The sequence below is a fragment of the Dendropsophus ebraccatus genome, chromosome 5 (genome assembly GCF_027789765.1).
Source record: "Dendropsophus ebraccatus isolate aDenEbr1 chromosome 5, aDenEbr1.pat, whole genome shotgun sequence".
In the NCBI taxonomy this organism is placed as follows: Eukaryota; Metazoa; Chordata; class Amphibia; order Anura; family Hylidae; genus Dendropsophus; species Dendropsophus ebraccatus.
Genome location: NC_091458.1, coordinates 93485340 through 93629518, shown reverse-complemented (window position 1 = coordinate 93629518; position 144179 = coordinate 93485340). Strand labels below are relative to the sequence as shown.

Here is a 144179-nt window from a genome sequence, read left to right as displayed (position 1 = left end):
CTGACACTCTCCAGCCACATGAGGTCTAGCATTGTCCTGAATTAGGAGGAACCCGAGGCCAACCACAACAGTATATGCTCTCATAAGGGGTCTGAGGATCTCATCTCGGTACCTAATGGCAGTCAGGCTACCTCTGTTGAGCACATGGAGGGCTGTGCGGTCCTCCATGGAAATGTCACCACACACCATTATCGACCCACTGCCAAACCGGTCATGCTGAAGGATGTTGCAGGCAGCAGATTTATCTCCATGACGTCTCCAGACTCCAGTTGGTTTCTAATTGTTTGTGCAGATACATGCACATTTGTGGCCTGCTGGAGGTCATTTTGCAGGGCTCTGGCAGTGCTCCTCCTGTTCCTCCTTGCAAAAAGTTAGCAGTCCTGCTGCTGGGTTGTTGCCCTCCTACTGCCTCCTCCATATCTCCTGGCCTGTCTCCTGGTAGCGCCTCCAGCTTCTGTTCATCTCATGCTACCACAAGTGTGAAAGTACCACCAACATTCAAAAGTGACCAAAACAAGAGCCAGAAAGCATAGGTACTATGAAACGGTCGGTGGTTTCTGTGGTGTCCCACCACTGGTGTTTTTGTCTCTCCTGTGCACCTGTCAAAAAGCCTTTTCTCTTAGGTTAAGGTGGTGATAAGATATTATGAAGTTTCACCATTAGGTGTCAGTATTTTATACTTATATGTGTTACACAGCTGAAAATACTAATGGGTTAACGTTTCAGTTGTACCATGTGTTTGTTGCTGACCAATAGGAGGTGCTCTTTGCTTCTCAACCTATTACCTTTCTCCTGCACACACTCATCCCCATCACTCACAGAGAGGCACACTACAGGCCCCTGTAGGAGGAGTTTACACTGGTGGAGGAAGTGCAGGGTAGTCTTAGTCTTATCCAGATTTTTAGAGAAGGACACAAAAAAAAACACTGTTCCTGCTGTAGTTAAGCCAGGGCCTGGCTTATACCAGGACTCCTTTCCCCTGAAAGGAGTCCTGGTATAAGCAGTTGAGTCTGGTCACCTTAGTGTACTGATGAAGACAGAGACAAATCCATTTCTAACTGCTACCGCTTTGTTTATTGTGCAGCGCTAAGCATACCAAAGGGAGAGGTAACCAAGGAACACCCTGACCCACGCCAGGAACACGTCTACAAAGAGCAGGGCAGTATCCTGACTAAAGATGACTGGGGCTTGTACTATCCTACTGGGACTGTTTTTTTGCAAAGTCAGTAAAGCTGTTATATTTTTATACTACTGGGATTCTGTCATATTCTGTACACACTGGCACCTATACACACAGTATTTCACACCTTGGGTCATTTTTCCCCTTTCTGTGGGTGGCGGTACCGACAGTCCGGGTGGGTTAGTTGTCAGTCAGGACTGCCCGACGGACCCACAACAACCTGGCAGGTTACTGAACAGTTGGGGAACACAGCCAGCCAAACAAGCAGGTACCAACAATGTGGATCTTGATCTGACAAGGAGGCAGGCAGAGTAATCTCTTGATTGATGCTAGTCGAGGAGTTTGCAGCTCACTGACCCTTCTTGCAGAGCATATTGCAACCAAGAACAAGACCTTCCAGGAAAAGAGGTATTTAATATCCACCGAAGACCAAGGTTCAAATTGTGGTTGTATTAGCTGCTTCTGGACAGTCTAAGTCCCAGGAAGAAATTGGATGATTGAAGATAGGTCTTATGTTTCTAATGGCTTTGAAGAATCTTCTACCAAAGATATTACTTGAGAACTTCATACCTAGGAAAGAATTGATGGCAGTAAATTGCATGTCAAGGGTATTAATACTCAAACCCTTATCAAAACCATTCTGTAGAAACTGGAATATAGATGGCAAATTAGGTTGCTTTTTGGGGGAGTAGGAGGAGCAAACTGTTCTCCAGATTCTTGCATAAGTTCTTTTGGTGGCAGGTTTATTAGAACTGGAAAGGGTAGAGACAACTTCTTTAATGAACCTCTCTCTTTATCTTCCATGTTGTAAGTTGTAGTCTGGACAAACACTAATGATACACCCCATTCTGTTGGAGAAGATCTGACTGAAGAGGAAGCTTCCAGTATCTGTTCCTTGAAAGTGTTGATGCTAGAGTGTGAACCAGGCACTTCAGGGTCAAACAGGAGAATCAGGATGGCTTGAGCACTCTCCTATACAATGTCCTCTGTATGCGAGAGAAAGGTGGGAAGGCATATATGAACCGATTACTCCAAGACACAGATAGACCATTTAAAGCCGCTGGGTAATCGTGGACTTTGGCATTTTCATGGGTGGCAAACACATCCACCTCTGGCATCCCGAACTTCTGAGTTATTAAGAGGAACACATGAGCATTGAGAGACCACTCCCCTGAGTGAATGACATGTCCACTCAGAAAGTCCGCTCGAGTGTTCAGAGAGGTCTTTATGTTGACAACTGACATGCTGAGCAGATTGTTTTTGTCCCACTTCATTATAGACTTGCACTACGAAGTGAGAGACCAAATTCCCCCTGCTTGTTAAGGTAAAAGATTAACGCCATGTTGTCTGATTGTATCAAGACATGTTTGTGTGACAAGTAATGGTGGAAATGATAAAGGGCTAGCTTGACTGCCTTCAATTCTCTGAGGTGTGATGACATCTCTTCCTCCCCATAGGACCACTGCAGTTGTATCCATTTGTTGGATACATGGGCACCCCAACCCCAAGATAAGGCAGCCCCGTCGTGAGGACCACTTTCTGAATTGGAGACAGAGCTATCCCCTTGGAAAGCCTGCCTGAAGCCAGCCACCAACTTACAGTAGGTCTTGACATGTAGCCACTGATATCTGCATGTGATTGTTGAGGGTGGTGTGGGATTTGTTCCAGGACTGCAAGATTTTGGTCAGCATTGAGGGCTGATGTTAAGGAACCTTGGACTCTCATAGCGGTCATGACTGAGCTTCCAGCAGAAGAAAAAAAAAATCAGTGTCTGCCTCCTTCCTTGTACCTTATATATGTCTGTTAATCAGTACTAATCATTACTAATTGCTTATGTCTCTTCTGCCTCCATCTAGGGGAATTAACCCTTTTTGTGCTGCCAAAGGATGTCCAAGAGATAGATAGATAGATACAGTAGATAGATAGATAGATACAGTAGATAGATAGATAGATACAGTAGATAGATAGATAGACAGATACAGTAGATAGATAGATAGATAGATAGATAGATAGATAGATAGATAGATAGATAGATAGATAGATAGATAGACTTTCGTATATGTAAACTTTCAGGGCTTTACTGTCATATAGAGTATATGTGTGAGGTATTCTTCCCTATATACATTACTAAAGAGTTATGCAGCCTCTGTGCACTGCTATATAGGCTCAGAGCATGGGTCTCTGCCATGTGCATAAGCCTTTAGATTTATCATCTTGAAGATTGCATGGTGCTTGTACATTGTTTCTAATGTATTTAAACAAATGGCATGTATTTTCTGTTTTTTCCCTCTCCCTTTCAACAAAGCTATGAAGTCAAATACACAACAGAATCTGTATGTAAATTTGCTGCTTCATATTTCCTGTGCCCAGAGCTGTAACTTTGAGCCCCAATGCAACATCTATCACTAGGCCCCAACTATAAAGCTTCACTTACAGTACTGGCCCAATATGGGAAAGATAGACTTCAGGTTCCAGGGCCCAGGTACAACTGCACTCTCTGTATTCCCAATGGCCTTAAAATGCCCAATGCTGAACATCTTAATGGGACTATGGAACAATAAAAGGTGGACCAGTCTGATATAGTTTTCATTTCCATCAAATCCAGGTGTGTTTACATCACTTACCTGAGGGAAAAGATGGCCACAGGAAACAATGTGGGAAGAAGGAAAGTTGGAATGGAAGCAGTGTGATAGTCTGGGCAATGTTTTGCTGGAAGACCTTAAGATTCTGGCATTCATGTTGATGTTACTTTGACACCTACAGATGTGTCTTTCTTTACCTTTCCTCCTGCTTGACATATCCAATCAAAACAACAAATCATATATTTGCAAGTACTTACATAATTTCATGAGGCTTTCAGAACACACAATCAATTTATTTACTTAGCAGATTTTTTTTTAACTATCATTTTCCATCAGGGAAAATGATAAATTGATGTTTATCGCCGTCTCCAGATGATTACATCCTCGAGATGTTTTTAGAAATTACAGATATAATTTTCATTTAAGCCGAGATTAAAATTATACTCCACAATGCATGTTCTTTTTATGAGTACTCAATTAAAACTTTTTGGTTTAATAGTAATAATAGCTTTATTTTCTAACTATGAGACTGACACAAATTATATTTTGCATGTTGATTATAATCACATTCTAATTTTCATTCCTCTATGTCACATTGTTGACATGTTTGTCTTTAATTAAATCAAGGAAAAAAGACGGTCTGACAATGATTGCTGCTTAAGTTGACAGGATAATTGTTAATGCAACATCATACCAAAACCACAACATTTAGCTATACATCATCAGAAAATACACCTTTTGACATTAACCAAAAACTTTGTTGACGCAAAATTAAAATCGGATATGACAAGAAATTTACCAGTGATGTTTACTTTACTATGAAACTGAAGTTACAACATTGCATGTTTGTATTCCTTTATTTCTTGGATTTTCAATGGATTAACATCCTTTGATTCAAAGGAAACTAATAGATAATGATGAACAAATGTGTTACTGTAGAACAGTTATGTCAAACTCTGACCCGCGACCAAATCTGGCCCGTGGTGCCCTTATTTTTGGCCCGCCAGGCAATTAAGAGTTTGAATTACATCTGGCCCGCCATGGCTACTGTATAAGAGACTATGGGGGAGGACTGGCTACTATATAAGAGACTATGGGGGAGGGCTGGCTACTATATAAGAGACTATGGGGGAGGGCTGGCTACTATATGAGACTATTGGGGAGGGCTGGTTACTATATAAGAAATTATTGGGGAGGACTGGCTACTATATGGGACACTTGGGGGGCTGGCTACTATATGAGACTATTGGGAGGGCTGGCTAATATGTGGGACAATTTTGGTTGCGTTGGCTACTACATGGGGCAATATTGGGGGAGTTGGCTATTACATGTGTTGGGGTTTAATCATGGCATAGCAATATATCAAGTCATTTATCATAGTGCACAGCGATGGGAGACACACAACACTGACAGTGCCAGGCCCACGACTTTGTCCAATATTTTAATTTTTGGCCCACTGTGTATTTGAGTTTGACACCCCTGCTGTAGAAGATATGTGTATTAGGTGCATATTTAAAAATTTAGACATTATGCTATACAATGGTATTAACCTCAACAATTCACATGTACTTAGCCAATCATAACATGGGGATCTGACTTACTGAGAAAGCTAAATAATAGCGTTCAGCCCCCAGATCAGTAACACAACACCCTTCATGTTGAGACAACTATAGCTTATCTAAAATAATGTAAATTTAGGATCACTTTGGAAATAATTAAAATCAACAGCACGTCATTCTTATACTATTCAAAAGATTCCACGTTGTCACCTCTACCAAGTCAGTCAACTGCCTAATCTGGTTATTATTGGTATTATTTAATATTGTTTATTTAGCTAGTTACCATTATCCACAGTAAATGTAAACCCAGGGTGGATCAATTTGCTAACCTCCAATCGAATACTTTGATTTAGTTTAGTTTAACATTAATAGCAATAACTAGCTGTCAACAATTGTTAGATCAAGCATTCAGACCACAGCATTAACTAACTATAGGCTATACTGACCACTAGCAGGATCAAGTTATAAATCATACTGTGAAATTGTTCCAAACCGCTGGGTTACAACCAGGCATCCACTAAGCTGGGTCACACATTCTCAGTTTGTAATGTACAATTAGTATTAACAGTTGGTCTTCACTGCACATGGATGCAAATTAAGAAAGTGTGTGCATTGCTGAACTGTAAGGCTGCATTCACACGTTCATAGATTTTGCAGACCTACAGACAGGGAATGCATGCAATGGATTTTTTCCCCGCCTGGCATGATGTATCAATATCATGCCGGCAGCGGGAAAACTCTTTAAATCACCATGGTAGTGTAGTGAGAGAGATGTGCTTCTCTGTCACTACAGTGCAGCAGAGATTCAAAGATTATCCCTGCTGCCAGCATGATATTGATACATCATACACCCCGAGTACACCAGTATCTCCCCCTCGGTAACACAGCAAGACTCGATTGTGAAGGAGGTGCGTCACTATGGGGAGGGGATATCTGTACAATGGGGGCGCCGGGCCCACCTCTAGTGCATAGAGAAGCCCAATTTGCATATGAAGAAACCAGTGCAGATGGCAGGAACCAGGTGGCGATTTAAAAAATGAACTACCCCACTGGTATCTCTACCCCAGCGCCCACCAGGAGATATATATAAAAATAATTATATCCTTAATGGTACAGTCGCTTTGAGAAAAGCACATTTGTATGCCTTTACTTACTTGTATGAGGCATACCCATGATTTTACCAACTTTGCTTCATGAGGCAACCCCTTTAAGTTCTCCTGCTGCTAAACAGGAGCAGGCAGTTGCAGCTAAAGATGGGTATAGGAAGGGGAAAATATGATCCTATTCTTATTCTTTTTCTCCCCTTTAGAGTTCCCAGCCATTATAAAGGTAGACCCAACCTTATTTTAACCCCTTCATGTTAGCAATACGTACAAATACGTATTAACAGCTGCTGCTGCTGCCCTAGGCACTAAACCTGCAGACACCGCATCTTCACTCACCAATTAGCATCATGATTTTTTAACTAAGTAATGCTGTAGCTTCAGGCGTCACAATACCGGCATACTGTGACTGGACAACACTACCATACCGGATCTGACCAATATCCCCATACTGTGACTGAATAACACAGTCATACCAGACCTGAACAAATCCCCCCCCCCCCCTTTAAAAAAGAAACCAGATTTACTGGCAAGTCTGAATGGAAGGAGGGAGAGAAAATAAAGTGGAATTTTATACTCACCGTAAATTCTCTTTCCTGTAGTCTGAAGCAGCAGCACATAATGGGGAAGATTCTATCTTCCTGCAATGATAGGAGAGATGGTAACAAGCAATAAAGAGTTAATTGCCCCGCCTATAAGGCCCTATGCTGACCCAGCCTTCCTGTGTACTTCTAACGATCTAGGAAAACATAACCCAAAACACTCAAGGTATGATGCATAAACTTTAATAGGGAGGGTTAGTTGGTGCTGCTGCTTCGGACTACAGGAAAGAGAATTTACGGTGAGTATAAAATTCCACTTTCCCTTACGTCCTAAGCAGCAGCACATAATGGGGATATAGCAAGATCACATAAAGGGTGGGAGAATCATACAGCAGTCATGAGAACCGGTTTACCAAGATTGGTTGCCCAGAGGTTCTAATGTCCAAAAGTATAAGAAGACCACAATGCAGTTCTGTATATCTGATCAATGAGAATGCACATCTCCTCCACCCAGGATGTAGACATTGCCCTTGTGGTAAGGGCCTTAATGGATTCAGGTACTTGGACTCTCACCTCTTGGTAACACACAGAGTCTGCCGTATCCATCTGGATAAAGTGGCTTTTGAGGACTTCCAATCACTGTTCCTTCCTGAAAAAGATACAGATAAAAATCTTCTGACTTCTCTGGTTCTCACTAAATAAACTCAAGGCTCCGCCCACAACCAGAGAGTGCAGGCCCAAGGCTCCGCCCACAACCAGAGAGTGCAGGCCCAAGGCTCCGCCCACAACCAGAGAGTGCGGTTGTAACGCTTCCTCATTAGAGGAATTTAGGCAAAAACAGGTAACTCAATCTGCGGAGTAATGTTGGATAAGGAAGGAACCTTAAGGGTAAAAGACAAAGTCCTGAAGGATAACAAGATATGGTTCAGTGGCTCCTAAAGTCTGAACATACTCCTGCGTTTAGCAGATGTAATAGCTACTAGGAAGCATACCTTGAGGGTGAGGTATTTTAATTCAACTAAAGATAAGAACTCAAAACGGAGCCGTGCAAGATGATGAAGGACGAGTCCCGGATCCCACCTGGGAGTTGGATCCATTACAGTTGCTTTAATCCTTTGCGTAGCTTTAATAAATCTCTGTATTAGGGATTTTTTCGGACAGTCAGCTGTCTGGAAGAGCAAAAAGAACAGAGACATGCACTTTGACGGTCGCAGCTTCAGCCCATTCTCAAACCCATCCTGGAGAAATCGAAGGATCGCCTTGATAGACAGTGATATGGGAGAAGTCCGATTCTTCACACCAGGATAGACAATGTCCTTAACCCTCAGGGAGGTTCTCTTTGTGGGTTCTGCTCTTAATAGCAGAATCATGTTTACCACCAATTCTAAAAAGCCTCAGCTCATCAGGCCTGTCAATCTTCAGGCCGTCAATCATAGGTGGTCCAGACCCAGACACAATCTGCCCTTCTGTGACAGTAAGTGAGGATTCTGGGAAAGTCTCCAAAATGTTCTTTTGGACACATGAACCAGGAGAGAACAACCATGCCTTCTTGAGCTATTAGGAGTAATAAGGCATGATTCTGTCTTGTCCTTACAAGACTACTACGGGTTGTCGTCCCTAGCAGTTTTAGGGAGTAAAAACCACGTATTCTGGCGTTATCCGAAATGGCCATTAGGTCCACGTAAGGGTCGCCATAATATCTGGTGATTTGCCAGACATAATCTGTCCTCATGGGGCAGTAGGTGAGAAATCTGGGGAAGTCTCCAAAATGTCCTTTTGGACATATTCATCAGGAGAGAACAACAATTACCACAATGACCTCTTGGGCCAATCTGTGGCTCTCTTACTTGATCCTGTATTGTCTTTTACAAGACTTCTACTGATTGTTGTCCACAGTAGTTTTTAGGGAGTTAAAACCACGCATCCTGGTTTTACCCGAAATGGCCATGGGACCAATGGGTCGCTGTAATATCTGGCGATTCAGTAGAACATCTCCTGGTCCAGAGACCATTCTTCTGTCAGGGTTTAATCATGGCTTTAGCCTTTTACATTAAGGTATTGTGACTTCCCTTGTTGCTGGATAGATCTCTTGGTCCATGCAAAAAAAACTGCTTCTGCTTTTAACAGTAATGCTACTGATCACATGCAGCTCTGAAGATCGATATGCACCACTGTAGATGCAGTCTTGAACTTACTCCAATAGCTTCCCCATAGATTGATGTGCTGAAGTGGACTGGAGCTCACTTACCGCACTCATCTCTCACATGCTGGATGACAGCCACTTCTGTTAGGAACAAAGTCTTCTTCGCCTGTCTCACCCTTTGTTAGATGGATCGGTGGTTGCCTCCACCCACTTTGAGGGCGAGATTGGTCTGCCACTGTCTGAAGAAAATGTTGAGGCCCTTTTATCTGTGGGTATAAACCATAACCCAATGTAGGCTGTTTATTCTTTGGTCCCATACTGACAGCATCTGCTGCAAGGGGATACATATGCCAACCTGCCTATTCAATTCGTTGCTTGCAGACGTCATGAGACCAGACAATCATCATTGGGTGAAGGGACCACAATGGGGAGTTCTAGGAATCCTGACCCAGGAATGGTTACGGGTAGGTGAAAATATAGTACTGTAAGTTTTTGATAATTAACAATCACTCGTGCAGGAAGGAGACAATGATGATCTTGGATTCTCTCCAGATGGTTACTACAGCTGACATAACATAGAAGAGTGTCCCATCTACTTCCCTTCTTATCTTAGGATAGATATATGTCATCCCAGGCCAGGTAGGTAACCTTAGTGAATGTAAAGGGAGCGGAGGTGATTTCAGAAAGATGCAAAAGGAATATGCAGTCTTCTCTGTAGCTAGGTACATGTAGATATATGTGTCTCTCACAACTAGCATGGTTAGTCTCCTTTAGGAGGGGGAACACAGAGCATATGTTCTCCATATGGAACCTTCTTTGCTTAGAACTGTAGATCTATGGACGTTCACCAACAACTTACCTTCTTTGTATCGGAAACTGTCGAGAATATGGCATCATAAGGTAAACCAACGGTTGCTTCCAGAGAAGCTTTAGTCACAAGCTTCTTTGTCCCCATCCACAAGACCTCTGAGATGGATGATCCCTTTTAGTGACAGATCCATCATTTCTTCCAGTACCTTCCATGCTGGAAACTTCTATAGAATGGGGAACAAGGGAGGATTTCCTTCTCCTTTTCAGACTGGGGCAGAGATTGTACCTTTCTGTAAGGAAGAGTCCTTCCTCAGAGTGTTCCCAATCCATTCAGGTGGATTCTCATGGTACGTAGAGTTTTATTAGAAAGAACATCCATCTCTGGCAAAGTCTAATGCTCCTCTCCAAACGTGGAGGGGCCATGGATCGGGAAGCCAAATGTGGAGGGGCCATGGATCGGGAAGCCAAATGTGGAGTGACACGCATACTCAGAAGTAAGCACTATCTGCTTAAGATATAGCCAGGGGCGTAGCTAAAGGCTGATGGGCCCTGGTGCAAAATTTTAGCTTGGGGCCCCCCCATCTCCCCCCGATCAGGCAAAGTCCTATCTAACGTTATATCCAATTACTCTAATGTGCCACCATGTTCTAATGCCCTGTCACTGCCTCCACCTCATGTACTGCACTACTGCCCCCTATAATTAATGGACTGTACTGTGTCATTGTCTAATCATTGTATTCCAATCGTTGACTCTACAGCTGAAAAACTACAACTCTCATCATGAACTGCCAGTTGGAAACGATGGGGGTTGTAGTGCTGCAACCTGAAGAGCCACATGCTGCAAAACTACAACTCCCATTATAAACTGACAGCAGGGCATGATGAAGTTTGAACTTCTGCAACCTGGAGAAGTCACCTGATATCACCTGCAGTCCTATGTAACACCACAGATAACAGTGATATCCCTCTGAGTACAGATAATGTAGTAGTCATCTGCAGTCCTATGTAACACCACAGATAACGCAGTGATATCTCTGAGTACAGATCATGTAGTAGATGTCCCCTGCAGTCCTATGTAACACCACAGATAACACAGTGATATCTCTGAGTACAGATAATGTAGATGCAGCACAAGCTGGAGCTCCACGCTGTAAAGATACGGCCATAGGACATAGCTTGGGCCGCCAAGGCAGATGTCTGGAGGAGGGGGGCGCTGGTACTTGCTGTCATCTGATTAGGTAAGAGGCCCAATCAGATGACAGCATGTGCCAGCGGGCGCAGCGGGACAGATTAGCGCAGTGCTTCCCAACCTTTTCCACCTCGGGGCACCCCTACTAAATGATGTTCTACAAAATAAGAAAACCGTCATACAGTGACTCACCGGTGATGTCTTCTTTGATCTGAGGCGTCACTTTCCCTTTTCCTCTTCATCCGGCCCAGTCCTCCAAGATGATTCCTTCCAGATACGTTTCATCCCCTTAGAACGTGCGAGACAAACAATTTAGGCTCCGCACATTTCTAGCACCTTCCTTCCCTTCCTCCCTCCTGTAGGCTCCCATAGTAACTGCACTGTTTGGTGTAATGTGCAGTAAAGTGAGTAGGAATGTGGGATGCCCCCTGTATGTAGGATTCCCTGCTGTGCCCCCATGAGCTAATAATGCCCCCAGAGGTGCCCCCATCAACTAATAATGCCCCCAGAGGTGCCCCTATGAGCTAATAATGCCCCCAGAGGTGCCCCCATGAGCTAATAATGCCCCCAGAGGTGGCCCCCATGAACTAATAACGCCCACAGAGTTGCCCCCATGAACTAATAATGCCCCCAGAGGTGCCCCCATACAATAATCATGCCCCCAGAGGTGCCCCCATATACTAATAATGCCCCCAGAGGTGCCCCCATACAATAATGATGCCCCCAGAGGTGCCCACATGAGCTAATAGTGCCCCCAGAGGTGCCCCCAAGAACTAATAATGCCCCCAGAGGTGCCCCCATACAATAATAATGCCCCCAGAGGTGCCCCCATACAATAATAATGCCCCCAGAGGTGCCCCCATACAATAATGATGCCCCCAGAGGTGCCCCCATATACTAATAATGCCCCCAGAGGTGCCCCCATACAATAATGATGCCCCCAGAGGTGCCCACATGAGCTAATAGTGCCCCCAGAGGTGCCCCCAAGAACTAATAATGCCCCCAGAGGTGCCCCCATACAATAATAATGCCCCCAGAGGTGCCCCCAAAAACTAATAATGCCCTCAGAGGTTCCCCCAAGAACTAATAATGCCCCCAGAGGTGCCCCCATACAATAATAATGCCCCAAGAACTAATAATGCCCTCAGAGGTGCCCCCATATACTAATAATGCCCCCAGAGGTGCCCCCATATACTAATAATGCCCCCAGAGGTGCCCCCATATACTAATAATGCCCCCAGAGGTGCCTCTAAAAAAACAAACATCCTACTCACCTAATCCGCGCTGTGGCTGCAGGCAGCAGCTCTTCCTCCTCCTCTTCGGGCTCCATCTTGCGAGCCGCAGGGACGGGACTTCCGGCAGACGTGATGACGTCACATCCTCACGCCTGCCGGAGAGGTCACGGCCCGGCCTCCCATAGGCTGCTGGTATGAAGTGCCGGCAGCCTATGGGAGAGAATACAGGAGGAGGACGCTAACAGGTCCTTCTCCTGTATTCTGATCGCTTTAATGTTCCGCCCGCTCACTGTGCGGGCGGAACATCAAAGCGATCAGTGCATCCCGGGAAGCTGCGCGGCCGCAGCTTCTCGGGATGCTTAAAGTGACACTGTCACAAGTGGCAAGGGGGGGCCGTGCGGGCCCCCCTAGCGTAGGGGCCCGGTCGCCATGGCGACCCCTATAGCTACACCACTGGATATAGCATATTCTGTAATGGGTTACAATGAAGATACAATCTACAAACAAAAATAAATTCCACTGCCATTTGGATGTGGAATCTTGCAGGATACACATACATAAGTGACTGAGCTTTGCCAAAGGTTTCCTCACCCTGAAACTTTGGACATTAGATTCCTGCATTAAGTGAGATAAAATGATAATAAACCTGTGCCAGGTAAAGAGGCAACAGACTGCTGTGTAGTGCAAGAAAACCAGATACCTCAGAGCAGCTGATACACAACTAGCAATTCTAAGGCTGTGATCACACAATGCAGCCTCCTTGCTTCAATGGATCATTGTTTCAATAGCAGAACTAATGTAAGACAGCCACCAGGTATACTTGGTACACAACTAGAACTCTAAAGTTGTGATCAGACCCTGCAATATCTTCGTTTTACTATTTTAAAAATAGCAGTACTATACATGTAGCAACTCTAGGCGTGTGTACACACAATGCTGTTTCATAGCTTTAATGCAACATTAAATATCAGTAACCGTGCTAGAAAAGACCCCAGATGCTCAATACACAACCAGGAACTTTAGGGTTGTGTTCACACAATGCAGTCTCATAACTGCACTGCATCAAACAAAAAGCAGAGCTCTAGATGACATGTAAGGTGCAATCAATACACCACTAGCAATCCTAGGGTTGTGTTCACACAACGAAGTTTCATAACTTTACTGCCTCATTCAATAGCAGTACTGAATAAAACATTAGGTGTAATAAAAAAAATAGCAACTCTAGGCTTGTGTTCACACAATGCATCTTTCCACAGTAGAGCTAGAGCAAGGAATCAGACATTAGGTGCAATAAATAGCTACTCTAGGCTTGTGTTCACACAATGCATCTTTCCACAGCAGTGTTAGAGCAAGGAATCAGAGGTCAGGTGCAATAACAGCAACTCTAGGTTTGTGTTCATACAATGCATCCTTCCACAGCAGAACTGGAGCAAGGAATCAATATTCATCTAGCAACTCTGGGCTTGTGTTCACACACTGCAGTCTCACAGCTTCACTGCATCCTTCAATCGCAGTACTAGAGCCAGGAATCACACTCAGGTGTAATGAATCACGCATCAGGTGTCACCAATACACACCTAGCAAATCTAGGTTTGTGTACACACAATGCAGTTTCATAGCTTCAATGCAACAAGAAAAAGCAGTGCCAGTGTAAGAAAGATACCAGGTGCAATCAATACACAACCAGCAACTAGTGCAAGAAATCAGCAACCAGGTGCACAAACAGCTCAGTGACCGTACAACTAACAGCTCTTATCTAAGGCTGCATACTCATATAGCAGATCCATAGTTTTTACTGTATTATTACATAGCAGGACCCATACCGCATGATCACATAGCGGAACTGTCTCACAGAGCTCGCATAGGCAAAAAAAATAAAAATGATAAACTATTATAAATCTCATGAAATTTATATCCATTTGCCTGCACACAGGCCTCCTGCAATACAGGTCAGGCTTCCAGGCAGAGAGCCTGCACAGGCACCATACAATTCCTCACAAAAAAGGAAGTATGACTTACCTCTCTGAAGAGCAAGGCCAGACACCAGGCGAGCGGCGTCCTGTCTGAGCAGCGCCATGGTTAGCAGCCACGTGCAGCCCGGCAGCGGATGGCGCCATAATACTTACTGACCAGAGCATAGAAGCTGAGCGATCACTGAGATGGCGGTTGCTTCCATAAGAAAAATAAAATCTTTGTTCTGTACACAACAAAGCAAGATAAAAAAACAAAATACATATACAAAAAAACTCTCCCTCTCCACACGACCATGTGGAAAAGAAGAATTATTGGAAGGAGAGCAGAGAAACACACATAGGCCTGCTCCCCGCTCTCCTCCTACCACCTGTCCCACAGAAGGACAGAAAAAAACACAAGGAGGCTGGGTCAGCATAGGGCCTCATAGGCTGGGCAATTAACTCTTTATTGCTTGTTACCATCTGTCCTATCATTGCAGGAAGATAGAATCTTCCCCATTATGTGCTGCTGCTTAGGACGTAAGGGAAATATATATATATATATATATATATATATATATATATATAATTATATAATTATTATTTTTTTTACCCCTGCTCCCTGGTGCTGCACCCCTGCAACGTGCTACCCTGGTCCCTGGCCCAAGAGTGCCTAGTGGTAAATATGGCCCTGCATATACATTCCTGCTGAACATATCCCGTGCAGTAGGAATGTATATGTACGTTCCTGACTGTGAGAGGTTTGATGTGTGCAGGACTGCTGCAGTGAGAGCGATCCTGCACACATAAGTGTCCCAGGAGCCTAGCATGCGATCCCGCAACTGTCTGTCATTAACCCCTTAAACGCTGTGATCTACAAGTGAAAAAATAGGACTGATAGAAGAGTCAGAAAAGAGCCATTTTAATCATAATTATTTGCAAAAAAAATGAAAGATTTACTGTAAAAAAAAAAAAAAATAGAAAAGCTACGTAAACATGCCTGTCATTGATATCGGAAAAATCTATAGAATAAAGATTTCATGTCAATTTTGTCATAAAGTGCATTATGTAGACTCAGTAATCCCCCAAAATTACAAAATTGCATTTTTTTTCTAACTTCACCCCAAAAATTATGTTTTTGGGGTTCCATCATACATTTTATGTTAGATTGAAAGGCCCCAATACAAAGTACACTGTCTTCCTGAAAACAAGCCTTTACATGGCTCTATAGACAGAAAAATAAAAGTGCCATAGCTTTTAAAAGGCGGGGAAAAAAGCAAAAATAAAAATTGACCTGGCAATTAAGGTCATTTTTGGCTGTATGATGAAGAGGTTAAAGATTCCGGGGATAAACATATGTCTATTCTAAGATTATAAGAAAGGAAATACTAACAGGGCAGACCAGATGGCCTTTTCTGCCAACAATCTTCTATGTTTCTATGATAGGAAATATCTGTTACATTACACTGATCACACATGGCACAAATATAATAAACCTCATTAGCATACATAAGTCGGAAAGTTTATAGTGCTATGTGTAATTTATGTACTACAATGAAGCTTGTTCCTGTTTCCAATGGAAATCCTTCCTGGCTATGACACATTTTCCTCATAAATCAACCCAGGCTTATCAAGGAACAAGACAACAATAACAAACAGATATATTTATAGATATAGATATAGATATAGGTATTTTAGTCTCTCAGGATAAGACAGATGTACTGTACAGTACATCTGTACTGCACGTTTTGGTTCTGTGCACCCTTTTGTGTCCTATGCCTAATCTATCTATCTTTCTCCCTCTCTATATTTCTCTCTTAATCACTAGATGTTTCTCCTCTCCGTTTTCCTAATCTTTCCTTTCCTTTCCCAAAATACCTTCTCAGTAGTCTGTAGTACACAACAGCAGCTTGCTTCTTCTCTCTCTCTCTCCCTCTACACACTGCGTGGTGCGGTCATGTGACCGCTCCTTTTAAAGCAATACCGACATTACACAGGGGGTGGGCTAGTACAAGATCCTTGCTGATTGGATGTGTTCCGGGCATCATGGGAAAGCGCTTTTCCCGCCTAGAACACTTCCTGCTTTCTAGAACGGCGGCTGCCATTTTAGAAAGCAAGAAAAAAAAATTGGAGCAGATTTCCCTCACCCGTAGAGCAAACTTCAAGTTTAAGTCCGGGCTCAGCAACATTTCCTAACTCTACAGTTTTCTCCTCCTGTCTGGAAAAGTTGGATGTTGCCTAGAAAACATGAATATAGGAATAGGCTATATCTATGTTCTCCTGGCAGCCCTAGGGTAGCAACCAACTTTTCTGGACGTGGGGAGCTAAATTCTGAGTGTTCGGGTTCGGAGAATTTGCCAAACTCAGGCTTAAAGTTCACTCATTTCTCCTTATTACACATTACAGTCCTCCCATCCTGCCTACTCCCATCCCCCAGCACTCCTGCCAGTTCCCCACTCAAAGCTGTTGCAGAACATCTTATTTCACTGCAGACTATTGGACAATCAAGTCCAGCACAACAGGACAGCATGTTGTAATGACAACTTGATTTCCTTAAAGTATCAATTAAAATAGAAGAACTACTAAATGTATGTGTATTATCTATAACTGTCCAGCTTCTCCCTCTCTTCATAGACAACGCATCTTCCTCTGTTGTTACAGGAGGCTTGGTTGGATCTTGACTTCGAGCTCTATCCCTGTCCCCAGAGTGATGTCACTGTCTCAGAATAGTCCCTCCAGTCTACGTCACCATCTCCCTGTCATGTACACAGACACATATAAATCTTTATAGGGACATTTATTATGAGAAGGAGATGTGTTTTCAGCATGCTTCATTGTGATGAATGATGCTTTACAAAGAGAACAAAGAGTGATGGAGCAGGTGCCGTATCTTCACTAATCAATAATTAAGGTGAAAATGTACCAGAAATACCATGGCAGAATGTTTTGAACATATAAACTTGATAAGGGCTTAATAAAGAACTTGTATGTTTAGAACACAACAGCATGGCATGCTTTTCTGCTCTATTTTACAATCAGACATGTGAGGAATTTTTAAAGTTTTTGAATAAAGGATACATTTTTTTGCATACTTGGATTCCATCAATGATCTTAACCTTTCTTTTAGAATTATTTCACCAAGAGTGACTGTGAACTTATGCACTAACTTCCATGGGGAAATTTCGCCAGGAAAGTCAAATTGAACAGTGTGTATAATAGTCTACGCTGTGGGAGGATGATAGGCAGAGTGGGAAAACTGATGACAAGCAATGTGTTGTGGGAATTGTAGTACTGAGATAGTGGTCACCCAGGAAATAACAAGAACTAAGACTCATCAAGAATAAATGGATTTTGGTCAGAACTGGGGCAGACAGGTAAGCAAGGCTGTTTGCTTCTGCAGCATGTTTATTTTTTTACATTATATTGGAGTACCCCTTTATGCTAAAAGAAAGGGATGTTGTACCTGCACTAACTGTGAGCCAAAATGCATTACCAACTGCAACGGGTGATGTAACTTCACTTCTGCTGCTCTTAAAATGAAGGGATAACAGTACTCTAAGTATGGTGCCTTGCCTGGAGATTGGATTTCTTTATTATATTTAAAGGGGCTTTCTAATGCTGCATTTACACATAACGATTATCGTGCGAATTTGCGCGATAACGAGTGAATTAGAACTATAATCGTACGTGTAAACGCAGTGAACGTTCAAACAATGAGCGAGAAATTGTTCATTTTGATCTTTAAACATGTTCTCAAATCGTCGTTGATCGTTCATAAAGAAATTTCAGATCGTTCCGTGTGAACAGTCGTTTGCCGGTTTAACTAATGTGTGAGATAGGCTTAAGCGATCGCATAACGATCGCAAAAAAAAAATTCCGTACGATATATCGTACTGTCTAAACGCTGATCGTTGTGAAAAAAAAAATGTTACTCAGACATTGTTAATCATACGATTGGGCCAATTATCATTTCGTGTAAACGCAGCATAAGCTTTATAAATTATCTGATATATGATAACCTATATTAGATTGCTGGGGTCCAACTTCTAGTTCCCCTGTTGATGAGATATATGAAGAGGCTGTGGCCATCTTTCGAGCTAGACAGGTAAGTCAGGGACTTACATGACTTTGCTTCTGCAGTGGCTGTCTCCTTTTTGTTGTGATGCCGGAAGCAGGGTGGGGGTTCTGGGCCCATATGGTCTCCTGACAGTGCTCGTATGCAGGGAATTACCAGCCAGGGGCATGCCCTTGGGGGCGGCCTCAGTGGCTCTGGAGCCAACCAGCCTAGCGGTGAGCAGAAACATCGGGCCAATGATACATCTCAGAACTTTTTAGTGTCTAAGGGAGGAATATTTTAAACAGGCATATCTAGTCTAGAGACACCTGTGATAGCTTAGGTGCTTCAGTTGCGTTATACCACCTGTGTTGATCCCTGTGTATCCTAATCTTCAGCTTGTTTACCCCTAACCTCGGCTTGTCTATTAATTTTGTACTTAGCTGCTGACAGTGTTTCTGTCTTGGTAAACACTTAATTTCTGACCCTGGCTTGTTTATATATTTTTATTTATATTTCTTTTTGTTCTGATTCTGCACTGCATAGCTTTCTTAGTATTGACCCCTGGTGTGTTTTCTAGTGTTCCTATTGTGTTATTATTTGTGACCTGATTTTACTGTATTGTAACTGACCCGGACTGTCTGACTATTCTACCATCTGCACAAAAACACAAAAAAATGCAACAGCTCACCGCAATGGCAAGATAGAGACCCACTACAGACATGAAAATAGTTAAAAGCATTCTACCATCTGATGGCCCCAGCACCTTAGCAGCATAGGGATCGTCGCCCAGTTGAGTTCTGCCACTTAGGGCACCACACCAAGTAGGTAGGGACAGTAGGCTGTTTTTAAGTTAGGGCTTACTGTATCCCCCTTGACGTGACAGTCCCAGCCTTTTCAATGTTTCGACTTGTTATGACTTGCAAATGCTATTCTATTATATTAGGCAGAATAACCGCTTTAAGGCTAACTTCTTGAAAACCTTTCAGCTGTTCTTCTGGAAGATTTAACAATGACATTTTACTATACTTAGATCTGATACCCTTCAAACTTTTACTTAATAGATATGATAACAGAACAGTCATGTTAAGTAATTTTAAACACAAATCTTTGTAAAAAAAAATAAATAAAGTAAGAATGTCACATGGGTTTTGTTTGATATTAGAGAATATAGCAATTATTCTTTTTTTATCTTTTTGTTGAACTTAAAATATTTGACAAGTCATTATTTATGCAAAACCTTCAAAGACAGAACCGTTTTATGCACTGGTAGTTCAAAAGAGAATAATAAAAAGCCATGATGTGGAAAAACAAAACATATTAAACAATATTTCTTTTTGTCAGAATTTAACAAGACAAAACAGGACAGGGGTCCCTTGAGTGACACTTATTAACAGAACATTTTGTACCAGTTGATGTATCAACTTTACAAGATATCGCCAGATAACTTTTTGTCTGCTATTTGTTTTCTTTTTTCTTTTTCTACATCTCTAGAGAATAGGTATTTACATTACAGCGTAGGATCTACAATGCCAATTCTTGTCACCTTTTCAACTAAAACTATAATACTATGAACAAAATTCATGTATTTTTCTAATAATACCCATTGTTCTTAAGTGATGCCAGATAGAATCAAGAGGACAGTACAGAAAAAGGTTTATGCAATGTACTATGTTTTATCTGTTTGTGCTTGATAACATATATAAATGAGGTTGCAGTAAGCATAGTGAGTTTGTTGAATAAGTTTGTTATTATAGCATTAGGGTATGTTCCCACTACGTAATATGCAGCATAATTTCAAGGGGAGACCGCACGGCCCATAGACTCAATGATATTCTCAAACGAGATACGCCGTCTGCCAAAAAAATTGACATGTCAATCCATTGGGCAGATGGCAGGTTTCGTTTAGATATATTATTGATGTGTTTTTAATTAGATATTTGATATAGTGTCCATACTTAGCTTTCTTCAGTCCTTTGGCTCATAGAACACAGTGAGCCATTCTCTCTACTTCTGTAAGGCATGGTGCCATGGGGCGGCAATTGTTGCAGTGACAAAGGGTCTGTGGGTCATGGGGCACAGGGGCTGCACTACTGGGTCACTTCCTCCTTGGATGCTGCTGTCGTGGTGGTGGTGGTCGCTGTGCAGTGATACGTCTTTTAGGTTAGGGACCCACACAAGTCAGTAACCTCGAAGCAGTGTGTGGGCTCATACACTTTGATCAAATGTAAATGTTCAGCCATGTCTGTTTTTTTCCTCCATGGACTTACTTAAAAATTTATTGTACTTGATGTGCGTTATTTGAATCAAGTATATTTTTTGTTCAGAGCTTTGATATAGTGTATATATTACTTAGAAATCAGAGTAATTTCTGTTATGTTAAAACAACAGCCATTGCTTTGAAATAACAGACGTTATTTGCCCTTAACTGACAGCCATTCACTCAATTTCAACAGTCTGTGAACATCGTCTTTCTGTGTTTTCAATCCACTCCTGGTTTTGGTTGAAAAATACTGACCAAAATACTGAGCAAAAATACTGTGTGGGAACAAAGCCTTAAGCAGTATATGAAGTTCTGTATGGAAACAATGACGTAAAACAAAAGGCTGTGCTGATAGGAGCAGAGGACAGGTACATAAGTCTAGACAATACTATATATGTATATATATATATATATATATATATATATATATATATATATATATACACATATTATATATATATATATATATATATATATATATATATATATATATATATATATATATAAACACACACATCTTGTAGGCAACCAGCAGGGAAAATAGTGGAAGGTAAATATGTGCCAAGTAGATTTTTCTGCTCTGTGTGTTAGTTTTAGGGAGGTCAGGGTGGCCAGTCCTCTACTACATCACAAATTTTCTATATACTTGAATTGCAGCAGGAGAACAACAATGTATGTGCCACAGAGGTCCTGGTAAAATGAAAGCTGTGTTGTGACTGGTTGATGTGAGCAAAAACAGTCAGTGTTTGTTTCAGGTAGATTCAGGGCGTATTTCCAACTGCTGCTGCAATAGGCAATAAAACAGATTTACTGGCAAGTCTGAACGGGAGGTGGGAGACTCAAAAAAAAAAAAAAAGTTGTTTCCTTCTCCTTGCTTCCTGGTGCTTCCCCCCTGCAATGTGCTGCCTTAGGCACCGGACCACGGGTGCCTGGTGGTAAATACGGCCCTAGGTACTGTAGATAAAAAAATCTTGTTCATTGTATGAAATCCCAATGGCAATATTCCCACAATACCTATTGATATAAATTCAGTTGGGTCTGACTCCCAGCAAAAATAATCATCAGCTGTTTCAAAGGGCTGAAATGCTTGAGCAATCACCACACCTTATGCTGCGTTTACACGGAACGATTATTGTTCGAATTTTCGCTATAACGATAGCATTTGAGCGATAATTGTTCTCTGTAAACAGAGCAAACGATCAAGCGACAAGCAAGAAATCGTTCATTTTGATCTTTTAACATGTTCTTAAATCGTCGTTCGTTGAAAATTCGCAGATCGCTTCGTGTAAACAGTCTTTCATCGATTTACCCTATATAAAACATAGGCTTAAGCAATCTTAAAAACATTTGCAATAACGATTTTTCTTTTTTCAAATTTTCAAACCATTTTTTTTATTCGTCTAAACTCTGATCGTTATAAAAACCAAATTGTTGCTTCAAAATCGTTAAACGATCGATTGGGCGAATTATCGCTCCGTGTAAACAGAGCATAAGTCTTTCCCTTTACAGCTCATTTCCATTTACAAAGTTGTAATAAATTGTAACAGCAGGTACAGCCACTACTAAAAATAAGCAGTAAACTATTAATGGGACTATGAAGCGAGCACTGCAGGCCCTTTAAACAGCTGCTCATTGTGGTCACTGACCCCCCCCCCCCATCTAACATATCCAATAGATAGATATTAAACTTGAACCCCTTCATGACCAAAGGTCATTGATGCCATTGATGCCCAGGTCACAATGAAGCAGCGCTATCCTTCTCAACTTCTAACAGCCATAACATTTTTATTTTTCAACCTACAGGGCTATTTGGGGTGTCATCTGTTTTGCTCCATGATCTCTAGTTTTTATTGGTATCATATTGGTGTACGAGAATAATTTATATTGCTTTTTAGTAATTTTTTCTGATTTATAATTTTAAATATCTAAAATCCCAATTTCTTTTTTCTTTTTGTTTACGCCGCTCACCATACAAGAACAATATTGTTATATTTTAATAGACCGGACAATTTAGCACGCTACTATATATAGTATGTCTAAATTGATATAATATATGTAATATTATATATATTATATATAATTTAAACTTTTATTTTATAGCATTTTTTACACTTTTTTATAATTAAATATGCAAACATTACATTGCATATACTTATCAATGTTATGCCATAGCCAAATATCAGTGATCATTACTATCGGTGATCTTCTTTTAGAGCCTGTCTAAGGGCAGACTTTATTGGAAGATGACTAATCCGACAGGACGGAGGTAAGGAGAACTACTTCACCTGTCAGTGCAAGTGATCAGGTGCTTACCCTGTGACGGACTTCCTTAAAAGTTGCGATCACTATGCATTACAGCGTTTCAGGGGTCAATGACAGGCAGCTGCGTGACCACGGCTGCTTCTCATTGCCTCTGGCTTCAGGAACACTGCTGTGTATGTGGCCAATCACATAAAAACAGCCCTGCACAGATTAAATCCCCTTTATGACCACAAACATTTATACATTTTATTACTTGTTACTGCTACACAGGGCATCGGCAGCAGGAATGTATATAACCATACAGTGGACATGGAGGGGTTAAAGTCCCAGTTAACTCTAGAAAGAGCTACTAGTTACAATAAACTTTAGAAAAGAGAAATTGTTTCCATTAGAGCATTTTATCCAGTTTATAAAAGAAATTCTAGTACTTTAAAAGGCCATATTTGAAGGCATATTTTGGAGGAAAGAATCACAATAAGCTAAGCATTAACAGATTACAACCACACAGTCAGCAGGTGTACTGTACTTTAAACTCTCATAACGGTAATTACATCTAAATCCTTTAATGTCTCCTTACATTTTCAAGCCATAGAATGACCTAAAATGGTTGTCGAGTTTTCCCGTTCTGTATAACATATCGTAGAGTAATTAATATTTGTTTAAATGCCCTCTTCCTGTATTTTCTTATCTAGCTTTAATGCAGGCTAATTTGGTTTCGGGAACTACAAAGATATCTGTAAAACCTTTCTCCAATATGTCCGTACAAGTAGAAATTCATTTTGCAAATAAGCACAGCTTAGATTATGGCGTTGATTCAGTCTAGTTCTAAAGTTTTCAATTTCAGCTTCAATTAACTTAAGTCATTACCTGTCCATAACAGTATTAAGTGGCAGGTATATAATTGTCTACCTACAGCTAAACTAAAGCACAAGAACCTGATACTTGACAGACACTGAATTCAATTTATATGTTTGGCCAGTTGAAATAGCAAATTAATTACGCAGATGTTCTGCTGTTTGAATCAACACTGAACAATTTTCTTGCCAAAATGCAAAAGGAGATGGTGTTTTGAGCATGAGGGAACAAGCCATTTCTTAGCACAACTTAGGTAATGAATGATTTTTTTCCGGATGACTGCTACTGAAAGAAGCCGCCTCAGTTTTTTTAATCACTAGACTGCTTACGTGTCATTCAAAGTCAATCTTGTATGCAGGTGTTCCAAGACTATAAAATAAGAAACTGATGCTATGTTAACATTAGATATCTTGTGATCTGTAGAGGTGCTGAATACCTGTATTTAGTAATGTTAATATGTGTAATTATTTCTTAATAGTGAAAGTAAACAGTGTGGTTATGACTACTCTCTGAATACCTGTGAATCATGATATCGTGTATCACAATTGACCATAAATTCAGATAACAAAACTATAATTGACAGCAATGGGAATGGCATAGAACTTAAGTCAAGTTTTATGGGCGCAAAAAGATTGTGTACAAAGGCTATTTTATTTACTTGCACTATTATATGTGCTACAACCATATAAACAACCCTCAATAATCAGCAGTTTACATAAGGACATAAGTTTGCCATGAGTGAACTTTTAGTCAGAGCCAAGAAAAATCCAGATAGTACAATGGCAACGCAATAGCATATTAAATTGCTTAAATATTTAATAGAAACATTATGTTATAAAACAGAGAGAGAGAGAAAAAAAAACAGCTCAACCAGTACAATGTGAAACATCAGACACTTGGGATAAGCTCAACTTGGGGATAGATAATAGGGAACCAGTTTACTATATCAATGGGTACTATACACTGCATTGCTTTGACTTTTTCATGGTTATACATTTGCATAGTTTATTTTGGATGATAATTATCTTGCTTCTCATTGTTGCTCTCTTTTTCATTTATATTTATTAGTAATCTGATATGCTCCTCCCATGCTTTATTCCGCAGTATAATGTATGATTGATCTATTATTTGTCGCATACCCTTACAATTTATTTGAATAGTGCTACTGTTTTGGTTGCCTTGGAGTATTTGTCCCAGCTAAGTGTTTGTGAGTGTGATTGTTAAGGGCATATGACGCTCTGCGTAGGACCTGTTGTAATGTAGCTACTTACCGGCATAACTGTTGAGCTAAGTTTAGATTTGAGTAGTAACAGGAGACATTTATGGGTACCAGTATTTACACGCAGTTTATCTTTATCCAGCACATCGCTACCAATTTAATCAGCATCAGATTCTCATACAGTAGGCATTTATCATTCAAATCCCACCCTTAGATACTATGCCGTGAAGGTGGCATCTACTGTAGTGGCAACAATTGGACTTTGAGCCTGATCAACATCAGAGTGCTCTTAGGGGCACCAATGTACATAAAAACAGCTGCTTTATCTGTATTCAGTATATACTTACCATGTTATTTCGATTTTCTCATCAGGCATTTATTTAATAAATACTTACCAATAAGGCAAATTCCTAATGGTATTATTTGGGTGGAAAAACATAATCAAACCTAGTAATTACATGTAATGACCAGTATGAATATTGGTATGACATTGTTACATTCTAAGGCTATGTTCACACAACGTCAAAAATAGAGAAAAGGCTATTTAAAATAACGTCAGTTTTTGCCCCGATTTTACTGACTGCAATGGCAATGCATTGAAGTCAATGGGAAGACGGACATCCAATGCACACAATGTATTGAACAACGGACGTAAAAATAATGAACATGATCATTATTTTCAGATGTCTTTTGCAAACACCGGATGTTTTTGATTAGTTGTTCACACAGTTTTTCTTTTGTCACCGTTCTTTCTCCGTTTTTACTTTAAATTCAACGGACTATTCAATTAAGCCACTCCAAAAGTCCAATTAGTAAACCCAAACTAGAATAATGTACAAACAACAGTCATTGCACTAAAGGGAGGTCAGGCTGCTAAATGGCATAAGTTATTTTAGACTCAAAATGACAGACATAATTTTAAACAGAGCTGAAAAAAATGTTGTGTGAACATAGCCTAATACTATATGTGATTAGGTCTCCGCACCTCATTTATTCTATCTCATACACAATATTAGAGCTGGTTGCCATACAGTACAGTATGTTCCATAATAACAGGTTAGGCAGATGCAGATAAAGTGCGTGATCATGCGCACTAAGGATAAACAGCAGTGCTGGAGGTTAAGTTGGAAGACATTAGGTATCGCTATACCCGGTGGTTATGCCCATCACATGACCGCAATGTTTTTCATCAGGCCACACGGGACATGGGCCCTGAGTCACATGCATGTGATGAGTTCTGGTTCCTCCGCCCATAACAGCTGACTGGGACATTTTGGATGAGTCATAGCCCACCATAGTGAGCCACTAACATATGGAGTTTGTTATTAGTGTGAGGTGGTAGTAATACAAACTGTGATTGGTGAGACGTGATGGAGCATTTGAGGAGGGGACTCCATGAAGTTAATTGAAAGAACCTATAAAAGGCAACCAGGGGAGGAGGCCAGTGAGTACCTGTTTCTCCTGATGACATTGCTTTGGCTGCGAAACATGTAGAGGAGGCAATTTGGATTACATTTAGAAAGCATGACACGTTGCCTAATATTCAGCACAGAACAGCAGTCTCAACTTAGAATATCTCATTACTAAGAATTGTAGAAGAAAAAAATGTATATACCCATTGACACGTCACACTGATCTGTATTGACAGATTATTCTGGTGATGTGGTTTTAATCTGTTTTCATTTTTTATTTTTTATCTAAAAAAGGGGTATTGTACCCATGTGCCTTTGGGTTGAGTATTGGCCCATGTGCCTTTGGGTTGAGTATAACATTATTTGTTGGATCCTGGACCCACCTGTTATAGGGGTGTGTGTCAGTTACTATAGGACAGAGCACACTACCAATGGACATTAGACAGAGAAAAATGCATGGGAATTTTACCACCCAATGTCTAGTTTGCATTTCTCTTTCATGAACACCTGCTTTGTACAGAAAATAGACTGGATATCAGCATGGAGGGAGCATAAACTGAAGTTTAATGGGAAGGGAAACACGTAGTGACCATGTATAAATTACATATGTACTGTATAACTTTGTTTAACCCCTTCACGTCAGCAATCTGTATATATACGTTCCTATTGCACATGCCCCGTGCAGTAGGAATGTACATATACGTTCCTGACTTGAGGGGGCTTTGTGATGAGAGTGGGATAGCTGCAGGGATAGCAATCCCGCTCTCATCTGAGTACAGCACCGGAGATAATGAGGATCAGCTGCGATTCCGCAGCTGACCCCCATTAACCCCTTTGTGACCGCGGAAACGGCGGTCACTAATGGGCCGGTGCCGCCGCTGTATTTCATCTCCCCCCACCGTGAATCCACGGTGGGGGGAGATGAAATAAGTAAAATCAGACCCCAGACCAGCCCCCCTAGTGCCCCAGTCACTAACCCCCCTTCCCTCGGCGGCCATCGGATCCAAGATGGCCGCCGCTATCACTGTGAACAGACTAATGTCTGTTCACAGTGATTAAAAAAGAAAAATGAATGAAAACCCCATGCTCTCCGCCACAGGAGGTAGCGGAGAGCATGGGGCAGTCATCGGGACCCCCCCCATGTGGGGTCCCGGTACAAGCGATCAGCGTTATATACTATATACCGCTGATCGCTTGTGCCATGTGCTCCAGGCACTTTTTATCCCCTGTCACCATGAATGATTGGTGACAGGGGATAAAAAGTGATGTCCCCCATCCTGGAGCTCCTTCCTCTTCGGTGTCCTGGCTGGTTATGAAGTGCGCATGCGCTCCACAACCAGCCAACTCTGAAAATTTAAAGTGACAGAGATTAATTTGGTCTCTGTCACTGAACTATGATTACTGTGATAGAAAATATCACAGTAATCATAGTAATACAGTGAAAATGAATGTATAAAGTACAAAAAGTGACAAACATACATAAAAATAAAAAACACACTTTTTATTATAGTAATAATTGCAGTTTACTCCCAGATTACCCGTAACCCCCCCAGATTACCCGTAACCACCACAGGTTGCCCGTAACCACCGCACGTTGCCCATACCCACCCCAGGTTGTCCGTAATCACGTCAGATTGCACGTAACCCCCCAGATTACCCATAACCACCGCACGTTGCCCATAACCACCGCACGTTGCCCGTAACCACCGCACGTTGCCAGTGACCCCCTCCAGATTGTCTGTAATCACCCCAGATTGCCTGTAACCACCCCAAATTACATGTACCCACCTCAGATTACCTATAAGCACTTCAGTCTATCCATAACAATTCTAGATTGTCTGTAACCCCCCCCCAGGTTGCCCGTAACCACCGCAGGTTGGGCATAACCACCCCAGGTTGCCCGTAATCATGCCAGATTACATGTAACCCCCCAGATTGCACGCAACCACCGCAGGTTGCCTCTGACCACCGCACCTTGCCTCTGACCACCGCACGTCGCCTCTGACCACCACACGTCGCCTCTGACCATCGCACGTCGCCTATGACCACCGCACGTCGCCTATGACAACCGCACTTTGCCTCTGACAACCGCACCTTGCCTCTGACCACCGCACATCGCCTATGACCACCGCACGTCGCCTATGACCACTGCACCTTGCCTCTGACCACCGCACGTCGCCTATGACCACCGCACGTCGCCTATGACCACCGCACCTTGCCTCTGACCACCGCACCTTGCCTCTGACCACCGCACCTTGCCTCTAACCACCCCAAATTGCCAGTGACCCCCTCCAGATTGCCAGTAACCACGCCAGATTACAGGTACCCACATCAGATTACCTATTAGCACTTCAGTTTATTCGTAACCAAAGCAGGTTGCCTGTAACCACCCCAGATTGTCCGTAACCACCCCAGATTGTCCGTAACCACCCCAGATTGTACGTAACCACCCCACGTTGCCCGTAACCACAGCAGGTTGCCTGTAACCACCCTAGATTGTCTGTAACCACAGCAGGTTGTCCGTTTTCACCCCACGTTTCCCGTAACCACCCCAGGTTTCCTGTAACCACCCCAGGTTGCCTGTAACCACCCCAGGTTGCCTATAACCACCCCAGGTTGCCTGTTACCACCCCAGGTTGCCTGTAACCACCCCAGATTGTCCGTAACCACCCCAGATTGTCCATAACCACCCCAGATTGTCCGTAACCACCCCACGTTGCCTCTAACCACAGCAGGTTGCCTGTAACCATACCAGATTGTCTGTAACCACAGCAGGTTGTCCGTATTCACCCCACGTTGCCTGTAACCACCTTAGGTTGCCTCTAATCACCCCAGGTTGCCTGTAACCACCCCAGGTTGCCTGTAAACACAGCAGGTTGCCCGTGACCACCCCATGTTGACCATATCCACCCCAGATTACCCGTAACCACCCCAGATTACCCGTAACCACCTCAGACTGCCCATAACCACCTCAGACTGCCCGTAACCACCTGTAGATTACCCGGAACCACCCAGACTGTCCGTAACCACCCCACATTACCTGTAATCTAATTTTTTTATTTTATTTTAGTAACTGTGCTATTCTAATAACTATTACTAGCTGCGGTTTTGCTCCAGCAAATTGGCGCTCCTTCCCTTCTGAGCCCTGCTGTGTGCCCATACAGTGGTTTATGCCCACATATGGGGTACCGTTGTACTCAGGAGAACCTGCGTTACAGATTTTGGGGTACATTTTTTCTCCTGTTCCTTGTGAAATTTAGAAATTTCAAACTAAACCAACATATTATTGGAAAAATTCAAGTTTTTCATTTTTACTGGCCAATTTTTTATACTTTCCTCTAATACCTGTGGGGCCAAAATGCTCATCCTACCCCAAGATGAATTCTTTGAGGGGTTTACTTTCCGAAATGGGGTGACTTTTGGGGGTTTCTATTCTGTAGACATTACAGGGGCTCTGCAAACACACCTGGTGCTCAGAAACTTCTTCAGAAAGCTCTGCACAGAAAATGCTAATTGGCGCTCCTTCCCTTCTGAGCCCAGCTGTGTGCCCATACAGTGGTTTATACCGACATTTGAGGTACCTTTTTACTCAGGAGAACCTGCGTTACAAATTTTGGGGTACTTTTTTTCTCTTGTTCCTCGTGAAATTGAGAAATTTCAAACTAAAGGAACATATTATTGGAAAAATTCGAGTTTTTCATTTTTACTGTCTACTTTTGAATACTTTCCTCTAATACCTGTGGGGTCAAAATGCTCACCACACCCCAAAATGAATTCTTTGAGGGGTGCACTTTCCAAAACGGGGTGACTTATGGCGAGATTTTACTCCGCTGGCACTACAGGGGCTCTGCAAACACACCTGGCGCTCAGAAACTTCTTCAGCAAAATCTGCATTGAAAAAGCTAATTGGCACTCCTTCCCTTCTGAGCCCCGCTGTGTGCCCATGCAGTGGTTTATGCCCACATATGAGGTACCTTTTTACTCAGGAGAACCTGCGTTACAAATTTTGGGGTACTTTTTTTCTCTCGTTCCTCGTGAAATTGAGAAATTTCAAACTAAACGAACATATTATTGGAAAAAATTAGAGTTTTTCATTTTTACTGTCTAATTTTTAATGCTTTCCTCTAACACCTGTGGGGTCAAAATGCTCATCCTACCCCAAGATGAATTCTTTGAGGGGTGTACTTTCCAAAATGGGGTGACTTATGGTTTTTTTTTCTCTCTGCTGACACTACAGGGGCTCTGCAAATGCACCTGGCGCTCGGAAACTTCTTCAGCAAAATCTGCAATGGAAAAGCTAATTGGCGCTCCCTTCCTTCTGAGCCCCACTGTGTGCCCATACAGTGTTTTACGCCCACATATGGGGTACCGTAGTACTCAAGAGAACCTGCGTTACAAATTTTGGGGTGCTTTTTCTCTCATGTTCCTTTTGAAAATGGGAAACTTTAATCTAAACGTATATATTATTGGAAAATTTTAATTTTTCATTTTTTTACGGCCTAATGGTGAATACTTTCCTCTAGCCCCTGTAGGGTTAAAATGCTCATTATACCCCTAGATTAATTCTTTAAGGTGTCTAGTTTCCTAAATCAACTTAAAATAAGAACTGGTCCCTAAAAAAATCAGTTTTGGAAACTTTCACGAAAATGTGGTAATTTGCTGATAAATTTCTAAGCCCCGTAACACCCTTAAAAAGTAAAATATGTTTATGAAATGAAGCCAGAATAAAGAGGACATATCAGTAATGTGACTTAGTAACTAATTTATGTGATACGACTTTCTTTTTTTAGAAGCAGAGAATTTCAAAGTTCATAAAATGCAATTTTTTTCAATTTTTCATGATATTTTGATGTTTTTCCACAAAAAACACACAAAGTAGTGACCAAATTTTGCCACTTATATAAAGTGCCATATGTGACAAAAAAACAATCTCAGAATCGCTAGCATACGTTAAAGCATCACTGAGCTATAAGCGCATAAAGTGAGACAGGTCTGATTTTGAAAAATGAGCCTGGTCTTTAAGGTGCAAATAGGCTTGGTCTTGAAGGGGTTAACATCCGACCAGAGCCCATTTTTGAAATCCGACCAGTCTCACTTTATGTGGTTATAGCTCCGTGATGCTATAACTTATCCTAGCAATTCTGAGATTTTTTTTCTAGTGACATATTGTACTTTAGGTTAGTGGTAATATTTTTTATTTTCTGCGGTCACCATGCAGGTTTAGTTATGTGATAATTTTATTGCCAGCGCCATTACTCACACAGCAATATTGAATATGTGTACTTTTTTATTTATTTATTTTTTTCTACATTTATTTTTGCATTGGTGGCTATGGGGATTTTATGTGTTGTGTACTTTATTTATTTGTGTGTGTTTTGTTTACGGTTGTACTTTATTTTACTGCCCCACCATGGGGACATCACTATTTGATCGCCTGATTACAGGCACATTACATTGCAATGCAGATCTGCAGTGCATTGTAATGTGCCTGTAAGGGTGTCTTTACACAGAGAGATTTATCTGACAGATTTTTGAAGCCAAAGCCAGGAATGGATTTGAAAAGAGCAGAAATATCAGTTTTTCCTTTATGGCCTGTTCCCTGTTTATAGTCTGTTCCTGGCTTTGGCTTCAATAATCTGTCAAATAAATCTCTTTGTGTAAAGGCATTCTAATAGGCAAAGCTGAAGTTGAGCTCTTTAATTATATAGGAAACTCAATCACTAATGCTTGAAATTCCCAAATAATTGCAGCCGGGATATATACTTCATGTTACTTAAAGCAGCAACTCTAGATGTCAGCTGCAATGAGCAATGCATAAGGCAGCAACAGGCTATAGTCACCGCATCCAGGAGCACCCTATATATAGTTGCAATGACTGTGAGCAGTTTTGTGAATAATCTAGATTTTAATTGTTCATACAAACCACTTAAATTACTGTCAGCAGTATATCCCCTGTTTCTACAAGTTGATCTGCTGGTTTCTATGCCTGAATAAAACACACAATCAGCAACAAATGACCATTACTTGTATGATCACCGGCCAAGTTCACACTGCGGCCATATTATGGATGTGAGCAGAGTTAAAAATTTCAGATTTCAAATTAAAAAAAGCCATGAGTTAAAAAAAATAAATAAGGTTTGTAACGACTGGAGTAGGGGATCCACTGAACAGCCGCTAGCAATGGTCTCAGCAGCACCAGGGAGCGGAGTCACCAGAGTCTGCCGCAACGTGGGTTGGATTTGCTGTGGCAGGTGACCCACAGGTCGCTACCCCTGGCTTGGCTTGCTAGTGGTGGTAGGCGAGGTGCAGCTGGAGACACGTAGGCAGGAAGGAAAGCAGGCAGGACCTCAGCAGGACTCACAGCTGGAATCTGAGCAGGAGTCAAGGGCTGGAACTCTAGGCAGCAGTCACGGGCAGCAACCATAGACAGCAACCATGGGCAGGAATCATGAGCAGGAGAGCTGAGAGTAAAAACTATGGCTCAACATGCAGATGCTCCAACAAGGAGGCCTGGTGCATGCAGCTTTATACAAGAAATAGGCTGCAGCCAATAAAGGCGTACTGGACCTTTGAATCTTGGACACCCGGCACACAACACATGCGCTGGGAAGAGACACAGAGAGCTTGAGCAGGGACAAGTGAGGCACCCGAGAGGGCCAAAGAGATGGTGGTGCCAAGCCCCTGCAAATGGGCTATGAAGTCCACCATACACAGCGGCCGTGGAGAGCGCCCCAGGCACAGGCCGATGCCGCAGCTGTAACAAGGTTGACTTCCTATTCTATAAGTATTCTATCCATTTGTAATATGAATTAATTATTCTCCTCCTAACCAAAACATTGTAAAGCAGTACTCACTAAGGGTATATTCACACGAACGGACTCGCAGCCAGATTCTCTCTGCGAGTCCGGCAGGTCCTGGCAGTTCCCACACACTATATACTGGCTGCGGTCTGAACGACCGCAGCGAGCATGTAATTCTGCTGCCCTTAACCCCTTCTGCTCCCGCCCGGCTCCCCCGCTGTAAGCATACATTACCTCTCCTCGCTGCACGGGTCCGGCGTCCTGCTCTCCCGTCCGGCCAATCAGTGTGTTGCCCAGCCGCAGCCACTGATTGGCCGGACGGGAGAGCAGGACGCCGGACCCGTGCAGCGAGGAGAGGTAATGTATGCTTACAGCGGGGGAGCCGGGCGGAGCAGAAGGGGTTAAGGGCGGTAGAATTACATACTCGCTGCGGTCGCTCAGACCGCAGTGAGTATATAGTGTGTGAGAACTGCCAGGACCTGCTGGACTCGCAGCGAGAATCTCTCTGTGAGTCCGTTCGTGTGAATATACCCTAAGGGTGCGTTCACACCTACAGGATCTGCAGCAGATCTGCAGCAGATTTGATGCTGTGTTCAGTTATTTAAATGAAATCTGCTGCAGAAAATCAGCTGCAGATCCTGTAGGTGTGAACGCACCATAAGAGAATCTTTTTACTCGAGTAAATGACTCTATAACCGACACTTTGTAAGTATAGATTTATTTGTGAAATTAACTATTGTAATGATCCAATGATTAATCCTAATTTATACCATAAAATAATAAGACATCAAAAAAAGTACTTATTTTAATTACTTGACCCCTCTTAATATCTGAATAAGAAATAAAGAAAGGTGTTCTCTAGAATACAAAAATACTACTTTAATATAAAGGAAACAAAGCCTTTTGATGTTTTAATCATTAATTAGACAAAATCATTTACATAAATGAATAAAACTGCTCATCCTCATACATCCGCTCCCTATGTTGTGTATTCATGCCTTATTTAGCTAGAACGTGTTCATTACACGTGATGTGTTTGAAGTTGATAGTTTGAGTGTAATTGGCTTTGAGGGGTTTTTATCTATTTAGATGGAAAGAGACTGATGCAACTCAAAGGTCTGAGAAACGAATGCTGATTGCCGCTTCAGTATAATTTTGTTACGATCAAACTCAAACTGGTCAAAAGGTGGAGATAGACAAGTATATTACTGACCTGTCATATAAGCGTAATAGTGATTACAGTGAAAGAGTATGCTCATTAGTTTATATGTGTATTAATCAGTGTTTCATTCATTAGAAGAAAAAATAACCATGCTACAACTCTCATCAAATTACAATCACATTTTCTACTTTAAATATAAGTATAAGCTTTTAATATAAGTAGTCTGATGCAACAGTAGGAATTGTCCTCTATTAGAATCTTCCTAAGACACGAACAACTTTGCCAAGCATTGCGTGTGATACCTTTATAGATGCTTTTACCTTTAGTGATGCTTTGTGATCCGGCATCTTTGGTGATATCTCTTATTCCAGACTGAAAGTGTCACAGAGGCAGGTGTGTGACACTGTCAGCTCCTGGCCGCTGCTGTGTCTTCAGGCCGCTCCCTCATTTTCCCCAGAATGATTAACTGTCACCTCTTCTTCAGCTGTGTGCCACTCCACCCCATGTGCTGGGGAAAAGCTGGATCCAATCCTGGGAAACTGGTTAAAGTTTCCCAGGATTGGATCTAGCTTTTCTCGGCATCCTTGTGCACTCAAAAAAGGGGCCATTTATGTTTCCCCTGTTCACACATTGCATTGATTTCACTCAAAGTTACAACTTAGTTTTGATATTTTTTTTACTGCTTGTAAACATAGCCTAAAGATGCATTCACATATTTTTTTTCCATCTAATGCTTCAGTAACTAGCCACCAGTATACTTCATAACACACCTCAATTGGCAATATTTCTTTAAGAAAGAAAACACAATCTGAATAGGGTTGTGTTCCCACATTTACATTTTTGCTGTATTTCTTAGCAAAACCTAAAATTGAAAAGAGAAACGCGTAATGCTGAGCCTTTTATACATGTTTTTATTATTTTAATAAAGTAGTTTTATACTTAATTTGTTGGGAGTAGCTGCGCCTGTTATACCTCCTGGAATTTGGAGAGGAGGTCTGCATCTTTTTACGGCCCTGGCTTGGTTTTGCACATTGTTCTTGGGGACTTCAGTAGTTGCTGCTATTGCAGTATATACCTTATACAGTGTACCCTGCTTCTATCCTTTTGATTTATTCTGTATTCCTGACCTCTTGCTGAACCTTATGACTTTACTTGTTTGCAGCCTGCCCTGACTCTTGCTTGACTTTTGAGTTTGCCTTTTGTCTGGTGATTCATACCTATGCTCAGTTAGTATCCAGACCATCAACTTTGCTTGTTCGTTGTCTGGCTTGTGTTGTCCTGTGTTTCACCTACTCAGGACAGGGACCATCTTCAAGTTACCGGTTGCCATTTAGGGCAGAGTGTGGTAAGTAGGTTGGCATACGGATTGGGTGTCAGTTTAGGGGTCACTAGTCCATGTCACTCTACCTGTTTGCTGGTGGTTCCTAACAGATACACTGCTTACACTTTAGGCATCAGGCACTGGGTGGATGACCAGCCCCCATGTACAACACTTTCTGGTCCTATAGGTTAGCTGAATGGTTAGCAGGAACTGTAGTGAATATTCTAAATTAATCTCCCTATCAAAGGACATGGCCTGTTCTTCACCCTAACTTACAGGCTTGTAGGTTGTTGTCTATTGGTGGAGAGGAGCCTGAGGTGACTCAACACAGGATTGGACAAATCTGGAGTTAAACTTTTAGCAGGGCTTCGATAGGCCCCGAGGCAGGGAGGTCACCGACAAACCATTTTCTCCAGCAGGTGGGATACAGAAAATGCTGAATCACAGTTTGTCCACAGATAAGACCCTGAAATATACATGCTAACAGGGCCGCTCTACATACACACATACTAAGCAGCAGTAGCACTCCATTCTCAAAGTAAATGCGAACATTCTCTAAGTCTATGTTCCCATGCAGTTTGTAGTTTTTTCTAAACTCATTTTGGTCAGTATTTTTACCAAAACCATAAATAAAATTGACACAGAGAAAAACTAGAAAAGGAAAGATTTGCATTTTTTCTGTGTTTTGGACAAACTTCTAGCTTAATGAATCCCTTCATGTCCACAGTCTGTATATTTACATTCCTACTGCACATGCCCTGTGCAGTAGGAATGAATATATGCATTCATGCAATGAAGGGGCTTTTAATGTGTGCAGAGAAGGGGTCCGTGGAGTCTCAGCTGCAAGTCTTAAAACACGGGAATAGCCAGATATCCCTCTCTCCAGAGAAGGAAGCCTGTTGCCAAGGGGTGCCTCCCAGTGGGGAGAACACAAATTCACTGATACTTAGCCCCTCAGGTCTTCACTCTGTTGCGAGCATTGGGACCTAAATAGGAAAACACCAGGGTGGCCCCTATAAGTCAAAGTCTAACTCTGTTGCGAGTGTAACAACATAAGACAAGGGTTACTAAGGCTAGGCATCCATCCACAGAGAGCTGTTTTGGGGTATTTGCCCCTTGTCAGTGTGGAGCAGGATTCTGGCTACCAGGGGCAATAAAAAAATTAACCAACAAAACACAGCAATCACTGAGCTCAGAATGTGTGCAGGACCACTGCAATGTGAGCGGTCGCGCACACAGCAGTGTCCTCGGGGCCAAAGGTAATGAAAGGCAACCACGGTCACACAGCTGTCTGTCATTATCCCCTCAAATGCTGCACTCTATAGCGATGCAGCGTTATAGGAAGTCAGTGACAGGATAAGCTTTCCCTGACATTTGAAGGAGAAACACTCACCTCCATCTTGTCAGATCAGCGATCTTCTAATAGATCGCTCATGCAGATGAGAGGATGGCCAATTGTACTGTTAAATGCTATGCAATTGCATAGCATTAATCGGTATATGCAATCCAATGATTGCATATGTAACTGTAAAAAAAAGTGTAAAAATAAAAGTTTAAATTACCTCCTTTCCCATTATAAAAATATGTAAAAAAAAAAACATATTATATATTATAGCGTGCAAAATTGTCTGAACAATATTGTTTCAGTCCAGTGAACTGCATAAAGAAAAGAGGAAAAAATACACTAGGATGCTAGTATGCTAGGATGCTAGTACTAGGATGCTAGTAAACTCATGGTAAAAAAAAAAAAAAAACAGTCCTGTTGCTGGAAAAATAAAAGCATTATAGCTCTCAGAAGGCGAAGAAGAGAGCGGTGCTTCATTGTGACCTGGACATCCGTGCATCAATGACCTTCATTCATGAAGGGGTTAAAAATAAGAATCAAAATAAGGCAAAAATAGTCTTACAAATACTGATGGCCAAAATACCTCCCTTTGAAAGTGTTCATATGCAGTGAGTACTAACACATAAGTACCAAGATTTTTGTTCTTTTTTAATGTAAATTATATACAAAAAGTTGTCACAACAGATCTTTTATTTTACATTATGAACAAACAACTAAATAATCTGACCACTGCTTTAAAACAGATGCTGAAGAAAACAAGCAGTGGTTTTATTTCCTATTGTTTTCTTTGCTTCAGGTACAAATGTATGAATCAAGATAATTGCCCATCTCTTGGCTTTAGTAAACTCTAATCTTATCCAAAGTCCGAACTGAACACATTTTGTTCCTTAAGCCCTATAAGTCTAGTCATGAGCAGCAGTGGCACAAAATAGGATTCTGATTAGATTAAGTGCTTCCATCTGGAGATTGCATAGTTGTAAATTGTTCTCTTCACAGAAATCTGTGTGATGCATATAAAAACCTTTAAAAATACATTACTTCTATGGATGGAACTGTTCTGCCTAACAGCATAAAAAAGAAAATTGCTAATTAGTTTTAACTAATTAGAGATAGCTAGGGAAAGGTTCCAGAATATTAATTTACGCTAAAATTGCTATCATAGTTCTATAACGAATTTCTAGTAAAGCCAAATTTCTATAGACGTAGTATTCAGATGATTGTAGAAAACCGTGTATTCCAAATTACAGGAATCCTGTGAAGGAATTGTCCCATCTATTGCTGTTAGTGCATTACTATTCAAGGTATTCATATGTATTGCATTTTTGTGAGTGTCCTGCACATGCAAAGTTCTCTGGGATTCTCTGGTCATTAAAGGGGTGGTGTCACAAAGCACAGAAGGTAAAATCAGATGTGTACCACATACATATATGTAAATGAGAACATATGTGCTGTTTTTAGTAAAGTAACTTACATCCATGTATTATTTTTCTTCCCCATGGATCTATTCAGCCACAGGTTTTCTCCGGCCCCGCCTCTCCCCCGGACACTGCAGCGTGGCACCATTCCCGCCCCCCACAGCATCTCGCAGCCAACAAATGCCCCAACCCTTCCCCCTCCTGACGCAGACAGATGAGGAGTATGGTCTTCCGCTGAGAGACAGTGTCATCCTCCACTGCTACTGCTGTGTTGGTGACATGTATGTATATGTATGTATCTGTGTGTGTGTTAGTGCTCATGTGTGACTGTGGTAGAACTACAGCTCCCAGCATGCTCCTGTGTGGCTTTGGCATAACTACAGCTCCCAGCATGCTCCTGTGTGGCTGTGGTGCAACTACAACTCCCAGCATGATCCTGTGTGGCTGTGGTAGAACTAAAACTCCCAGCATGATTTTGTGTGGCTGTGGTAGAACTACAGCTCCCATCATGCTCCTGTGTGGCTGTGGTAAAACAACTCTCAGCATGCTCCTGTGTGGCTGTGGTAGAACTACAACTCCTAGCATGCTCCTGTGTGGCTGTGGTAGAACTACAACTCCACCATCCTAAGCCACCCCTAATGCTCCTCCCCTGGAGCAAAGACAGATGAGAAGTATGAGCCTCCACTCCACCTCCTCCTCATGGGCATAGACAATGTCATTCTCCAGCTGCAACAGCTCCCTGTGGACCAGATATAGCAGCAGCCTATAGTCTTGCCCTCCAGCGGTCTGAGGGACAGTAAACTGGCCCCTGTGTAAAAAGTTTGTGGACCCCTGGTCTATAGCTTTCAAACAATACATTTGAAGAAATGCTTATAAATTGGAAATATGTTTCATTTAGCATAATGCATTTGTATAGAGCTAGTTTTCTTCATGACACCCCCCACCCCCACCCCCCCTGGTGGCTGATGGAAGAGACTCAGCTCTAAATAGGTGAAGTTGAAAGTGGTTAGGCGTTGTTTTAAACACAGAACAAGCCGAAGGTGGATTTCCAAATAATGAGACATGTAAAGGAAGGACTTACACACAGATTTATTAGATAGCAGTAAAGACAAGATGTTTTAGGGTAACCTTTCCCTTCATTAGAATCTTTTTTTATTTTATGTTCGGCCCAGGTCTCCTGCTTTTTGGGCGGTTGCAGTGGGCAGCAAGATGGTGCTTCTTAAGAAATTATATCTTGTAGGGAACTTTTCCACTGAATTCTGTATGTTCACTAATTCAAGTCCCGACATCAGTGGGGGCTGTACCCAATTCTCTTATACAGTCAAAGTTTCTATGAGCCATAACACTTTTATTTTTCCACCTACATGGCTGGTTGAGGGCTTATTTTTTGTGCCACAATCTCTAGGTTTTTTTGTATGATATTGGTGTAAAAGAAAAAATTTTACCGCTTTGTAGTAATTTTTTTCTGATATATAATATTAAAAAAATCATCAGTTCTGGTATTTTTCCCCCCATTTTCGTTTTCACCATGCCAAAAAAATATTTTGATATTTTAATAACTCTGACAATTCCACACTATACAATATATATTTATTTATTTGTTTTACATATTTTTATTTTTATAATGGCCAAGGAGTAGAGATGAGCGAACCTCAAGCATGCTCGAGTCCATCCGATCCCAAACATTCAGCATTTGATTAACAAGGGCTGCTGAAGTTGGATAAAGCCCTAAGGCTATGTGGAAAACATGGATATAGTCATTGGCTGTATCCATGTTTTCAAGACAACCTTAGAGCTTTATCCAAGTTCAGCAGCCCCAGCTAATCAAATACCGAACGTTCAGGTTCGGATGGACTCGAGCATGCTTAAGGTTCGCTCTCATTACCAAGGAGGTAATTTAAACTTTTATTGGGGGTTTATTTTATAAACTTTTAATTTTTTTTATACTTTTTTTAGCAGTTACATATGCAATCATTAGATTGCATACACTGATCTATAGGCGCATTGGAGTGGCCCCGCACACATTCAAAGCCCCTTCAGTTTAGGAACATATATATGTACGTTCCTACTACACTGGGCATGTGCAGTAGGAACGTATATATACGTATTGTGAACATGAAGGGGTTAAAGTACTAACACTGACGCTATTTAAGAAAAAAAAAATCCCCTATAATGTACAGTACGTGTAAACTGCTCTGTGACATATTCAATATTGTGGTTCTCTGACATTGTTCTTTCCAGTTTAATAACTGATGATTACAAGTTTAGAATATCATTTGCTATTAAAAAGAGATGGGCTTCTTATTTTCCATAAAAATATGTTGTTGTTGTTTTTTTTTTATTATTAAACACTCATTTCTATGTATGACTGGGAGAAGCATATGGCCGTGCACTTCTCTCTCCAGCCTGCCACACAATTCAAATTATTGCAGGATATGTGCTCCATAAATTTACAACAGAGTCAGATTGAGTAAAAACCTGGGGAAGCCATGGACTTTTCCTGCTAAATCTAATGATCAGTGGGGTCTTAACTGTTCAAAACATGACACGTCATATTTATTTGATTCTAAAGTCCTTTTAATGACAGTAATGCCTGGACTGCATGATCCATTTTCCAGCTTCATCAATATTTAATTCTACCCAAAAGGAAAATGAGCAATAAAATGAAAGAACAAGAGCATTCAGCTGCATATGAAAAGAATTTCTAGTATGTCAAGTATGTCTATTACTGCATAAGAATGGGGCAGAGGGAAAGCTAGAAAACAATGGAAACCTGTTTTACCAAGCACATTTGTGTAATTCACAAATGAGCAGCTTTAATTTTTGTAGAATGGATGGAATTAGAATAATGTGACTTTGATGTCATATTGTTAAATTTTTACATCCTGAGATTTAACGTTTTCAGACGTATCCCTTCCTAGATGTGGATTTTATAATATGGAAACCGTAAGAGTCATGGGGTATGTGTTAGTCATACAGGCCTCTCAGTGTAAAATGTTTACATACACTGACTGTATGATCAAGCCCATCACCTGATGTCCCTCCCATTATTAAAATCAAATCATTATGATTTGCTGTATTGTCTGACATTCTATCTTAGGAACATGAGGGTGTATCAAGAAACACCCTGAGCTACTACAGATTTTCTCAAAAAATAAGACATGGTCTTTTTTTCTTAAAAAAGGTAAGGGGGCTTGTTTTCAGAGTAGTTTTTAATTTTTTTCATAAACAATAGTCACATATTATGCTTGATTCCTTTCTTGTACCTTACAGAGTAGCTTTTGCTTTTTGAGCTCATGTTGTCTGTGGGTAGAAATGTACCCTTACCTATACAGTATACCAGTTAGAGATATGCCAATCTATTTGCAGATTCGGTCCAAATTTAAGCAGGTGAGTGTGGCACTGGTCCTGAATGGTTGGTCCAGCTAGGTATGCCTATTCTACATCTACATGATGTCATGTGACATAATCTAGCGCTGGAGGTGCTGACTGTAACTAAAGCTTATTTTTGGAGTGGCACTTACATTTTAAGCCTACTCCAAAAACCCAGCAAAATCAAGCTAAGACCATGTTCACACGGAGTACAAACATCAGCCGCTGTTTGACACAACAGTGTCAAACAAGGGCCGATGTCGAACATGTTTACCCGGCCGATACTGCCGGGAGTCGTATTTTACACTGTGAGCATAGCCTATTTTCTATGGCCGCTGTTCACCGAATTGCAGGCGTAGAAAATAGACCTGACAATAATTTTTTTGCAGCCGAAGTGTCTACAGCGTGTATACATTACGGCCGCTGTTCCATACACTTTTATGTAATTGCATGCTGTCAATAAACAACGGATGCTATAGCAACCTACAACAATGACTGTTGTTTATTGCTAAAAAACCATTTGTAAACATGGCCTAGGGCTTATTTTACAGGTAAGGCTTATTTTTGCAGAAAAAAAGGTATTTAACCCCTTACAGACTCTTGATGTACACTTACATCATGATTCAGATGTGGAAGTATGACACATGAAGGCCAGCAGGTGCTGGCTGCTATCTACCTGTCGGTAATGACCGACTTTAGGTCAATGGCATTAAAAAAATTTCACGGACAGACAGCGGGAATCAGAAGCCGACAGTTCAGGTTCATACGAACCCGAACTTCGGCAAATTCGCTCATCTCTAGTATTTATGTGGTTACTGCAAACAATAAATTTTACTTTTAAAAGTGCCCAGGGTGGCAGCATAACATAAAAAAAATACTCACCTGCCACTGTCCCCGTTTGGTGCCATTTCAATGCTTGCAGCCCCAATGCTCAGTGCTTCTTTTCTCATTGACACACAGGAAATTCCTATTTAAGCAATCACTCCATGAGGTTGGTCACTATTGCAGCTACCAATTAGCTCAGCAGGTATGGTCTATGTGTTGGGACGGAAAGCAGTAGGCCTTAGGCTGTGCTTTCACATTTGCATTCATAATGTGTTCTGAGCACAGCCAAAACCAGGCCCTTATTTCTTCCCCAATAGCTGCACAGTGTTGACTAATATGTTGTTATTACAGAATAAATGAGGTTGTGGTTTCGGCTGTGTTTGGCCCACATTCTGAACACATACTGTAGGTAGAAACACATCCTAAATCAGTGTCTAGACAGCACTGAAAGGGGTCTGTGTTAAGTGAGTACATTTTTTTATGCTTACTGCCCCTGAGACAGAGCAGCTTTCATAGCATCCCAGCAACCCCCCCAACAGCGCATATCTCACATCATTGGGGCCGGGAACACAGAACACCCTTCCCAGATGCTCTGAGCCAATCTCATAGCGCAGCACCCGATACTCCCCACCCCAGAATCTGCCCCAGGACAGCACTCATAGTGTCCTGTGAGACATTTTGACTTTTTTTCACATTCGGGAAGGACAGACAGGTATATAAAATGTACTGTGTGTCTCCTTACCCTAACAGCTATATAACAGCCTCAGCAGTTTGGAACATGAATTGCAGCTGACAGATTCCCTTTAAGTCTTCTGTCACTTTTCGGTGAATCAACTTAGTCAACTACAATATGAAATTTCTAGGAGCCTGTGGATGTTTACAGGGCAGCCTGTCTGCAGAACATTCAGTGAGTGGTCCCATGTAAGAAGACCCCTGAACAATCGGCTGTTTGTGACCCTAGCAGAGAGTTGTGCACTGTGTACTATATGTGCAAGGACAAAAATTTGGACCTGCGCCCCATGATCCGTGTATTTTGGTGTTGGAGGTGTTTCTGTCGTTTGTTCCTTTGGATATCGGGAGTGGATGCGGTCCGTGATCTATATGTTTAAGAGTGTTGTGCCTCCATATTTGCCACCACACCAGGTGAGGGTTGCCGTTCACCCCATACCCCTTCACATCTTGTCCTTCTGATCCTCGCTATGGAGCGCTGTCGCCCTTTGTTTTGTCTAGATCATCCACAGGCACTTTGAGGGTTGTCCCTAGTGCATGCAATTCCAATAGCAAATATTTGAACCAAGCTAAACTCATCACTGATGTATTTTATAGTACAATGCATTTATCAGAGCATACTAAGTAATATGTGGGAACTGGGGCAATTTTACTTTGTGGCTGTGTACCTTAAGTTCAGCTGATTACATATGACAATCTGTACCTTAAAGGGGAACTATAAGCAGGTCAGACGAATCCAATGTGCCGATAGCTCCCTGTTGCGCACGGGGTGTCGAGAAGGACTGTATGTCTCCTACTTACCTCCTCTGTGCCATTAGTAACACACACACACACACACACACCCTTATTATCACTAGAAGAAGTGGAGCGGCTCGGGCAATGTGTGTAGGGCAGTGCTCCTAACAGTGGTAAGGTAAGAGGAAGGTAAGAGACATACAGTCCTCCTTGGTACCCTGTGCTCACTAGGGGACTATCAGCAAGTTAGATTCGTCTAACCAGATGTTCACCTTTAAGAAGTTTTCACACACAAAAAAATTCTATACTATAGCTGAAAACATTGGCCATTTTTCTACTTACTCTAAGAACATTTTGATATACACTCATACACATTGTAACATCATAATGTTAAAAAAAAAATAATAAAAACTATTTACATTACCTGGGATATTGTTGGTTTATGAGAGGTAGATGTGCTTGTAAGGTCAGCATCAGGGGGACAGGACTGATTTGTACATACAGCTAACAGCTGTAACAAAATTTATCAGCAATAGCTTTATAACCTGGGTCTTTCTAATGAGCTTTAACCCCTTAGTGACTGTCCACTGTCTTTTGACTGGGGATGGTGTAGGCCCTCAGAATGCAGCAACAGCTCTGGGTCTGCTCCCGCATTTAGAACCGTAGCTTTCACATTCAGCTCGGGAACATCATGTTGTGCAAAAGGTACTGAAACGTTGAAAAGTTAGACATGCTTTTAAAATTTTTAAGAATGTTGCAATAAGTTCCCCTGTGGCAGTTAGAGTGCATTTTAGCTTCATCTTTTACTCGCAAGCCAAATATCCTTAACCTTTAACTGTTAATAGTGTGTATATAAGGCTGAGTAGATGTAAGTGCCACCCAAGATGCATTAGATGGTATTAGTTTACTTTCCTTGTCCTTCCATTCACTGTACTGTATTTAATAAGGTAACTCTTATACAGGAATTAAGGAAGTGCATTTCTATGACCTTCAAATGGCTAGGGGTTGCTTTCATTAGATATGCCCATTAATATCATAGTTTAAAAAAATTGGTAAAAAAAATTGTTACAAACAGCTAAAATAGTGACTTAATCAAAAATATTTTGCCATCACAATAAAATGTTCAGTTTCGGAAAACATCTATAATACTAAATACAATAGTAATTATGACACATTATGAAGCTCGATTAAGGCTTGCAAAATGAGTTAGACTGTAAAACAGCAGTAGACTAAATTATGTTTCTTTGAGATACAAGTAACAATAAAATAGCTAAGTAATGTAGGTTGAACTGTTGTACAGTCAATAGAAACTGGATAAATCAAAGAACCAGATATAATAACAAATTAATAGGAGACTCTTACATTACTCAAATACTTGTTAATGTACTGTACAGTTAAAATTAAACAAATTAATGAGCTCTGTGAAGGGTGACATGACAAAAGAAGTCCTTTCTATACATATATATGCAGTTGATATTTACTCTTTACTTTGATCAAGTCTGAGTCATTATCCATCATCATTTGCTAGGTGATTAAATTGGAGCTGTTTGCATGAATCCGATGTTAATTATTATATAATGATGAAGAATTACACTTTGGAAGGAAGAAAAGATGTTTAATTGTACTTAAATGTGCTAGACAGTATAATGAGTCTTTATACTGAATTTCACACAGCGTTACAGAAACCACAGTATAACTGTTTAAGACTTTGTGATTATTAAAGAAAATACATTTCAGTAATTTATGATAATGCAATGCCTGAATAAAACTTTTTCTACTATAATTATATTTGATTGTTTTAGAATAGCTTGAGTGTGGTTTGTTTCTCTAGGCTACACTTCTACATTTGTAGTTCTTTACTATACTTCAAGGCTGTTCATTAGTCCATGAACATCATTGTTGTATGGACTTCATCACCCTCATATTTATATGGTGACCATCATTTAACAAACTTTGTATAAATCTCTCTCTTAATACAACCTAAATGTTCCATGGTTTATCTGAAAGAAAGGTCATTCTTATCATTGCATTTAGTTTACATTTTAAGTGCAGCAAGTGATAGGTCAGTGTACCTGTCTCCTATATAACATTATACATTTTTAGTGTTTTTTTCTGTGTCTGTGGCTCCAAAATCTGGTGCATGGTTAAAGCGACTCTGTACCCACAATCTGACCCCCCCCCCCCCCAAACCACTTGTACCTTCGGATAGCTGCTTTTAATCCAAGATCTGTCCTGAGGTCCGTTCGGCAGGGGATGCAGTTATTGTTTTAAAAACGACTTTTAATCCGGTAGCGCTGTGTCTAACGGCCGGGTCTTACATTAGTATATGCATTAGGCTGGCAACACCTCTCTGTCCTTCCTCCCCACCCTCCTTATGATTAGGAATGCTCCAGGCAGATTGCTTCCTATTCCCCAGCTGCGTGCATAATGAACATGGGCTGGATCGTTAAGACACCTGTGCAAAGCTCAAACAGCAGTAAATGTTCCTGGATCATTCCTAATGCTGAGGAGGGCGGGGAGGAGGGAAGGAAAAGTTGTGCCAGCCTAATGCATATACAAATGTAAACCCCGGCCGTTACACACGGCGCTGCAGGATTAAAAGTTGTTTTTAGGACAATAACTGCATCACCTGCCGAATGGACCCCAGGACAGATCATCTTGGATTAAAAGCAGCTATTTGAAGGTACAAGCGGTTTGGGGGGGTCAGATTGTGGGTACAGAGTTGCTTTAAGGGGAAACTGACAGCACAGATTTGCAAACAAAGTGCTGATAGTTTTGAGTTATGTATTAACCAGGCAGTTACTTTTATATTTTTTCCACATTCCATCATTTAAGTAAAAAAGCATCTGTTATTTTCCAGGGACAGTGTCATAGAGGCATCTGCCCGCCCCACTCTCCCACCACTGCTCAGTACCAGCCCAGGAAAGGATTTTATAAAATATACTTTATAAATTCTTTATGTTTTTTTTTACTTTTTAGTGCCCCTAAGGGACTGCAATGATCGCAAACGTATATAGCAAGTGGCAATATCACATACCATAATTTCATCTTGAGGGGCAATTGAAGCCTAGACAGAGCCCTAATTGCTCAGCTACAGTTGACACTTACCTATTGAGTATACTCAGCTCCTCAGTCTGCTTTACATTTTCCCATCCAAATATTGATGTATTAAGAAAACTAAATTAATTTAGGGCCAGAAACACAGGGGCAGAGACTCCTACAGCATGATAAAAAAGATTGTGGTGCTAATAGAACTGTACATCCTCTTTACTTTTTACAGCAGCTCACTGAACATTATACATTAACAGTTGGCAGCATTAGAAAATAACTTATTTTAATTAGTCAGCTGGCTGCTGGTTAAAGTGCTCAATATAGTAAAGGATTTCACTGCATTGAGCGCTTTAACCAGCAGCCGGCGGTGCTATATTTGACTGGTCTCCCTGAGATCAGTGATTTGTTTCTCTTATGGCTTTACAAGGAATTGCTTCCACCTAGCCAAAATCCTGCTGCACACTGATGGACAACACCCCAAAAGAGCTGTCTGTGGATGGATACCTGGCCTTGGTTTTCCCTGGTCATTACATTGACTTATAGGGCCACTTAATATGGTGGTTTTGGTGGTTTCCCGACAGGAGCCACCCCCTGGCTGGGCCCTTCCTAGAGGGATATCTGGCTAGTCCTGTGTTTCGAGACTCTTGAATAAGGCTCCACAGGTCCTTCTTTTGCATATTCATGTTTCCCAGGGGGCAATGCAACTAGGATTTCACTGCATTGAGTGCTTTAACCAGCATTTGGCTGGTCTCCCTGAGATGAGTGATCTTTTTTTCTTATGGAGTAAAATTGTCCTTGTCTTCCAGAAAAATCAGTCAGCTCCAGACTACATGTTCATAGAGTCTTTGTGGCTGATTTGAAGCATATTTCTAAAACACCATTTAGCATGTTCCAATCACCCTTCAAGTACTCTTTTACCTCCCCTTGAGTGGCACCCTTTGTATCCCGTTAGTTCTAGGTGGCACCAATTAAAGTGTTAATTCAATTTAGATTTATTTGATTTTGATTTTTATGAACTTAATTTTGATTAAAATAAATTGTCCTCTGCAAAGACGTTGAGGCATATAAAGAAGTCTGGCTCTTTTCAGGGTTTAACCATTGGCAGCGGGAGAGGTAGCAGTCAAACGAGCGGAAGTGGTAAAACACAGGGTTGTGGTAATGACAATCTTAGCAGGCTTGGACGAAGGTTGCAGCTCCCAGTAAGACCCAGTGGTCAGCTGGATGCAATCCAGGCTGGTACTGCGGAATGGATCTTTCAAATTTCCAGCTCCATGGCTGTTAGTAGTCGATCCCAGAGCCAGCAATCATCTGAACCTTCCTCAGTGTCAGTTATTTTGCAGGGATTTGCCACTAATATGGGATAAAATTGATCTGGTTACATGTGATATTAGGCCACACTTCTTTAGCAACCTTCAGGAACAACTCAACTCACCTACCAGTCAAAGATATTGCAGGGTTTTACCACTCACATGAAAAGAAATTGGAACATGGGTTTATGGTATTGGTGATCCTAACAGGCTTGGACAAAGGTTGCAACTTCCAGTAAGACCCAGTGGGCAGAAGAACACTAGCCAGGCTGGTATTGTGGAAAAGATACGTCAAAGTTTTAGTTCCACGGCAGTCAGTAGTCAATTACAGAGCCAGCAATCATCAGAAGGGTCCTATGTGAAATTTGCTCCAAAGAGGTCATCATCATCATCATCAGGGCATGAAGTTGTATTTGTTCCACTGAGCCAGCGTCAGGTCCCATCCACAGCTCATTGTTCCAGAGGCAAAAGGTGGAGAGGTACAGCATCAGCTAGTCACCAGACTAGTGTTCAGGAAGGCACAGGCACTTAAAAGGTACCCCAAGGCAGCATCAGAACTCAACAACAATCTAGCAGTTTGTCTGTTACAAAGAACTGCCCACTGCGATCAGTACTGTGGCAGTGTTTCCGTGTTGGTGGCAGCAAAGACCATAATGCTATCTGTAGCTTATGTGACCATAAAATGGGTAGGTTTTAGTTTCAAACCCAGGTACTACTTCTATACGTCACCACATGGAACTGTGACCCTACGGCAATGATGATAAAAGGACAACTGGCTAAGTTGATTGCCCTTTATTTATTTTCATAATTTTTTAAATATAAAAATAACTAAATATAAAAATAAACATACAATTTCTTAACTGAACAAAGCAATAAATAAATAAAACATTATTAACCACACAATAAAATGAGGGCAAAATTGGTCCATTTCTACACTCATTCCTCCCCACTAACAACCTGTACAATTTATATCTACAATATATCTCCCAAAATTTTTAACAACCACAAACCATAAAATATTAATGAACTATATACACTACTATATTCAACACCCTACTATAAACCCCCATCTGGCTACGCGTATTACCCTGCAGTCTCTACAGTTCTACTTAGTGGAGTTAAAGCCATTTAGGACCGGATGGTTTGTGCACATCCGAGATGGAGAGTACCAAGTCCCTGTTTTTTTGCCAACAAAGCTAGGTTGGCAACTCTTTGCGGCTAAGCGTGGACGTCTAGAGATCCAGCTATGGCCACGTGTAGTACATGTCCAAGATTGCACATTGGATAACAGTCCAGCAGCAACAACAAGAAATAGAGGTCCCACCGCTATCTCCTCCTAGATTTCTATGTGGACATCATCCAAGCACCTCATCATCTGCCTCCCCCAACCTTGCCCGGTCATCATGCTGAAAAACACCCTGTTCCTTTAGCGTACCAACTCTGCCAAGCCCAGTGCTGTCAGGCTCTCCTTCCGAGGACTAAAGGATCTCCTGAAGATGACGAGGAAACTCTGCCAGAGTTTCCCCCTACCAGATCCAATGCAATCGTAAGCTGCAAACACATTAGCTGATTTACCATGTGGCGACTCAGTGGAACTCATCGCTCCACATGTCAGCTGTACCAACAAAGATTAGAAGTGCACTATTCCAATGCATGCCCCCAAAACAGTATTATCCGGGCACAAATCCCCTTGACTATGTTTCTCAAAGAACATTTCCCTTCTTGTATCCATAGCTGTAGGGTTTTCATTCACTGGCACAATTCAGCCGTGGCAAAAAATAGTAGAATTCATGTCCCATTTTTACAGACACACATGGTGACTGGCTGATAAATGTTCTTGGAGTTTCTACAACATTACCATGGTAGTTAGATGTTGCACAAAGGCTCATGAAAGGGAACTTATTCTGTAAGGTTTTAACAGCTCTCATGATTTCTTGAGTGGTATAACGCTAAAGGATAGGTTTGTGATGGGGTATACTACACAGAAGATGAAGTCCTCTTAATGTTATATAAGAACTTTCTAAAGCTTCTACCAGCCATTATCTGTTTCTGAAAGGAAGGTTACCTTGCCTACTTCAATGTGCATTCAAACATGAATGGTTAAGGGAGACAAATAAATTAAGAGGGAACCAAATAAATTATTTATATGGGGGGTAGTGCCACTACTGTTAATTCAATAGATGAGACAGGCCACTAATGTGACTGTATGGGGAAGGGGGGGGGGGTCACTGGGAATGGAAGGGTTTGAATACTTCATTGGACAAGGGATGGAAGGAGTTTGATGGGGATTTGGAACTGTTTTTTCATTTTTTTGTCACATGTGTTTTACAGTACAGTAAAGATTTATATGAACTGACTATCCAGTAATATGACTAGGCAGGAACTCCACAGAGCAGGAACACTGGGTTAACTTCACCCACAGCACCCACAGACTGGTTTGAATGCACACTTCTGCCTTTACAGCCAGCACAGACTGGTTTGAATGCACACTGCTGGCTTTACAGCCGCACAGACTGGTTTAAATGCAAACTGCTGGCTTTACAGCCACACAGCCACACAGACTGGTTTAAATGCACACTGCTGGCTTTACAGTCACACAGACTGGTTTGAATGCACACTGTCTTCAAGACACCCATAGCCTGGATTCAATTTACACTGATCACTTCTCCCACACACTGGTATAACTTGACCCACAGTACTCACAGAAACCCACCTATAATATACTCTACTAGCCTGTCCTATCTATCCCTATCTATCTCTATTTCTTTCCCTGCCTTGCCCTAAGGGCCCTATTTCACCAACAGATTTTCTGACAGATTTTTTTTTGAGCCAAAGCCAGGAACGGCCTATAAACAGAGAACAAGTCATAAAGGAAAGACTGAGATTTCTTCTTTTAAAAACCATTCCTGGCTTTGGCTTTAAAAAATCTGTCAGATAATCTTTTGATGTAATAGGGCCCTAGGTGCCTGCTGCAATCCTTATCTCCGCTGCACGCACAACCCACTGCCTGCCTCCAGGAAGTGGAGCACACTATATACAGGGTGAGGGGGAGGTGCTGACATCACAGTGGGGCTTGCAGGTTATTGGATTGCCACAAGCAATTATGAATAATCTCTTGCTCCTGTCAAGTGACAGTACTGTAGCTAAACATGTGTGTTCGGCCGCCATGCTTAGTGAATTTGTTACAAATCAGGTGGAATTCACTTTGCAGAAGTAAATTCTGCACAAATCCAGTTTCAGACATCTCTAGTATATATGTTCAAATGGTAAAATGACATCTGTTTTATTTTAAGGTGCAAAAAATGTATGCAAATGTGGAGTTAATTCTGATGAACATTTTAATAACAATGTATAAAAGAGTACAATTTTGTTTTATGAACTAAAATTGTATTTTAATGAGGGAAATATTGATACTAACCTTGGTAGTGTGCTCCCTTGGGGAATAGCTGGCAGATACTTCATACTTTCAAGCACCATATGTCATCTTCAATGTTAAAAACACCTGCATTGAAATTTCATCCAACACATTGTCAGTATCCTAAAACATCTATAATGGATGTCCCATAATGTAACACAGCATTCGTTCATTCTTTAAAGTAGATGAGAGAGAGAATAAAGTTGTGGAATATTTACTGACTGAAAATTGCTCATGACTATTAATAAAGATTTGGGAATGTTCTACCCAAGGTCAACCTTCTCAATGATCTTTTATAGTTACAGCTGCAGTCAATATACTTGCTTGTTTTAAGTAGTCATTTCATATAGTACCTATTAGTGTGCAATATCAGTGTGCAGGAAATTATTTCACAAATTTTCCTGCTACATGGAATATTGAGATGTTACTGCATCATAAAAGTATTTCTCATATTCCAAGGCATCCTTTGCTAAGTAATATATTTATTAATAGAAAACCCCCTCTATCTCTCTAAAATGTTGCAGATTCCACAGCTCGCACCGGCTCGCGGACTCAGACGCACGCCATAAACTCCATTCTATGCACGGGCAGATTCTGCCGACCATCCAAAAAATGCACAGGTTCATTCTTTGTACGCACGGCGGAATCCACCCTACCAAAGAATGGAGTCTATGGCATGGGCGGAGACGCGTGTAGCCGCCAGAGTCTGTGAGCGGGCATGAGCTGCGGAATCCGTGACGGGTTTCCTGTTGGGATTCCATAGTGTGCACAAACCCAAACAAAGGTAGAATAATTAGTACAATCATTCTTCTTTGATGGTTCCGCTTATTGGGTTAAAGGGGAACTCCGGGTAGAGGGTAAAAAAAATGAAACGTCTTCAGAAGCATATAACAATACTTACCTTTCTATCCCAGTTTTGAAACTACCAAAAATCCATTTGTTTGGGGGGATTTTGTTCTGTTTTTTATTTCTATATTTCCTGGTTGAGCAGATGTACTCAGTACTACAAGTTCCAGAATGCAATGCTTTCCCTCAGCTGTTCCATCACAGTCCCCCACCCTGCCTATTCACTGCCCAAAACTGTTGCAGAACATCTAGGCTGTGTTCACACATTGCAGTTTCATTGTGTTACTGAATTATTTGCAGTACTTTATCATTTCATTGTGGTCCCACCCACACAGCACGCTGTATTCTCTACCTGTAATGCTGATATTGGAATAAAGCAATAAAGCATGAACACATACACATGCTCATGATTATGGGGCTTGTCCCCAAAACGCGTAGACATGCTGTTTTTAACATGGTTGTTTTTTAATATGCACAAGTGGTAGTTAGTGTGAGTTCTACTGCTAATGACTTGGCGAGGTTAACCTATATGTTGTCTATACCCTAAAGACAATGGTAAATGTAGTAAAGAAAAAAGGAGGTTTATAGGTCCTCTAGACAAGTCTAAATGAGGTAAATAACAAGATGTGGAGATGATTTGCAGGATAATTTTACTGGTAGATAATTAAAAAATGTAATGTAACCAAAAGCATGATAAAAACATGGATTAAATCGCAAGTGACATGGTAGAACACAGATAGATACAGGTATATTATATAGAATGTATAATTTGTACCAAAAAAAGAACGATAACAATAAATAGGAAAAGTAAGGATAAGAAAAAAATAAAAATAACAATAAAAAATGAAAAATGGAGAGATGAAAAATAAAATGAAAAAATCAAAAAATGGAGTGATGAAAAAATAATAAATGAGAAAGATGAAAAAACGCTGATAAAAAGGTTAAAAAATTGTGCACATAATTGGTATACCAAATAAACTCAATTCATCAGCACTATGTGCTAGAATTAATAATGATAAATCATATATAGAGCCAAGTTCATAGTAAAATGGCGCTTTTGTACCACTTAGTTATGTCACACATGTATGAATGTGTGCTACTCAAAACCAGTTGTAAAGTCTTACGTGGTAGCACTCATATGGCGAACTGTTCATATGGCAAATGCGCCTGATATACAGTCAGCTGAAATAGGTTGATTAATAGTTATCGCATATATGTAGCGATGAGCATGCGTTTGCTAATAAAGTTAAGTGGTGTATGTTACACCTCTCACCGTTCCTGCGGAATGTAGGGTCCCCGGAGTGGCTGGCTCGTATGTTCAGACTTGCCGGTCTTGATTAAGCTGTTCCTGCACTGGAGGCGAACGACGTGCTCAGACGCTGAGAGCGAGTACCATGCTCTGATGCTGGGAGCAAGTGCCGTGCTTAGGTGCTGGAAGCGAGTGCCGTGCTCAGCCCAGGTATATATACAGATCGGAGCTCCGTACATGCGCAGTGAGGTGTGTTGCCCGCGGGACCTCGTGGTGGTTTTAGCGCCAAATTGGATATTTGGAAAAAGCTGTAAGCGTGGTAAGCTTTTAGGTAATGGTTCTTAGGTAAGGTTCTGTTGATGGCTGATAAGATATTGTTAGTAGCTGGACGCGTTTCGATACTTTCTTAGTATCTTTTTCAACAGCAAGAAAGAAAATAATGATCAAGTCCTGGTATTGATGAGTATATATGTATAGCAGGCTGGTCCTGATTGGTTGGATTTAATTATAATCCGGTAATTATCAAGGTCAGGTGCACCAAATATAGAAGCAATTTGATATAATGCAGTATGCTTTCATGGTGGATTAGTTATAATTCATAGTAATATAGTAGATTTACACAATAAAAAAGAGATTGGAACAGTACAATGAACTTATGTATAATTAATGATTAGTGTATTCAAAACAAATATTTAACGACAAAGAGACATACTACAAATTGTTATTCATATTGAAATGATGTTCTAACCAATATAGTTCTTTCAATATGTGTGTTTAAATTATACATGGAAAAGAACAGAATGTATATAGTGTCATTTGTGATCTGTATCTTATGATAAAAATAGTTGCAATATTATGTATAAAATCATATTAAGAACTGGTACGGATTGCAAGGGACAGTGTGGAAGAAGGTCTATATCTACTGTATGGATGTATGACTTCCAGCTTAGGACTAGTGATAAGGGAAGACCCCTAGGGATTAATCCCAGAGTCCGTCACCGCGCTGATAAACAGCCTAGGCAGGTGACGGGCTGTGAGAGAGAGCCCCAGAGGTCCAGATCTAGATGAAACCGAAAATTTCAAGTTCTTCATTTAAGCCTTTTGGGGATATTGTTTCAAAATCGTAAATAAAGCGGGATTCTGCTCTGGACATGGATGCTATAAAATCACCTCCTCTCCAACTGTGCTTGACTGATTGTAGGGCTGCAAACTGAATTTCAGAGATATCACTGTTATGAAATTGTTTGAAGTGTGCAGAAAGGGGATGTTTTTCATTGCCTTTTTGTATATTGTAAAAGTGCTCATGTATACGGGTTTTGAGTTGTCTTTTGGTTCTACCGATATATTGTTTTGCACATGGGCATTGGACGATATAGATGATACCCTTTGTTTGGCATGTAAGTAGTTCAGATATGTTCCATGTATAATTATTGGCAGTGGATGTAAATTTGGATGTTTTTCTTGGAAATTTGGTACGTTTGCAACAGAAACAAGTACCGCACCTAAAGAAACCTTGTGTGGATAGCCATGTGGATGATGATTGTTTATATGACAAATCTTTAACAGTGGGGGCTACTCTAAGGCCAAGGTTCGGTGCCTTCGTGAAGATGATTGGTGGTTTAGATGGTAGCAATGCTGCTAGTGTCTTTTCTTGGCACAAAATTGGCCAATTTTTTTGTATAATCTTCTCAATCTGCTTATGTTGTGGATTGTAAGGTAGTATGATTTTGGAGATACTTGTGTCACTAGAGGTGGTGTTTGATGGTGATGTTTTGTTGAAATAGGTAGTTCTATCTGTTTTCCTAATTTTATCTAGGGATTTTTGGATAACAGTATCAGGGTAGTTCTTTGCTTTGAATTGTTCAGACAGAACTTGTGCTTCCTTTTCAAAATTTTCTTCCATGGTACAGTTTCGTTTGAGACGTCTGAATTGGCTCGTAGGGATATTAAGGAGCCATCTGGGGAGATGGCAACTGGAAAAGAGAATAAAACTGTTTTTTGCTGTAGGTTTGGTGTATGTTTGACACATGAGTTTGTCTTTCTCAGCTGTGATGAGGAGATCTAGAAATTCCACTTGTTGTTTGCTAATGTGAGGTGTAAATTTTAGGTTGAAGTTATTGATATCCAGAGCAGAAATGAAACTGGTGAGGTCTGTTTGTGGGCCTTTCCAAATGAGAATAATGTCATCTATATAACGTTTCCAGATTAATAGATTCGAGTTTAGATGTGGAGTGATTGTGATGGATTCCCAGAAAGCCATGAATAGATTCGCATAACTAGGGGCAAATCTTGTGCCCATAGCTGTACCTGTGAGTTGATTGTAATAATTGTTGTTAAAGTGAAAGTAATTGTGAGTGAGTATGAAATGGATGGCTTGGAGAGTGAATTCTATCTGATTTGTCGGCATGGTTGTCTGTTCCAGAAAGTATTTGATTGCGGTTAAACCTTGTTCATGATTAATAATTGTGTACAGTGACTGGACATCTAAAGTAGCCATGATGTGGTCTGATTGCCAAGCAAAGGTCTCTATGAATTGAACTACTTGTGTGGTGTCTTTGATATATGATGTTGTGGTTTGTACTATGGGTTGAAGTATGCGATCAATATAGTTGGATAGATTTGATGTCAGAGATTGGATGCCTGATATGATCGGGCGACCGGGAGGGTTTTGAGGGTTCTTATGTATTTTTGGAATACAATAGAATACGGGTAATCTTTTTTGAGTTCCTGTGATAAAGTCATATTCTTTCGTGTTGATGATTTCTTCTTCCACTGCTGGATCACAGAGATTTTTTAATTCCAATTCGTAAACATTAATTGGGTCGGTTTTGAGTTGTTGGTATGTAGAGGTGTCAGAAAGTTGTTTAAGGCATTCTTCATTGTATTGAGTAGTGTCCAAAATGACTATTCCTCCACCTTTGTCAGCTGGGCGTATGGTGATATTGTTATTGGCTTGTAACTCTTTAATTGCCTGTCGTTCTTTGTATGTGAGATTGTTTCTAAGTTTTGTATTGTGTTGTAGATTGCGGATGTCGGTTTCTACTGTTTTCTTAAATGTAATGATCTCCTGACCCGCTTCTTGTCTCGGATAAAATTTGGATTGTAATGTGCAGTTAGTATGAATATGACAGTCTTGTTTTTTGTTTTGTTGTTCTAGAGGATTTTTGATAAAGTATTTTGTAAGACATAATTTTCTAATATATTTCTCTAGTCCTATGTAGGTGTCAAACTTATTGAGTGAATTGTTGGGTGCAAATTTTAAGCCTTTGTTCAAAAGCGAGATTTGGGGATTGGTGAGTTGGATAGAGCTAAGGTTGATGATAGAATCTACTAACGAGTCTTGCCCATTTTTCTTGGTTGGTGTTCGATTTGGTCTACGTCTGCGGATTCGTTTACGAGTGGTCTTTTCTTGGGTGTTATGGTGTCTAGTTGTCTGTGTGGGGGTCCTTGTGTATTGTGTTTGACCATTGGGTATGGTATTGGGTGTTGATGTCTGTGTTGTGTTGATGTCTGATATCTGGGCTGGGATCTGTATTGAGTTGGAGAGTATTGGTAGTGCCGGGTCTGATGATGAGTGGATGATTGGTAAGGGTGTGATGGATGGTGTCGAGGATATGGATTCGGTGATTTGGGACTGAATGAGTAATATGTTGGATGACGTGTGTCTGGTTTGTATGGAGGTGGATGAGTGGATCTCTCTAAAAAATGACAGTTGGTGTTTGATGCAAGCGGGGCATATCTATTATGGATCGGGATATCCAATAGTGGTAATGACATAGCAGAGCCATGTTTGTTTGTGGTTAAAGAAGGTGTATGAGTACGGTTCTCTTGCCATTTGATTTTCCTGGCTTTTTTCTGCATAATTTCATGTTCTAACTGATCTAACTTCTTGCAAGCACTAGTCTGGTACCTCGTATATTCTTCTGTTATTGGATGTGTTTCCAATTTGATTTTAATGGTGGATATCTGGTTGTCTAGTTGGACTAGAAGTTCTTGTCTCCTTTCTATTACCATCTGGACTAAGGCAATAGATTGAACTTTAAAGAAGGATTCCCATTTGTTGGTAAATTCTTCATTAATTAAATCATTGGCAGGTAATTTGTGCAATGTAAGACCTTTTGGTAGTAGGTCTAATTCTAGGTAGTGGTTGAGGCTTTTGATTTCCCATTGTTTGTGGAGTATTGTTTCAAGGTCTCTGAATGTTTTTGATAATGAGGCATCTTTAGTGGTGTCAGGTTGTTGTATAGTGTCGTTGAATGAGAATTCTGCAATGGTACGTTTTTTGGATTCTAAATGGGACCAAATGTCCATAATGATGGCTATTAGCAGGTACTTCAAACACTGGAGGGTATGGAAATAGATAGCACAAGTGGTAGTTAGTGTGAGTTCTACTGCTAATGACTTGGCGAGGTTAACCTATATGTTGTCTATACCCTAAAGACAATGGTAAATGTAGTAAAGAAAAAAGGAGGTTTATAGGTCCTCTAGACAAGTCTAAATGAGGTAAATAACAAGATGTGGAGATGATTTGCAGGATAATTTTACTGGTAGATAATTAAAAAATGTAATGTAACCAAAAGCATGATAAAAACATGGATTAAATCGCAAGTGACATGGTAGAACACAGATAGATACAGGTATATTATATAGAATGTATAATTTGTACCAAAAAAAGAACGATAACAATAAATAGGAAAAGTAAGGATAAGAAAAAAATAAAAATAACAATAAAAAATGAAAAATGAAAAATGGAGAGATGAAAAATAAAATGAAAAAATCAAAAAATGGAGTGATGAAAAAATAATAAATGAGAAAGATGAAAAAACGCTGATAAAAAGGTTAAAAAATTGTGCACATAATTGGTATACCAAATAAACTCAATTCATCAGCACTATGTGCTAGAATTAATAATGATAAATCATATATAGAGCCAAGTTCATAGTAAAATGGCGCTTTTGTACCACTTAGTTATGTCACACATGTATGAATGTGTGCTACTCAAAACCAGTTGTAAAGTCTTACGTGGTAGCACTCATATGGCGAACTGTTCATATGGCAAATGCGCCTGATATACAGTCAGCTGAAATAGGTTGAGTAATAGTTATCGCATATATGTAGCGATGAGCATGCGTTTGCTAATAAAGTTAAGTGGTGTATGTTACACCTCTCACCGTTCCTGCGGAATGTAGGGTCCCCGGAGTGGCTGGCTCGTATGTTCAGACTTGCATGGTACTCGCTCTCAGCGTCTGAGCACGTCGTTCGCCTCCAGTGCAGGAACAGCTTAATCAAGACCGGCAAGTCTGAACATACGAGCCAGCCACTCCGGGGACCCTACATTCCGCAGGAACGGTGAGAGGTGTAACATACACCACTTAACTTTATTAGCAAACGCATGCTCATCGCTACATATATGCGATAATTATTACTCAACCTATTTCAGCTGACTGTATATCAGGCGCATTTGCCATATGAACAGTTCGCCATATGAGTGCTACCACGTAAGACTTTACAACTGGTTTTGAGTAGCACACATTCATACATGTGTGACATAACTAAGTGGTACAAAAGCGCCATTTTACTATGAACTTGGCTCTATATATGATTTATCATTATTAATTCTAGCACATAGTGCTGATGAATTGAGTTTATTTGGTATACCAATTATGTGCACAATTTTTTAACCTTTTTATCAGCGTTTTTTCATCTTTCTCATTTATTATTTTTTCATCACTCCATTTTTTGATTTTTTCATTTTATTTTTCATCTCTCCATTTTTCATTTTTCATTTTTTATTGTTATTTTTATTTTTTTCTTATCCTTACTTTTCCTATTTATTGTTATCGTTCTTTTTTTGGTACAAATTATACATTCTATATAATATACCTGTATCTATCTGTGTTCTACCATGTCACTTGCGATTTAATCCATGTTTTTATCATGCTTTTGGTTACATTACATTTTTTAATTATCTACCAGTAAAATTATCCTGCAAATCATCTCCACATCTTGTTATTTACCTCATTTAGACTTGTCTAGAGGACCTATAAACCTCCTTTTTTCTTTACTACATTTACCATTGTCTTTAGGGTATAGACAACATATAGGTTAACCTCGCCAAGTCATTAGCAGTAGAACTCACACTAACTACCACTTGTGCTATCTATTTCCATACCCTCCAGTGTTTGAAGTACCTGCTAATAGCCATCATTATGGACATTTGGTCCCATTTAGAATCCAAAAAACGTACCATTGCAGAATTCTCATTCAACGACACTATACAACAACCTGACACCACTAAAGATGCCTCATTATCAAAAACATTCAGAGACCTTGAAACAATACTCCACAAACAATGGGAAATCAAAAGCCTCAACCACTACCTAGAATTAGACCTACTACCAAAAGGTCTTACATTGCACAAATTACCTGCCAATGATTTAATTAATGAAGAATTTACCAACAAATGGGAATCCTTCTTTAAAGTTCAATCTATTGCCTTAGTCCAGATGGTAATAGAAAGGAGACAAGAACTTCTAGTCCAACTAGACAACCAGATATCCACCATTAAAATCAAATTGGAAACACATCCAATAACAGAAGAATATACGAGGTACCAGACTAGTGCTTGCAAGAAGTTAGATCAGTTAGAACATGAAATTATGCAGAAAAAAGCCAGGAAAATCAAATGGCAAGAGAACCGTACTCATACACCTTCTTTAACCACAAACAAACATGGCTCTGCTATGTCATTACCACTATTGGATATCCCGATCCATAATAGATATGCCCCGCTTGCATCAAACACCAACTGTCATTTTTTAGAGAGATCCACTCATCCACCTCCATACAAACCAGACACACGTCATCCAACATATTACTCATTCAGTCCCAAATCACCGAATCCATATCCTCGACACCATCCATCACACCCTTACCAATCATCCACTCATCATCAGACCCGGCACTACCAATACTCTCCAACTCAATACAGATCCCAGCCCAGATATCAGACATCAACACAACACAGACATCAACACCCAATACCATACCCAATGGTCAAACACAATACACAAGGACCCCCACACAGACAACTAGACACCATAACACCCAAGAAAAGACCACTCGTAAACGAATCCGCAGACGTAGACCAAATCGAACACCAACCAAGAAAAATGGGCAAGACTCGTTAGTAGATTCTATCATCAACCTTAGCTCTATCCAACTCACCAATCCCCAAATCTCGCTTTTGAACAAAGGCTTAAAATTTGCACCCAACAATTCACTCAATAAGTTTGACACCTACATAGGACTAGAGAAATATATTAGAAAATTATGTCTTACAAAATACTTTATCAAAAATCCTCTAGAACAACAAAACAAAAAACAAGACTGTCATATTCATACTAACTGCACATTACAATCCAAATTTTATCCGAGACAAGAAGCGGGTCAGGAGATCATTACATTTAAGAAAACAGTAGAAACCGACATCCGCAATCTACAACACAATACAAAACTTAGAAACAATCTCACATACAAAGAACGACAGGCAATTAAAGAGTTACAAGCCAATAACAATATCACCATACGCCCAGCTGACAAAGGTGGAGGAATAGTCATTTTGGACACTACTCAATACAATGAAGAATGCCTTAAACAACTTTCTGACACCTCTACATACCAACAACTCAAAACCGACCCAATTAATGTTTACGAATTGGAATTAAAAAATCTCTGTGATCCAGCAGTGGAAGAAGAAATCATCAACACGAAAGAATATGACTTTATCACAGGAACTCAAAAAAGATTACCCGTATTCTATTGTATTCCAAAAATACATAAGAACCCTCAAAACCCTCCCGGTCGCCCGATCATATCAGGCATCCAATCTCTGACATCAAATCTATCCAACTATATTGATCGCATACTTCAACCCATAGTACAAACCACAACATCATATATCAAAGACACCACACAAGTAGTTCAATTCATAGAGACCTTTGCTTGGCAATCAGACCACATCATGGCTACTTTAGATGTCCAGTCACTGTACACAATTATTAATCATGAACAAGGTTTAACCGCAATCAAATACTTTCTGGAACAGACAACCATGCCGACAAATCAGATAGAATTCACTCTCCAAGCCATCCATTTCATACTCACTCACAATTACTTTCACTTTAACAACAATTATTACAATCAACTCACAGGTACAGCTATGGGCACAAGATTTGCCCCTAGTTATGCGAATCTATTCATGGCTTTCTGGGAATCCATCACAATCACTCCACATCTAAACTCGAATCTATTAATCTGGAAACGTTATATAGATGACATTATTCTCATTTGGAAAGGCCCACAAACAGACCTCACCAGTTTCATTTCTGCTCTGGATATCAATAACTTCAACCTAAAATTTACACCTCACATTAGCAAACAACAAGTGGAATTTCTAGATCTCCTCATCACAGCTGAGAAAGACAAACTCATGTGTCAAACATACACCAAACCTACAGCAAAAAACAGTTTTATTCTCTTTTCCAGTTGCCATCTCCCCAGATGGCTCCTTAATATCCCTACGAGCCAATTCAGACGTCTCAAACGAAACTGTACCATGGAAGAAAATTTTGAAAAGGAAGCACAAGTTCTGTCTGAACAATTCAAAGCAAAGAACTACCCTGATACTGTTATCCAAAAATCCCTAGATAAAATTAGGAAAACAGATAGAACTACCTATTTCAACAAAACATCACCATCAAACACCACCTCTAGTGACACAAGTATCTCCAAAATCATACTACCTTACAATCCACAACATAAGCAGATTGAGAAGATTATACAAAAAAATTGGCCAATTTTGTGCCAAGATAAGACACTAGCAGCATTGCTACCATCTAAACCACCAATCATCTTCACGAAGGCACCGAACCTTGGCCTTAGAGTAGCCCCCACTGTTAAAGATTTGTCATATAAACAATCATCATCCACATGGCTATCCACACAAGGTTTCTTTAGGTGCGGTACTTGTTTCTGTTGCAAACGTACCAAATTTCCAAGAAAAACATCCAAATTTACATCCACTGCCAATAATTATACATGGAACATATCTGAACTACTTACATGCCAAACAAAGGGTATCATCTATATCGTCCAATGCCCATGTGCAAAACAATATATCGGTAGAACCAAAAGACAACTCAAAACCCGTATACATGAGCACTTTTACAATATACAAAAAGGCAATGAAAAACATCCCCTTTCTGCACACTTCAAACAATTTCATAACAGTGATATCTCTGAAATTCAGTTTGCAGCCCTACAATCAGTCAAGCACAGTTGGAGAGGAGGTGATTTTATAGCATCCATGTCCAGAGCAGAATCCCGCTTTATTTACGATTTTGAAACAATATCCCCAAAAGGCTTAAATGAAGAACTTGAAATTTTCGGTTTCATCTAGATCTGGACCTCTGGGGCTCTCTCTCACAGCCCGTCACCTGCCTAGGCTGTTTATCAGCGCGGTGACGGACTCTGGGATTAATCCCTAGGGGTCTTCCCTTATCACTAGTCCTAAGCTGGAAGTCATACATCCATACAGTAGATATAGACCTTCTTCCACACTGTCCCTTGCAATCCGTACCAGTTCTTAATATGATTTTATACATAATATTGCAACTATTTTTATCATAAGATACAGATCACAAATGACACTATATACATTCTGTTCTTTTCCATGTATAATTTAAACACACATATTGAAAGAACTATATTGGTTAGAACATCATTTCAATATGAATAACAATTTGTAGTATGTCTCTTTGTCGTTAAATATTTGTTTTGAATACACTAATCATTAATTATACATAAGTTCATTGTACTGTTCCAATCTCTTTTTTATTGTGTAAATCTACTATATTACTATGAATTATAACTAATCCACCATGAAAGCATACTGCATTATATCAAATTGCTTCTATATTTGGTGCACCTGACCTTGATAATTACCGGATTATAATTAAATCCAACCAATCAGGACCAGCCTGCTATACATATATACTCATCAATACCAGGACTTGATCATTATTTTCTTTCTTGCTGTTGAAAAAGATACTAAGAAAGTATCGAAACGCGTCCAGCTACTAACAATATCTTATCAGCCATCAACAGAACCTTACCTAAGAACCATTACCTAAAAGCTTACCACGCTTACAGCTTTTTCCAAATATCCAATTTGGCGCTAAAACCACCACGAGGTCCCGCGGGCAACACACCTCACTGCGCATGTACGGAGCTCCGATCTGTATATATACCTGGGCTGAGCACGGCACTCGCTTCCAGCACCTAAGCACGGCACTTGCTCCCAGCATCAGAGCATGGTACTCGCTCTCAGCGTCTGAGCACGTCGTTCGCCTCCAGTGCAGGAACAGCTTAATCAAGACCGGCAAGTCTGAACATACGAGCCAGCCACTCCGGGGACCCTACATTCCGCAGGAACGGTGAGAGGTGTAACATACACCACTTAACTTTATTAGCAAACGCATGCTCATCGCTACATATATGCGATAACTATTACTCAACCTATTTCAGCTGACTGTATATCAGGCGCATTTGCCATATGAACAGTTCGCCATATGAGTGCTACCACGTAAGACTTTACAACTGGTTTTGAGTAGCACACATTCATACATGTGTGACATAACTAAGTGGTACAAAAGCGCCATTTTACTATGAACTTGGCTCTATATATGATTTATCATTATTAATTCTAGCACATAGTGCTGATGAATTGAGTTTATTTGGTATACCAATTATGTGCACAATTTTTTAACCTTTTTATCAGCGTTTTTTCATCTTTCTCATTTATTATTTTTTCATCACTCCATTTTTTGATTTTTTCATTTTATTTTTCATCTCTCCATTTTTCATTTTTCATTTTTTATTGTTATTTTTATTTTTTTCTTATCCTTACTTTTCCTATTTATTGTTATCGTTCTTTTTTTGGTACAAATTATACATTCTATATAATATACCTGTATCTATCTGTGTTCTACCATGTCACTTGCGATTTAATCCATGTTTTTATCATGCTTTTGGTTACATTACATTTTTTAATTATCTACCAGTAAAATTATCCTGCAAATCATCTCCACATCTTGTTATTTACCTCATTTAGACTTGTCTAGAGGACCTATAAACCTCCTTTTTTCTTTACTGTTTTTTAATATGCTTTGGAATAAAGATTTTTGGACATTTTAACTCCTTTTTTTGGAGCTGTGATTTTCTTCTACTTTTATGGACTGCATACCTGGGTGAACGGCCCATTTCTTATCACCTGCTCCTTACCAAGAGGGTTGCCGTCAATATTGGGACATATTCACACGGTGACCTGACCTTGTTCTATAATTTTTTTACATACACATGCATCTGCAATTATATAGCACATTTAGGCTTGCTCACATGATGATTTAGCCCTATGCTTCACATATAAGTTGGGGAGCAAAGTAAAGTCCATTATAACCTATGGAGGGGGGAGGGGTCGAGAGGAATAAGTGAGCAGGGAGAGCAGAGAAGCAGCATGCCTTTGGAGACCATCTGGGCACATAAAATGCTGGATTCAGAGTTCAGAGAGATCAGTGCTAATCTGGGATCTTGGTGAATGAAGATTGCAGGATGTTGGTTTGTACAGCCCTGCTTTTCTCCTCTTGGTGTTCACTCACTCCCCTCGACCCGCTCCCCTCTCCATAGAGCATAATGGACACAGAAATCCTGCTTTTTCTGAAATCAGGGGGGAGGTAGGAAAACAGCTTTTTGAGTACAGAAGGAAATTCCTTTGCTTAATAAAACCTATTACAGAGTTTCTTAAAATCTGATATTACTAATATTTATTAATTTCTGAAAAATGACATTTAAATAACAGTTACTCTTTAAGGTATTTTCCTGCAAATAAATATATATACAGTATAGTACCAGGGCTCAAAAGCACAGCAGACCATACTTTAGAGTCCTAGAAAAATACATGTATATGTGAGGGAAATTGCCTGAAAGATGTTTATTAAAATCAATGGGGCAGCCAATAGTAGTATGCACATACAGTATGTATGTTAGCATCTTATTTTAGCAGGTTGCTGATTCATACATGAAGCTTAGGGCAAAATTATTATGTAAATGAGCCCTAAGAGATCAAAGTACAAACCATGGTGCTTTTATACCATTCCAGTCAGTGATTCATAACAAAACAAGGGGCAAAAGGCACATGATTCTTGTTGATTCTGGTTAGTATGTAGTCTGCAACTACACCTAAAGCCCCTATTCCATGGGACGACTATGAGAAGCAAATGAGTGCTGTCAGCTATATGTCAGTGCTGTCAGTAATATTTGCTGCCGCCAATATTACATGTGGCAACAGCAAGCAGGTGAGTTTGAGGGGAGGGGGCGGTGCAGGGAGCCGCGGGGGGGCTGCCCGAGTGATCGCTAGATCGTCCGGGCAGCCCATAGCATGTAACAGAGGTCTTCTGCCGCCGCTTCTATTCCACGGAGCAACAGCAACAGATCGTTGCTGTATGAGCCGTTTGTCTTTCAACATGTTGAAAGAAAAACAACTGTAACAATCAGCCGGCATTGTTCATATCAGCTGATCTTTGTCTTCTATCACACGGAACAATTATCGGCCATAGCGGGCGATAACGGCCGAATATGGCAGATAATCGTTCTGTGTAGTAGGGCCTTAAGTCTCTACAAGAGCTGTAATCAAAGAATGGCTGGATATTTCTAATTATTAACATTTCAAAGTGAACAACTTTAATCAATAACTTGTATTCTTACTACAGCAGAATGAGGTAGAATAAATTGGTCTTTGCTTCCTTTACTGATTTATTACTATATTCACTGTATATTCTCTGTAATTGTTTATAAAGCTATCATTTTGTGACTAGGTAATCTGTAAAAATCCTCCAGGCAACAGCGTTAATATTTATTTCTAACCATCACAAAATACTTTTTGAAGGTATTTTTAGATGTTATTTTTCATTTCATAGATTTGCTGTCATTGTTACCCACTACCGGAATAACAGGGATTGTTATATTTTTACAGTTTTTAGTTTATATACCTCTAATTTGCTCAAGTAACAACATGAAGGTCATATTGCATACAATAGATGCATTCAAGTGAAAGAAAGATTAATATCTACTGCAGCCGGAGACTATTTATAATCACAGCTTTACCATAGTTAACTTTTTCATAGCAATACATGCATAAAATGAGCGTTTAATCATCAGATAGATTGGATCATTATAAGTTATTGAAAGCAACAGTCCTACTGTTTACTCCATATTGCTCGGTATGTATACATTTTGAATGCTCTGATACTGTTTCATTGCAAAATCTTAATTAAAAAAAATTGAAGCCGAAAATAGCAGTGTATAAAATAAATGTTTCATCCCATTGTTTTGTTGCTACTTACAGTATAAATAGCCACAGTACTATATAAAACAACTCTTTTTTTAACTACAGTACTTCAATATACATAAGCCCGGGCCATGATGTGTAAGGAGTTAAGTGGTGATGTATAGCAGTAAGCAGCGCTGCCTCAGGCAGACTGCGATAGCAGAGCACTGATAACACCAATCAATGCTAAGGAATAGCAAAGAATTGACCAGTATAAGCAATCAGATAGTTGTTTGTAATCCAATCCATCCAGCGTTTCTCAACCTTTTCAAGCTAAGTAACCCCCCCACCCCACCCCAAGGAATTAGATGTCACAGCCCTATACCCCAAGGAAGCAATCAATGCAATCATTGTCTTAATAAGGCCAAGATCCCACTGCAGCCATAGGTTTTGTACAAAGTCTTTTTCAGCAGTTGATTCCCAGATCACAGCTCCACCCATAACAATGTGACTTACCTATTAACTCCAGTAATAACACTTAAGTAATGTCAAATCATAATACCCAGTCAGTAATAATAATGTAATCCATAATTATGTCCCCCTTTGACAGTAACAATGCCTCCTGTAGCCATTAATAATGCCCCCAGTAATACCTACTTAGCAGCTAGATGCAATGCTATATGTAGCCAAATATGCCCCCTTTAGACAGAAATGCCCAATGGAGCTAGGTATGCCTCTTATAGCCAGGTATTCCCATTGTAGCCAGGTATGCCTCCTGCACCCAGATTTATCCCTATTTGTTAGGTATGCCCCCTGCTATGAGATGCCGGCTATTATTATTGGGATTTACATTATTACTGAGTTTTCAATTTCATTAAACAAATAATATTTTTCATATAATTATACACTAATTATACTACTTATACTACTAACATCAGGAGTTAGTTAGATTTTGATCAATTGTATAAGCCCACACACCAGGTCAAGGTTCCTTATATGTGTGGATCCATAACTAAAAATGATGCAGCCCTCACGTGCCGCTAGCAACAACAACAACAATAGAGCTAGAGGGGAACAACCCAATCGCTCTATAATAATATTTTTCTGCTTGCACTTTATATTATTATGGCAAAAACACATATCGATGGAAAATTAAGAGTTATGGCAAGGAGGAGAAAACAAAAAAATGCAAAAATGAAAATTGTCTGCTTCCACAAAGTCGAAATAGGCTGTGTCGTTAAGGGGCTGCTATATTAAGTATATACTTTATAAGAATTATTATTTATATACATTCTCTATATTTACATTGCAAAGTGTGTTTGTTTTTTCATTATTTGTGGCCTTTAAAAGTATATTACACACTTTAGTTCATTCAGCAGTACAGACTTCATACTTTTTTTATAAGTTGGCAGAAATAAATCACTACTTACTTTGCAAGCTGTACCTTTTCTAAGGCAGTGAAGCATCATTTGCCTGGAAGCAAAGGTGTATCTTATCTAAGGAGAGTTTCACTGCATGAATGGTACCATGGCTCGGATTGAACATGACAGACTCAGCTGCACATCAACAGGATTCAAGAGTCAGCAGCTAGAAAAAAAAGAGTTTACAGAAAATCCCACAGTACAATGCTGCTAGTAAATCAAAGTACTTAAAAGTGGAACTAAGCTCACAAAATATTTTAGAAGAACAGTTTTGAGGATTAAGGTCTTTTTTTTTTATAAACCAACTGTTTTATCAATAAGAATTCTTCTTATTAAAGTCATTTATACATCTATTGAAAAGTAGATTTTACCTCATGTAGTCTATGTGTATAGTCAGTTTTTTTTTGTTTTTTTTATGCCAGCTGACACTACGACTATAATGGAAAGACTGTTTCTAATACTAGAAACATGAAGTCAAGTTACTTCACAGAGAATCTGTCACCATGAAATCCTATCTAATCTGTTAAGAAGGAGGGGCTGAGCACATTGATTCAGTATAACTTGTAACTTATTGAATGAAATCCCTAATTTCTCTATTCTTAAGAGTCCAGTGGGCGGCATTATTCAATGACATGACTGCACACTGGCTCCTAAACATGGATAAACAGGGATTTAAATCAATGAATGAAGAGTTACACAGAATCTTTTTTTCACAAAGATATATTCATGTTGGTAGATCAGACTAATAATATTTTTTTATATACAATGCCAACATATTCTGCAGGGCTGTACAGCACTCAAATCAGTCAATGTACCCATTGGGGCTCACAATCTATATGCCAAATACTATATGTGACAGCCTCCTTTTAACCCCTTAAGGACCGGGCTAATTTAAATTTTTGTGTTTTTGTTTTTTCCTCCTTGTGCTTAAAAGGCCATAGCACTTGCATTTTTACACCTACAGACCCCGCATGAGCTCTTATTATTTGTGTCACTAATTGAACTTTGCAATGACAGGCTGAATTTTTCTACAAAATGTACTGCAAAACCAGAAAAAAATTATATGCGCGGTGAAATTGAAAAAAAAAATTCTTTTTCTTTTTTTTTGGGGGGGGGGCTTAGTTTTTAAGTTGTGTGTCCTATGAAAAAACTGACATGTTATATATGTTCCTCAAGTTGTTACGATTACAATATGTAACATGCATAACTTTTATTTTATTTGATGGCTTGTAAAACATTCAAATCATTAACAAATATATGTTCCTTAAAATCACTCCATTCCCAGGCTTATAGCGTTTTTATTCTTTTGTCTATGGGGATGTGTGAGGTGTCATTTTGTGTGCCATGATGTGTTCTTTCCATCGGTACCTTGATTGCGCATATGTGACTTTTTCATCGCTTTTTATTACAATTTTTCTTGATTTGATGCAACCAAAAATGCTTGTGATTTTATTGCGCTTACGCCGTTTACTGTACAAGATCAGAAATAGGGCAAATTAATAGATTGGGCGATTACGCGGCAATACCAAACATGTTTGTTTGTTTATTTATTTTTTATTTTTATTCATAAAATGGGAAAAGGGGGGTGATTCAAACTTTTATTAGGGGAGGGGATTTTTTATTAATAAAAACACTTTATTTTATTTTCACTAACAGTAATTAGAAGCCCCCTGGGGGACTTCTATATACACAGCACTGATCTCCCATTAAGATCAATGCTGTGTATATCATAGAGCAATGATCCATCAGATCATTGCTCTATTATAATGGTCTGCTGCAGACCATCTAAATAGATTGCTGAGCCAGGATCAGCGTCATTCCGACGCTGAGCCCTGGCCGGCTCATTACAACGGATCGCGCGGGGGGGGGGAGATCCCCCACTAGACACAGAGCATAGGGGGCACATATACTATCCAAATGCAGCTGTCAGCTTTAACAGCTGCATTTGAATAGTTAATTAGCAGGCCGCATCAATTAATACCTGCTGTCCCTGGCTGCACATAGCAACCATGGACCGCAGGCTGCAGAGAGGGCTCACGCCGGGAGCCCTCTCTGTTTACCCTTAACGGCCACATGACGGGTATGCCTGTCATGCGTTGTTAAGGGGTTAAAGAAGCATATGGGCTTTTCCCACCAATAGGAGGTTTGTTAGTTCCTGGTGGGACAGTCTTCTTTAGTGAATTATGGAGAGAGACACACACAGTCAAAGCAAGAGTTTCTGCTAAACCTTATAACCAGGCCTGGCCTGAGGGCCAGGGCCTTGTCAGGAACCCACAGATTACAGATTCTTATGAGAGACTTTCTAGTAACCAGCATGAAATGCTAAAGCCAAAGGTGGGGTAACTGTCACCTGGGAAAAGCCTTGCCTATATCTGGGGTAACCTATTCTACAGTTAGGACAATCCAGAACAGGGATTAGTCTGCAGTGGAACAAAGTGCCTAAGCTGACAAACTCCATTGAAACCTGCTTATAAACGATATAGATATAGAAAAAATCGTATGTAACACCCCCCCCCCCCCCCAACCTGGATCATTTTGTCAGTGAACTCTCTGCAGCATCTTCCTGCGCATGTACCACAGGATACAGCGGTACATGCGCAGGGAGATGCTGCGGAGAGTGTACTGACAAAACTATCCAAGCTGGGGGAAGGTTGAGTGTGTTACTGTACATACTCCCCTCCAACAAGTGAGTTCAATCCAGTGGAATTTTTACTACGATGCCAGCTTAAGTTGTTATGATTTTGATGTCCGCTATCCATTTTTGTCTTTATTTTTATCACTTATATTTTGCTGGAGGATCTTGGTGTCGATCCGGAAGGATAACAGCGGATTTTCTTTTCTATTATCTCTGGGCGTTGTCATACAGGGAGTGATGAGAAGTTCCCCACTCACCAAGTGTAAGTGTATTCACTGATTTGGTTGCTGTTCACACCATAAGGCTATGTTCACACGGCATAAGAGACCGGCCGTTCAGTGTCCCGGCCGGGTTATGGAATGGCTGGTCTCTGCAAAGATCATCCCGGCTGGATGATCTTTCCAGATGCAGAGTTCTGATGCGAGCGCATCAGTGTGCACCCGCATAAGAACTCTCATACCACACAGTGAAGCAAGCGCCCGGAGCCGTTCGCTTCATTGTGTGAACTGACATGTCAGTTCTTTGTGGCGCCGCATGGGATCCTGGCTGAAGCGTATACTATGCGTATACGCTCTGGCTGGGATGCCATATCAGAATAGGCAGTGTTCCACTCTGTACAAAGTACGGTCGTTGTTGCCGATGGCAACAACAGCCGTACTTTTACGTTGTGTGAACATAGCCTAAGATCGGATGCGCTCCCGATTTGTGTTTTTTTTTTTGTGCTTTTACAGATATATTGAAACCTGCTTTACCTACTCGAAGAACCTTGAGAGGTTAGCTACACCTAGTTGTTCAACCCTAAGACTTGTACTACCAGACCTGACACTCTGTGGGCTCTTCTGGCATAAGGCAGTCTTCTGATTTCTTCTCAGTCTTATCTGTGAGTACAAGATTCTTTACCACAAGTCACACACTACAAGTTGTCCCGACAGAGTTCTGCACTACTAGGCAAGGCTCTAAGACAGCCCCTAAGACTACACCTAAAAACCACCTACTACCTACCTACTACCTTCACTACAAGCAACTAAGCCAAATACTCTATGATGTCCATCAGAAGAAAGGACATTGTTGTACACCAATTTTTGTGCTTATCTTTTGCGTCTATTCATTCTTAACCTCCTCCCGCCACTGCATTATAAATTAACATCACTGCAGCCTATGCCTGATGCTGCAGCGACGTTAATTTACGATTAAGGACAACACAAGTGCAGAAGCTGCGCCTGTGTCACCTGCGGCGGGTCCCTGCTATCGGTGAGGACGACTGCAGCATCCATTGGGCTCCTAACAAAGAATTCTCCCTCTAGAGAGGGAGAATTCTCTGTCCGGTGTCCATCGGGGCTCTGCGAAGTGATTGCAGAGCCCTGATGGTAGCAATGAAAACTGGAAGCCTGAGGCTTCCGGTTTCCTGGCTACGGAGGCCGTCGGGGGGAGGGAGGTAAGGCAGGGTGCGCGGCCATGCGCTCTGCCCCCTCCTCTCTCTCCCCTGCCACTGTCACAAGATTGTGACAGCGGCAAGGGGCAGAGGAGAGGGGGCAGACATAGGGACATCAGCTTATGGGATCATTATGATCCCATAAGCTGATGTCCAAAAACGACCTGGGCATTGATGCATCAATGACCCCAGGTTGTAAAAGGGTTAAGCTATGTTCACATGCTGAAATTAATTCAGGAAACTACAGTCATACTGGTTATTGAACACAGCGGCCGTAGGTTTTGGAATTCGTTTTGTTCTGATGATTTCAACATTGGCTGTTGTTGTGCACACAGTGCATTAACTATGGCCTTTGTTGACTGCAGCTGTATAAAATAATGAACATGTCTATTTTCTACGGCTGCAGTTTACGAAAAAGCCTGTACAAAATAAACTGTTTACACACTGTTTTGCCATCCTGCCAGCCGTAGTGTGAATGAAAGTCAATGGTTAATCCATTTTCATTCACATCCATACGGCGAGCAAACTTCTATGGGTGGAAAATAATGTTCCTACGGCTGATAATGCAATATCGGCAAGAGGAAAACATAATACAGTGGCGGTTGTTTGAAACTGAAACCCACAGCCGTGTCAAACAACTGCTGTTGTATAACCTTGTGTGAACATAGCCCTAAAGTGTATTGCACTGAAGATTCCTTAAGTAAAGCGTCATCCTTGTTAAGTGCTGGCATAAACTAAAAGACGGGGGGGGGGGGGGGGGGGGGTGCCAGGATTACAGAGTTTCTTGTCATCTTATGTTTTTTAGAAAAAAAAATAACATGATAAATGTTTAATAAAGATTTTTAAAATGATACTATAAAAACTAGAGATTGTGACATAAAATATAACACCCCAACTAGCCCTGTAGGTGTTAAATCTAAGTGCTATGGTTCTTAGAAGGCGAGCTGAAGAAAGGGAAAAAATAAAAAATTGGCTCTGTCCTTTAGGCCAAAATCCACTGTATCCGTAAAGAAAAAGTCCAGCGAAAATTTTTATTAAAGTATTGTATAGCCCCCCAAAAGTTATACAAATCAACAATATACACTTATTACAGGAAATGCTTATAAAGTGCTTTTTTTCCTACACTTACTACTGCATCAAGGCGCCACTTCCTGGATAAAATGGTGATGTCATGACCCGACTCTCAGAGCTGTGTGCGCTATGGCTGCTGGAGAGGATAATGGCAGGGGGACACTGAGGGAAACAGGGCACTGGAGGGACACTGAACACCCCTCTGCCATCATCCTCTCCAGCACCCACAACCCGCACAGTTCTGGGAGTCGAGTCGTGACATCACCATGTTATCCAGAAAGTGAAGCCTTGATGCAGTAGTAAGTGCAGGGAAAAAAGCACTTTATAAGCATTTGTATGTTGGTGATTTGTATAACTTTTGGGGGGCAATACAATACTTTAATAAATAATTTTGCTGGACTTCTCCTTTAAGGGCCTAAATTATGTTATGTTTCAATTATTTTGACCTTTAGGGCACATTCACATGTGGATAAATGCTACAGATTTTCTAATGTGTAAATCAATGTAAATACATTATTAAATAAAGCATTTAATTGATGGCCTATAATTCAGATGTACAATTTCATACTTGATTCTTGGTTTCATACTTGGAAGTGGTTGGTCCATCTCAGAACAGCTCAGTCCTACTCATGCACAGTAAGGGTCCATTTACACAGAAAGATTATCAGACAGATTATCTGCCAAAGATTTAAAGCCAAAGCCAGGAATGGATTTGAAAAGAGGAAAAATCTCAGGCTTTCCTTTATGACCTGATCCATGTTTATGGTCCGTTCCTGGCTTTGGCTTCAAATCTTTGACAGATAATCTTTCTGTGTAAATGGACCCTAAAAGAGACTGATCTGTAATATCAGATGCAGCTGTGACTCTAAGAGCCGTACTGCACTAGCCACACCTTCCTGTTATCTGCAAGCATAAACATATTTAAAATTCAAAACGCAGCATGTCGTGTGCATTCAATGTCAGGGCTCAATTTCAGACCAGGTCACCTGTCCTGGTAATGTCAGCAGCATGTTAGTATCTGTACACAAATATCTGCCACAAAGATTACCACTTTACATTGTTATCCTGCAACCTCCTCTGATAGCATGGAAACAGACTACAATATTACAGGCTGCTAGTTTCCATTTATGACTCCATGTAAATTACATAGGACTCATCTCAAAGGCAGCATCTCAATCCAGAATACCTCTATTTACCTGTATAAACAAGCAGACAAACACTAGCCTGACTTCAGCTAATCTTTAACCTACTTGTATAGTGAGTGAGGAATAGTGCCTCTGTTAAAGAGTAAATTATTTTTGTAGCAGATGCCGTTTCATAGCAGACAGATGAGAATATGTATGGTCAATGCACTAGGGGTTAAACAACATCTGGCCCATCTATATGAATAAAACCAGAACATATCTTATCCCAGTCTGTGAAATGACACATTAAGATGTAATCATCTAGTCTGAGCAATATGAAAACTCCAGCTCATTTTTGGTCCATATTTGAGAAAATATTGATTTTATTCATGAGATGCAAAAAGAAGATAAATATATTATTTTTTATCTTGAAGTAGTTGCCATTAGACTGTGGCTCACACCCACACATTACAATGTTATATCTGATGAAGTAATGAGACTTAAAGTGGTTATCCAGCATTAGAAAAGGGAAAAAATTAGGGTCCATTCACTTCAATGGAACTAAGTTGCAAAACCCCACTCAAACTATAGACAACAGTGGTCCTGCCTCTGAAAGAAAGTGGGCACATGTTTTTAATGCTGGGTAACCCCTTTAAGGTGTCACCTGTCATTATAACTTTGAAAGTCAAAATTAACAGTATATGTAAAATAAAGCAAGTTTGCAATATAAATTCTTTTTTTTTTTGGTTATCATGCTGTAAAACAAAGCTATACTAACCAGAAATCCAAGTTTAGTCTCCTGCTGCCTCTGGTTGGTCGTGCACTCCACTCTTCCCACCCAGGTGTTGTAATTACTATTGCCGGTATGAGATGGATCTTGCATGCCCAGAGCATAGGCGTATTACACGCCATGGAGAGGTCATAGTACAGTGTAGGGCCTGCCTCGATATGAGTCCACCTTATCGTGGTGGGGTGGTTTACACTGTTTGCAAATGGTAACCAAGAGCCTCATTATTTATGTGGAAATTTTTTTAGCAGTTGGGGGGGCTGCTTTTAACTATTTTCATGTCTGTAGTGGGTCTGTGTCTTGCCATTGCGGTGAGCTGTTGCATTTTTCTGTGTTTTTGTGTGTTTGTCATTTACATAAACTTTTTAACAAGTTACATGAACATGTCAAAAGTTTTGAGCGGTCGGGATCTTAGTCCTGAGATCCCCACAATTTTTAGATATTGTCTGGTGGAGTGTGTTGCTGCCTACTTCACTTCCTGCCTTATTGATTGCAGGAGAAGGGTTCCATTACAAGTCTAAGGACCTTATCTTTTGAAATTAGTTGAATTAAAGCGCAACTGTCATTTAAATGTAATTTTTCAGAGATCAATAACTATCAATAGTACAAGCGGTTTTAAGAAACTCTAATAGGTTTTATTTAGCAAAAGTGTTTCCTGCTGTACTGAAAAAAAATGGTTTTTTACCTCCACCCTGGCTTTAGAAGAAGCAGGATTTCTGTGTCCATTATGCTCTATGGAGAGGAGAGGGGTTGAGAGGGGTGAGTGAGCACGGAGGAGAGAAATATCAGTCCCGCACAGCACAACACCCTGCAATCTCCTCTCACCAAGTTCCTAGATAAGCACTGACCTTTCTGACCCCTGAATCCAGCGTTTTAGTTGCCCAGACCGTCTACAAACAGCTGAACTTCATGTCTCCTGTTCCTGCTCACTATCTCTCTCGGCCCCTCCCCCCTCCATAAGATATAATGGACACAGCAGAACCCTTCTTCACTTGCTTCTCTATAATGAAGACAGATTTGCCTAATAATGAACAGATACGAAGTGGAGGGGGGACTAGGAAACTGCTTTTTGTGTACATAAAGAGGCTTTTTTGCCTAATAAAATCTATTAGAGTTTTTTTTGTAAAATTGCTTGTACTATTGATTTCTGGTGGAAAAAAAACATGACAGTTACACTAAGTGGCAAGCCATGGAGTGAAGCAGGCAGCAGCATGTTTTACCCATCTAACTATCAGTGAAGAGTCTAATGAGCAAGAATGCCACTGATCATTAGATATAGCTTGTTGATCATGTGATTTAAAAATTTCTCATGAAGAATGTAAAACATTCAAAACAAAAACGGAACACATTTATGCATCCGCTTTTTTAACATCTTTAGGGAAACACAACAAACTGGAAGAAACTAATACATGGTTGCCAGGCATCTTTATCTTTCTTAACCCTTTAAGGACAGAGCAAATTTCGATTTTTGCGTTTTCGGTTTTTCCTCCTTGTGCATAAAAGGCCATAGAACTTGCATTTTTCCACCTAGAGACCCACATGAGCCCTTATTTTTTGCGTCACTAATTGTACTTTGCAATGACAGGCTGAATTTTTGCATAAAGTACACTGCGAAACCAGAAAAAAATTCAAAGTGTGGTGAAATTGAAAAAAAACCCGCATTTTGTTTATTTGGGGGAAATGTGTTTTTACGCCATTCGCCCTGGGGTAAAACTGACTTGTTATATATGTTCCTCAAGTCGTTACGATTAAAACGATATGTAACATGTATAACTTATATTGTATCGGATGGCCTGTAAAAAATTTAAACCATTGTCAACAAATATACGTCACTTAAAATCGCTCCATTCCCATGCTTATAGCACTTTTATCCTTTGGTCTATGGGGCTGTGTCAGGTGTCATTTTTTGCGCCATGACATGTTCTTTCTATCGGTACCTTGATTGCGCATATACGACTTTTTGATCGCTTTTTATTACAATTTTTCTGGATTTGATGCGACCAAAAATGCGCAATTTTGCACTTTGGGATTTTTTTGCGCTGACGCCGTTTACCGTACGAGATCAGGAATGTGATTAATTAATAGTTCGGGCGATTACGCACACGGCGATAGCAAACATGTTTATTTATTTATTTATTTATTTACTTTTATTTATAACCTGGGAAAAGGGGGGTGATTCAGACTTTTATTAGGGGAGGGGGCTTTTTACTAATAATGACATTTTTTTTTAAACTTTTACACTTATACTAGAAGCCCCCCTGGGGGACTTCTAGTATAAGTGATCTGATCTCTCATAGAGATCTCTGCAGCATAGATATGCTGCAGAGATCCATGAGATAGGCACTCGTTTACTTCCGGCTGCTGCAGCCGGAAGTAAACGAGTGCCGAGCCGGGGACGGCGCCATCTTGGAGCGGTCCCCGGCCGGCTTCATTTACGGAGATCGCTCCTCCGGGATAACATCCCGGAGGAGCGATCTCCCCACTAGACACCAGGGATGACGCTGCGTCCGGTAATCGGATGCAGCTGTCATGTTTGACAGCTGCATCCGATTACTGTATTAGCGGGCACGGCGATCGGACCGTGCCCGCTAATACCTACGGTCCCGGGCTACACGCGGCACCCGGGACCGGCGCGGTTCAGAGCGGGGCCGCCGCGCGGCCCCGCTCTGAACTCCCTTACCGGCATCAGGGCGTAAATTTACGCCCGATGTCGTTAAGGGGTTAAAAAGCAAGTAATTGGTGCTCAAGAGAAAGCTTTAGGTTTACAATATTTATTTGCTGGGGAAGGGTACCTAGCCCTGTCCCCTCTGGTGGATTTGGGTTATGTGACAAATAAATACCACACCACTTTGGATAACACATAAGGTAAGATGACTAGAGAAGAGTGAATTTACAGTATTAACAAAGCATGACATGGTTAAACCCCAACCCCAATGGTAGTTACTCATTATTTCCCCCAAGCATTAGGTAATCCCATAACTGTGCCCTATGCAGTAGCCAACCCCTCCAATAGTGTCCCACATAGTAACCAGCCCTACCAATATTGCCCCACATAGCTAGCCATATAGTAGCCTGCCCTCCCAATGGTGACCGATATAATAGTCAGCCCCTCAAATGTCCCATATAGTAGCCAGCCCTCCGAGTAGTGCCCCATATAGTAGCCAGCCCTCCCTCCCCAATAGTCTCTTAGCCAGCTAGTAGCCAGCCCTCCCCCATAGTCTCTTATATAGTAGCCAGCTCTCCCCCATAGTCTCCTATATAGTAGCCAGCCCTCTCCCATAGTCTCTTATATAGTAGCCAGCCCTCTCCCATAGTCTCTTATATAGTAGCCAGCCCTCTCCCATAGTCTCATATAGTAGCCAGCTCTCCCCCATAGTCTCTTATGTAGTAGCCAACCCTCTCCCATAGTCTCTTATATAGTAGCCAGCCCTCTCCCATAGTCTCATATAGTAGCCAGCTCTCCCCCATAGTCACTTATGTAGTAGCCAACCCTCTCCCATAGTCTCTTTTATAGTAGCCAGCCCTCTCCCATCGTCTCTTAGGCAGTAGCCAGCCCTCCCCCATAGTCTCATATGTAGTAGCCAGCCCTCCCCCATAGTCTCATATGTAGTAGCCGGCCCTCCCCCATAGTCTCTTATGTAGTAGTCAGCCCTCCCCCATAGTCTCATATGTAGTAGCCAGCCCTCCCCCATAGTCTCTTATATAGTAGCCAAACCTCTCGCATAGTCTCTTATATAGTAGCCAGCCCTCTCCCATAGTCTCTTATATAGTAGCCAGTCCTCCCTATAGTCTCTTATATAGTAGCCAGCCCTCTCCCATAGTCTCTTATATAGTAGCCAGCACTCTCCCATAGTCTCTTATGTAGTAGCCAGCCCTCCCCCATAGTCTCATATGTAGTAACCAGCCCTCCCCCAAAGTCTCTTATATAGTAGCCAGCCCATCCCCATAGTCTCTTATGTAGTAGGCAGCCCACCCCCCTAGACTCTTTCTGCAGCTTCGGGGGGCGCCCAATGCTCGACGCGGGCAGTGACATCACCACGTTGCTGGAGTCTGGACGCTGCTCAAATACTGCTAGGCTCCAGGCTAAACACTGTCTGCGGCCTACAAGATTATAATATGGGTGGTCTGAGCGGCCGTTCAGATCTCCCATATTATAATCTGCCAGATTTAAAACAACAGGAGAATAGTGTGGCGGGCCAAAAATAATGACATGGCGGGACAGTTTTGGCCCGCGGGCCAGAGTTTGACACGTCTGGTTTAAACCATTGTTAATTTGAGATTTTACCAAAGTAAGTTTATAGCAACTGCCATTTTCCCCTTCTTTAAATATCTAGCGGTATTTATTAAAAAGGTATTTAAGGCTAGATTCACCCGTAACGTATCTGCAGCAGATTTCACACTGCGAATTTGCAGTGAAATCCACTGTGGGTATCTCTCTAGTAAGTGTCAATGTGATAGTCATCCCAATGTGAGTATATAAGTGCCACCCCCATTAACCCCTGCCGCTGGGAAGATACTTTACCTGCTCCACCTGCTTCCCGGCGGTCGGGGGAAGTTAAATACTAGCATCAAGATGACAATCCCGCTGCCAGTATGTAATCACATTGACACTTACAGGAGAGGTATCCGCAGCTGATTTCGCTGCAAATTCGCAGCGTGAAATCCGCTGCAGATATGTTACGTGTGAATCTAGCCTAAAAGAGAATCAATGACTGGACAAGGCTCCTAAGCAAAGATCCATTTAAGACAAGTTAGCAGCTTGGATGTCAGTGGAGAAGTTAGCCCCAAATCACTCAGGGTAAATCTGTAGCTTTTATTTCAAGGCAAATCCACAATGGTAAACAGTATAAGATAGTGCAACTTTCACAATCCCATCCACCTGCAGTATACTGGAAAATTCTCACATGGAAATTGGAGGATATTGCAATTTTAAAATATATTGCCTATTCTGTTGCCGAACTTCTGTGTACTTTCACTACTAAATTCTCCATTTGAAGGTGCAAGGGTAAAATGCATGTGAGGACCAGGCCTAAATAGCAAGTTTGTGCAATGCCATCTAATAAACTATCTTCTGCAACTTAATTTACATACAAGGCTAGTCATGAGTCATTGAGCACAACAGTACACAATTCATAACTATACACAATTTATAAAAAGCTCAATTAAGAAGACTAGTAACATCATTCATATTGAACCTGTATTGTTATTCTGACATAGTAGCACAATGTACATTTCTTTAGTTCAGAACTCTACAGATAATATTCTTATCTTTGAACCTATCTCGAATAATGACGTTGGTTTTGCTCAGCAAATGGTTTCTGACATATATGTAGTGGAAATAAGGTCCATAACTAGATTCATGTTGGGACAGGTACGATTAGAAGCAAGATTGCAGGCAAGGCTTACTGTTCTGCATATGGCATTCAAACACAGCGTAATATGTGTAATCAGACAGCTATCTGGGTACAATACATTAAAAAGCAATCTCATCGGATGTGTGCTATGAGATACAGGTGACATAAATTGTATCAGAGCTGCTCAAATACTGCACAATGAGGTTTGTGCAAGAGGAATGTGAAGCTTTTAAAATGGTATTTCACTATTTCCTACATTCTATTTTCAGTGACAGACCATTTATCTTGTGAGTTTAGCAGGGGAACTATTAGACTTTGGTCAAGATAATGTCTAAGTAAGAGGTATTGCAGATTTTTTATACCTTAAGAAATAATTTGCACAAAAGTCATGGACAAAAGTAATTTTAAAGAAAATTGCTCATCTCAAAGGAATAATGAAGACCAATAAATTGTATTTAGAGTTCCTAAAATGGCAGGTTATTGTTTCACTAGAGAAAGGCATTTAGAAAGATACCAGGCTATGAGCTCTCAGCAAAGGTTCTTGCCTTGGAAGGAAATGAAAGGGAGAGTGTTCAAGGCATCATTTAAAAAGGTAAATCTTATACTTTATAATTGTAGCAGGGGTGGAATTTGTAGATATGATATTGGTTTTCTATCTTCCAAGCCCCCTCTAATAGCACTGCTTGTAAGAACTTTACAGAGGACAGTGTTACATATTTCCTAGATTGTCCTTAAAGGGGTATGCACATTTTTCTTTTTTATTTGTTTCCTTCATAGAATAGAATACATTTATTTACTACACTTGCATTTCAAATGTCAATCATACACCCCACATTTCTGTATGGAAATGTGGATCAAATATGTAAGCTAAATGGTGCATTTTTGTTGTCTGCTTTCCATCAGTTTTTTTGTTTATTTGTTTGTTTTTAGTAAAGATTTTACTATTTTATTTTAAAAAAAATGGAACATGTTTTAAAAAGGGACAAGTTAAAAAATCTTTCGGTATTAACCTTTTTTTTTACTTCCTCGTTGCTGCCACTCTCACAGAGCTTATTCACAACAGTGGTGACAGGGGTTCAAGGTAGGTAATTTTACATTGTCTTCTATTTGACAGCAACCTATAAGTATGCTCAGGTTGCCTGCTCAGTCAATCAGTTATTTAGGGTCCATTTACACAAAAAGATTATCTGACAGATTATCTGCCAAAGATTTGAAGCCAAAGCCAGGGATGGATTTGAAAAGATGAGAAATTTCAGGCTTTCCTTTATGTTCTTTGTTTATAGTCTGTTTTTTGGCTTTGGCTTCAAATCTTTGGCAATAATCTGTCAGATAATCTTTGTGTAAATGGACCCTAATAGTGCATTTACACAGACAGATTTATCTGACAGATTTTTTAAGCCAAAGCCAGGAATGGGTTAGAAAAGAGGAGAAATCTCAGTGTTTCCTTTATGATCCGTTCTTTGTTTATAGTCTGTTCCTGGTTTTGGCTTCTAAAATCTGTCAGATAAATCTCTCTGTGTAAACGCACCATAATGCTAAGTTTACATGGAGCGATAATTGGATTTTTTTTTTATAATGATCAGCGTTTAGACGGTACGATATATCGTAAGGAAAAATCGTTTTGCGATCTCGCGCCCGGCCCGCCCGTAGCCCGACCCCCCCACAGCCCCCTGTGCCGCCCCGATCGCCCCCCCCCCCCTGCGCCGCTCCGATCGCCACCCCCGCCGTTCCGATGGCCCCCCGCTGCCGTTCCGATGGCCCCCCGCTGCCGCTCCGATGGCTCCCCGCTGCCGCTCCGATGGCCCCCCGCTGCCACTCCGATCAACCCCCCTGCTGCCGCTCCGATTGCCACCCCCGCTGCCGCTCCGATCGCCACCCCGTCGCTCAGATCACCACCTCCGCCGCCGCTACAATTGCCTCCCCCCCCGCTCTGATCGCCGCTGCTCTAATCACCCCCGCCGCCCCGGCCGCGAGCATACGTTACCTGCTCCGCGTAGCAGGTCTTCAAATTCCCTGGCTTCCCTCTTCAGCGCATTGATTGGCTGAAGAGATAAGCCGGGAATTTCAAACGGCTCCTCTTCAGCCAATCAGTGCTCCTCTTCAGCACTGATTGGCTGAAGGGGAGCCGTTTGAAATTCCCGGCTCCCCTTTTCAGCCAATCAGTGCTGCCTTGCATTAATTAGGGGAATAGGGGAGCCGGGAATTTCAAACTGCTCCCCTTCAGCCAATCAGTGCTGAATAGGAGCACTGATTGGCTGAAGAGAAGCCGTTTGAAATTCCCGACTCCCCTCTTCAGCCAATCAATGCACTGAAGAGGGGAGCCGGAGATGTCGAAGAACTGCTACGCGGAGCAGGTAACGTATGGTCGCGGCCGGGGCGGCGGGGGCGATCGGAGCGGCGGAGACGATCGGAGCTGCGGCGGCAAGGGTGGCGATCGGAGCGGCGGCGGGGGTGGTGATCAGAGCGGCGGCGGGGGTGGCAATCGGAGCGGCAGCGGGAGTGGTGATCGAGCCGGCGCAGGGGGCTGCGGATGAGCGGGGGGCCGGGCTGCGAGCAGTGGGCCGGGCGGCAGGCCGGGCTGCGAGCGGCCGGACTATCGCGTGACGACTCTTTACACGGAACGATCGGCGAATTTTTAGTGAACGACGAATGACGATTTAAGAACCTGTTAAAAGATCAAAATGAACGATTTCTCGCTCATCGTTCGATCGTTCGCCGCGTTTACACGTACGATTATCATTCAAATTCGATCATTATCGTGCAAATTCGCACGATAATCGTTCCGTGTAAACCCAGCATAAGGCAGGACACCCCTGCAGGCACGGAGGCATCGGGACAGGTGACAATATTTTGATTATTATGTTAGCATCTCCCGCAGCACAAACACAATTGGGTTAGAGTAACACTGACAGAATAGCCTGTCATATATATATATATATATATATATATATATATATATATATATAAGCTTGTCCCATACATTACACAATTTACACAAGACTACAGAGTCTTTAAGGATCTAAGTTCTAGAAATAGGGCCACAAGGAAGCACCTACAATTCCACATAAACCAACCTGGAATCTTAAATCATAAGCTATTCATTGTCATTCATTGTCCCATGTTAACTTACCTGTAATTCCATAACCTGTAATTCCATAACATAAGACATTAAGAGGTCTTCCGCCATAGTCTCTGTAAAAAAAAAATTATGAATTAAGTTCAAATTTTTATGGTAAATAGAATTACAATTAGAGAAATATTCTTTTAAAAATTATAAACTAACAACACATCCATTGAAAGAAATACTGCCAGAGGTAGAACTTGAACCTGTGTGGCTCACATCATTGGCTGTATACTTACCTTTGCACTACAGCCTTGTTCCATTCAAACAAGTGGAAATTGACTTACAAGTACTGTAGCTCCTAAAGGAGAGATATCACATGCAGTTTGCAAACCTATAATACTGCTCTCCTTTGATTATGGTTACATCGCAGGAGGGGAACATATAAGAATCTTAAACCCTTTTTATATGATTTTTTTTACAATTAGTGCAACTGTCCTATTTACTTATAATCTTTATACCAGGCCAGTAGAAGCGCGTGAAGCGCGAAACGGGCCGTCGCCTGTGGAATATCTCTGCTCCTACTGTGTGTACCCCACTGTGATGTGTCGGTGATTGCTATAATAAAAGGACCTCACTGCATGAATATACGAGTGCCGCTGGTTTATCTACAAGTGTTGCATACCAGATCTATTCCTGCGGCAGAGCACCGTATTGGTCCACCGACATACAGATCCATTGAGTTGGCTCCAGACTCCATGCGCACTTGATCCAGCTGATCCGTGAGTAGTGCCGGATTTTCTTTCTTCCCATTGTTGAATTACTTATAATCTTAATTCCAATTTTATGTCCCATTACATTTTTAGGATTAATACTATTATTTTATTATACTTTTACTACTTTTTCCTCTTCCAATAGAGAGTCACAAGGTTGTATTTATAAAAATTACAATTTTAACAATCACAAGCAAAATTGTAATCAAAAAATTCTTATTTCGCCTGGAGGGGGATACAAACCCCATCCAGCAATCCTTGCAAACCCAACACCTACCGGATGATTCATAGGCACCTTCTATGTGAGTAAGAGGGAAATTGACCTTCATATAACTTCTATACAGAAAAAACATAATTACGTACATATTTCATATCAACAAGATCTTGGATTAATTCTGCATTAATTCTGCATTAATTCTGTAATAGAAGGATATAGAGCTATTGCTAATTTTTTTCTTTCAAATCAACTATTGTCATAAAGTTATATAGATTTGTAATTTACTTCTATTGAAAGATCTCAAGTCTTCCGATACTTATGAGCTGCTGTATGTTCTGCAGAAAATGTTGTTTAATTTTCAGTCTGACAGTGCTCTCTTCTGACATCTCTGGCCGAGACAGTAACTGTCCAAAGCAGCAGCAAATCCCCATAGAAAACCTCTCCTGCTCAGGACAATTCCTGTCTCAGCCAGAAATGTCAGCAGAGAGCACTGTGTCAGACTGAAAATAAAACAACACTTCCTGCATGACATACAGTAGCTAATAAGTATGGGAAGAATAGAGATTTTTTTTATAGAAGTAAATTACAAATCTATATAACTTTATGACAATAGTTGATTTGAAAGAAAACTATTTTCGTTGGACAACCCCTTAAATAAAAAAAATAGAGGTGATAAGCACTGCTTATTATGCACTCAATGACAGCTGTTCCTGGGAAATTTAAATCTGGGTGTTCCCACACCCTCTGACTTAAATATCCGACATGCATACATGTTTGCAATGATCTGATGAAGACGTTCAGCCTTGAAATGTATTGTTTTTTACGCCATTCCAATAAAGGTCTATATAATTTTTACACTAAGACTCCTTCCATCCATCTGACTACTACCCATGGCAAAGCTACTCTGCGCCTGAACTCCGGAGACATCACACATTGTGCCTCAGATAAGTGAGATCTTGCTCTACAATTTGCTTATTATAATGTTTGATTTGACGACCCCAGACCACACACCATGCAGGTATCCCTGACTATATACAAAAATTACTGTAGTGCTAGAATGAGCTATTTTCTACAGAATCCAGAAATCCATTAGTACAGAATCCAGCACTGTAAAATGTAATTATAATGCCCCAATGGGCATAGACCCATGTGCTACCCAACTAGTTTGACTGTATTGTAAATATTACCATTCAATATCAGGTAGTCCAGGGATGAACCCAGGGAAGTGCCCCAGCTCCTATACATACAGAAAAAAATTATAATCCAAAACACCAGCAGACTTATTGCAGATCTTGGACTTGGACTCTTCTGCAGTAGATGGATTTTAAAAACCTTATCCACTTCCTGCACTTATATTCTAAGGGGGAGGTCTGCAGCTTTTATACTAGGTCTAGATATACCCATAAAGGGAAGCCTGACCTAAGAATTCTCCAGACAACAACAAACTATACAATACAATTAAATACAGACATTGCAGCAATACTCAAAAATACAGTACAGTGGTGCCTTGGATTATGAGCATAATTCGTTCCAGGACTTTGCTTGTAAACCAAATCCACTCTTAAACCAAAGCAAATTCTCCCATAAGAAATCACTGAAATGCAGAAAATTGGTTCTACAAAATACAGATTTTCTTTAATTCTGAATAACATGTAAAACAGATGTAACAAACATTTAGGAAGCTGAATATGTCATATTATAAGTTACTGTAGAGTATAGCAATCAGCATGTGGAGTATAATGTATAGTAAGAGCATAAACCTGAAAAAAACAGTAGCAGTTTGTAGATGCAGGAAGGAGCTGCAGATCCCCATAATGCAGTAGAGTAGTACAACAGGCTACAATAGAGAAGTAGGGCTGCTGTCAGAGGTCTGTGTGGTCTTATAATAGCAATGAAGAAGGGGAGTGTGTTCAGCATGGACCAATCAGGAATAGTGACAGAAACTTTTCTATACAGCAGTGTGTATCACTGAGTGTAAGTGCAGGCACATTATAACAGGAATGTAAAAGGTTGGGAAACACAAGGACTAACAGGGCCTGTAGGGAGTATGAAGGAATGAGCAGGGCAAATGTGGGCGCAGTATAGCAGCACTCTCTGACCAGGGAGAGTGGGGTTACAGCTATGGAGAGATTACCTCCAGAGTCCTGTCCTTTGATGTAAGCCCCAGCCTGAAGAGGCTCTGCTATGAATTGGAAAGTGAAGGAGACTTCCTGGGTCAGAGTACAGTGCTGTAGACCACACTATACAGGCCATGCACCTCCCCCACTCTTCCTCCCATCCAGTACAGGGAGCTCTTAAACCAAAACAATGCTCTTAATCCAAGTTACAATTTTGAAAAACTGTGAGCTCTTCTTACAAAACGCTCTTACACCAAGTTACTCTTAAACCGAGGTACCACTGTATATTAAAGGGCTAAATTATTAGAACTGTATTTCATGTAACCAAGCCATAGTAGGGTTCAAGTATCAGCACACAAAGTGTTTAGTGTACACACCATGGGACCCTTATACAATAGTATGAAGGTCCCATACCATTTTTGCAGACACAAGGAAAATGTTTTTGTCTTGGCATTTTTCTAACATTAAATTTGCTGTGGTTCAGTGGTGCCCTAACATACAATCTCAGTGTTGGGGAATACAACTAAGGTACACTAAGGAAATGTATTTGTTTCAGTTAATAGGTAGAGATGAGCGAACCGGGTTCGGCTTCGAGTCGATCCGAACCCGAACGTTCGGTATTTGATTAGCGGGGCTGCTGAGGCTCTAAGGTTCTCTGGAAAACATGGATACAGCCAATGACTATATCCATGTTTTCCACATAGCCTTAGGGCTTTATCCAAGTTCAGCAGCCACCGCTAATCAAATGCCGAAAGTTCGGGTTCGGATCGACTTGAGCATGCTTGAGGTTCGCTCATCTCTATTAATAGGGGATATATAGTTTTTGTTGGGGTTTAGTGTGTTAATTCACACTTATTTGTCATGGAATGCAAATTGTATTTTATTGCCTTCATGCTATATATTTTAGTTTAGCGTTTTTTAGGCAGTTGTTGTGTGTGTGTTTATATGAAATGCACTTTATTTATAGGTATTTTATTAACTTGCCGCAAAATCACGTTCCGACATGGACGTGCTGGTACATGACTGGGATGACTCCGGTGCAGGAGCTGAGCCTTATCAGCTTTGCATATTACAGGCATATTGCACCTACGTTGCCAGATAGACAGTACAGACAGGAACAAGCAGGAATACAGGAACCAACTGGAAGTGCAGGACTAGACAGCAGGAGCACTAGGACATGGGAACACAGGGACCAAGGCGAAAAATGCAGTACTGTATCAGGAACACAGAAATGCTTTAACAAAGCAAATAGAGGAACACCTTAGCAGGACCAAAGGTCCTTGACGCTCAGGCAGAGGACATGTGCAGGAAGCCTCCTTAAATAGCCAAGCCACAGGCCACTGAGCCTGAACTCTAAGAAGGATGCGCACGCACCCCCTCTAGTGGTCAGATCTATAATGCATATGGAGATGACACATGCTGCTCCATGCGGCTAGGCTCGAGGCTAGCAGAGGTGAGTAAACACCTGAGCGCCGTTACAATGATGCTACCACTTTGAAGTGTCCACTGCTGTCCTAAAAGAAAGCATCATTTTACAACACTCATCCAGCAAAACAGTCAATACCATCTACTACTGACAGCTTCAATGCTGTAACATGTGTCAGATATTGTACCAGCAGTAGTCGTGGATCCGCTGTACCAACGAAAGTGATGGCGTAAGCTGCACTAGGTCTAAGGGGCCGCTGTTTTTCACCAGTGCCCACCGGTTGCTACTTCTGGCTTATATTGCTTGCAGCGGAAGGTGAGGTGCAGCAGGAGACACTTAAGCAGACAGGCTGGATTGCAGCAGAACTCACAGCTGGGCCACAGTCACACACGGCAGGAACCACGGGCAGGAGTCACGTGCAAAGAGCTGGAACCACTAGGCTCCACCAGGAGAGCCAGGGGAAGCCACAGTTTAAATAAGTTGCCCTGCAGGGCTGGAGAGATGGCCACAGCCATGAAAGATATGGTGAAAGTTAAATGCCAAGCCCAAGCATTAACATTTTCAGCACTACAAAATTTTCCCTTTTTTTCACTGGAAAAGTCTCTGGAACCTATACTCTGTAATACTACTATTACTGTAGTATAGCTGCAATCCTTCTCCTTTTATAATGAGGTTCATTTTGGTTTGGTTCAGATTGAATCCAAACTGTGAAAAAGATTGGCCAACCGTTCGAACTGCATTTTCAAAAGTTTGCTCATTATATATATATATATATATATATATATATATATATATATATTGAAGAAACCTGTACAACATGCATCTCAACACATTCAGAATGAATAGAATGCAAACAGTGGGTGTGACATCAGATCGTCACCACATGTGACTCATTTGTTGGATTTTCTTCTAAGAGAAGTGTCGGAAAACATGAGTAATTTCTTTTGTAATCCGATAATTCCAAGAAATGCATTTTACAGAGGTTCTTATTTTTCTTGAAGTACAAGTAAATAGTGGTGACTGAATGTTTTTAGACTTGCGATCAATACTTAAAGTTAATTATTTTGTATTGAACACAAAAATAAACAGAATGTTATGTGACTCAAATAAAAGTTAATAATGTGACTCATGATTAGTAATTCTCACACAACTTTCAGATTGATTGTCTGCATCTGCAATATAATAAAGGTCACATACTTCAGATAGCTTTAAAATCTATAGACCTTAATATGATAATAAAAAAAAAGAAAGAAACATCATTTTCTTTCTGAATGAATTTATAAATTACAATTTCAAGTTTTTTATACTCTGCCGCTTTGTATCTTTTCCAATCCAGAGGGGTTATGTACATTGCCACACAAAAAGCACGAAAGCCATGGCGTTGTTTTTTTTTTTTTTACAAAAATGACATGAGCTGTGAATGTTAGCTGTGAGTCAATAGAATTTTATGAAATGCCATACTTAGGCTGGGTTCACACCAGTAGCGGATTATAATAGGTCCATTTCGGGTGGTAGCCCTGGGCCCTGAGCTCCTGGGGGGGCCTATGGCCACCCAAACAGCCTTACACTTTCAGTAAAGTATTGTCTCCTGGCTACAGTTCTGTCATGATTTGCAAATATTGCTGCTTTTTACCACAATTTTGCACAAATCAAAGCATCATGACATTATCTTTCCTGTACTACGATAGTGCTGCCATAGTTACAGTGGGGTTAGGGGCCCAGGCTTGGTGAACAGCCTGGGGCCCATGGTAAAGTTAATCCTCCCCTGGTTCACACAGCATTTTTGTAATCCATTTTTTTCATCCATCTTTTCATCTGTTTTTTTGCATAAAACGGTTGTAAAAAATGGACTGTAAGAACACAGTGCAGCCCTGGCCTTACTTGGCATTTTTTTATGTTGCATTTTTTTGGCCCATGGCAGTATTTCCAAAACACAGTATGGTGAGTATTTCTGTCCCATAAAGTTTAATAGAATTTCTTCTGTTTGTCTCAAAAAATGGCCAATTGTTTTTAGTTAGTGTTTTTTTTTTACTTAGCATATTTTGGGGTAGAGTGATATATTATCTTTATTTTGTGGGTTGCTATGATTACAGTGATGCAGATTTTCTCATGTACTACCTAAAAAAAACTGGACCACCATATTCTGAACCTTTATCTAACTTTATCACAATTTTTTTGTTATGTTACATGAGGGTTTGGCTTAATGATCCATACTAGCATTTTTGAGTAGACCTTTCAATCACATTTTTATGCTGTGTTTTCTGGGATGCTGGGGTTAAATGGAGGAAAACTGTTAACCTCCACATTGAATAATGTGTGACATCAACCATAGTGATTGATGTATGCATGAATTTGCAATTTTGTATAATTTTCTATATAGTGGTACAAAGTTTCTAATATTCAATTAGACACGTCACACAAACATTTGAAAAGCTGTTGGGGAGTCAGACGGAGTCTGGGTGTTCAATCCCCGACCAATCATTATATAGAAGCTGGTGAAGTGCAAAACTAAGAGCATCGGGGACGGACATAGACTGCAAAGGGACCCTGTGCAAAAAATGTGTTTGGGCCCCCATAACCCATTACTTTCTCTACCTTTTTGCCTTGAAGGTCCTCACATATGTACGCCCGGGTATCCGGTACATGTGTCCTGGTTTCTCAGGAGGGCCCTACAGCACAGATGCCAGAGCCCACTAAAGGACTGTACTCAGGGGCTGGCTAGCAAACTTTAGCCTGGGGGGCAAGCACACAGCAGTGGCCCATGAGTAGCGGAGAATCATCACGGCACATATACTTAAAGGAGAACTCTTGTTAAACCTAAACATCCCAAGCCGGCAGGGGGTAAGGGGAACATAATAAAGCATCCATGCTTACCTGTCCCCGTGCCATCGCAGTGCAGCGTCTCTGCTCACAGACCGGCCTCCTGCAGCTTTGGTCCTGCAACGTCACATACTGAGGTGAGTGGGTACTTCCTGCCGGGACATGACAATGCAGGAACCGGAGGAACAGGATAATGGCAAGAGAGCTAAGGGCACAGGGAAGTATATATTCTTTTTGTATGTCCCCCCCAGGATTTTTATATGAGGCCAGAGTTTAATCTGCTTTGGATTGGACTGTACCTGGTATGGAAATTATACTAGTACTGACCAAACCCTGTATACTAATATTACCAATAATATTAGTATACAAGGGACAAAAAATACCGCCACACCAGGTACCACATACTACAATCACATAGTAACTACATTATAAATGGTTACTAAATAATACTGTCACACCACGAACATTACTACTATACTGGTACTACACTCCACCACACAGGGGCCAATATTCCCCCATACAGTGACCAAATAGAGGTAGATACCAGCTGTACACAGGCTCTGTATATCATATAAGTACAGTGCAGACACTTCCAGTGACTCACAGGTGACGTTTCCTCTCTGATCAGAGTCGGTCAGGTTTCCTTTTCTTTTCCATCATGAAGATTTCTTCCAACCCCAAATCATCTCAGCAGTATCTGCCAGACAAACATCTTCAGCACCTTACTTTTACAGCACCTTTACCCACCTCTATACAATCTCTCCATCATAGTGACCCTAAACAGTAACAGAGACCTCTGTGAAGACCAATCTGTAGTCATTTCCCTTTTATGTGCTTCTTTCTATACTTAGATCCCTTCTTTGATCCATTAGGATCCATCATTGTGCCCTCATCTGTAGTAAGACCACTTCTTTGTGCCTCATCTGTAGTTGTGCCCCCTCTCTTTGCCCTCTGTAGCTCCCCCCCTTGTGCCCTCATCGCAAGCTGGGCCCCCACTTTGTGCCCCTATCTGCAGTAAGCCCCCCCACCTTGTGCTAAATGAATGGTTCCCCTTTGTCCTAATGAACTGTACCACTGGCCCCTGGATAAAATGCATCTCCTATGAACTGTGTCTATAATAAATAGTGCCACTGTCCCCGTACTATTCTGTGCCCACAATGTACTGTGCCACTGCCTCCCTAATGTACTGTACCACTGTTCCCTAATGTACTGTACCACTGTCCTCTCTAATGTACTGTACCAGTGTCCTCTAACGTACTGTACCACTGTCCTCTCTAATGTACTGTACCCCTGCCCTCTCTAATGTGCTGTATCACTGTTCTCTCTAATGTACCAGTGTCCCCTCTAAAGTACTGTACCGCTGTCCTCTAATGTACTGTACCACTGTCCCCTCTAATGTACTGTACCGCTGTCCTCTAATGTACTGTACCACTGTCCCCTCTAATGTACTGTACCACTGTCCCCTCTAATGTACTGTACCACTGTCCCCTCTAATGTACTGTACCACTGACCTCTCTAATGTACTGTACCACTGTCCCTTCTAATGTACTGTACCACTGTCCTCTAATGTACTGTACCACTGTCCTCTCTAATGTACTGTACCACTGTCCTCTAATGTACTGTACCACTGTCCTCTAATGTACTGTACCACTGTCCCCTCTTATGTACTGTACCACTGTCCTCTCTAATGTACTGTACCACTGTCCTCTAATGTACTGTGCCACTGTCCTCTCTAATGTACTGTACCACTGTCCTCTAATGTACTGTGCCACTGTCCTCTAATGTACTGTACTATTGTCCCCTCTAATGTACTGTACCACTGTCCCCTCTAATGTACTGTACCACTGTCCTCTCTTATGTACTGTACCACCATCCTCTAATGTACTGTACCGCTGTCCTCTCTAATGTACTGTACCACTGTCCTCTCTACTGTACTGTACCACTGTCCTCTAATGTACTGTACCACTGACCTCTCTAATGTACTGTACCACTGTCCCCTCTAATGTACTGTACCACTGTCCCTAATGTACTGTACCACTATCCCTAATGTACTGTACCAATGTCCCCTCTAATGTACTGTACCGCTGTCCTCTAATGTACTGCACCAATGTCCCCTCTAATGTACTGTACCACTGTCCTCTAATGTACTGTCCCCTCTAATGTACTGTACCACTGTCCCCTCTAATGTACTGTACCGCTGTCCTCTAATGTACTGCACCAATGTCCCCTCTAATGTACTGTACCACTGTCCTCTAATGTACTGTCCCCTCTAATGTACTGTACCACTGTCCTCTCTAATATACCGTGCCACTGTCCTCTCTAATGTACTCTACCACTGCCACCTCTAATGTACTGTACCACTGTCCCTAATGTACTGTACCACTGTCCCTAATGTACTGTACCACCATCCTCTAATATACTGTACCACTGCCCTCTCTAATGTACTGTACCACTGCCCTCTCTAATGTACTGCACCACTGTCCTCTCTAATGTACTGTACCACTGTCCTCTCTAATGTACTGTGCCACTGTCCTCTCTAATGTACCGTGCCACTGTCCTCTCTAATGTACTGTACCACCATCCTCTAATGTACTGTACAACTACCCTCTCTAATGTACTGTACCGCTGCCCTCTCTAATGTACTGCACCACTGTCCTCTCTAATGTACTGTACCACTGTCCCCTCTAATGTACTGTACCGCTGTCCTCTCTAATGTACTGTACCACTGTCCTCTCTAATGTACTGTACCACTGTCCCCTCTAATGTACTGTACCACTGTCCTCTCTAATGTACTGTACCACTGTTCTCTCTAATGTACTGTACCACTGTCCTCTCTAATGTACTGTGCCACTGTCCTCTCTAATGTACCGTGCCACTGTCCCCCTCTAATGTACTGTACCACTGTCCCTAATGTACTGTACCACATCCTGACAATAAATAACCAACACCGCACTACTAGAGTAGTATATCAGTCCATGCACATCCAGCGGATTCCACTAAATCCGATATACAACAGCAATACTTATAGTAAGATGTGTCTAATGTGCGAGAAATACCTTAAAGTTGTAGCTTTTCAGTGTTCACTCCACAGGATCAAGGAGAATACTCACACGGATGCAAACTTTTGCGTAAATTTATTTTTCATTACACCGGTATCTCGTACAGGACTAAATCCAATGCTCACAGGCTGGCGTGTTCCACTCTCAGTCCAAACCATCCAACCTCGCGGCGGACGTTTCGGAGGACAGGCTCCTCCTTCCTCATGCGCGAGGACGTACAGGTGAGGAACGCCTTAAAACTTGAACAAAGATCATGTGATCCAACATTGCCTGGATCATTACTGGTGAAATACCCTATATCTATATACAAGCTTATAATAATGCACATAGTAAAGACGCATGATGCATAATGGAAGAGAATGCTGAAGTTAGTTAGATATCTGCATGCATATTAAAGAAATGCTCTGAAGCTGCATACTTCATTCAGTCCACTAGGACTGAGAGTCTCCAGCTTCAGAATCCACCATGTTTCCCTCCGGAGCAATCGCTTACGATTCTCCTCCACATCGCTACATAACTCAAGTTGTTCCAATATTTGCCATCTAAGATCACATACATTGTGGCGATTTTCAAAAAAATGACGTGCCACTGTGGTTTCTCCGAATTCCTTAGTATCCTTTTTATCCTTATTGTCACTGAACTTCCTAATCGCTGACTTATGCTCATTCAAGCGAACTTTAATTTGTCTGCTTGTTTGGCCAACATAGCCAAGCCCACATGGGCATTTCAGCAGGTAAATTAAATTTCTATCATTGCATGTGAAAAATCCTCTTACATCTATTTTTGTCCCCTTGCTGGGGTGATAGATCGTGTCTCCTTTAATTATATTGTGACAGTGCTGGCAATTCATGCACGCAAACGTGCCTTTTCTGCTGGATCCCAAAAAGGTCTGTCTATTTTGTTTCTTTTTCTGTATGTCACTTTTGACCAATAAATTCCCTATTGCCGTATTCTTCTTATACCCAAAAATGGGACGTTCTCTAAAAATTTTACCATACTGGGGGTCGCTAGCCAGCAAGCCCCAGTATTTCAATATGGAACTTTTAATCAAATTTGCATGTCTGTCATATGTCGAGCTAAATAATAGCCTATTCTCCATCCTGTTTTCCTTTTTCCTCTGTTTTCTCACGTCACTTCTATTCATTTTTCTGACTTCTCTTTCCACAGATTTTAATTCTCTTTCTTTATACCCTCTTCGTGTGAATTTACGTTTAAGAACATTTGCGTTTTTTTGATACTCATTTTCTGTACTCGAAATCCTTTTGGCACGGATAAATTGCGATTTAGGAAGACTTTTAAACACATGCGGGGCATGATGACTACTACGGAACAAGGTATTGTTCCTATCCGTGGGTTTCGAGTACAGAGTGGTATCAAAACCGCTCTCATTTTTCCGCACTTCAACATCTAGAAAATGAATCACACTACAATGATATTTCAGTGTGAATTGTATAGACGGATGACAGGCATTAAGCCTGGAGACAAATTGTACCAAAGCACTCTCGCTTTCTGTCCAGAACAGGCACACGTCGTCCACATAGCGGACCCATGTGGACGACGTGGGCATGCCACATTCATTAATGTACTTCTCCTCAAATTCATGCATAAAAATGTTAGTGAGACTTGGAGAAACAACTTAGCCTTGTATTGCATGCATCCACACTAACAGAATATTTAAAGGTGCAGAGAATTCCGCGGGGATTAAGATGTAAACTATCCCCTATCCTATTGCATGACGATGCATTATACCACCAAAAATGGTATGCATTAAATAACCAGCACTCGCTTGACCTGATGCTCCTGACAGTTCAGCATTTACAGGGAGCCATTAAAAAAGTTGACGCTGAAATTTGTGATATTGAAGAAAAACTGAAGCATAATAAAACACTGGAGGAATGTCAGAAGATTAAGGATGATTTATCTGAATCCATTGATAAGTTGAGAAATATAATATTGCAAGGAAAAATTTCCAAATTTGAAAGAGATACCAGAGACTATCTTCTCAACCGCGTATATACATGGGCGGAAGAGAGGAGACGGATTAGACAAGATAGACAAAAAGAAAGACATTTAAGATCTTCTGAATCTACAGAATATTTATCAGAAACCTAAAGTGGGGCTGACAGCCGCTCAGGAAAAACACAGAAAAAACAGTTGCGTTTTTTAGAGAAAACAACAAAACAGAAAGACGCTGTAGGAGATCCGGAAACGAGCTCACAATCAGAGGAGGTGGAGATACAAAACACAACGAAAGAAAAGAGAGAGGCCGTAAAGACTCGAGGAAAAGAAAGAAAGAAAAAGTGAAGAAAGTTGGAGATATGTGTAAAGGGGACAGCCTAGTTGTTAATATTTCTGATAGACCACTCAGCCAAATGGAACTTCAAGTTCTAGATCGGGGGTTGGGTTTTGTCCCGACCAAGGACATTACCGAATTTGATTTCCGCGTGGAATTGTATAAATTCTGCAGACAGATGAGGATCAAGGTCCATTTTTTTGATATAAAGAGATCTGGGAGATGTTTTCCATCCCCGTTGGATGTGGTCCCCATCTCACTGCAGAAACAGAGTACATTTGATCCGATGGTAAATAATGAATCACTGCTGATGTTTGAACGCATGGTACTAGAGGAAGTACACAGTAAATGGGAAGGTATCCCAAAAGGGCATGGTAACCTTACTAGGGTAGAACAGCAAGCTCTTCAGGATCTAAGAAGTGATCCTTCCATAGTGATTAAGAAAGCAGACAAGGGAGGTGCGATTGTTGTTCAGAATCGCACCTCCTATGTCGCTGAAGCCATGCGTCAGCTTTCGGATGAGAAGGTATATCGGAAGCTTAGCCATGACCCCACGGTTAAATTTAAAGGAGAGGTTGACACGTATGTAGAAGATGCTTTGATATCAGGGGTCATTACAGAAAGGACCGCTAGAATGTTGCAAGTAGATCACCCGAGAGTCCCGGTGTTATATCTCCTCCCCAAAATCCATAAGGACTCCAGCAGCCCACCTGGGCGCCCGATTGTTTCGGGGTCCGGGTCGCTGCTGCAGTCCTTATCGGTGTATGTGGACTCGTTTCTCCAGGACATAGTCAAAAGCCTGGGACGTTGCTTGCGTGACACGGGACATTTCCTCGACATCCTGGATGGTGTAAGTTCTAAGGATGTGAATTTCATATGTACGTTAGACGTGCAAAGTTTATACACTAACATCCCCCAGGATGAGGGATTGTCCTGTGTCAGGCAGCAACTTTGCAGGAATGCCCGATTGGACAATAGGATGATTAACTTCCTCATGGGGTTGCTAGACTTGGTGCTTACCAGAAATTATTTTAGGTTCGATAATGATTTCTTCTTACAGTTACATGGTGTGTCCATGGGATCTTCGGTGGCACCAAGTCTCGCTAACATTTTTATGCATGAATTTGAGGAGAAGTACATTAATGAATGTGGCATGCCCACGTCGTCCACATGGGTCCGCTATGTGGACGACGTGTGCCTGTTCTGGACAGAAAGCGAGAGTGCTTTGGTACAATTTGTCTCCAGGCTTAATGCCTGTCATCCGTCTATACAATTCACACTGGAATATCATTGTAGTGTGATTCATTTTCTAGATGTTGAAGTGCGGAAAAATGAGAGCGGTTTTGATACCACTCTGTACTCGAAACCCACGGATAGGAACAATACCTTGTTCCGTAGTAGTCATCATGCCCCGCATGTGTTTAAAAGTCTTCCTAAATCGCAATTTATCCGTGCCAAAAGGATTTCGAGTACAGAAAATGAGTATCAAAAAAACGCAAATGTTCTTAAACGTAAATTCACACGAAGAGGGTATAAAGAAAGAGAATTAAAATCTGTGGAAAGAGAAGTCAGAAAAATGAATAGAAGTGACGTGAGAAAACAGAGGAAAAAGGAAAACAGGATGGAGAATAGGCTATTATTTAGCTCGACATATGACAGACATGCAAATTTGATTAAAAGTTCCATATTGAAATACTGGGGCTTGCTGGCTAGCGACCCCCAGTATGGTAAAATTTTTAGAGAACGTCCCATTTTTGGGTATAAGAAGAATACGGCAATAGGGAATTTATTGGTCAAAAGTGACATACAGAAAAAGAAACAAAATAGACAGACCTTTTTGGGATCCAGCAGAAAAGGCACGTTTGCGTGCATGAATTGCCAGCACTGTCACAATATAATTAAAGGAGACACGATCTATCACCCCAGCAAGGGGACAAAAATAGATGTAAGAGGATTTTTCACATGCAATGATAGAAATTTAATTTACCTGCTGAAATGCCCATGTGGGCTTGGCTATGTTGGCCAAACAAGCAGACAAATTAAAGTTCGCTTGAATGAGCATAAGTCAGCGATTAGGAAGTTCAGTGACAATAAGGATAAAAAGGATACTAAGGAATTCGGAGAAACCACAGTGGCACGTCATTTTTTTGAAAATCGCCACAATGTATGTGATCTTAGATGGCAAATATTGGAACAACTTGAGTTATGTAGCGATGTGGAGGAGAATCGTAAGCGATTGCTCCGGAGGGAAACATGGTGGATTCTGAAGCTGGAGACTCTCAGTCCTAGTGGACTGAATGAAGTATGCAGCTTCAGAGCATTTCTTTAATATGCATGCAGATATCTAACTAACTTCAGCATTCTCTTCCATTATGCATCATGCGTCTTTACTATGTGCATTATTATAAGCTTGTATATAGATATAGGGTATTTCACCAGTAATGATCCAGGCAATGTTGGATCACATGATCTTTGTTCAAGTTTTAAGGCGTTCCTCACCTGTACGTCCTCGCGCATGAGGAAGGAGGAGCCTGTCCTCCGAAACGTCCGCCGCGAGGTTGGATGGTTTGGACTGAGAGTGGAACACGCCAGCCTGTGAGCATTGGATTTAGTCCTGTACGAGATACCGGTGTAATGAAAAATAAATTTACGCAAAAGTTTGCATCCGTGTGAGTATTCTCCTTGATCCTGTGGAGTGAACACTGAAAAGCTACAACTTTAAGGTATTTCTCGCACATTAGACACATCTTACTATAAGTATTGCTGTACCACATCCTCTAATGTACTGTACCACTGCCCTCTCTAATGTACTGTACCGCTGCCCTCTCTAATGTACTGCACCACTGTCCTCTCTAATGTACTGTACCACTGTCCCCTCTAATGTACTGTACCACTGTCCTCTCTAATGTACTGTGCCACTGTCCTCTCTAATGTACCGTGCCATTGTCCCCCTCTAATGTACTGTAAACCTCCCTCCTAAATTATGGTTTCCCTACCAGTGGCAAAACTACAACTCCCATTGTATCCTGGTGGCAGAGCATGATGAGCGTTGTAGTTTGGTAACAGCTGAGGAGACACTGTTAGGAAGCAATGATTTAGGGGTACAGTTTATTTAGTGTGGTCTCCACCATGTGACCCACCTGTTGTTCCTAAACTACAATCCCCATTATCTCCTGCCACCAGGGCATGATGGGAGTTGTAGTTTTGCACTAACTGAGGAATCACAGGTTGGAGAACACTACTAAATAAACTGAACCCCTAAATGATTGCTTTCTAACAGTGGCTCCTCAGCTGTTACCAAACTACAACTCCCATCATGTCCTGCCACCAGGATACAATGGGAGTTGTAGTTCTGCAATAACTGGAGAGTCACATGTTACAGAACAAACTACAATGTCCCCCTCCTCCCCAATATACTCACTAAACTTGTCCTTTGGTGCTCTGCTGCTCTGGCCTCTTCCTCTCAGGTCTGACGAGAGAGGTGCAGGCAGGGCTAATCGCACTGCCTGAATCACCATGGAGACGCTGGCTGGCCGGACAGGGAGGTGAGTGTCCCCTGCTCCAGCCAGTCCTAGGCTACTGTATAGTATTGGTGTCTTACAGACTCCAGTACTATACAGTACCCCCCCCTGACCCCTTCACCAGATACCAGTCAGGTGGTGGGCGGCTCCTCTCCCGGCCGGCGTCCTCTTCTCCCTCCTGCATCCTCTTTCCTGGGGCTGTGCACTTCTCTTTACTCACTGATGGAACAGGCTGCCTGCTCCACCAATGAGTAAGGGGAAGTGTGTGAGGAAGAGTCAGCCACACGCTGCTGACTCCTGGAACGCAAATGCAGCGGCCACTACTTCCGGGGAGAACCTTAAAGTGGCAGAGCGGCTTTAATACTATCCGGCCGCTGCGGCCCTTAGGTGTACTGGGGGGGACAAGCCCGAGGGGCATATGCCGCCCTGCCCCCCGGCCCAGCCCGCCCCTGACTGTACTACAGTCTGTGCAGGCCCCAGTTTGGGACTGGGTTACCTGTGGCCCACCAATAGAACTGATAATTGGCACCCAAATAAAGAACCCGACAATCAGAAGCGACATGCTAACCTGGTCCCATCTTAGACTGATATATCCGTGACCACAGCTGCCTGAATAACAATAACTACAACTCTCAGAATGCCTTACACTTATGAACCTCTTAGAGAATGCTGGGAGTTGCAGTTTCAACCCCTTGAGTTGTCTGCTTATTTGTACTTCAAATCTCAGCATATCCTGGGGACTTCAGACTGCAGTAAATGCTAGGAGTTGTAGTTTTTGCAGATGTTATACTTGGAGGGTTCTGGATGCATTATACACTGGATGCTGTGTGGGGAATGAGAGTATATAGTGTGGAAGTGACCCCAGAACAGCACTAATAGGGAAAGAACAAACTGGCCCTTAATCACTGTTGGGGCACAGGTGGGATACTGTATATGTACTGTATGTGGCGGCACAGGTGGGATACATGTACTGTATGTGGCTGCACAGGTGGGATACATGTACTGTATGTGGCTGCTTAGGGGGGAGATGAAAGAGAAAAACAACCATGCTGCAGGGGGGAGGGGACACAGTTATTGGCTAAAATGGCATAAACTTACAATAAAACTTACAGCACTAGAGAGGGGGGTAAGTGCTCTGTGCTTTTTCTTACACAGTCCACCCTCTATCTTACAACTTCCAGCAGCCTGACAGACACACTGACAATAATCACTCACTGTCAGAGCTGCTGCTATTGCGCCTCTTCACAGTCCTGTCCCTGGCAGCCATATGTCATGGCCCCAGGGAACAAAGAGACACAGGACAAATGGGCCCTATGGCTAACACCCCACACGCTGTCCCTTCCTACTTGCAGCACAAGTGGGCGTCAGTTCCTGCATTTAAATAGGTGCAAAACACAGACAAACAAAATACAGACAAGACACAGTACAGGCGAACAAGGTACAATGACAGTAGACAAGGCAAGGTCACAAAGACACACAGAAGGACAGGACCAAGAATGCAGCAAGGCACAAAGTAAAAGCCTACAGGTATACAGGAACAAGCAATAGAACAATAACAGCAGACAAGACTAAAAAAACCAAAGAGGCAGAGATAAGAACCAAGAAATACAGCAAGGAACGGAGGACCAAACTAATGGAGGATGCTACAAGGTGAACGGAGAACCAAAAGCCAGAGATAGAAGCAGGATAAACTGAGGACTAAGCAAGGTACACTGAGGACAAAGCGAGACACAGAACCAAAAGGCAAAGACTGGTAAGAAACAGGGGAGGGTAAGGAAGCCAGGAATACAGATTGCAAGGTAAAACACTAGATCAAGCTGAACAGACAAGCTGGACAAATCTATCAAGAGCCCAGACTGACGGGAGAGAGACAGCTATAAGGGAAACCAAGTCCCGGACACAAAGCTCATAGGTTTAGGCAGGAGAAACACAGAAAGCCAGAGGAAAAGAGACCTGTCCATCAGAACACAGCAAAGACAACTAGTGAGAAAGCCACAGCAAGGTAAGTGCAGGGAGAACTAAGAAACATGGAATGGATCAACAAAGACAACAGCAAAGAACATAATAAAACCAGGAACAGACTTAGGGCCAAAGGCGCAGTCTTTGGCGCAAAGGACGACTCTTTGCCACAGAGGGTGGCACTGATGCCTTTTCAGGCACAATCATGACACCATAACCCTGCAGAATCCCTCCATCCCCTGTCATCACATGCTCTCTCTTCTCCTCACACAAGGTATGCCGGACAGTGGAGTAAAGGAGGGGCTGTCAGCAGAAGCAGCGCGCAGGAGGAGAGGTGGAGAGAGGAGAACCAGCCCTGACTGGGCACAGCATCCAGTTACTAAGTGGGCCCCACAGGAGCATGGGGTCTGCACTTCCCGGGTACTGATGCCGCCTGGGGGGCCCACTACAGACATGTGCTATGCTGAGCTGACACTTTAAAGTCTGCGCCTGGTGGGCCCCTCTATTGGCCTGGGCCCCTGTGCACCTGAACAGGCTGCACAAGTGATAGGTCCGCCTCTGAAGAGCATCTTTCCACATTATGCAATAGAGTCAGATTCTTGCAGCAAAATGAAAAAGGCAGCAAGTAAAGGGTGTAGCTGAAAGTTCATTTTGGCTTTATCTTATGATCGGCGGGGGTCCAAACACAGGCAAATCAAAACTTTTGTCATGTCTGTGTGATATGTCACAATCTTTTTTTTTTTAATGACAGGGGCACTTTTCACATTTTCAGATTGTATTACTGTATATGATAAATGTGCATAGATTTACACCTCTGTACACCTTCCTGTAACTGAAAAATAGTATCAGCATTTATTTGCTAAATGTCACAGACACAATAAATTTTGTCCACAAAACCGCTACATGAGAATTCATCCTAACAGGCTACAACAAGCCTTTTACATTGTTGGAATATTAATATAAGCCATATATATTACAGAACTATAAACAAGTACAATGAGTGGATTTTACTTCAGCCTGGAGTATCTAGAGGAGACAAAAGTGCTGCTGCAGCACATGCTACAACTCGTTGCTCATTTCAGATGCTTGCATAAAAGTTCTGATGAGTACCTAAGGATATTTCCAACATAAATTTTTCTGTTTCAGAACACATCAATGTTTAACCTTGCAAAGGGAATGTCAGTCTAGGCAACAGAGAACAGTAAAGCAGAAAACTGGAATTAAAGCCAAAGGTTTTAATGTAACTTTGCCTCATCTCACCATCTGTAAAATGAAAGCTCCTTTAAATGTCATATATTGTTATTTTGAAAAGAACACAGTTTTCACAAGGATGAATAGACATATTTTTGTTATTGAAATCCCCTTTAGCATCTCTCTATAAAGGGCTTTGTGATTAATATTTCAAATTCCTACTTTCATACCAATATACTCAAACTTATAATTGAAAGCTGGAAAGTACATGTATTACTTTTATGTATTTGTTAAAATACATTTTAACCATTTATTGCAGGTTTTCATGAATCTCCTAAATTGTGTATAACGGCAGCACTTAATGCTGACTATGGTGCCCATTAAACATTTCATGATCAAGGGGTTTTCTTGATGTCTCAGTTAATCTCCAACTTCGTCATCCCGCTGCGAGTATGTAAATGCCAATGCCCTTAACCCCCTGCTGCCTGAAACATACATTACTTGTTCCACGCTCCGGCTGCATCTGAGGCTCCCGGCAGTCCCCCCCAGCCAATCAGTGACTGCAGTGGGGCCAGGCACTGATTGGCTGATCGGGACCTACAGTACGGTGACCGGAAGCCTCAAGTGCAGCCAGAGCATGGATTAGGTAAAGTATGTTCGGGGTGGCAGGGGGTTAAGGGGGCTGGCATTAACATATTCGCAGCAAAATGCCAATCCCGCTGCAGGTATGTCATCTCATTGACAGGGAAGGTATTCACAGAGGATTTTGCTGTGAACGCGCATTGTGAAATCCACTGTATGTGTGAACGCACCCTAAGAATAATATGCATTCTGTGTGATATGAATGTAATAATTCATGCAGAATGTACAATGCTGGTATATACAATATACAGGATATTTATCAAGACTAGTGTCCTAACATTAAGCCCTATCCCCATGCCCCACTTCAGATTTAATGAGAGGTGTGCGCCTCCCAGCCTTGCCGCAACCCAACTATTACCCCTGCCCCCCATCCAGCAATCAGTTGAGCAGAGCGCACATCAGCAAAAAGTTGTTTTTTTTTGTCAAAGCTTTTGATTGCAGACACGTTGGGAATATGTCAGCACCTGGAATGGACCCTTAGGTGCTGACAGTGTAGTGTAGGTCTCTGTCCCCTTGTGTGCATATTGCCTGCTTTAAATCCATCAGTGCTGTAGGTTTAATACAGTGTTGCCAAACACACTGTAAGCAAGTGTCAAAGAGGAGTAGTAGCTTGACGTTTGTGCTGCACTTCAGAGTGCCTTACCACTATTTCCTTCTCCTTAATTCTGCTGAATATTTACTGGTGTCTAACCTCCCGCTACACCATGGCGTCACCTTCTTCTGCACATGCGCGATTGCTGGCAAGGGTCGTGTGCGCCAACTTGCAAGTTCGCGTCTGTGCTGCAGAGCTCTTAGTTACATTCCTCTGATAACCATAATTGCGCCATAAGCTGCAGGAGTGGCAAACGTGTGTTGTGCCTCCAAACTGAGGGCATTGGCTTCAGACTCTCAGCTCCCGTGCGCTGCTCATCCAGGGCATGCACTATTGCTGTTATCAGGAGTGCACGGCTGAGAGCCCAGCGGTGCGGACGCGAAATGGCATGCCGGTGCGCATGGAACGTTATTTGATTGCAAACCATACCAACCATCATAAAGCTGCCAATATTGAGGCAACGCACTATTCAATCAGTAGAATAGGACAGAGGAGACACTTATACCTTCAGCATGTGGAGTAATATAGTGCCACAATGTTAGATTTTTTAAATCTTGGTACACTGTGTTCGAAGCAACATAAAAATTTAATATAAAACTCTAGTTACTGCACCTATTTATTGCCACAGCAGTGTACGCATCCTAACTTTTCTTTGTATAAACTTACCTCCCCAGCACCACAGCAGGCCTGCTCGGAGATGTTGGCCCTGGGGGGCGGGGGGGGGGCATCCTGGCAGCTGTGGGAGAGGTGAAGGCCACACTGGTTGCTATCAACCTGTGACACCGTGTGCATACAGTAAATATTCAGGTCACAACCCCCTGCCCAAAAGCCCCCTTTAGGGCTTATGAACCTATCATTGGATCAATGCCTCTAGCTTAGCTTACACTGTTAAATAAGTTTGCAACACAACCTATTTCTTTTGTGTTATCCACTGTCACTAACCATAATGCACAAATTTCTTTCCTCTAGTGCTACTATAGCAGCTACTACACTGATGAAAGGAACGCACTGTTTAACACTCTCAGCTATTTAACCCAAAAGTAGTACCTATCCTCTGCCCTATACACACTCAGCTATATTCCTTATCACTATGATGTAGAACTTACAGATATGAAAAGTAAACATCCCTTCTAAGGGGGTGTTGCTCTAACTCAGTGTAAAATGGTTACCAAAGTGATACAGGAGAGGAAAGTTGCATTCTGCTCATTGAATATGTGTAAGTACATAAACATGGTTAAAGGGGCGTCCCCTGCCGGCCGTCAGGCGTGCGAGGCTTACTCCTGGCATATGCCACAAAAAAAGCCAAAATACGTGCTTTTTCCATGGTGTACGCCAGGGGTGCACCATTAATAAAGGTGCCCCGTGGTGTTTAAAGAGAGTAGACAGTTGTACAAAACATTATTTTTATACCAAAATTTAAAATATAAGAACTCTGTACAAATATATAAATTCCATGGACTATTTTTACTACACATCAGCCACCAGTGCCCAACTAAGATACACTTTCAGAATTTAAAGGTTTTATTCTTAATTTAAAACAATAAGGAGACCTAACTAGACTTTGTACAGTATGCATTATACAGAAATATTGTAGCTGTCCTATTTAATCTGACCAAATGCTATAACAGAGCATATATTGCTAGAGCTACCTGGGGGAATGGTAGGTTCAGTGCATGAATAATAAATACATTTTACGTGACTTCAAAAGTTTAAGCCTTGCATTCTACTCACTTCTTATCATGCTTAACTTTTCAATAACCTCTTATTCTTCCAAAGGCTAGTCCTTTTGCATTGCTTTGTTGTGTTAAGGAATTCCTATTTAATTATCTCTGCAGCGCCAAAGTGTGATGTCAGTCTTGATTACCCAATGCCGAGAAATAATAAGTAAGCTACTAGTGTTCTTCCTCGGCAGCTGAATCCTTTTCTTTAGGATTTGCTGACTACTACTTGGTTGCCTCCAGGTCCTCTACATATAGTTATTATGTCTGGATAGATCATACTCTGGGTAGATGAGCTGGTGCTATAGAAATATATGACAGACAGAACACTGGAAAGTGATGAAAGCATTTCTATCTGTTGTTTTTAAGAGATCAAAGTGGCTGTTTACATATTAACCACAAAATAAGAACATCTTTTAGTGAACATGCTGTAGTAACATAGGGGAAGATTTATCAAGCATGGTGTGAAGTGAAACTGGCTCAGTTGCCCCTAGCAACCAATCAGATTCAACCTTTCATTCCACACAGACTCTTTGGAAAATGAAAAGAGGAATCTGATTGGTTGCTAGGAGCAACTAAGCCAGTTTCACTTTACCCCATGTTTGATAAATTTGATAAAGTTTGTAAGGCCAAAAAAAATAATACTGTAAATCCATCTAGTTCAGCCTATTCTCCTGTAATGCTTATCCAGAGGAAGGCAAATTAAGAAAGACACCCATGAGGGGGAAAACTCCACATCAGGCAATCAGAATAAACCCCAAGATTAAAATCCTTCTCCACAATTTCTTTCTGTTCATGTAAAAAAAAAATACACAATAAAAATTACTTGATTTAAAAGAAATACCACAGTAATGGCTTTCTCTGTGACTTGATCAGACTCCTGTATGCTTCTGAAGGAATTTTGGCACAGTCAGTTTTGTGCGGCCACTATTCATTGAATAGTGGCCGCACAAAACTGACAAATTTGTCAATTTTTCATGCAGCCGCATGGAATCCCGGCTGGAGTATATACAGTGTGTATACACTCCGGCCATGATTCCATAGACTTCAATGCAACGTATATTTTCAATTAACCCCTTCAAGACAGAGCCCTTTGATGTACAAAAGTCCGGGTCAAATGAATGCAATTTTCCTCCCTGCCTTCTAACAGCCACAGCGCTTTTATTTTTCTACCTACAGGGCTGGTTGGGGTGTCATTTTTTGCACCATGATCTCAAGTTTTTATTAATATCATAATGTTGTAGCAGAAAAATTTTGATTGCTCTTGATGAATTTTTTTGTAATATATAATTTAATAATATTAGCAATCCTTTTTTTTTTTTCTGTTTACGCCGTTCACCGCGCGGGAACAATAATGTTAAATTTTAATAGATCGGACAATTCTGCACGCTACGATATGTAAAATGTTTATTTATTTATTTATTTATATTTTTATAATGGGCAAGGGGGTATTTTAAACTTTTATCGGGAGGGGGTTTATAAGGGTTTTTTGAATACTTTTAAAAACTTTCTTTTAAAAACACTTTTAACACTGTAATATATGCAATCATTAGATTGCATACACGGTTCTATGCTATGCCATAGCATAGATCAGTGTTATCAGCGATCTATGTATAGAGCCTGCCTGAGAGCAGACTCTATACATAGATCGCTGATCCGACAGGACCGAGTTAAGGAGCTTACCTCCACCTGTCAGCACATGCGATTGGGAGCCCCACAGCATGGCTGCGGGGGTCCCGATCACTCAGTGACAGATGTTTGATCTGTCACTGAGTACCTTAAACGCTGCGTTAGCGGCGTTTAAAGGGTTAATGAGAGTCGGCTGCGAGATCGCAGCTGACTCTCATTACCTCCAGGCCCCAGACACAGATGAGAGCAGGATCGCTATCCCTGCAGCGCTCCCGTTCTCATCAATAACCCGGTCAGTAACAGGAACATATATATACATTTCTACTGCAGGGGGTATGTGCAGTAGGAACGTATATATATATATATATATATATATATATATATATATATATATATATATGTTTCTGATGGGAAGGGGTTAATCATGGCTGGTGTTGCAATTTGGAACATCGGACGTAATTAATTGAAAATATACGTTTACTGGAGAAAATAGACATGGAGGGCAGCAAGGCTAGTGTTAGGAGAAGGCAGCTGCAACAAGAATGCTTCTGGATTAAGAAACTGGATAGTTTGGAGTGCAAAGGGTTAAATGATATATGCTCTTTCGGAGCATTTTTGCAGAAATTCCTGTTGCATTTATATGTATATATTGTTGTAGAGTAGATATATTCATGTGACCTGCTGATATATGTAGATATTGCTTCAGACGTAGAAAATTTGAAAAAAACGTAGAGGGCACTCTCTAAAACTTTATCCTTTATTGAAAAGTATTAAAACGCCATTTCAGGTATAGCAGATAGCAAGGACGCCAGTACCTTGAGGCAGTCTTTTTTTTTCTTTGTTTTTTTTTTTCAGCAAAATCAGGAGTAGGTTGAAGAAACAGGAGCTTTGCAAATCTTTCCATTATAATTTTGCCCTGTCAGTTCCACCCCTGATTTTGGTTGAAAAAATACCAAAAGGCTGACAAAAATACATTGTGTGAACATACCCTTATAGTGGAGGTCTGATAGACCCTTCATTGAGGAACATGGACAATTTTAAGTAGTTCACAGAATCTGTAGTTGTAACATATAATTGTTTGTGTGACTTTGTAGGAGTTTGTATTTTCCCATGATTTATGACTTTTTTCTTATAAATGTATACTCAAAAAAGTCAGTCTAGTTCTTAATAAAATACTCTATTAAAAAAAATAACAAACCAAAAAATACATTTGAACAGACCAGATTAAAGTGGCAATGTGCACAGCAGCATATATACATTTATATGCCTATCATCTCATTACTCTGGGGAGCCATGTTATCACTTATTATCATGAATGCATCTAGTTTTACCACATACATAGCTGTAATCCCCAATAGGATAAACTTGAAACAGCCTGGTAACTAAAATGCATCTATAATGTATACCACATCACACTCACCCATATAATTGCTGCAAAGGTGCCACTGACACCAGCCCGCACATTTCGGGTAGCATCACTTCCTCAGGAGGCTGTGGCAACGCTACAATGCTAAACATGGGTTGAGGGGCTGGTGACAGTGGCACCTATGAGTGTGATGTGGTATACATTATAAGGGCAGTTTCTAGGGCATTTTGGGAACAGGGCGAATTCTGATAAAAGCGCCTCCTCCCCCCGTCACTAAGTTCAGCCCTGTGGAAGAAATTGGGGCTTTTATCAGGATTCGGGTTACTAGGAAGACGTAAGTGTATAACGCCATAGAGCAGTGTAGCACCCCTACTAAATAGTGTTCTACTGACTACAAAGACATCATTCAGGGACTCACAGCTGACGTCTTCTCTGATCTGAAGGGTGACTGTTAGGACGGGGACTGAGAAGACAGACAGTGCAGTCCCTGCCGATGACACCCACCCCAGCTGTCCCGACCTGCTTTCCACACTCTGCCCTAGGCAACAGCAGACAACTTGGCGGCATTCCCTCACCTGCAGTTAAGTGAGGCACACAAAACAAGACAAGACTAATACACAAAATAAAGGGTAGTCAGCAGTCCAAGTCAGCAACGTTCGGTATACTCAGGTACAAAATCAGAGTCCAAAAGAATAGTCGATGTCCAAAAGCCAGAGGTCAGGAAAACAGGATAAACAGGTCAGAGGAATGCTAGTTCAAGATACTCTAGGGTTACTAGGCTCTTTCACAGGCAAAGAACTTGAGGCAAGTGATTGTACTTATAGGACTAGAAGTCCCAGCCCAGCCCAGATACTGACACCTGACTGGGAGAGTCAGCTGTCAGTTAAATCACTGATATCACAAACACCTAGTGCTGATCTGCAGAGGGAGTGCAACACTGGACACTCCTACATCCAGGAATAGCAGAGCAGAGAAAAACATCAAAAGCAGACTGACTGCTATGGACGCCATGCTAAATGCACGGCTCGAGTCCTAACAATGACTTTCATTTTCCCCTCCATCTGGCCCAGGTCTCCATGACGGTTTCTTGCAGCTACAATTTGTCTCTTCAGAACCTGCCAGACAAACATCTTAGGCTCTGCACTTTTCCAGCAACTTCCTATGCTTTCCCCACCCATAGGGTCTCAAACTGTAGTGATTCTGCAGTTTGGTGCAGTAAAGTCAGTAGGTATGTGGGTTTCCCCCTGTGTGTGCCCTCATATAATAATGTCTCCTGCTGTGCCCTCATACATTAATAATGTTTCCTGCTGTACCCCCATATAGTAATAACGTTTCATATTGTGCCCCATATGGTAATAATGCAACTTGCTGTGCCCCATATAGTAATAATGTATTCTGCTGTGCTCTCATATAGTAATATTGCCCCTACTGTGCCCCCATAGAGTAATAATGTTTCCTATTGTGCCCCATATAGTAATAATGTCTCCTGCTGTGCCCTATATAATAATAATGTCCCTGCTGTGCATCCATATAGCAATAATGTCCCCTGGTGTGCCCCCATATAGTAATACTGTCTCCTGTTGTGCCCTACATATAGTAATAATGACTCCTGCTGTGCCCCCATATAGTAATAATGTCTCCTGCTGTACCCCCATATAGTAATAAAGCTTCCTATGGAGCCCCATATAGTAAAAATGTCCCTGCTGTGCCCCCATATAGTAATATTATCTCCTGCTGTGCCTTCATATAGTAATAATGCCCCATATAATAATGTTCCCCCTGCATTAACCCCATATAGTTATAATGTCCCCCTGCATTGTCCCCATATAGTTATAATGTCCCCCTGGATTGCCCTTATATAGTAATAATGTCCCCTGCTGTGCCCCATATAGTAATAATGTCCCCTGCATTGTCCCCCATATACTAATGTACCCCTGCAATGTCCCCCATATACTAATAGCGTCCCTCTGCACTATCCCCCATATAATTATAGTGTCGCACTGCAATGTCCCCCATATAGTTATAATGTCCCCCATATAGTTATAATGTCCCCCATACATTTATAATGTCCCCCATATAGTTATAATGTCCCCCTGCATTGCCCCCCATATAGTTAGCATGTCCCCCATATAGTTATAATGTCCCCCATATAGTTATATTGTCCCCCTGCAATGTTCCCCATATAGTTATAATGTCCCCCATATAGCTATATTGTCCCCCATATAGCTATATTGTCCCCCTGCAATGTCCCCCAAATAGTTATATTCTCCCCCTGCAATGTCCCCATATACTTATAATGTCCCCCTGCATTGCTCAAAAAAAAAAAATTATTTTCACCTAATACTGTCTTCCTCTATTCTGGCCCGTACTCTCTTTTTCAGCCGGTAAGACACCAGAGGGATCTCCCAGCAGGTGCAGCGACATCCTCACTGCCCCTGCCGGAGAACTCCTCAGAGATTAGTTCCATGCGGGGGGAGGAGGGTGTAGGTGCTCCGTGGGGCACCGAGGAGGCAGGGTGGCGGTGGCGCCGACATCTCTGACAGCTACGGGGTCAGCGGTCCGTTGCACCGTCCTCCAGGTAATATGTAATGGGATTTTTTATTAATTAAAATCAACTTTTATTGTACTTTGTAGTCCTCCTGGGAGACTTCTATGCTACTGCAACTTCTATGCTACTGCATCAATGTACAGCATTGATCAATGAGATTAGTGCACGAGTGCTTAGCCAGGATCAGCACCATTGCGACACTGGGCACTAATGCCCCTATTCCACGAGTCGTTTGGAGGAGCAAACGAGCGCTATTAGCGCTCGTTTGCTCCTCGTTCCCCGCTCGCTGCCGCCGCTATTCAACGCGGCGTCAGCGAGCTGGTGAGTGCGGGAGGGGTGGCGGGGAGCTGCTGGGGGGGCTGCCCGGGGGATCGCTGATCGTCCGGGCAGCCCATAGGATATAGCAGCATCTGCTGCCGACGGTCCTATTCAACGGAGCGACGGCAGCAGATCGCTGCTATATCAGTCGCTTGTTTTTCAACATGTTGAAAAACAAGCGACTGCAACGATCAGCCGACATGACATGAACGATGTCGGCTGATCGTTGCACTCTATTCCACGGGACGGATATCATTCGTAGCGGCCGTTATCGGCCGAATACGAACGATATTGCTCCTCTAAACGACCCGTGGAATAGGGCCTTAAGGGCCCTATTCCACCGGACGATTATCGTTCAGATTATCGTTAAATCGTTCGAATCTAAACGATAATCGTTCGGTTGAAATGCAGTTAACGATTAACGATCGAACGAGAAATCGTTGATCGCTTTATAAGACTTGGACCTATTTTTATCGTTGCTCGCTCGCAAAACGTTCGCAAATCGTTCACATTGAATAAGACATCGTTCGGTCGTTTGCAATAGATACGAACGCAATAGCGAATAAATAGTGAAGAAAAACGATCGCAAGTAACGATTATCGTTCCATGGAAATGAGTGAACGTTTTCAGGTCTTTCGCAATAGCGGTCTTTTGAAATCGTTAATCGTTAACGATTATGCAAACGATAATCGTCCGGTGGAATAGGGCCCTTAGGCACAGCCTGGGCAGAGGCAAAGGGGGGGAGGGGGCGATCCGACCACTAAACACTAGGGAAGGCTTTTTTATAGCCTGGACTGACCCCTCTCTGAACCCCCCTAGCCACCAGGACATACCCGTACATAATGGGCAGGAAGGGGTTAAAGCGACTTTGTACCCACAATCTAACCCCCCCACCAAACCGCTTGTACCTTCAGATAGCAGATTTTAATCCAAGATCTGTCCTGGGGTCCGTTCAGCAGGGGATGCAGTTATTGTGCTAAAAATTTAGTTTTAATCCTACAGCGGTGTGTCTAACGGCCAGGGCTTACATTTGTATATGCATTAGGCTGGCACCACCTCTCCGTCCTTCCTCCCCACCCTCCTCCGCATTAGGAATGCTCCAGGCAGATTGCTTCCTATTCCCCACCTGTGTGCATAATGAACATGGGCTGGATCGTTAATACACCTGTGCAAAGCTCAAACAGCAGTAAATGTTCCTGGATCATTCCTAATGATGGGGAGGATGGGGAGGGTGGGGAGGAAGGACGGAGAGGTGGTGCCAGCCTAATGCTTATACAAATGTAAGCCCGGCCGTTAGACACAGCGCTGTAGGATTAATAGTTGTTTTTAGGACAATAACTGCATCCCCTGCCGAATGGACCCCAGGACAGATCTTGGATTAAAAGCAGCTATCCGAAGGTACAAGTGGTTTGGGGGGGTCAGATTGTGGGTACGGAGTCGCTTTAAAAAGTCTGCAACATGCTTGTGAAGAAGCTGCTCTGCATGTGTATTAGATTGTATGGACTTTGCTATTTGGGTATAAGCGGTGCTAGAGTGCTTGTCTACCCCAGGAGATTACTGTGCCACTACCAAATCCCTTACAGTGCCTATACTAAAGGTGATTCTTGGTTACTACTATGCTGATGATCCCTATTTACCTCTCTGGTCCAGTTGTCACGTCTCTGCTTTCTAAAACTAAAGAGAATTCATTATCTTTCCCCCAACTTTCTCTATCCATCCCCCCTCCACCCAATATCAGTCAATGGTTGCACTTTCTCCTAGTCCCACAATTCTATAACATCCTCCTCTGTTAACCCATGGTTAACAAAAACCTATCACTGTTAATCATGGCATACAAGGCTGTCCACAATCTGTCCTTTCTATAAATCTCCATAAAATCTGATTCTCCAATATTCTCCCTTAAGTATTCTCTGAACCTTTCAAGACCTAATCTTGTCTGCACCTCACACAAGCATTTCCAAAATTTCTTCTAAACTTAGCCTGGGCCTATGGTGCAGTTAATCTGCTGATGATGGCGCCCCTCAAAGGCAGCAGCAGCATGGAGGACATTATTGAACATCACTGAGCAATGTAAGGTGTGAAAAGGTCTGTTTAAAGGTTACTGACCATTTAAGCTTTAGATCGAAGTGGTATCAAACTTAATCTAGAAAAAAATAAGTATGCCTTTGGTCTGGTCAAAATTGTGAGATTGTACTTCATTTACAGTATTATAAAATATCTATGCAAATTGCATTCAGTTGTCTATGGATTTGTAAAGTTTATGTTCATTATAAGTAAAAGGTGTAAAAAGAAAAACAATGCTAACAACTTGCAGGAAATGTTTTTACGGACTTTCCTCAAACAGAACAGACAGTAATAATAGTGGTAGTTAAGCAAAAACATAATTTTCCCCGTCATTACACAAAGGTCATTTATATGTTGCTCTTTGCTGTTCATTTAAAATGTTAAAAGAAAAATTTGCAAATCAAATCCAAAGAAACACTGGAAAATACTGGAAAACAGTATCTAAAAGCTGTTAGGTTCTACAAGTTGTTTTGTTTCTGACATGTTTTTTTGTTTCACTGTTGTTTTTCACAGCTGTAAAATTCAGCACTATGCATTTTTGTAAATGTCATGTTCAAGTATCGAAGGATGTGTTCTTACTGATAGTGATACTCTACTGCCACCGCCTGGAAACATAAAAAGCTTGTCTTTATTGAAACTAATAGTTTCATGGATTTGTAGAACACAAATACTGTAGCAGATATTTACCCACCTCTCTCTATCTTCCATAAAAATTAAGGTCAAAGTGAGGGAAATGTGCCAATACAAATGGAGGAGTGTGGGCCTGTACATATGTGACTGTCCACATGAGATACCTTGTAAATGTGTAATGAATGGATAGTATCCCCGATAAACCCTATTTAGTGTCAACTAGTAGCAATAGACTTTTTTCCACTGACTATATAAAGCTTGCAGAAATTGTATGCGTTCCCCTAAATCTGCCATATAAAGGAAGAAGGATAAACATGATAGAGTTTAAAATGTCAGATTTTTTTATTTATTTTTTTTTTTTACCAGAGGTGTCAGCTACAGTATATGATGTGTTTAATCTGCTTAATGTCTAGTTGAAGAAAGCCTAATAAATCCGGTTGGAGGAATTCTAAGTAAATGGGGTTATCCAGTGAGCAGTGGCATAGCTACCATAGAGACAGGGTAGGCGGTTGCTATTGGCCCGTGCCTGGCCTGTGCTTCTGCTTAACCCCTTATGTACTGCAGTGTGTAAATGACCCAATGTTTACTTACATGCTGCAACACAAAAAAGGGTTAACAGACAAAAGAAAAAAAACTTTGCTTCCCTACACTGATAACCCCTGACCTCTGTTGAAGCAGATCCAGATCTTGTGTAAGCCTTCGATATTCAAACCTTGTAAAACCCATTTACATCATATAGATAATCCAGATATAGTCATGTTGGTTAACAAACTGCTAATTGCAGCCAATCACATTAAATGATATAAGTTCAGTGATGCCCCCCTCATGCCGTCCCTCATGCTGGCCCCCCTCTGGCGCGTCATCAGCATAACTGTGCTCAGCCAATCGCGGCTGAGCAGCTCATGACGCGGCAGAGGGGGGGCAGCATGAGGGACGGCCGGAGCAGTCCGGCCGGCCTCCTGAAGATGACGTCATTGTCACAAGATGGCTGCCGGGGGTCGACATGAATGCGGTAAGTATAATTCACCACACTTCCGGGTCTATCGTGGGTGGGGGCGAACACGGGGAAGGGGGCCATTCACATACATAACACACATTACAAAGTTGTATAACTTTGTAATGTGTGTTATTTTGTGAATAAATGTTTAGCGCCACACTACCCCTTTAAGGCCGTTTTGAGAGTCCGCCAATAACGGTGCTACTTTGTGCCTATATTACAAAGGCTTCACATATACTTCCTCAGTTCAACAGAACCAAAGTGCATCATAGAAACCTGAGGTGATATAACACTACAGGAGAAGTGTTCTGTCCATAAGATCTATAACTTCCATCTGAAAGCAATCTTAAGATGAATGAAAATTAAAGTTTAATGGCCAATGATACTAACAGCCAGTGACAGATTTTTCTTTCTTGTGATATTCAAGCAAAAGAACTTGTCAACACCTTATGGACCCAGCACTTGCAATGTTTAACCAGAAAGAACAGGATTTACAGTTTTCCTTGAACTAAGAAATGTCTGATATACATAACAGAACTGTGGGGCACAGCTATCCCACCCAGTATAGGACCAGCACTATACAGGTTAGGAAAGTTTTTAGTGTTTTTTTTTTTTTTTTTTCAGACAAACATCTGTACAGTTTACTGTATCAGTGATATTTAGTATAAGATGAGATTTTACATAAAAAAAAATTCTCTGCCTGCACAAGCAAACAAATGTAATTTCAAATCAGCAGGTCATGAATTATTCATTTAACAAGAAATCAGGAAAGTTATATTAGCTGCATTCATTTCGGAGCCAGCAGAACACACCAAAAAGAGTTCTAATTGCAATTAGCTGATGATTTAAATTTAATGTTATTAGCAGATAAGAAAAACAAGCTCACAGTCAGAATAAATAAAAGCTTTCCATTTTACACTTAACTCTTTACAGCCACTCTGACTTCACTTGTACAGTATTCCTTAATTATTGCCAATCACAAGATTGTGCTAACTTTTCTCAAGTGAATAGAAAGGTGTAAAGTATTGTAGCAGGAGTTGTTATTCCACTTCACCATCTTCTCTCATAGGCTGTAGACACTTCTGGCCTGCAGCCTATGAGACACTGAGATGCGATCCCCTACACTGGATGGCATAATTGCACCTGCAGGGGATGCCATCCTTGTGGCTAATGGGCTGCAGACCTCAAGTAAGGGAGAGACCGGCTCCATTCAGCGTTAAAGCCCTGACTAGGTGGCTATTATTTTTATTTTTGATTTATTTATTTTTTTGGGCACAGGGGATATTATTATGGTATGGAGGACACAGCAAGGGGTATTGTTACAATAAGGGGAAGGACAGGGTGCATTAATATATGGAGGGCACTGCAGAGGGCATTATAATTATATGGGGGCACAGAGACATTATAACTATATGAAGGCACAAGTGGCATGATTAATATATGTTGGCACAGGGAACAGTTTGACTATATAGGAGTAAATTAACCATTATTACTATATTCAGGCAAGAGGGCATTATTACTATATAGTGGAGCACAGGGGTCATTATTATTATACAGGGGAACTGGAGGCATTATTAATATATGGGGCAATATTAGTAAGTGTGGGTCACAGCTGGGGAATTATTAGGAAATTAATACTGTATCCCAAATGGGAGCATCATACTTTGCAGAGATGAGTTACATTTGGGAGAAGCCTTTATGGCAGTCTGAGTAAGATGGAGAAGAAAAGGGAAAGAGAACAACTCTGATAGAGAAAATGTCACCTATGAGTCATTGGATCTAACTGTAATTGACTTAAAGAGGCTACAAAGCTTCTCTTTAATACTAATATGTACTGCTATGGGGGGGGATCAGTCTTTGCAGTAGATACAGTATATGTGGTCATGGTGTGAAAGGATTATTGGGTCCTTGCATAGTGCTATTGGGAAATGCAGGCCTATGCAATGTTAACTTTTTGACTGATGTACTAATGGTATTAGTGAACTTGCTTTTGCTGCAACATTGCCCAGATCTTAAAGCACCCCGTTCAGCAGCTGCTAAACCTTAGAAAGAAGATTGATTGAGAAACCACAGTCCTTCTTGGAAAATGTTGTTTGGACAGATGTAACAAAACTAGAACTGTTTGGCTATGCATTATGGCAAAATGAAGCCTATAAAAAAGTGCATCCTGCCTAACATGCTATGTCTAATGGTGTGTTTACACAGAGAGATTTATCTGACAGCTCTTTGAAGCCAAAACCAGGGACAGACTATAAACAGAGAACAGATCATTAAGGAAAGACTGGTATGTCTCCAGCAGTGCTATCATGATGGCAATTTGTTCATTTAGGATTATTACTTATTGATAATTTGGTTTTCATGAGTCCATCATGACAGCACCACCAGAGAGATTGCACCTTGACCCTGCATGTGAACAGGAACACAGAGAAGTTAAAAAGCCCCTCCCCCTAGGACCAACTCAGTGATTACCAACGATCAAAACAGATAGACCAACACAAGAATACCATCAAAAAGGGAGGGTAATTTAAGGGTGCTGTCATGATGGGTTCATGAAAAACAAATTATCGATAAGTAATTATTCTAAATTTACAAATCGCCATCATGAAGCACCACCGAAGACATACCAGCTATAATTAGGAAAGGAACAACAGCCTGGAGCGCTCTACCTCCAAAGGACAGGTCCTGGGAAGACATTGGTTTGGTTTTGGTTTCAATCTGAAAACAGCTTTAGAAAATCTTTTAATCCATTTATGATCCCCAACCCGGTAGTCATACATAGAACCCAAGGGCGCCACCTGGATCTTAAGGGTACAGAGAGAAAAACCTTTATCAAGTCGGTCCTGTAAAAAATCAAGAATTTTAGGAAAATTAGGAGAGGAGAGATTTACTGAAGGAATACACCAGACTACAAACTTATTCCACTGTCTGAGATAAATCTTTGCCATGGAAGGTTTTCGTCTTGACAGGAGAGTCTGGACCTCTTCTGATAGACCCTATGAGAAGCCTGGACTTTTCAACATCCAAGCTCAAGCTGCCAGATGAAGCGTCTTTAGATCTCGATGCAGAATGGGTCCCTGAGACAACAGGTCCTTTTATATGGGAAGGAAATAAGGTTGCTCCTCCGCTAGAAGATGTAGAAGGCTGAACCAGCTCCTCCTCGGCCAATAAGGAGCAACAAGAATCAATCTTGTCCTTTCTCTGCAAATCTTCTGTAACACTTGCCAAATGCGAGGTAGTGGAGGAAACACATAAGCCAGATGAAAATTCCACTGAAATGATAGGGCATTGACTGCTATCGGACCGTCCTTTGGATTCAGGGAGCAGAAGGAACAAACTTTCTTGTTTTCTCTTGGGGCAAAAAGATCTATTAGAGGATGTTTCCACTAGGGTCTGAAAAATTTCTTTGTTCAAGGACCGTTCCCCTGGATCTAATTGATAACAACTTAGGAAGTCTGCCACTGTATTTAGTTCTCCTTTAGGTGTACAGCTAAAAAAAATCTTCCTTGCCAGGGCTTGAAGGGGACCGTGCTTCATGTCTCCTTGATGGTTCAGGAATGCTACCGTAGTCACATTGTCTGAGTAAACCTTGAGGTGATGATTCCTCAACAGAGGAGTAAATCTCTTCAGCGCTTCAGACTGCTCAAAGTTCCTTCAGGTAATGTGGCCATTGACCTTGCAGATGTTGATCGTGGATCTGGGCTCCCCAGGCACTGGCGTCTGTTATAAGAGAAACAACTGGATCTGGAATCCAGGAGGAACCTTTCGAGAGATTTTTTGCATTCAACCACCATTCAAGGATGCTTTCACCCTGACAGGAAGATTCATCTTTTTCTCCAGATGTAGAGGGTTGTTGTCCCAGATAGCCAAAACCTTGTCCTGAAGAGGACGCGAATGGAAGTGGCTCCACGAAACAGCCAGGATGCATGAGGTCATGGTCCCCACTATCGATCTAGCTTCTTGGATAGTGCAGACCGATTTTTTTTTTTATTCAACATTTTCAGTCTTACGGACAACTGCTGCTCTGGAGGAAGAAATGTCATTTAAGAAGAGGAATCTAGGATCATTCCCAAGAATTTTTTCTTCCGGGATGGAGATCAGGTTTTTGGAGATTTATGATCCATCCTAGCCTCTGCAAGTTCTGAATAGTACTAATATAGTACAAATAGTACTGCAGCAAAAGGGTCTCAGACTCTGAAATAATCAGAAGGTCATCCAGGTACAGGACCAGAAGGATCTTGGACATTCTTAACCAGGCCACCATCTCCACCATGGTCTTCATGAATATACAAGGTGCTGAAGCCAGACCAAAAGGAAGGGCAACAAATTGATAATGTAGGATGTTCTTCCCTTGCTTAACCGCAAACCTGAGGAATCTTTGACTGTCCATGTGGATTGGCACGTGAAAATAGGCGTCCTTCGAGTTGATGGTGGCCAGAAAATCATTCTTTCTAATTAACGGATTTGTAGTCTTCAAAGTTTCCATTTTGAAAAGCATGTAGGTAACAAAGTGGTTCAGCGCTTTCAAATTTATAATCATTCTTGAGGTAATGTTCGCCTCTGGTACCAAAAACAGAGAGGAATAATGACCCCTTCCTACCTCGGAAGGGGGAACTGGACAAACTGTTCCTAACCTTAGCAATTCGCCTATTCCCTCCAGAGTTTTTAGATACATAGAATGAGAAGGAGGGTCCGTCATACGAAATCTTCAGGGATTTTGTATCCTTCTTTCACAAAATTTAGGAACCACTGACTTGAGGTTATACTTGCCCAAGAATGATGAAAATGGGCTAGCCTGCCTCCCACGGGCAGGCTGTCACTGCTTTTGCTCTGAGGAATTGGGGTTAAGGAGAAAATCCTTTCCCTTGCCTCCTTTGGAGTAGCTCCATCTTCCACTTTTTCCTTTTCCTCTATAGCCTCTGCCTGAGCTTGAGGGACAAAAAAAATCTTTATTTTTCTGGGGCTTTTCTTCTGGAAACCCCTTCTTTTTACTAGAGGCTTCTTCTAGAATCTTATCCAACACTGGGCCAAACAAAAGTTTCCCTTCAAAAGGAATGGAACAAAGCTTGTTTTTGAGGCAGCATCGCCCTGCCAATGCCTCAACCAAAGAGCTCTGCGAGCTGAATTAAATAAAGTTCCTGACTTGGCCGCCATCCTAGCTTCCAGATGTTTTTCCAGTTGATCCCGCCGAATATACATAGCCCGGGCCACACTGGTAGCCAAAATGTTTGGCTTAAGAATAGAAGCTGATGCCTCCCAGGTCTTTCGCAATAGGCCTTCCATCTTAACGGACTGCCCTTAACAAGGCGTGCATCTGATTAGTGGAAATAAAGAACCTAGTATCCTTTTCTTCTAGCTCGTCCAAGGAGAGTTTTCCTTCTTTCATAGACTCGACCTCCTCAGGAATATCTTCAGAGTCCAACACAACAATACGGGGTCTTTTAGCGCGAGAACCCGTCAGGTTAGATGAAAGAGAGGACATAGCTGCTTGAATCTCCTGCCTAATTATAGCCCGCATATCTTCCTGAACAACTGATAAAGGAGCAGGTGGAGGTGCAGGAGCAGGAGCGGGTGATGGAGGAGGCAGTGGTGGGGGCAGACTAGCAGGTGGAGCAGGTTTGTCCAACTTCTCTGATTTTTCAGGTGTCTCAGCCTTTTCCTGATCCCACACTTTTGAGATGCAGGAACCGCACAGAAACTTTTTATAAGTATCAGGCAGTGGTTTTGAGCAGACAGCACATTTTTTAGAACATGGTCTCTCTTTCCCTTTTTCTTTTTCTCTCTCTTTCTCCTTTTCTTTTTACTTCTGGGCAGGCACTTTTTCTCCCAGAAGGAAAGAGGACCGAGAGAAAAAAACAACAAATAACATATCCAAAGGATAGTAAAGCCCAAGTAAGTGACCCCCACAGGGGACAGTTACTCACTGGGCCGGCTGGAGAGGAGGGCTGGGCAGAATCATAACTACCAGAGGAATCCGTAATGCAGAGCAATGCAGCAACAGGCAGAACAGGGGCAGATTAACTTTACTATAGGCCCCGAGCTGTTCACCAAGCATGGGCCCCCAACCCACTGTAACTAAGGCACCATTAGCATGGTGTTCATAGTACAGGATAGATAATGACATGATGCCCTGAATTGTGCAAAACTGCTGTAGAAAAGCCACGATTTTTTGCAAATCATGGCAGAACTGTAGCCAGGAGACATTTCACCACTAAAATTATCAGTCTTTTGGGTGGCCATGGACCCCCCAGGAGCCTAGGGCCCCGGGCTACTGCCAGAAACGGACCTATTATAATCCGCTACTGAGGCAGAAGCGTACTGAGAAGGTACCCTACCTTATCGGCATCTTCCCTCCGAATCTTAAATTTTGGCGCCAAAAGGCGCTACTTCCGGTTGCAATCCCCGCCGCACCAGGGGGTCTAGCAACACCCGGAGAACACTTGCGGCTGCGGGAACGCTGAATCCAGGCACTGCACAGCCTCTCTGATGGATACCGACACCCGAAAGCAAGGCCCCGCACGCCCTGGATTCTCTCAACAAAGATACAAGGATCTGAGGAGACTGGAATGGTACCAATTGCACCAGCCTTCCCTGCCTAAAGCTCCAGGGACCGCAGCAGGGAAGAGAAACAGACTGGAGGCGATTCCCTAGGAAGCGACCAGCAGCAGCAGACCCACGGTGGGACCCCGGCAGACCTCGTCTGTTCATCAGGTAAACAGTTTCCACACTCACCAGAACCCACTGACAGCAAGGACCGGACAGAACTCTCTGTGCTACAATCCTGCAAGGGAACAGGAAAACACTGAGTTTGACCTGGGGAGGGGCTTTTTAACCTCTCTGTGTTCCTGTTCCCATGCAGAGTCAAGGGGCAATCTCTCTGGTAGTGTTGTCATGATGGCGATTTGTAAATTAATTGTTTTAAAGGGGTTGTCCAGCGCTACAAAAACATGGCCATTTTTGCACCACTCTTGTCCCCAGTTTGGGTGGGGTTTGAAACTCAGTTCCATTTTAGTAAATGGAGCTTAAAGGACAAGTGCCATGAAAAACTTTTTCCCAGTAATTGAAGCACATTACAAAGTTATATAACTCTGTAATGTGCTTCAATCACCTATCTGCCTCCCTTCCCTGTCTTTTCCCCCCTCCACCCCCCACCAGGAAGTGTCCTATCTCACACAGACCTGATTACTGTCGTCACCGTCACCAGGCAGCTCCTTCTTGTGAGGATGAGTCATCAGCAGGAGGGCTGCTCTAGGTCCTGTCACACCAGCCTCCCCCTCCCCCTCCTTGTCAGGTGACTCTGCTTGCTCAGCTTATCTTCTCTAGTGACATGACTCCTTCACTGAGTCCACGGCAGCAGGAGAGAGGGTATGAGGGGAGGGGGGAGCTGCCTATGTGCCGGAGTCAGTCTGAGGGAAGATAAGCAAGTGAGATGTGACAAGTGATGGCTTGCAGTTGTTCAGCCAATGGGAGCTGATCAAGCTGAGTCACCTGACAAGGCAGGGGAGGGGGGAGGCTAGTGTAACAGGAGAAGGAGCTGAGAGAAGAGCATGGTGACGGTGACGACAGTAATCAGGTCTGTGTGAGTCAGGACACTTCCTGGTGGCGGGTGGAGGGAAGAAAAGACAGGGAAGGGAGGCAGATAGGTGATTGAAGCATATTACAGAGTTATATAACTTTGTATTGTGCTTCAATTACTGGGAAAAAGTTTTTCATGGCACTTGTCCTTTAATTGCAAACCACACCTGAACTGGAGACAAGAGTGGCGCAAAAATGGCCATGTTTTTGTAGCACTGGACAACCCCTTCCCAGCAATGAGTCCTGATCTCAAAGCTTTTGAAAATCTTTAGAAAAAGTGGAAATTCGCCAATGGAAAAACAAACCCTGAAACCCAGATTTAGAGACATGTAGAAAGAAAAAAACTATGAGCAGACAAGTACAAGCTCTTAGATGGCTACAGGAAGCATTTGAAGGCTATCATTCTTGCCAAAGGTTGTGTAACCAAGTATTAGATAAGGTTTCCTTTAATCCTCTCCATGATATCTGTAGTTTTTTGTTTTGTTTTTTAGAAATGACTGCATGTATATTGGAAGTTACCAGATATACACTTATTTCTGAAAATATTCACTAAACAATGAAGGATCTCTATAAGGTTGACCAGAAAGGGTACATCCATATTCCTACCTACAATACATGCACCCTTTTCTGTCCAATACCTTTTGAATCCAACATTTAAAAGGTGTGTTTGTCCATAAGCATTGATTCCAGCAGCAAATATCTCTGCATAAAAGGGGTTTGGCAGAGCCAATGCGTTTTTATTCTAAAGAAGCCATATGGTTTTGTGCACTGCAGTACAAATTATGTGCACAGGACTGATATAGAAGTGTTAGTAGTAGTAGTAGTAGTAGTAGTAGTAGTAGTAGTAGTAGTTTTATAGTACTATTCCAGGGTTTTAGGCAAGTGAAATACAAGGGATTTAGGCTATATTTCCCATTATGCTTTCCCCTTCTGCTCATCTACCTACCCTTCCATGTCAACTTGCTTAAACTAAAACTGTTTCCAGTATTGTACCCTACCCTTCACAGACTTGTTTGGACTATATACAACAATCCTGACCTTTACATTTCAATACATTATACAAATACATAATGACACACAATGTGATGTAAATAATTTTCTCAGTTTCTGTTTGTAAGGCTGATTTATTCTGTTCAGTTTCCAGTTTTTACAGACACAGAAGTCTGAAAATATTGTATAATACTATTGATTGCAAAGCCATTTAGAACCTTTCAAAGCAGTGCATGCTCTGAAGATGATATTTAGTAAACAGGATGCAGACTGTGCTATCTATTTGTGGACTTTTCACACTGTGATATTGACCTTCCAACTATTAAGCTGTATATTAAGATGACAGCTACATTATTTTCTAGCATCTGGCGTACTCTAGCAAAAGAATTCTACTAAAATGTAACTGTGGTTGTGCTGATTAAAATATTACAGTAAAGCAACTGTCTGGAGCCTAGGTTCTACATCTAGCACACTGTCTCATTATGGAGCATGGGAATCATAAATGATGTCATCTTTCTACCACTAATCTGTGAGAGGGTTAAGGCATTCTTCACCTCTGAATCTGAACTCTTTTTGCCACTCCATCCCAATTGCTGTCTCTTTAACAATGCCTACCTAATACAGAATCAACCAAACTGGTTCTAAAGACTCACATCTGTTAAATTATACCCTAGACCCACTGTGTCAGGACCCTGTTGTGTGTTCAATTTCCTATGTCATATATATAGCTAAAGGGGGGGTATCAATCATTCACTGTAGTTGTTTAAATGTTTTTCACAGGACTGATAAATATTGCAGCCCAGCATAGATTTAGTTTTATTCTCCTCCTGATTTAACACTGATTGTTCATCCATGAATGGTACTCTGGTGGGGTCAACTATACCAGTCGCTTAGCAAACATGGTAAAACTGATTATAAAGGAGATGATACTTTAGTTATACCATGTGCGTGGGAGGCAAAATAAAGTAACTATAGGCTTACCCTGACAATGGTTTATACACTTATAATGTGGGCAAAGAGGGGCATTGGTGTGTCCTCCTCTCACACAAAATGTATTAATATTTACGCCTTGATGCCTGCTGCGCAGCAGCCTCCAATAAGCTGGATTTATCAAAGGCATGTGTCTCTCGATAAATCCAGTGGCATGAACCCAGAAAATTTTAAAATAAGTGTGGTGCAAAAACAGACAGGTATTGATGGTTCTGCCTCTTAGAGCCCTATTAAACCAACAGATTATCTGACAGATTTTTTTAAGACAAAGCCCGGAATAGATTCAAAAAGAAGAGAAATCTTAGTCTTTCCTTTGTTACCTGCTCTCTGTTTATAGTCCATATAATATGGCCCTTAGTCTCTGAAATAGCAGTTAGAAGTAAAACTTTGCTACCTAAGGATTTACAACTTCAGAATTCTCTGAAAGCCAAAGAAAAGCTGTATGATTTAGAGTAGGGTCATGTTGTTTTCCTCTGAACTCAGGAGTAGCATCTGCTTTTTACTATTGGCACAAGGCCTACCTGGGTAGATGTAGATTCCTTTGGTTCCCATGTATTTGGCTGGGATTTCATCTGTGGAACGGAGTTCCAGATTTTTACCCATCAACCTCTATATCAAGACCTGCACCTATCTGCAGGGAATCCCTATTTGCAAGATGTTTGCAAGTCACAGGAACCTAGAATCCTAAGCCATTAAAAGGTGTTGTCCAGCAAAAAATCTTTTTCTTTCAAATTAACTGGTATCAGAAAGTTATATAGATTTGTAATTTACTTCTATTAAAAAAATCACAAGTCATCCTATACTTATTAGCTGCTGTATGTCATGCAGGAAGTGGCTGACACAGTGCTCTCTGCTGACATCTCTGGCTGAGACAGGAATTTTGTCTCGGTTTTATATGAATCCCCATAGAAAACCTTTCCTGCTCTGGGCAGTTCCTGTCTCGGACAGAAATGTCAGCAGAGAGCACTGTGTCAGACTGAAAATAAAACAACATTTCCTGCATCACATTTAGTAGCTAATAAGTATGGGAAGACTTGAGAATTTTTTAATAGAAGTAAATTACAAATCTATATAACTTTCTGACACCAGTTGATTTAAAAGAAAAAGATTTTCGCTGGACAACCCCTTTCAACATTAAGCTGTTTGAACAATCCATGGTGCCCAATGGCTCATACAGCAACCTTTTTATTGTGTAAATGGTGTATACTTTATGTAGCGGCTGCGCTAGATATAGCAGCTGTGTCCAAGTTACTTGAGGTGCTGATAGCTGTACCCCTCCATCTAATGTTGATACCATAGTTTATACCAAAGATAGGACATCCATCCATCCAAAAAAAATGAATAGCTCATTAAAACTAACATACATGCAAGAAATGCTAAATGGTAGTTTCATAATTATTTCATTTATAGTGAAATAGACTATTTCCCGGACGTCAGCATTTGGTTCTGTCTACCTTTATAGTCATAGTGCAATATCTATACTTTTTAAATTAGTTACTCTCTCCCTCTATGTCTCTTCTCATTCGAACATGAATTTATGTGCAATGTCACTTGTCAGGTTTAAGTGACTGGAACACAAATGAAACAGAGGTAGACTACCTTATTTCAATATAGATATATATACACACACAAGACAAGCACCAGTGACTGGAATACATTCTTGTCTTGCTTATAAAGATAGATATATTTTGGGAATACTCGAAGGAGGCAGATTTCAGGTACTATGGTTATTAACCATTTTGTCTAGGATATTTTTAATACAATGTTTTCAACATTAATTGTACCATGGGTAGGTAAATGAAATCCTTTTGGCTATGAATTACTAATCTTGGTTTACGCGAAGACATATTTCCTTAACAATTTTATAAAATTTACTATTGTTAATCAAAAGGGAAGCAACAAAAAATGCCCAGCTTTCATTTTACCAGAGCAATATGAGAACTGAAAGCTGAGTTGTAATTTAGTTGAGCCACCAAACAGGTTGATACATTTTAGAGCGTGTTTATATGTAGCTTCATGAAATCTGCTGCTAATTTGCATCACCCTATGGGTTAGATGCACAGCATCCAGCTCACAAAGTACAAGGAGTTATCTCTGCCCACCATACACTAAACAGCAGTGTATGGTGGATTGTGTTTTTTACTGTGCAGGAGCCCTGACTTAGGTCATAAGGGCTAGAGTCCCTGCTCTGTACAGGGTTTACTGTTCAAGAGCAGAAGGTGCACCACATTTGGTGTACCTCCAGATCCTGAGGTGAGCCTGTGGATATACAGCCATGGGCCATTGTATGCCTCCTAAATGCTCAGCATTACCAGTTAACTTGCCTCTCTACTCGCCAGACTATCACACTGAGCGTCTTGAAGAGCAACCTTCATTTACTAACATTTTTTTTCTTATTTTGTATTTCTGATACTATCCTGAGAAATATGTCAGATTCTGTAAATTATGTCAATTGTCAACGAGGGGAGGGGAGAGGGGGTATTATTTCACAAAATAAAATCACTGGTGTCTTGTGTATTTTTGTTTTCTTTCTATTCTCTTTACAGAATTAGTAATGGAGCCATCAAATAGATTGTATGCATTACTAAGATTGGCACTCCAGGCAGTAGCAGGCTAGTATTATTAGGTTAGGAAGGGTGAAAATACATGGCTCTTTCCACCCCGTAATACCAGTATGCTGCTGTTTGTTTGTTTACCTGGTTGGTTATGGAACAGCCGTAATGGCCAATAATTGGCAAAATGTGGCCAATAATCACTTGGTGTAATACGGCCTTTAGTACACTCTCCATGGAAGTCGTCAGGTTCCCTATGTCCAAGTATCTGTTGCAATGTATCTCACTAATCTGCCATTCACAGAGCAGAGCGGCAGCTCAAGTATGGTGGATTTTGCCACAATCATATACACAACACGAAAAAATCCAATAAACAATAAATAAATAATACGTAGATTAATATTTTCAATACATTATAACAATTCTTCTCACTTAGAATTATTCTTTAGTACATTTCCATTTTTTTTTCAGGAATGATTGATATTCAGAGACTATATATATATATATATATATATATATATATATATATATATATATATATATATAATACCAGCTTGAGAACATGACACCAACAGGTCACTCAATGCATGCATCATTTCCGAAACGTACATATGAAGCTGATGGAGGGTAATGTAATGATGACTCCTCTGATAAAGATACATGAACCAATATGTACATATATTGCTTCATTATTTTCAAGTATTACCCACTTGTGAGTCATTAGAATGAGAGGGCATTAGCACTTCTGCATGCAATTATACAGCTAACTAGTCTTAAGTGCTTTATTTAAAGAGATTCTGAATTTGTTCAAATTAATTATTTGTACTATAACATCAGTGTCTAACTATGAATAAAAACACTGGAGAATGAGATGATACACTCTCAGAATACAATAGTTCACCTTTCATTTCTGACAACAACTGGTATGCATTATGCCAAGTATTATTACATCTGTGTGTAGTAGGGCTGCGCCACTGTCATGAACATCTAATATTAATAGTTTTATTTCTATAATGCAGACAGTAAAGTGATTCACATCAGTGATAATTATTTTATTATCACTATGATTTGGGGTGTGGAAGGAATCCAGATTCCGGTGGAAAACCACACAAACATGAGGAGAACATACAAATGCCTAGCCCTTTGGAACCCAGGAGCCCAGCCCTGCAATAAAGCAGTGAGCTACTATGTTGCTCATATAAGTACAATTGCCAAACCAACTTCTCAGACAGTAACATACATGATAAAAAGGAACAACTGAGAGACTGTTCCACATTCGAGAAGAAAAGTCCACAGCTGTAGGATAGAAAAATATATTCAAACAATTTTATACTAATGCTTGAGTTATTACATCAGGAGATGAAAACATATCTCTAGACGCTCAGGTGCACTTACTGGGGTGTGATAGCTTCCGAATGACATAGAGAAGACCTCAGTATGATTTGAAGATTTCATTAGTAAAAGATTCATCATAAGTACACTCCAGACATATTGCTATGTACACACAAATTGCATATTTTCAGTATCTCATTTTCTAATAGTGTCTTCTACAAAAGCTACTGCCATGAATTGAAGCCATATTGGACATTTCAGTCCGTACATAGTTGCTCTTTCAGGTCAGTTCAATATTTCACTTTGTACTTAAAAGTGCATCATGACCTTATCTAAAACTTGTTGATACTGTTTTTTATGCTGGTACAATAGTTGCACATCCTCAAGTGTATTCTGAGAGAAAGATATAGGTTTATGTAACTGAAAGCATTGAAATTCTCAGCTGAGATTCTTTCTGAACTGATGAAAGCAAATGTCTTTGTATTTAAATGTTGTTAAGGACATGCCAAAAACCACAGACTGAAATTACTACCTACCAGCATATTTCGGATAATTAATTGTTATTAGAATTCAGACATAAAACCTATAAAACCCCATAACATTTCTATTACAGGGAAGAAGAACTAAAAGACACTACTGGCTAGATGTAACAGAATAAAATAAAGTGTAGAAGTGCTGTAGAAGATATATATATATATATATATATCACCAAATTTACAAATATCAGATATGTAATTGAATTTTAGTGGGGAAGGAGGAGAGTATTAAGTATTAGGCTATGTTCACACTACGTAAAACTATGGCCATAGTTCTCGCCCGCATCAGAGCTCTGCGGCCAGAAAATCATCCGGCCAGAGACCGGCCAGATGATCCGGCCAGATGATCCGGCCAGAGACCGGCTGTTCCGTGACCCGGCCGGAGTCACGAAACGGCCGGTCTCATCCGTAGTGTGAACATAGCCTTAAAGTGCAAGCACAATCAATATCTCCTCACAACCACCTCATAAGCGTGCATAAGAATATAGTATTACACAAGTTATTTTATCATTAAACAACAGCCGTTGTTGCAGGTTTGCAGGTTAAATGACAGTGGCTGATTACATTGAAGCCTATTGAGCCATGGCTGTAGTGTATAAACAATGTACACACTATGGCCGGGGTTCCGTGCGGCCGCACAAAAAACTGACATGTCTATTTTGTGCGGCTGCTATTCAGTTAACAGCGGCTGTACAAAATAGGCTGTGCACAAAATGTAAAGTACGGCTCCCTGGCGTACTTTACGTTGTGTGCTATGGCTAATTGGAGTGCAGGCACACCCAAATGTGCCCCCCATTCCAATTACAGAAAAATAATGCTCACCCGGGTAAACGTGTCAAACAACAGCCCCTATTCTTACTATGTGTGACCATGGCCTTATAGTGCATATTTCATAATGATGGCCATGATTGTACAGTGAAGGCCATTGTTATGAAATAACAGCTGTTAGTCTCAAAAAGCTAGCTATCCTAAAAGACAGCCATCAAATGGCCAAAAAAGATGGTGTGTGACACAGCCTAAAGAAACAGGAACCATTAACAGAAGACAAGTCACTACTAGGAGAGCAGTGATATCTGGTCAGAAAGAGGAGACGACAGAGGGCAGCACTAGAAAAAACATTGAAGGCAAGTTAGCATAGCATTATAGTAGTGTAATATTCTGCTAGAGTTTGGATGATCTGCACTATGCCTGTGTGGTGTCTCACCACGGGTGGTTTTTGACTCTCCTGTGCACCTCTCAAAAAGCTCCTTCCATCAAGTTAAGTGGTGATGTAGGGCACTGTGAAGTTTCACCACTAGCTGTCAGTATTTCTTATATGTCTATGTATTTCTATGTATTGCACAACTTAAGTCAGTATTGGGTTAATGTTTTAATATATGTCATGTGTTATTCTAGACCAATGGGAGGTGCTCTCTACTTCTGACCTTTTATCATTCTTCTTTCTAATGCACACACTCATCCCCACCACTCACAGGCATACAGAAGCCCCTGTAGAAAGTTAGTTGCTTGGTGGAGGAAGTGCAGTTCAGTTCTAGTCAGATTCTCATGGGAGAAAGACACACAGAGCAAGTGTCCCTGCTGTAGCCAAGCCAGGGCCTGGCTTATGCCAGGAACCTTGTCCGGGACAAAGTTCAGTCTAGTCTAAGACACAGTAGTGTACAGATGCAGCTGAAGACAACCAAATCTTTTACTACTACCTCTACTATACCTATTATGCAGTGCTAAACACTAAAGTGAGAAGAGTCTAGAAACACCCTAACCCACGCCGTGAATCAGTCTAAAAGGTGCAGGGTAGTATCCTTAAGCACAAGAGGAACTAGGACAAAGCTACCAAGGAAGGTATCCTAACGCAGGTAACCGGGAAGGTTAGCTACACCCAGATAACCATGGCTGGGGCTTTTATCACCCTATTAGGATGTTAACTTGACACTGTAGGGCACAAGGTGGTCAGATATAGTCTAAACACAGGTACAAGTAAACATCTCACTACAAGGTATTCTCTAGGCTGGGTTCACACACTGTATACTTCAGGCAGTATTTGGTCCTCAAGTCAGGTCCTCATAGCAACCAAAACCAGGAGTGGATTGAAAACACAGAAAGGCTCTGTTCACACAATGTTGAAATTGAGTGGATGGCCGTCATATAACGGTAAATAACTGCCATTATTTCAATATAACAGCCGTTGTTTTAAAATAACAGCAAAAATTTGCCATTAAATGACGGCCATCCACTCAATTACAACATTATGTGAACATAGCCTTTCTGTGTTTTCAATCCACTCCTGGTTTTGGTTGCTATACAGCCTCACAAATACAGCCTCAAATATACATAGTGTGAACCCAGCTCTAAAGTTCTGAAAAAGTACATTGCTACGCTACACTGGGTTTGGGCTCCCTCAAATAACTCTTCTCTACTCTACTCTCCAAGCACCGCTACAACTATCTCTCTTCTACTCTTCTCCTCTAAGTACCTCCTCAAGCACAAACAAGTTCCAGCACTAAAGTCTGTATCAAAGATTTATCTATTTTACAAGAGTTTATTGTAATATTTAAGAATTCTACAGTAAAGCTGTTGTATTTGTACAACACTGGGACTTCATACGCACCAGCACCCATACACACCAAATGTACACCTTGGGTTATTTTTCCCCTTTCTGTGAGTACTGATAGTCTGGGTGGGTAAGTTGCCACAGAGGACTACTGTGATAAGAGCCCAAGGGACCCACTACAAGGCCAGCAGGTTACCGACACTTTGGGGATCACTACAGACTGGCCACACTAAAAAGCAGGTACCAACATCACACCTGTGTGCTGGACAAGCACTGACGTCACGACAGTTACTATCACTGGCCGAGTAGTGCACAGCCGATGCACACCAAGTGACATCACCAGTAACCTCTTAGTACGTCACTGGTCGAGTACCACAATTGCATGGGTGAGGCTTTTCACAGAGGGGCATTGCCTCATATATAGGGGGCCCGGCCACCCACAAAATTAATTTACCACAATTTACGCCTACTATCAGCGCTACTATTAAAGCGTATCAGCACGGCTGCTCCCGATGTAGCTGCAACGTCGACTATTAGGATAACTTCACACACACCGTACCGCAGCAGATCCGGAGAAGATTTGATCTAAATAACTGAACACAGCATTAAATCTGCACCATCAAATCTGCTGCATATCTGCTGCAGATCTACTGCGGATCCTGTACGTGTGAATGCAACCTCAGTTCACACTGAGCAAAATCGTCGCAATTCCGCTGCGGAGATTTCCGCCGTGGAATCCCTCCATGCTCAGTGTGCTGCTGTAAGTGCTGTAAGAACTAACATGTTCATTCTTTGAGCGGAGAGGAGAGGAAGTGGACGAGCACGCGATCTCCCATTCGCTCAAAGCAGCACACTGAGCATGGCGGGATTCCGCGAGGGGAGAGCTCCGCTGCGGAATTGCGCCGTGTTTCCTCAGTGTGAACTGGCCCTTAATCTGGAAATTCGTGTATCCATAGTTACGAACCACCTGTGACGGAAATATGCACAAGCTCCATTGGATCATAAGGGAGGTTGTGCTCATTTCCATCATGCGTGGCTTGTAACCATGGATACCCAAACTTTCAGTCAACAGTGGCCAAGCTGGCAGGTACGCTTGAAGGGCAGTATTTCTCTTGTTATTGCCTCTGACCCTTATGAGGCCACATAGACATGTTAGTCTAATTTCAGAACAGAGTAAATAAAAACACATTATAAATAATTAGCATTTTTTTTAAGAGCAATGTCAGCTAGGCATAAATCACATGTCTCTAAGCAATTCCCGTCAGTCTGGCATTGTTCTTGCTCTTAGAATAATGGAGAAATGAAAACTGCACTCACCGGCACTTGTGATAACTTCTTTTTTATTGCTTAAGTGCGGACATCATGGAGCAGATGCCAGCTGGGTGTGGGTAACAGGCTTGTTTCGCGCGTAGCGCTTCAACGGACCCTCCCCCTTTGCTACGTAGCCCCGTCTAAATATGTTAAACAAGGTGACGTATGTGAACATGTGATTACATATAAACAACATATAAAAAAGAGAAAAAAACAATTTAAAAACAATCGGACACACATTTCATATCAAGAAACTACGGTCTATTCTGTCATTAAGGCCGCCTGGACCCTCGGCTTCAGTATACAAGATCCACTTTGTCTCAACTTTCATTAGGAGGCGGTGGCCATCTTCCCCTGCTCGGGGCTTAACTCTTTCTATTCCTGCAAATTTTATATCTGCCATATTGCTACCATGTGCCTCCTTCATATGACTAATGAATCTAGGGGCACCGGAGCCGGTTCTCAGTGAATAGAAATGTTCTCTAATGCGAGTATGCAATGGCCTCTTAGTCTTGCCTATGTAAAATCTTCCGCAATCGCAGAAGATTACATAGACCACTGACTTGGTTTTACAACAAATGAAGTCATTAACATGTATCTGCCGACCATTAATGCTAAGACTTGTGCTTTTATGCATATGGCTACACCATTTACAAGAACCACATTTATGATTGCCTTTTAAATCATGTTGTAACCATGCTATACCATTTTCTTTAGTTGTCCTCATTTTACTATGTACTAATATGTCTTTTATACTTTTGCTCCGTCTGAAGGTGACAAAAGGTTTTTTTATTGCTTGTTCTTTGAATACTGTATCATTTTCTATCAGGTACCAATACTTATTAATGGCTCTGCGAATCTGTAAGGCCATTGGTGAAAGTTTAAAGGAGAACGCTAACCGATCAGTATTACCATTTTTAAACCTTTTAGGTTTGGTGGCATTATGGAGTAGAGTGTGGCGGTTTTTTTGTGCTGCCTTATGCAGCGATTCATCGATCAATTTTTCGGGATAGCCCCTATCCATGAATCGCTGCCTAAGAGCTGCAGCCTGTGTTTTAAATGATTCTTCCGTGCTGTTGATACGGCGCAACCGGAGAAATTGCCCATAGGGCACTGCTTTCTTCGTTGCGTCCGTATGGTAGCTATTGAAGTGGAGCAAAGAGTTGGATGCTGTAGGTTTCCTATATCCTTTTGTTTCTATTTTACCATCTTTCACAGACACCATCACGTCCAAGAACTCCATCTCATGAGAGCTGATTTTGCTAGTGAACAACATGTTCATAGTATTCTCTTGATTGAGATAGTTTACAAACTCCTCAAAGTCCACTTCTGATCCTGTCCAAATTATAAAGATATCATCCACAAAGCGTGAATACCTGTGGATGAATCTTGAATAGGGATTTTTTGTGCTGAAAATAAAGTGCATTTCAAAGACTGCCAAAAATAAATTGGCCACAATGCATGCCACTGGAGTGCCCATGGCAACTCCAGATGTTTGAAGATACCATCTATTCTCAAACATAAAGGTGTTGTTGGACAAAATTAGATCTAAAGCCTCACAAACAAAATCTATGTACTCCCTGCTTCTGTCTGTTTTTTCCAGGAGTTCACGGATGCTATCTATCCCCAACCGATGAGGAATACGCGTATAAAGCGACTCCACATCGATTGTGGCAAGGAGCACGTGTTCTTCGCATGCACAATCCTCCAGGCCGTTTAGGAATTCATTGGTGTCTTTGACCAGAGAGGGGACCCTCTCGAGCAGGGGGCTTAGAAGCCAATCCACATACTGAGATAAAGGTTCCAAAATTGATCCTACTCCGGCAACAATGGGACGGCCTGGAGGATTGTGCAGCGTCTTGTGTATTTTGGGAAGGAAATACCAGTGAGGTGTACTATATGATAAGGGCAATATTTTACGGGCAGTGTTCTCAGAAATAAAACTTTTTTCAACTTGCCTTCTCAGAAAGGACTGTAGTTTAGAGGAGATCTTTCTCATGGGATTTTCTTGGAGTTCTTGGTAGTTCGTGGCGTCTGACAACTGGCGAAGGGCTTCTGTACGGTAGTAATCCACTGACATAATGACTACTCCTCCTCCCTTATCTGCCCCTTTTATTATAAGATCATCCCTTTTCCTTAATTTCTGTAGGGCTTGCCATTCAGCACTAGTGAGATTATTTTTGTCTGTGGGGTAGACTAATGCACGGACATCGTCCATAACCTTTTTATAAAAAAGATCTAGACTGCTGCCAGGGGCAATGGGAGGTGAGAATGTGGATTTTACACCCTTGGTGAAATTAGTATTTTCTGCCTCTATATTAGTGGATGTAGGGTTAACATCACCTGCTAGCTCCATCAACATAGCTACACATTTTAGTTCATCATTAGTTTCCAGCTCTGGGGCAATGAAACCTAACTGACCTATCCTAGGACATGTTTCACCTTCACGTTTTTCACATGCTGATATTTTATTAGAAAAAAACTTTTTTAAGTTCAATTTGCAGACACCTTTAAATAAATCAGTCTCAAATTCTACAATATCAAAGTGCCCTGGTAGACAGAAGTTCAGTCCTTTAGATAGGAGTGATGTTGTCGCTACGTCCAAGGGACTGTCCGTCAGGTTGATTACTTTCATTGCATTGATTTCTGGATCCAGATTTCCATTTAATGTCTCCACGATACTGTGTTTCTTTTGATGAATCGATGAATCGCTGCATAAGGCAGCACAAAAAAACCGCCACACTCTACTCCATAATGCCACCAAACCTAAAAGGTTTAAAAATGGTAATACTGATCGGTTAGCTTTCTCCTTTAAACTTTCACCAATGGCCTTACAGATTCGCAGAGCCATTAATAAGTATTGGTACCTGATAGAAAATGATACAGTATTCAAAGAACAAGCAATAAAAAAACCTTTTGTCACCTTCAGACGGAGCAAAAGTATAAAAGACATATTAGTACATAGTAAAATGAGGACAACTAAAGAAAATGGTATAGCATGGTTACAACATGATTTAAAAGGCAATCATATATGTGGTTCTTGTAAATGGTGTAGCCATATGCATAAAAGCACAAGTCTTAGCATTAATGGTCGGCAGATACATGTTAATGACTTCATTTGTTGTAAAACCAAGTCAGTGGTCTATGTAATCTTCTGCGATTGCGGAAGATTTTACATAGGCAAGACTAAGAGGCCATTGCATACTCGCATTAGAGAACATTTCTATTCACTGAGAACCGGCTCCGGTGCCCCTAGATTCATTAGTCATATGAAGGAGGCACATGGTAGCAATATGGCAGATATAAAATTTGCAGGAATAGAAAGAGTTAAGCCCGAGCAGGGGAAGATGGCCACCGCCTCCTAATGAAAGCTGAGACAAAGTGGATCTTGTATACTGAAGCCTAGGGTCCAGGCGGCCTTAATGACAGAATAGACCGTAGTTTCTTGATATGAAATGTGTGTCCGATTGTTTTTAAATTGTTTTTTTCTCTTTTTTATATGTTGTTTATATGTAATCACATGTTCACATACGTCACCTTGTTTAACATATTTAGACGGGGCTACGTAGCAAAGGGGGAGGGTCCGTTGAAGCGCTACGCGCGAAACAAGCCTGTTACCCGCACCCAGCTGGCGTCTGCTCCATGATGTCCGCACTTAAGCAATAAAAAAGAAGTTATCACAAGTGCCGGTGAGTGCAGTTTTCATTTCTCCATTATTCTTTGTGCGCTACAGAGACTGTACCTTCAACTAGCACCACCGTACACTTCCCCAATTACTATCTGGCTGCCGTTTAAGGTTTAGCTCTAGGTTGTAGTGCCGACCACCCCTTACTGTGTCATTGTTCTTGCTCTTGTTTTATATAATAGTAGAACAGCACAATCTAAAGAAATGAAGATAATCAATCTGAAGCACTGCCAATGCTCTCTATGCAATGGCCCTAAAAGGCTAAGATCATATTCAACAGTGCAAAGTGAACCGTACTCCAAAATTTTAACACACTTTTAGACAACTGCAGGATAAAGTTAATGTAAAAAAACATCCAAACCTTAATATAGCTGGAAGGGAAGGGTCACCTTTCAACACCATTTCACAGTTTATAAATGTACTATGAAAGACGATCCTTCACACATCCTTCACTACCAAGCTGAGCTTCTAAATGTAATGGGACTGTCAGTTTTCCTACATCAGATTACTGTACAGTGTCTGGTATAAAGGTTGCACTTATAAAAATACAAAGCACTAGAAAAAGCTCTTTGCAGTCACTCAGCTAGCACTGAACCCATTGTAGCATTATAAATTCAGCTCAAACTATGAACTGTAATGCAAGATGTATAAAAAAAAATTACAACAAACAACATATTAATAGGCATATCCTCAACATCTTATCCAAAATAACCTTCTGGTTATTTTAAGTGGTAAATGACACTCCATAGCATAATGTTATTCCTTCCTTTTACCCACAAATTTAGCCTAACACATACTGTACCTCTGACAGTCCACACACATGCCACTTACCCCCTACCCCGTTTTGATCAGAGGTTATTACATTTCATAGAACATAACTCTAATCCCATATGAAAGACGTAACATGATGTCACGTCAGAGGAGGTACAGTGAGCCCTGACTGAACCCAGGCCCCTGTCCCTACCTACTTGATGGGCTGCCCTAGGCAGCAGTCTCCAACTGGGCAATGATCCCTATACTGTTAAGTGCTGGGGCTGTCAGGGGAGAATAGTGCACATCAAAAACCATCGGTAACAAATACACAACAAATCAGAACCAGAGAGAAGTCAGAAAACTAGCCAAAGAGTTAGAAACAAGAGATCAATTAACAGGACCAAATCAGAACCACAAAGAAACCATATAACAAGCGGAGGTCAGAAACACAGACAGAAGCACAGTACAAAATCAGAGACAAAGCCTAGGTCAAGGAAATTAAGCAGAGGTGTGACATCCTTAACTCTTAACCGCCCCGAGCTTTCAGAGACCTACCTGGCAGCCGCACACTGCAGGAACATGTCCCGCTACCTGACTCTAGCACATCTTACTGGGTGATATCATGGATAACCAACCCCATCCCTGGTTACCAGAGACGCCGCAGGCTCACGTCACTGGCCGGGGGCCACGATCTTGCATCGACCCCAGGGAGGTTTGACTTGCAGGATTCCCTACCAAGAAAAATGTTTCATAATTTCAACATTAGTTATCCTGTAGGATAACCGTTTTCTGCCGGCTGAGGTAAAAAAAATTTGTTTTTCGCATATAAAATTTGAGCCAAAATTAGAAGGATATAAAAAGATACAAATTTTCAAAGGGTAAATATAATTGATAAAAATGTAAGAATACCATAGATAGACTTTTTGCCGCATTTACCTAAACTGTCAGTTTAAAATGAAAAAATTTAATTCCATTAAATTTGTAATTTGGCATATGTCTTAAGTACTGAAACACTGTTGTTATTTTGTCATTATGTTCCATCTTATTTATTTGTCCTTGCAGAAATGCACCAAGATTTAATTTCTTGGTACTCAACATGAGATTTTCTCTTCAAAACACCAATTTTGTTTACAGAATTCTCTCAGCTCTCCACAGTCTCCATGGTTACTAAAAGTCTCCTAGGTGTTGCTGACCTGTTGCTTTCACATTGCAGAAGCCAAAAAAGAAAAAAAAGGAAAGAACAAGAGCAAAGTCTAAATGAACATCTTGAGTGATCATTTCAGGATATCTCTTGTCTCATTGCATGTGTGAAATGCTTGATATATCCACAACAAAACAAAGGGTTTGTCCTAAATAAGGGACAGATTGGTCGGTGGGAAGCATGCTAGCATTTCATATTGTTTGAACATTTGTCAAGTCATTTGTTATTCTTATTTGTTTTCTGAGATGAGGGCAAGTGTTTTTTGCTGTAAAAATTTGAACTCACTGCATGATTTTCTATAAGAAATATTACAGCAATTTGAAAGTCATGTAGAATACAATTTTTAATGCTTTTACGTTTGTTTTTTGTTTTGTTTTTTGTTAGGTTGTGAAAATTAATGTTAGGCGTGTTTGTTAGGAATGCAATAAAGATCTTTGAGTCCCCAGCTTATTGCTCCAAAATAGGCTTGTCTCAGCAGTGACAGCCTGCTCAGCCAATCACTGTCGAAAACAGGACAGTGCTGCCGCCATGACGGACTGAGCAGATTGTCACTGCCAAGACAAGTCCATCTCAGGAGTGGCGGTGGGAGCGTTTAGCAAGGTACCTGGGGACATTGGGGAGCATGGTGAAGTAAGAATAGCATAGTTTTTACGTTCAAAGGAGGAGCAGCAATATATAAAAAGCTTACATGGTCAGCGTACTCTAGTTTGTTCACAATCCGGCCTAATACATTGATAGCAAGTGTCAAAGAGAAGTAGCGGCGAGGCATTTGTGCCGCACTTTGGAACGCCTCACCGCTACTGCCTCCTCCCTGTTAGGCATGAATGTTAATTGCGGCCCGGCTGGTTACACCATCCTTAGGTCCACATGCGCCGTTGCTGGCAAGGGCCCATGCACCGACTTGCACCCTGGATCTGTGTGATCAGCTTGCTCCTGTCGGCGGTAAAGTGCATGTGCCAAAGAGCAGAGGAGTGGTGCAGACATGCTGAGGACCTGAAGCCAATGGCCTAAGTTGGTATACTCAATGCGCCTGCGCCAATTCTTAGCTCTATTGCGCATGCGCATTACTGCCAACAGGAGTGCGCAGACCGCCGCTCTCCGCTCTCATATACCTGCTCCCGATGCATCAGTGCGGACACCAGGAAGCATCGGGAGCCGGTATGTGAGAGCAGAGAGCGGCGGCCAGGCAGTGCTGCAGGATGCTATAGCAGTGCTATAGGAGGAAGGTTCCCGGAAGGAGGAGGAGGGGGGAGCGCTCCTGTGTACTGAGAGGCTCCCCCCTGCGCCCGGCGGCATCGCAGGCAAGTCAGCCATTACCCAGCTACAGCTCCCATTACCTGTTCATACTATAAGCAGATGATGGGAGCTGTAGTTCAGTGTATATGCGGCGGATCGGCGGGAGTGCGGCGGATCGGCGGGCTTACTGTGATATCCTAATGTATTGAATGAATACATTTATGCAATACTTTGGGGAGCAAGGACACTTGCTCCCCAAAGTATTCCATAGATGTATTCATTCAATAAAGCACTGTCCACTACACTACATTACATTACATTACATAGAATTTCATAGAAACAATAAAGTCCCATAGACTTCTATATAGAGAGCGCCCCCTGCTGGACACTCCATAGGAATTACACCTTTCGTTGTGACGTCACTGGATCTGAGAGAATTCTAACACTTACTGATCTACTAAATTAAGGGAAATAGCCCTATATGTGCATTTCCCATAAATAATGTACATTAGAAATTTGTATAACTTTTCATAAGTAACAACATATCAAAATTAATTTTGGCCGGACTTCTCCTTTAATCTTACGCTTTTAGGCTGGGTTCACACTACGTATATTTTAGTCAGTATTGTGGTCCTCATATTGCAACCAAAACCAGGAGTGGATTAAAAACACAGAAAGGATCTGTCCACACACTGTTGAAATTGAGTCGATGGCCGCCATATAATGGTAAATAACTGCCATTATTTCAATATAACAGCCGTTGTTTTAAAATAACAGCAAATATTTGCCATTAAATGGCGGCCATCCACTCAATTTCCACATTGTGTGAACAGATCCTTTTTGTGTTTTCAATCCACTCCTGGTTTTGGTTGCAATATGAGGACCACAATACTGACTGAAATATACGTAGTGTGAACCCAGCCTTAAAATGTACTTTGTGAATTTATTCATTAATTTAAACATATTTTATTTTTAAACATTAGAAATAAAGACAAAGTTTAAGAGTGCAAAATGTGAACATATCATATGGAAAACAATTTAGAACAGAGTTCAAATTTTGACTTTCTATGGAATTTCTTAATACATCAAAGCCATGAAGTGAGGAAACATGTAAAGGACAGATAGAGGTAGCCAGTAGGGGATTATAATAGGGGCGTTTTGGGCGGCAGCCCGGGGCCCCGAGCTCCTGGGGGGCCCATGACCACCCAAAAAGACTTATACTTTTAGTGGTGTACTGTCTCCTGGCTACAGTTCCGCCATGATTTGCAAAAATCACAATTTTGCACAAATCAGGACATCATGATATTATCTATCCCGTACTATGAACGTCAGGCTAGTGCTGCCATAGTTACAGTGGGATGGGGAGGCCCAGGCCTGGTGAACAGCCCAGGGGCCTATGGTAAAGTTAATCCACCCCTGGAGGTAGCATAAAACAGAGTATCATTGCCGAGAAAATAAAACTAACCCTAACCTTAAAATGTTCTTTAAATATATAAATAGTAAAACCATAGAAATAACCTTAATGTGTGAGCTCTGAAAAAGTAATAAGGGAAATGTTATAGAGGCAGAGAAAGACAAAGCAAATATACTAACCATATTTTACTTCACTGTATTCACAAAAAAAACATTAAATGTCACCTGTCACATGTCACCAATGTCTTCCCTGGAGGACTGGTACATAGACAATATGGGGCCAAAATTTAAAAAGGGATCAAAAACTGATCCCAGACACTAAAGGCTTGTACATTTAGGCTATGTTCACACGCGTAAAAGTGTACTTTTGTCGCGTTGGAACAATGCCTTACTTTCAATGGGATCCCGGCCGGAGCGTATACACATCGTATACGCTCCGGCCGGGATCCCATACGGTGCCGCAAATAACTGACATGTCAGTTTTCTGTGGCCGGAATTCAGTGAATTCCGGACGCAAAAAGCCCTGTCAGTTCACACAGTGAAGCAAGCGGCTCCAGCCACTTGCTTCACTGTGTGCTATTGGAAGCTCTGATGCGGGCGCGCGCTGATGCACCCGCATCAGAGCTCTGCGGCCGGAGAGATCCGGCCAGAGACCGGCCGTTCCGTGACCCGGCCGGGGTCATGGAACGGCTGGTCTCATACGACGTGTGAACATAGCCTTAAACTGTACATATGGCTATATTGTCTGAAGATTTTTTTTAAGAGATGCTATACTGGAGTATATCATGAATACAGGTTGAATAGTCAAACTAATTTTGTCAAGCTCAGCTGACTAAGGGCCATATACTCCAGATAAGCGAGCGCAGATCTGCTAGTTCTGCGCTCGCTTACATAACCTAGTACACAGCTTAACTTGAAAAAAGTTGTTTACTAACCTCTCCCTGTGACCTTCTACCTGTTCCCTGCTGTCAGGAGCTGCAGTGGAAGCTTCTACACCCACCATTCAGCCAATCATTAGCAGAGACGGGACATCGGTGCGGCCACTGATCAGCTAAGCAGCCTGTCACTTCAAAAAACAGCTTAGAAGTTCCAGCAGGGGCTGTGGGGAACGAGCAGAAGCTAGAAGAACATTGAGGAGTGTGGACAGGCATGTATAAATGCTTAGGCTGGGTTCACTGTGTTTTTTTCATCCGTTTTTTTCATCCGTTGATTTTAATCCATTTTTTGCAAAAAATGGATGCATTTGTGTGATCTGTTTTTCCATTGAATTCCTTTATATAAAAAAGGATCAAAACGGATCCGCTTTTTTTATGTACTCAAATATGTACCTCATTTTTGTGTCCGTTAAAAAAAACTGATCTGTTATTTTATTATGGAAGTCAATGGAAAAACAGATCAAAACGGATGCACACAAATGAATCAATTTTTTCCAAAAAGAAACAGATGGGGAAAAAATGGATTGCAAAAATGTAGTCTGAACCCAGCCTTATAATTTTTTTATACATTCATCGGTCGTTGGCCCCGCATCTTTATCACACGTAGTGATGTGCGGTCAGTGGACAATAATTTTTCAAAATGTCAAAAGACTATGATCAGCCGTTGTTTAATCATTGTCTTTGTTACACGGAGCAATTTTCTGCCAAATTGATCTGATTGGACAGATTATCTCTCTGGGTAGTAGAACCTTATGACTAGACCTAAGTAAATAGTGAATTCCTGGATGTCATATACTGTATCTTGATTTTTATGAGTAATAGAAAACAATGAAAGGTTATTAATGGGAAATACTTCTATTTAATCGGCGTTAGTATGTATAATACTACCACAAGAGTGAGTACTGGGAGCCATTCTCTTTAATATATTCAGATCATACTAAACTAAGGGAGAGGTAGGTTGGCCAAAAACTTTACTAACTGCCCTTTTCACTGCCCTATATATATATATATATAGAGTTAAATAAGGCTTCTTCTTTAAATTGA

At 41.3% G+C, this 144179-nt stretch overlaps 1 long non-coding RNA gene across 1 annotated transcript; it reads right to left on the bottom strand.

Moving 5' to 3' along the window:
- Positions 1 to 51846: 51846 nt before the first annotated feature.
- On the bottom strand, positions 51847 to 84334 carry LOC138793682 (uncharacterized). The gene is made up of 3 exons (XR_011363314.1): positions 84286 to 84334; positions 68747 to 68903; positions 51847 to 51924 (listed from the first exon to the last, which is right to left on the bottom strand). It is a non-coding gene; the product is annotated as an uncharacterized lncRNA (long non-coding RNA).
- Between the last annotated feature and the right edge of the window lie 59845 nt (positions 84335 to 144179).